Source organism: Cnephaeus nilssonii, assembly GCF_951640355.1.
Source record: "Cnephaeus nilssonii genome assembly, chromosome: 7".
Classification (NCBI taxonomy): domain Eukaryota; kingdom Metazoa; phylum Chordata; class Mammalia; order Chiroptera; family Vespertilionidae; genus Cnephaeus; species Cnephaeus nilssonii.
Genome location: NC_137078.1, coordinates 76655004 through 76799182, shown reverse-complemented (window position 1 = coordinate 76799182; position 144179 = coordinate 76655004). Strand labels below are relative to the sequence as shown.

At 40.6% G+C, this 144179-nt stretch overlaps 4 protein-coding genes across 21 annotated transcripts in view; 2 read left to right on the top strand and 2 right to left on the bottom strand.

Moving 5' to 3' along the window:
* MAST2 (microtubule associated serine/threonine kinase 2) overlaps nucleotides 1-4588 on the bottom strand; it is a 163730-nt gene extending 159142 nt beyond the window's left edge. For 5 of the 7 annotated variants that reach the window (XM_079776489.1, XM_079776491.1, XM_079776492.1 and 2 more), the window contains exon 1: nucleotides 4118-4587. In XM_079776489.1, coding sequence (XP_079632615.1) covers nucleotides 4118-4297 — 180 coding nt within the window. In that variant the 5' untranslated portion in view covers nucleotides 4298-4587. Of the gene's footprint in view, nucleotides 1-4117 lie in introns of all 7 variants that reach the window. The other 2 variants (XM_079776495.1, XM_079776490.1) reach the window with 1 other exon arrangement.
* A 46317-nt stretch (nucleotides 4589-50905) lies between these two features.
* Nucleotides 50906-82703, top strand: IPP (intracisternal A particle-promoted polypeptide). 5 transcript variants are annotated; one of them, XR_013813820.1, is made up of 11 exons: nucleotides 50906-50947; nucleotides 52131-52301; nucleotides 53448-53789; nucleotides 58731-59162; nucleotides 62467-62622; nucleotides 64664-64831; nucleotides 69084-69221; nucleotides 70205-70327; nucleotides 74543-74763; nucleotides 79222-81674; nucleotides 82007-82703. XR_013813820.1 is itself a non-coding variant. In XM_079777957.1 (10 exons), the coding sequence occupies exons 3-10, from the start codon at nucleotides 53498-53500 to the stop codon at nucleotides 79444-79446; spliced, it is 1755 nt and encodes a 584-aa protein (XP_079634083.1). In that variant the 5' UTR covers nucleotides 50906-50947; nucleotides 52131-52301; nucleotides 53448-53497; the 3' UTR covers nucleotides 79447-82703. The 5 variants fall into 5 exon arrangements, 4 of the variants coding, with proteins under 4 accessions (XP_079634083.1, XP_079634085.1, XP_079634084.1 ...); XM_079777957.1 differs by having other exon boundaries at nucleotides 79222-82703; XM_079777959.1 differs by lacking the exons at nucleotides 79222-81674; nucleotides 82007-82703 and adding an exon at nucleotides 77148-77763.
* Nucleotides 82704-82836: 133 nt separating this feature from the next.
* TMEM69 (transmembrane protein 69) lies at nucleotides 82837-89732 on the bottom strand. 3 transcript variants are annotated; one of them, XM_079777961.1, is made up of 3 exons: nucleotides 89620-89732; nucleotides 87011-87149; nucleotides 82837-85435 (listed from the first exon to the last, which is right to left on the bottom strand). In XM_079777961.1, the coding sequence occupies exons 2-3, from the start codon at nucleotides 87050-87052 to the stop codon at nucleotides 84722-84724; spliced, it is 756 nt and encodes a 251-aa protein (XP_079634087.1). In that variant the 5' UTR covers nucleotides 87053-87149; nucleotides 89620-89732; the 3' UTR covers nucleotides 82837-84721. The 3 variants fall into 3 exon arrangements, with proteins under 3 accessions (XP_079634087.1, XP_079634089.1, XP_079634088.1); XM_079777963.1 differs by having other exon boundaries at nucleotides 87011-87130; nucleotides 89620-89711; XM_079777962.1 differs by lacking the exon at nucleotides 89620-89732 and adding an exon at nucleotides 88149-88566.
* An 80-nt stretch (nucleotides 89733-89812) lies between these two features.
* Nucleotides 89813-142880, top strand: GPBP1L1 (GC-rich promoter binding protein 1 like 1). Of its 6 annotated transcripts, XM_079777956.1 has the most exons (13): nucleotides 91644-91833; nucleotides 110921-111262; nucleotides 111836-111947; nucleotides 113168-113282; nucleotides 115083-115212; nucleotides 115822-116108; nucleotides 131139-131211; nucleotides 132422-132615; nucleotides 136901-137041; nucleotides 137717-137875; nucleotides 139633-139757; nucleotides 140699-140801; nucleotides 141995-142880. In XM_079777956.1, the coding sequence occupies exons 4-13, from the start codon at nucleotides 113223-113225 to the stop codon at nucleotides 142145-142147; spliced, it is 1425 nt and encodes a 474-aa protein (XP_079634082.1). In that variant the 5' UTR covers nucleotides 91644-91833; nucleotides 110921-111262; nucleotides 111836-111947; nucleotides 113168-113222; the 3' UTR covers nucleotides 142148-142880. The 6 variants fall into 6 exon arrangements, with proteins under 6 accessions (XP_079634079.1, XP_079634080.1, XP_079634081.1 ...); XM_079777953.1 differs by lacking the exon at nucleotides 91644-91833 and adding an exon at nucleotides 89813-89949 and having other exon boundaries at nucleotides 110921-111947; XM_079777954.1 differs by lacking the exon at nucleotides 91644-91833 and adding an exon at nucleotides 89814-89903 and having other exon boundaries at nucleotides 110921-111947.
* The last annotated feature ends 1299 nt before the right edge of the window (nucleotides 142881-144179 follow it).

The following is a 144179-nucleotide window of genomic DNA, read 5'->3' as shown; positions in this document are numbered from 1 at the left end:
ATAAATATTCAGACTAATAACTATGTTTCAAATACAGTACCAGGCCTTAGGTATGCAACAGTAAATGAAACAGTCTGACCTGAAAGCGAAATAGACAATTTGTATTTATGCAACAGTGGACGCAAAACTAAATCTTGGGAACCAAGAAGAAGGGGCATCTAACTCTGATTCTTCAAAAGGTGGTAAGTAGCCCTAACCGGTTTGGCTCAGTGGATAGAGCGTTGGCCTGAGGACTGAAGGGTCCCAGGTTCTGGTCAAGGGCATGTGCCTTGGTTGCAGGCACATCCCCAGTAGGGGGTGTGCAGGAGGCAGCTGATCGATGTTTCTCTCTTATCGATGTTTCTTACTCTCTATCCCTCTCCCTTTCTCTCTGTAAAAAATCAATAAAATATATTTTTTTTTAAAAAGTGGTATCAAGGAGACCTTGAATGCCAAGGTCTTCAGACTTTATTCTATGGGTATTAAGAAGCTAATGAAGGTTACTTAAGATAAAGAAATGAAATGATAAATTTAACAAATATTTATCACTGGAACTCAGGTAGGCAATGAGGTCTAATTTTTTTGTAACAGAATGAAGAATAAATTAGAGACTAAAAGCCGAGAAATGCAGTTGAAGTATTACAAAAGCCAAGACAAAAGTTTATAAATGCTGAATTAAGCTAATGACAGAGAGAATAAAGATTTGAAAGATGTCATGAAGGTTGAATCAACAGAGCCTGGATAAGGGGATTAAGGGAAAATGAAAAGTCAAAGACCACGGATGCAATTTCCAGTTTGATGACAAAAACAAAGAAAAGACACAGGTAGAAGCACACTTTAAAGGAGAAATAATAGGTTCTATTTTAATGATACAGTAAGCCACTAGAGATCCAAGTCCTGCATCCTACTCAGAATTTATTCCTAAATGCCACTATAGTATCCTATCTAATAAAGAGGGAATATGCTAATTGACCATCACGCTCTCACAAAGATGGCAGTGCCCAGTCCCCTCAGTCCCGCCAGGGTGGCAGGCGCACAGACAGCCGGGTCCACCCCCAGGCTGACCAGTGCACCTGCCTCCAGAGTCCACCAGTCCCCTCAGCCCCCCAGCAGCCCAGGGCCGGCCCGAGGTGCAGGCAAGCCTCAGATGTCGGCTGCCGAGCCACCCGGGGCCGCCTGAGGCTCAGGTAACCAGGGCTGGCCGAGGCTTGCACTGCTGGCAGTGGCAGCAGCAGAGGTGTGATGGGGGCGTCGCCTTCCCCTGATCACCAGGTCACCTCCCATCCCTGAGAGCTCCCGGACTGTGAGAGAGGGCAGGCCGGGCTGAGGGACCCCCGCTCCAGTGCATGAATTTTCATGCACCGGGCCTCTAGTAAAGTATAACAAGCATTACTCCATGTCATGAGAAATGGAGAACAAAGTCATTGAGAGGTGTATGTTTGTTAATTGGCTAGGCTCCTACTCCCTGAATGAATGGAGCCCATCTAGCCTCTAACACACACAACTGAAATTTTTACCTTTTCAAAATCAAATAATTGCAAGTTATGGACTTTCAAAGACACTATCAAATTATAAAAATCACAAATGCTGAAAATCTATGCTGGAAACATTAAGCTCAGAAAAGGAAATGTACAGCTAAGGAAAAAGGTCAGGCATAGAGTCTCAGATCACTCTACAAAGAGGTTCTGTAACACAATGCCATTAATAAAGAGGGCCATAGACCCTTGTCCCACATCCTAAACACGTGCCACAAATAGGAGAGTCTACTAAAAAACAGAGTACAATTAAGGAAAGAATTAAGAACAGAGGACATATCCTCAAGGAACATTTAGGGGACAGGAAAAGAAAACAAAAAAAAGACACACAGGAAGCAGTCAGGCAAACAGAAGTGGCATGGATATTATGACCAAAGAAAATATCAAGGAACACACAGTTAATAGTGACAAAGAGGATGAGGACTAGGGGAAGACTATAAGATTTAATTATTTAAAGGTTTCTGGGACTGCTACATATCTCTCCATGTAATTCTTTCACAATTAAAACTTTTCACAAGTAGTCATGCATTACTTTTTAATTTCAAAAGACATTTTAGTATCCATTCTGGTACATTCACACAATGGAAAGCTATACAGCAATGAAAAAGAACCAACTATTTCCACAAGCAACAACATAGATGGATTTCACACACATGATTTAAATAAAATCTAATCACAAAAGAGTACAAACTGTAAGATTCCATTTATATGAAGCTCAAGAAGAGGCAAAACTAATCCATGGAGATAGAGGTTGGGAAGGTGGTTACCTTTCAAGGATTGTAGAGTATAATAATGTTCTACATTTTTATCTAAGTAGTGGCCACATGCATATATTCATCCTCTAAAAATCCATTGGCTGAATGAACCTTTGATTTGTATTTAAGTCACACCTCAATAAAATCAAATAAAAAAACGTACAAAGTTATTGGTGACCTTGAAGACATCAGTTTTGGGAGAGTTTAAGTGCAGAAGCCAAACCATTATATGAGAAATGTATACAAAGTGAGGAAACTGATTCATTTTTCAAGAAGGTTGCTGGTGAAGCAAAGAAGAGATAACAAAGTAGCTTAGGTGGGTTACACAATTCGGGGAAACTGTATTGTTTTTATTTTATTTGAGATTTAAGACAAAGAGAAAATAACATACATAACAAGGGCAAATGAGATAGAATGAAACCAAGAGCATTAATAGAGGGATTAGCCTCAGAGAGGAGGATGAATACTTTTCTCTGAGATTGATGCAAAGGATGAGTGAACACAGAAATCCTGGCATAAATAAGAGGAGAAAATCAGGTAACCTTGAACTCTCTAGTGAAGCATGCAATAAAGCCAATTGGACCAGGTAAATTGATTAAGGAAAGGATCTGAGCTTTAAATACATTTTTAAAGTTCCAAATAGGTACTGCAGAAAATATAAAAGGCAAGGATGATGGGAGAAATTACAGCAATAGGACAATGCTCACCGGCCTGAAAGCAAGGGCAGAGATAGCCCACGGTGCAGTCTGCTCAGGACTGGGTGGAGAACAAAAGGTGAAAGAACAAAAGGGGGGGAATCCAAATGCTAGCATGTGCACCACTGAAACTATATAATAAGGAGTGGTGTCTCGGGAAAATACTTATTTAACTGATGGAAAGAGGCAGGAAACCTAATAGAAGTCTTAAAAGATTCAAAGATGAAGTCACTAGGTCTGGAGTGCAAAAGGAAAGCTGTCACTAGAGTTCATCACAGAACATTTTTCTGCAAATCCCACAAGATCAAAGACCACACAGTCTCCTTTCACTGAACTTCCTACAGCTACAAGTGGTAACTTCTCCCGGATAAAACTGACCTTTAACCTCTACCTCTAACTACACCGACACTTGGATTAATAAATCATACAAACACATCCTGTCCATTCAGAAACTACATGGATATTTTTTCACTGCTTTCTGTGTTTTCCCATCAAGATGTTTTCGGTGGAAAACTCTTAGAAGGCAGAGCCTATAATCTATGAATTCCCTGTTCACAGCATCGGGCTTGGGATTGCACACATGCAGGTGTTTTAAAAAGTGCTTTCTCGTGAAATAGATCGTTACTGAGAACTTTAGAAACGATTCTGAACACACTCCTACAAGACTATAATGATGGCCAAATCAGAGAATGCTTAGGAATAACATCCGTCTTTATACCTGTCAAGAAAACCTCTAGGAAGTAAGATAACATTTACTACATAATACTGATTTTCCCTATCTTATTCTGTTTACCCCTCTAGGTAACTCCTTAAATACCCCTTTAGTAAGCTTCTTCTTTGCAGTGCATTTACTCCCAGCCCACATTCCAGCGTCCCTCCTTCCCATCCAGAACCCCTGACTACAAACGCCCATAGGACCATTTTATCACCCCCTAGTCCCCCATTTCCCATTCAACCCAGGCCACCACTTCATTTCTCCACTCCCCATTTTTCTGCCTCTCCAGATCTCCCATTCCTCCTGCGGAACTACTCAGTCCCCACCCCTCAAAAGCCCCAGCCCGTCTTCCCGCCGGAGATCCCCTCCCCCACCTCTTCCATTCAGGCTCCCCCTCCATCCTTCCCCACCCTACCCCGGACCCCCGGCCCTCCCTACCTGCTCCTTGACCTCAGGCCCCGCGGGCCCGGTCCGCTCCTCCAGTCGCTGCCTCCCGGGCGGCGCTCGCCGGCGCGGGGGCAGGAGCTGGGGCAGCTCGGCCGCCCGCTGAGCCCCATCCTCCCCGCGGGCAGCCGGCAGGGGCGGCTGAGGTCGGTCGCGGCAGCGGCTCCGCTTCATATCTGCGGCTGGGCCCCGCGGGCGTCAGCGCCGCGACAGTCCCGGCCCCGCACGTCTCCGGGCCGCAGCGCTGCCGCGCCAACCACCGCCCGCAGCCACCATGGCCCGGCGGGCGCCCGAGGCCACCGACCCCAGCTCGCAGCTCCTCTGCGCTTTCTGGGGCCTTTCCGGCGCTCCTCACGGAGAAGGCAGCATCGTCGCCGCCTCGTTTTCTCCCACCCGGCACGCGTTTAGCCGGCCATCCGCAGGCGACGCCGCCGGCTCTACAGCCAGCTGCCCGCCCGCCTCCAGCCGGGCCCCGCCCCTCCCCTCCCCTGGCGCGCGCGCACGGGGAGCCCGCCCGCCACCTCCGGCCGCGCGCGGCCTCCCGCGCACGCGCCAGCGAACGGTCGCGAGAGACCCGCCCGTGGCCCCTCTGTGTAGTGGGGAGAGCGGAAGGAGGTGGGGCTCCCAGCGGGCAACTGCGGCTGCAGACACTCATTGATTCTTTCATTCATCCATTCATAAAAATGTGTGCTCGGCCAAGGTAAGTGGTGAGGATCCAAAAACGAGTTAGAACTGCACAGTGCCTTCAAGGAACTATGGGGAGAGGGACCAAGAGCAAGAAGGAGTCAAAACATACGACTAATTAATAAAATACTAATGCAATGCCTTTTTATTGAGAGCTTGCCACTGTCACCTAATCTTCACACGTTGGAGGCAGGTCTGCTCATTCTCATGTTACAGATAAGAAGACCGAAGTGAAGTGACATGTGCTCTGCAAATCAGTGAACAAATTAGACCGGACCCAAATTCTGGCTTTTATGACCCTTTCCACTATTTCCTGCTGCTTCCAGAAAGTAAGATAGGGTGTGTAAAGTCCTATAAAAGAGGAAGAAGTAAGGGATTCCTCTGGGGGAAGGGTGGACAAAAAGGCTTCCAGAATGATTCCCATGATTCCCCAGTGACAATGAAGTCATGTTATAACCCGTCCAGCCTGGCCACAGCCAGTCCATCTGTGGCCTGAGCAGCCTGGCCTGTCACTTCAGTGACTCATCTGCTCAGCAACGTGGCTATAGATCAGCATTGTCTGGCGTCCTGCTCTGGCTTCAGCTAGTCTGCCACAATGTTGTATTTTCCTTTCTTTTGACTTGACCATAGTTCTTTCCCTGAAGGCTGCACTCATTTTTCCTGGACCTCCTCCCTGAACCCTTTCTGAAAAATAATAGCTACCATTATAGAGTGCCTACTGGACCTACAGACACTGGGCATCAATTCACACATATGCAAACAAGAATTAAGTTGTACCTTGATACCCCAAGACTGCAGGTTTAAGCCCAGGTCAGAAGCAGCCAATGAATGCATAAATAAGTAGAACAATAAATCCATATTCTCTGTGTGTGTGTGTCTCCCTCTCTCTCTTCTTCTTCTCTCTTAAAAATAATTTATCAATTTTTTTAAAAGAGGTAAGTTGTGTTATTTCTAAATTACAGCTGAGGAAACTGAGACACAAATTACATAATATGCTAAATATGATACAGCTAGTAAGTTCAAGGCCAGGACTCAAAACAAGGTCTAACAGATACTGGAGCCTACACACACAATAGAATATATAGCAAAGGTGATGTGATATCACTCCATGATTAAATTACATGAGATTCTGTCTTGTCAGCAGACTCACTCTCACTCTACTAATGGCTTTGAAGAAGCAAGATACCATGTTCTGAACTGCCCAGGGAGAGGGCCATGTGGCAGGAAATACCAGAGAATCTCTAGGAGCTAGGGGCAGCCTCTGGTCCAAGAGCCAGCAGCAAAGAAGAAAAACCCAAAAGTGCTAAATCCTACAACCATAAAATCCACAACCTGAGTGAACTTGGAAACAGATCCTTTTCCAGGTAAGAACATAGCTCAGCCATACCTGAATTCCTGATCCACAGAAACTGGGAGATAAGTGTGTGTTATTTTAAGCTGATAAGTTTGTGCTAACGTATTACACAGAAATAGAAAACGAATATAACCGCCAGAAACTCACCTTCTCAGCCTTTCATCAGCCAGAGAGAGCCATGTGACACAATCTGGCCTGAATCCACGCTTATCCCTCCTTCCTCAGTTTAATAAATGACAAGCATTTTTTTTTTCAGTTGCTCAGGCCAAAACCTCAGAATGATCCTGAGTCTTCTCTTTCTCACATCATATCCATTCCACTCGTAAATCCTATGCAAATTAAGAAGATAGACAACCCTGGCTAATGTGGCTCAATTGGATGGAGCTTCGTTCCAGTGCACAGGAAGGGGCTTGGGTTCGATTCCCAGTCAGGGCACGTACCCAGGTTGTGGGTTCCATCCTTAATTAGGATGGATGTTTCTCTCTCATACTGATGTTTTTCTTTCTTCCTTCTTCTCTCTCTCTCTCAAAAAATAAAAAAATATATATTAATTATCTGGGAGAGAGGTGATGAAAGCAAGTACTACCAAAGTGATAGTAGTGATGGAAGAGAGTAAATGGATTTTAGAGAGACTCAGAAAGTAAAAACAGGACCTTCTATCTGCATCTGGGTACAGAGAAAAAGAAAAGACTTGAGAATGATTTACAAGTTTCTGACTTGGGTAACTGAGATAGGGAACAATGAAGAAGTCTGAAGGAGATGATGATTAGATAATTATTTTAGATGTGTTTACTTTTAAGTGCCAAGTCTTCAATGAGCTATTGATTAAAGTGATGTAGAGCTCAGAACTGAGAGCTACCAATATTTAGATGTGTAACTAATATACATATAACCTTAATCTTAGAGTATAAATATGATCACATCACTTTTCTTTTTTCTAGTCAGTCACTTGGGGCCCTCATGTCATATTATCAGAAAGTCTAGTATCTCCTTTATTATCTTAAAACTCCAAGGTTCTTATATATTCTAAAAGGTAAGCGTGGCAGTTATCTAGTGTTATATAACAAAACAACCCAAAATTTATTACTTAAAACAACAATCATTTATTTGGCTTACAATTCTGTAGGCCAACTAGGCAATGATTGCTTGCTAATCCTCCTAGTGGAGAATACTCTCGGTGTTTCTAGGGGGTCGGGGAATGTACACACCCTCTTGGAGAAGGCTGCTTTCAGTGATACTAGCATGCTCTTCTATGAAAGACTCCCGATGTTATTCAAAGGAGCCCACTCCTCTAAGAGTCAGCTTTAAGGATTCCTTATTATAATTATAGCAAAAACAGATACTTGTCTCCCAATATCCATTCTCCCTTTTATCATTGGACACATGGCCACCTAGAATAAAAACAATTTCCCAGCCTTTTTTATGGCTAAGTAGAGCCATGTGACTAAGCTCTTACCAATGAGATGTGAGCATAAGTGATGAGTGCAGCTCTTAATAAGTTATGTTCTTAAAGAGAAAAGGCATGTCTTCCCTTTCTCCTTTTCTCCCTTTATCCAGCCTGTTGCTTGGAAAGTGTTCATAATAGAAATTTATCTTGGACCACAGGGATGAGGAAACATCTTAGGGATGGCAATGCAACAATGTAGAAAGTTCCAAGATGAACTCATAGAGCAGAGCTGCCATCCTTGCTCTCTGTACTATTATGTGAGAGTGAACTATACTTCTATCTTGTTTAAGTCACTGTATTTTGGGTATCTGTTACATGTAACTAAACCTCCATTGTTATCCCTTAAAATGGTGTTACTAGTACCTGTTATATTAGAGAAGCTGATGGATCACAAATGTAATCTTCGGCAGGGCATGGGCTCCAGATGGAAACTGAATCCATATTAAATACATTAGGATACATTTGGCATCTCAGGGAAACTCAAGAATAAAAGTAAAGCTGGCCTCAGGAATTTGGACTGGAAGCATCTCTAGGATCCTCAGCAGTAAAAGTTTAGGACAATTTATTCCATGCTGTTATTACCAGGACTAAGTTTCTCTCTTGGTCTCTGCTTTAATTCATGTGTCTTTTTGCTTTTCTTCCCAGAATTAACCAGCTTATTTACCCTCTGTTCTGTCTTATTGCTCTATACCATAACTTCGGCCAAACAATATTTTCTACTTAGCCAAAACTTTGTCTTGATCAAAGCCTCTTCTCTACTAATTATCTCTCTATACCAGTGGTCGGCAAACTCATTAGTCAACAGAGCCAAATATCAACAGTACAATGATTGAAATTTCTTTTGAGAGCCAAATTTTTAAACTTAAACTTCTTCTAATGCCACTTCTTCAAAATAGACTCGCCCAGGCCGTGGTATTTTGTGAAAGAGCCACATTGAAGGGGCCAAAGAGCCGCATGTGGCTCGCGAGCCGCAGTTTGCTGACCACGGCTCTATATAAATTAAATTTTTCATTTCTTTTTTTTTAAATATATATTTTATTAATTTTTTTTACAGAGAGGAAGGGAGAGGGATAGAGAGTTAAAAACATCGATGAGAGAGAAACATCGATCAGCTGCCTCCTGCACACCTCCTACTGCAGATGTGCCCACAACCAAGGTACATGCCCTTGACCGGAATCGAACCTGGGACCTTTCAGTTCTCAGGCCAACGCTCTATCCATGGAGCCAAACCGGTTAGGGCTAAAGTTTTCATTTCTTGCCTCCAATATCTGATTCATTCTCTACTTCCTAATTCACTTAACCTAAGGACGAGAAGCTAATTGCCCATATTTTACCTTTCAAGTTACTTTAATAGCTGCTAGATAACCTACACATTAGTCAAGAGTACCTTCCAGGTCCAATCAGCATATGTCTAGAAATTTGAAAGATAGTATCAAGTGGTACAAAAGGTGACTGCCTAGGACTGTAAGGGAGGGATAATCTATCTATATATATAAAACCCTAATATGCAAATAGACTGAACAGCGGAACAACTGAACAAGCGGTCGCTATAACGTGTGCTGACCACCAGGGGGTGTGCACAGACCATGGCAGGGCACCAGTCACTGTCATCAGGGCGAGCCTCTGGCGGTTACTGAAAATTCTTTGCTCCCGCGCACCGTGGTCCCGCCTGGCACTCGCACCCACTGCTGGTGCCGACCCTGCTCACACCCACTGCTGGTGCCCAGCGCCAGTCCCGATTGACCCTGAGGGCTTCTCCACCTCAGGGCAGCACTGCCACTCATACCCGCTGATGGCACCGACCCCAATCACTCCACACCATCAGCGGGTGCAAGCGGGGCTGGCACCGTCAACTGGTAGGAGCAGCTGCAGCAGCAGGAGCAGGGCTGCCGACAAACAGGGGACCCAGGCTGCGGCAGGAGGGGCGTGGAGGATGGGCCAAAACTCGCCCCTGTGCCCACAGCAGCCTCGTGGCCCACAGTTCCTTTCAAGGTGCACGAATTCTTGCACTGGGCCCCTAGTATTCCATAAAGGGGGATGGTAGACTTCTCTGGAACTATGAGTAACATGTCTTGGATAGATACATTGGAGGGGGATAAAAGTGGAAACCAGAAGCCACTTAGGGATGTATTACAAAAGAATAAGTAAACGTGGTCAGGTACTTATCAGAGTTTTACAGTAATAGGGCTAGACAGGAAGGTATAGATTAAGGAAATATTAAAGATGTGGAATATACAGGACTTGATGATTAGCCAGATAGGAGAAATGAGCAAATGGGATGAGTCCAATAATCTTCAGGAGTCTGGTTTACCTAACCAGGAGGATGCTGTTGTCTTTCACTGTTCTAGAGAACACTGAAGGAATAGCAAGTTTCATAATTTCATTCACTCATTTATCCACACAGTCAAGAAATATGAAAAAAAATGTGTTTAACCTTACATGGAAGAGAAATACTGACAAATGCATTAACTGGACATTACGAAAGAGTCCAATATTGGGACATGTAGATTTTGTGGTGTCTATGAGACATATCAAATGAAAGTAGGGGTCTAAAATCCAGGGAATGCTCTCAGCCTGATATACTAGTATATGTGACAGAGTGAAAATGCTTACAACCTTCTCTCCCATCCTGGAGACTTCTCCTGGGCCAAGAGAATTCTATGGATGCCAGACTGCTTCTTTGGACTTTGAGAATGCAGGATAAGGAGAATGAGAAATAGGAAGAAGACAGGCATACCTCAGAGGTTTTGTAGGTTCAGTTCCAGACCACTGCAAGAGAACAAATATCTCAGTTGTTACATAAAATTTCTCAGGAGCCAAGAAACCAAGAAAGGGACTGATAACTCCAGCATTACATTGTGAATTTATTAAGGAAACTTACATATGGGGTGTGCCTCCAGTGGCAGTGAGAAGACATGGATATCCTCTGCCACATGGCAAATGCTAAGGGGTTCTATGGGACAGGGCAGGTTGGATAGGGGTACTGGGGCGTGACCCTCCCCAGGTAAGAAGGAAAGACCTTATTTGCTTGCCCAGAGGTGGGCCTATTCCAGGAACCAGCACACTGTGGGGCATAGGGGAAGTTCGATCAGTCTCTGAGGGGATTTTTGGGAAGCAATCTTTGTTCTGGGCAGGATCTAGCGGGCAGTTCAACAGTGGCCACATCATGAAAATATCTCTCCTCCACAGCAATAAAGCAAGCCACACTAATTTTTTTGGTTTCCCAGTGCATATAAAAGTTGTGTTTACACTATACTTCAGTCTATTAAGTATGCCATAGCATTGTGTCTTTAAAAATGTACATACCTTGGCCTGGCTGGGTGGCTCAGTTGGTTGGAGTGTTGTCCCATACACCAAAAGGTTACAGGTTCAATCCCCGGTCAGGGCACCTATGGGAGGCAACCCATCCATGTTTCTCTCTCACATCGATGTTTCTCTCTTTCTCTATATCTCCCTTCCTCTTTCTCTAAAATCAATAAAAACATATCCTTGGGTGACGATTTTAAAAATGTATATACCTTAATTTTAAAATACTTTATTGCTAAAATATGCTAACCATCATTTGAGCCTTTTGCCAGTCATAATCTTTTTGCTGGTGAAGGGTCTTGCTGCTATGTTGATGGTTGCTGACTTTTCAGGGTAGTGGTGGCTGTGGCAATTTTTAAAAACAAGACAGCAAGAAGTTTGCTGCATTGACCTTTTTTTTCACTTATTTCTCTGTAACATACATTGCTGTTTGATAGCATTTTACTCACAGTAGAACTTTCAAAATGCTGTGGCTGTTTTGATCTTCCATCTAGACCACTAAAACTTTCTCCACATCAGCAATAAGGCTGTTTTGCTTTCTTATCATTTGTGTGTTCACTGGAGTAGCACTTTTCATTTCCTTCAAGAACTTTTCCTTTGCATTCACAACTTAGCTTACTGTTTGGTGCAAGAGGCCTACCTTTTGGCCTAGCTCAGCTTTCAACATGCCTTCCTCACTAAACATAATCATTTCCAGCTTTTGATTTAAAGTGAGAGACATGCAACTCTTCCTTTCACTTAAACACTTAGAAGTAATTATGGGACTATTAATTGGCCTAATTTCAATACTGTTGTGTCTCAGGGAATGGGGAGGCCCAAGAAGGGAAAGAGACAGAGAAAAGCTAATCGGTAGAGCAGTCAGAATATATAGAAAATTAATCATGTTCACCATCTTATACGAGCATGGTCCATGGCACATCAAAACAATTATAATAGTATCATCAAAGATCACTGATCACAGATCACCATAACAAATAAATATTAAAAAGTTTGAAATATTGCAATAATTACTGAAATGTGGCACACAGACATGAAGTGAGCAAATGCTGTTGGAAAAACAACACCAATAGACTTGCTCAACACAAGTTTGCCACAAGCCTTCAATTTGTAAAAAAACATCGTCAAAAATTAATCAAGTGAAGTGCAATAAAATGAAGATAGAAGTAGAACTTAGATCAAGAAGCTAAGTTGAGCCTTGGCCAGGTGGTTCAGTTGATTGAAGTGTCATCCCATACACCAAAAGGTTAGGGTTTCAATTCCCAGTCAGAGCATGTACAGGAGGCAACCTATCCATGTTTCCCTCTCTTCTCTCTCTCTCTCTCTCTCTCTCTCTCTCTCTCTCTCTCTCTCTCCCTCTCTCTCTCTCCATCCCCCTTTTTTTCTCTAAGCATGTCATCCAGTGAGGATTTTTTTTTTAATGTCTCTCTCTCCCTTTCTCTCTCTAAAACCAATAAAAACATATCCTCAGGTGAGGATCAAAAAGTAAAAATAAATAATAGCAATCAATGGCAAGTAAAATAAAATCCATTTCACCCTGACACATATTTTTGTTGTTAAAGATTTATAATTTAGATTTTTAAAAATTATAATAGACTGGGGGATATCTCTGTAAACTTCAGTCATTATTAATTGAGCTAGTCTCAGATCCATGTCTTGTCCCTCCTCTACTTTGCCCTAACTTGCAGGATATTAACTCATGCAAGTTATATTTCTAAAGTGTCCTAATGTGGCCCAGCCCACGTGGCTCAGTGGTTGAGCGTCGACCTATGAACCAGGAGGTCACAGTTCAATTCCCAGTCAGGGCTTATGCCCGGGTTGCAGGCTCGATCCCCAGTATGGGGTGTGTAGGAGGCAGCCCATCAATGATTCTCTTTCATTATTGATGTTTCTATCTCTCTCTCTTTCTCTCTCCCTTCCTCTCTAAAAATGTTCTTTAATAAAATTTTTCAAAAATAAAGTGTCCTAATCTGGTTACTTTTGGTTACTGGGTGGGATATTGGGGAATCTCTGCTTCAGGTAGCATCTCCAACATTGGCTGTGTCTTTTCTATGGTTCCAGGTCTCACCAGTCCCTTCCTCCTATCTCAGCTTCCACAGAACAGTGCTTCCTTCTGTGGTTTCAGTTCCCACTGAGTGGTCCCAGCTCTTGGTCTCTGTTAACCACCTCCTCCTCTGATTCTCCAGCCTAGGGATGGTAGAAGTTTCCTGCTGTTGCTAATTTCTGAGTTGCTTCCCCATCCCCTGTTTCACTTCCAACCTATTTGTAACTAGTTCCTTGTATTAAATTCCTTCTACTTAATTACTGGCACAGGCTCTGTTTCTCTGACTAGACCCTAACAGATTGACCTAAATAGTGTGTATAAACCAAGAGCATTAATTCCATGCAATCATCCATCAAAGGACAAGAAAGGAGAACATGGAGACTAAAGAATTCCTGGAGCAATGAGTTTGATGGGAGTTTTTCTACACAGTTCTTATATGGAATCTAAGAGGGTGGGCTATCTCCCCTAATATGAATCACTCTTAGTAGTCAATCTTAAATTCTATAATCATCTGTTGAATGTCCATTCATGCTATATCCTGAGGGAGATACAAAAATGAACTAGACATGATACTTGCCTAGGATCAAGGATCTCAGAGTCTAGTATAAGAAATAAAAAATGTACAAGTGATCAGAAATAGGCAACACTGTGTATAAGGATTCAAAGGAAGAAAGGATCAATTCTAGATGTAGGTCCAGAAAGGAGATGCCATTTGTACAGAACCTTGAACTATTTTGATATTGAGAGATCATAGATGGAACAGCATGAACAGAGGGGACTTGGGAAATGCAGGTGGTTTATAGTGAATGATAAGTATTTTAAGTTCACTAGTGCAGTATGTGAATAGAAGTAGTGAAAAATATAGACGGAAAAGGCAGTAAGTCAATCTTAGAAACCCTTCAAAATATAGACTTCAGACATTGGGCCATGAGTTGGCAAACTACAGACCACAGGCCAAATCTGGCTTGCTGTTTATTTTTATTTTTTTCTATTTTTGTTAGGCCCGTGTCACACATCAACATTTGCAATAAAATATCTACTACTTGATCCTTTAAAGTACAATTTGTGATGATAGAAAACACTAATTTTTTTAAACCCAAATTAAGTAAAATGTTATCTCCCATCCAAAAAGAATTCTATTCTTTCCATGAGTTTTTATTTTTTATACAGAGTTTAATGAGCATCATTATGACTATTACTCTTTTTCTAATAGACAGCTTACCTTTGTTTCACTTAGTTCTTTTTCTGGGGTTTTGTCTTGTGTTTTTGTTTGGAACGTATTCTTTTATCTACTCCTTGTGCCTGTTTGTTTCTCTGTATGAGGTAGGTCAGCCATGTCTCCTGGTCTTCAAAAAATGGCCTATTTAGAAGGTGTCCTGTGGGGCTCAGTGGTGGAATCCCCTCTTCTCAGAAGAGCCACGTGCTCCACAGGTGTTCTTGGGATGGACTAGTGTGGCCTCCTGTTGTGGTTGGGCCAGGACTGCTATGGACACACTGGCAGGAGAGGCTAGTCCTTGGCTGTGCTGGCTGTGAGGCCTGGCTGCAACTGTTGCAGACACTGCTGCATGCTGGTGCTGACTAAGGCTGCCCACTGGGTGTGACAGGGCAGGAGCCACTTTGGAGGGGTGCCAGCTGGGTGGGTCCTCAGGGAAATGCTAGGGCGGGGTGAACAGTGTTAGCAAGGTTAATGGAGAGTGTCAGAAATGGCCCTTGCCAGCATCAGACCAGCAAAGAGGAAGGAGAGGGAAGAAAAGTGAGAGAGGGAATGACACCCACCAACACTTCTGACTCAGAAGAAAGTTCTAACAGAACCCTGTCCCTCCAGCACACACCCTAAAATTAGTCAATGTATCACCTTGATGTATGACCCAGGTGCTTTTCAAACTGCAGCCTCTGTGCTCGGACTCACAAAGAGCTCAGACTTGGTTTTCTATAGCCCTTTGGCTCTCCCAGATGTAAACCCTGCTGATTTTTAAGCAAGATGTTATGGGGCTCCTTTTCTGGTACAGGTCCCCCAGTCTGAGGTTCAGAATCCCTCACTTTTGGGAGTGGGGGACCCCGGTTTATATCATTCCCACCTGTGGGTCACCACAGAAGTGGCGGGTATGGTGGGTCCTGGCTAGACTTATCTTTGCCCCTCCTACCTGTCTCAATATGGCTTTTTCTTTTCTTTTTTTTTATAAATCTTTATTGTTGAAAGTATTACATATACTTTTTTCCCCAATGACCCCTTCAGCCTCCCCCTTCTCCCCACCCCAGGTCTTCACCACCCTATTGTCTGTGTCCATGGGTTATGCACATATGCACACCAGGTCTTTGGTTGATTACCTCCCACCACCCACCCTCCCCTACCTTCCCTCCGGGATTCCACACTCTTCCATTTCTCTGGATCCACTCCATTCATCAGTTTGTTACTTAAATTCCACATATGAGTGAGATCATCTGATACTTGTCTTTTTCTAACTGTCTTATTTCACTTAGCATGATACTCTCCAGATCCCTCCATATTGTCTTAAAGGTAAGAGATTCTTTTTTTTTACTACTACATAGTATGCCACGGTATAAATGTACCACAGTTTTTTTACCCACTCATCTCCTGATGGGCACTTGGGCTGTTTCCAGATCTTAGCTATTATAAATTGTGCTGCTATGAACATAGGCATGCATATATTTTTTTTGATTGGTGTTTTGGGTTTCCTAGGATATATTCCTAGGATTGGGATCAGTGGATCAAATGGCAGTTCCATATTTAATTTTTTGAGGAAACTCCATAATGTGGCTTTTTTCTTTATATCTGTACTTGTAAAAAATTTGTTCTGCTAGTCTTCAGGTCATTCTCAGAGACGGTTGCTCTATATGTAATTGTAGTTTTGGTGTCAATGAGAGCAAGTGAGCTCAGGACCTTCCTATTCTGCCACCTTGAACATGAAGCCAGAAGCCTTGCTCTTGAATGCCAATTTAGCTTTTCTATGGAAAATCATTCCTTGCTTGTGGTTGATGCACTGCCCCGGCAACAAACGTGTCTCCGGATCATTGAATCATTGTCCCCCTCATGAGTTTGTTGTTTTTTTAAGTACTCAGTTATTATTATTATATTTTGAATTTTGTCAGTAATAAGTCTGTAGAAATTTGTTTTCTCTGTTCTTATAAAAACACCTACATAATATCCTTAGTTTTCCGTCTTGGCCCACAAAGCCTAAAATATCTACTACCTGATCCAAGAAAAAATTCGCTGACCTCTGATCTGCATTAGGCAGTAAAGTAGCCAGGCTCAGGGATGTGCTTGGGACATCTGGTTGCATTTGGATAATCATTCCAAGCAAAATGGACCCCAATACAGTAATCCAGAAGAGAGACAATGAGGACTGTATTAGTCAAAACTTATCTGGATGCAAGTGATCCAAATCTAATGTAACCACATAAGCAAAAGTGAACATGGAACACACTGTTAGTTGCCTATCCAATATCCATTTCTCTATCTTCTATACTAACAGAATTCCAATTTGCTATGGAGCACTAATGTATGTAGTAGCTAAAAATTCTTACCTTTCTAGAGTACAAATGGGGGTAATCTGTACTTAGGGGTGGTCACATGGCTCAGTTCTGGCAAATGAGAAAATTAAAGGAAGTTTCAGAGTTAGGCTTCCACAGGTATGTGGTTGGTGTGCTTACTCCTTCAGTTCTTTGTCCTTTCCTTCTTTGTCCTTTGTCCTTTCCTTCTCTTCCTGATAAGAAAGCAGACTTTGCTAGGGAGGTACAGCCATTATCCTGCCTCATATTAAGGATGGTGGAACAGGAAGACAGAGGAGCCTGGTCTTTTATGACATTCTGTAACCTGAAACAGTTTCTCTTACCCTGGAATGCCTATCTCCAAGTATCTTTTTATGGTAGGAAAATAAATTCCTATATGGTTAAGCCATGTTAATTGGTTGCAACTGAGCACATCCCTAGCTGATAAAGAGAATGTATTAGAAGGATCCTAAGAACTCACAGATCATACAAACTGAACTGGAGTTCAACAAACTGTTCTTGAAAGATGCTGAGTACTGTAGATCTTACCTCTTTATTTCATTGCTTAATAAATAGTAAGGACTGATTTACTATATCATGATATCCTCTTACAATGCAATATTATATAACCACTATAATGATAGCAATTAAAAAGTATATACTAGCCGAAACCGGTGTGGCTCAGTGGATAGAGCGTCAGCCTGCAGACTGAAGGGTCCCAGGTTCGATTCCGGTCAAGGGCACGTACCTTGGTTGCAAGCACATTCCCAATGAGGGGTGTGCAGGAGGCAACTGAACGATGTTTCTAACTCTCTATTCCTCTCCCTTCCTCTCTGTAAAAAATCAATAAAATATATATTTTTTAAAAAGTATATACTAGCCGGTTTGGCTCAGTGGATAGAGCATTGGCCTGTGGACTAAAGGGTCCCAGGTTTGATTCTGGTCAGGGGCACATGCCTGGGTTGTGGACTCGATCCCCAGTAGGGGGCGTGCAGAAGGCAGCCGATCAATGATTCTCTCTCATCATTGATGTTTCTATCTCTCTCTCCCTCTCCCTTCCTCTCTAAAGTCAATATATATATATATATATATATAAAAGTATATAGCAGCATGAAAAATGTTTCTAACATAATCTTAGTTATATTAGCAATGCTACATGCATAAACTCAAATCAACAAAAGTATATGAAGTAGAAAATTAAAGTTTACCCCAGGGTAACTATAAAAAGTTTTGTATGTTTACAAACGTTTTTCTATGCACAAAAAATTATATATCCTAATTTTACTTATCAGTGTATGTTGAGCATTTTACATATCATTAAATAATCCTCTAAGACATATTTAATGGCAGTTTGATAATCGACTGTTCAAATAATATACAATTATTTACTCAACCATCTCATCTCTAAAACTATAGTAAGCTTTTGGATGCAAGTAATTGAAACGCACTCAATAAGCTAAAGGGGAAAAGATGAGCTGTTATAAGGATACTGGACTGTTCCACAAAATGAAGATAAAGGAATGCCAAAAGTGACTAGAATGTACAATGGAATGCTCCTGCTAATACTTTTCTCTCTTTTTGTCTCTGCTTCTCCCCACATCTCTACCTCATTATCCTCTCTCTGCCAACTGGAATTCTTGGCCCTTCAGGCCACCTGGAGGATAACAGTCTGACACAGTTCCTGAATTTTTTACTCCTTCCATTCAAGATAGCTTGAACTAAACCGGAATTCCTAAGTAAGAAAGACAATATAATTGACCTAGTTAGGACAGGTTAGGTCTACCCTGGTCCAATCAACAGTGGCCAATGGATGAAGGTCCCACTTGAGGCTAGAGTAAGGAAGGTGATGATATGAATAGGTCCTTTTGTTCTCAGAGAAGGGTGAATCACTATAAGCTAAGAAGGTACCTCCAAAGATGTCTACTAATGCCTTCATGTATCAATTTAACTTCTTAGAATGGACAGATAAGTGAAATCATCAATTCAAATGATATGGGCATTGTAAGGCCAATCTGCTTTCCAAAGAAAGCATCAGCCTACACTTCCACCTGCAGTGACTGGGCGTTCCTGTTTGCCTACACCAGTGATGGGCAACCTTTTGAGCTTGGTGTGGCAAACTTCGCCAAAAAACTGAGCATAACTCGGGTAGTGTGTCACTTTGAGGAAAAAACATTATTTCGCAAATGTTTCATCCTCGGCATGAGGCCGCCTCAGCGGCCGCCTGTCATCAGAAATGGCTACGTGTGTCAGTGCTGACACGCGTGTCATGGGTTCGCCATCACTGGCCTACACCCTGCTAACTCTAAAAAAATGGAGGCTCTGACATTTATCTTATTTTGAAAGGGAAAAAGTGGTATCTCAATGTTGTTTTAATTATTTTTTTAATCACTAGTGGGCTGAGCATTTTCTTAGGTATTGATGGACACAGCAGAACTGCTTTGTGAGCCTCTCCTTGGTAAGATAGTGAAGATTCTCCTCTACAGGGCTGAGGAGCGAGGCTTTCTGATGGGACAGATGAATGGATAGGACCTCTGAAGCTGTTAAACAAATGTCTGCATTTCTTCCAGGCTGCCCATGCCTGCTGGCCAGCCACTACCATCCCCTGCCTGGATCCCCTCCCTCCCGCCAGCAGAAACTCTGGCTGTCCAGGTTGCCCAGCTCTGTTGGAAAGTAAGTATTTGTAGAGCAAGCTCAGAAGCCCCTATTGGCAGAGTCAACACTGGAGCAATCTGTACTACAGCACAGAAGCTGGGTATGTGTGGTACCAGATCCAGCTATCTGAAGAATTTAGCTGTATTATCTTGTGGAGCATGCAACTATGAAGACTGAAGTTTTATTCCCCTGCCCTTCATCTCTCTGTGATGTTTCACCCATCCCACCCACAGCCTCCAGTGCACATTTCTGTCACTGCATTTGGCATACTGTGTTATCAATATCTGTGCTAGTGTCTTTTTCCTCCATAAAGTATCAACTCCTTGAGGACACGAGTTGAGGTCTGTCTTGTTCATCTCTGTGTCCTCAGTTCTATGAAATTCCTCTACTAGACTTGCTCTGCCAATATTTCATCAGAGCTGCCTGGTTGGGAAAGATAAAAACTAGAGACTGTAAGTACAGTAGAGGCCCAAGAAGGACCATTTGTTATCCGAAAAGCTAAAGAACAAAAATATTTTTTACTGAGGACTGAATTTACAAGACTTATGGTAAAGGGAAACTAGCATTTTCTAAGTACCTACTAAGTGCCATGCATTTGTACTATTCAGTCCTCTCATTCACTTGGTTTCTTGCTTATAGTTGTCAGGCTCCTGGTACTGTAAGAAAGATGGTAGTCAGCATCTCCAGGCTTACATTATCTTAGATAAGAATCTGCAGTCAAAAAGGAGAGGGATTCTCTCCCACAGTCTATAGATTAAGCCAAAAAAATTATTCTGATTAGGTCTACTTTGGTCATATATCCCCTGTGGGTCAATCACTGAGCCAGGGAGATGGACTACTATGACAGAACTTGGATAAGTTATGTGTCACATGACAAGAGGAACAAGTTTTATTAACCCAAACAACGGAAATGGAAAAGCTTGCTGGACAGCCAAGAGCCTTAGTTACCAGGGCTAAAAAGTATTGGAGCAATTGTCTGCCTTGGGATCCTTTCCTCTAACACTGTAAGGACTGTCTTCTTGTGCCTTGAGGGAACATGCCTTTTTAGCCAAGCGTTGAATACTGGGCCTGGTCTGAAATAATACAGAGAACTGAATAGTCAGCACATCTGGGTGAAACTTCTCCCACTACTAGGTCTTCAGATAAGAAATTTCAGGTCCAGGCAGAATCCATTATCAGTCCCCAAGCAACTGGAGTTGTTTTGAGACCAAACACAGTCATGCCCCATTTTTTTAATGCTACTTAATTTCCAGTCCTCCTTCACTAAATGATGACTGACTCTCAAACTCACTCTTCCTCTAGCCATTTTCTTCACTCACTTTTTAAGAGACTTGCTATGGAAATTTATTCATCCATCCCTTCAAAAATAATTAAACATCTGCTATGTACCAGGACTATGTTGGGCACCTTAAAAATAGCCCTAGCCGGTTTTGCTCAGTGGATAGAGCATCAGTCTGTAGACTGAAGGGTCCCAAGTTCAATTCCGGTCAAGGGCACGTACCTTGGTTGCAGGCTCCTCCCTGGCCCGAGCTCTGGTGGGGAGCGTGCAAGAGGCAACCAATTGATGTTTCTCTCTATCTTTCCCTCTCTCAAAAAATCAATGGAAAAATATCCTCAGATGAGGATTAAAACAACAACAACAACTTAGAAATAGAAGAACGGCCTGGCCGGCATGGCTCAGTGGTTCAGCGCTGACCTATGAACCAGGAGGTCATGGTTCAATTCCCGGTCAGGGCACAAGCCCGAGTTGCAGGCTCAATTCCCAGTGTGGGGCATGCAGGAGGCAGTCAATCCATGATTCTCTCTTGTCATTGATGTTTCTGTCTCTCTCTCCCTCTCACTTCCTCTCTGAAATCAATGAAAATATATATTCAAAAAAAAAATAGAAGACCTACAGGGGGTTAAATTAACAGATGTCAGCCTGACCAGATGAAGCTTTCTATTGAGTCCTTTCAGACTCTTCCTGAATCCCAGGTCTGCAGAGCACTAAACAAAACACGTGTGTGGACGAAAGGGGCCACATGCTAACCTGACAAGCTCAGGGAAGGCCTGCATGGCAGTCTTGCAAACTCAGAGACCTAAAATAACCACAAAGGATGGTCTAAAATTAAACTTTAACTAAAAGCAATTATGGTGGGTAGTTACATCCTAGGCCGGTATCTTCACTGACAAGGTCAACCTTTACCTTAATTGAGCCTATCTGTCTTTTTGCATCTATAATAACATACCCTTGAAATGTCTGGGTAACTTGTAACTTCCCTTTTTCTGGACCCCTTATGGCACAACCTAATGTGCCAGGCACCAGGACAGATACCACAATTCCTTCATTATTATCATGATTATTGTTCCTGCACCCACCTAACTATGTGTCTATCATTTTACTTTATATACAATCCCGGGGGTTCCCCCCACCTTTGCTTTCTCCCGCATCTCTAGTCTATCACCAATGGATTTCATGTAACCCACCTAGTCCCTTCCTTTGATTGCAATGTATAAATATAGATGTAACCTGCCACTCCCCGGAGCATTATCTCAGTTCGTTGAGGTTCTGCTTCATGGCATATGTCGACAGTTTGGCTCAAATAAACTCACAAAAATTCTTTACAGGTTTGAATGTTTTTATGTGAACAGGTGTGACTACCAGATGTGGTTTCCAAGTGTCCCCTTTATGATTCAGTTACCAAAAAATACAGGACACTTTTTTCAATCAAATAAATAAATAGATCTATCTAAACAATTGGGGACTTGAAAAAGATAAGGCTATGTTTTTTTCTGGAAGTGGAGTATAACTGACTTTACACATATGTGCTCAATTTGTACCTTGGCCCAAAGCTGATGGTCTCACCTCACCAGCTATCCACGCAGTTGGTGATTTTCTTTAAAATTTAGCAACAGCATCAATAGCTGGGTAGTTCTAATAGCAAGGTCAACTGAAGGGTATTTCTGGGAACTATGGTTTCTTAGTAAAACCAAAAAAATAGCCCCCCTGGTCTTCCTCATCTCTACTTTGTTCTGTTGTTAGGGAAAGTAATAAACTCAATTTCCCCAGGCTAGAGTAAACCACATTTCAGCCACCATATATTCTGAGTAATAATAGCTGATACGAATTAAGAGATCTCAGGTACTTTTAAATGGGGCATATAGTACTCTCTAGTATCTTTCCAGAACTCAGAGTGAACTCTTAAGCCTGCCCTTGCTATGTGTGTGACAGGAGTACAAATAGCACTAGTTGACCAGCCATGTCTTCTAGGGTGAAACCTTCAAACTGTCAAAACCTTATTTTGTCATGTGCTACGAGACAGAAATCTTCCCAAAAGCCTTGGGATGAAAGAGAGGCAAAAATAGGCAGAAATGCTATTTGCTTAGAAAATCCAGGCATTTGATCAATGATGGTGAGAGGAAACTGATATAAACCTGCAGGCAAGGCAAAGGAAATAGCCAGAGTAGTCTCTTGCATACTCAGTGTCCATTGTATGCAGAGCTGGCAAAGAGGCTAGACCAGTGATGGGCAACCTTTTGAGCTTGGTGTGTCAAACTTCGCCAAAAAACTGAGCATAACTCGGGTAGTGTGTCACTTTGAGGAAAAAACATTATTTCGCAAATGTTTCATCCTCAGGAGCAGCAAATGTTTCATCCTCGGCATGCGGCCGCCTCAGTGGCTGCGTGTCATCAGAAATGGCTACGCGTGTCAGTGCTGACACGCGTGTCATAGGTTCACCATCACTGGGCTAGACCAAGAAAGAAAAAGCAGACATCTCTCCCCTGTTGGGTCAGTTGGTTGAGTATTGACCTATGACCTAGGACAGTGGTTTGCCGCTCTGTTGACTAATGAGTTTGCTGACCACTGACCTAGGAGGCCACAGTACAAGTCCCGGTCAGGGCACATGCCTGGGTTGTGGGCTCGATCCCCAGTGTGGGGCATGCAAGAGGCAGCTCTCTCATCATTGATGTTTCTATCTCTCTCTCCCTTTCCCTTCCTCTCAGAAATAAATAAAAATATATTTAAAGAAAAAACACAGACACCTGATTGAGATCTCATCTTGTGTTAGTTTCTATTGTTTATAGATAAACTGGAATGATATGCTGTATTAATTAAATAGATATTTTGATAGAGGCAGCAAGTTTGAAAAGTCATAATCAATCTCTCCAATATCCAGAAGATGCAAACTCTGCAGACCAGCCAGACTCGGGAAGGCCAGGAGGAGACAGATTACACCAGAGGGACTGGTGTATCCTTGGAGAGTAGGTGCCTTAATTTGAATTCCCCTGGAAACAGACGCTGAAACAAGGATTCAAGAGCAAATAGTTGAGGAGAAACCAAGATGGCGGCAAAGGTAAACAACTAAACTGCCGCCTCGCACAACAGTTTCAAAACTACAACTAAAAGACAAAACGTCTAGCACCCAGAACCACGGGAAAGCTGGCTGAGTGGAAGTTTTACAACTAGAAGGAAAGAGAAAGGAGCACAAACGCTGAAAAGCTGAGGTATGGAGGCACAGGAATTGGGCTGGTGGCGGGTGACTGGGTGCACAGCTTTTTCTCAACCCAAAGGGAGACAAGCTCCCGATCACTCTGAAATCCAGTTTGTGGAGACACGCAGGGTACCCAGACGCCTACGGGGAGAAGCTGGACTGTCGGCCATCGGGTTGGAAAGTGAGGGTGACTTTTTTGCAGAGGTGCGCCCAGCAATCAGTGTTTACTGTGCTGGAGCGTGGGACACGGGGACTTGGAAACGTGGAAAGGCAGAGAAGGCTGGCTGACAGCCATTGCTGTTTGCCACGCCCTAGCCTAGTGACGCCCTGAGACCCCGCCCCATACAATCTACAAACCCGCCCAGGCTCCACACAGCGGCTTTTGCATATAAATGGCCTGTCCTGTGGCAGCTTAACCAAATAAACTGCAGCTCCAGTCAGACTGCTCCAAAACCGCCAAATCCCAAGCAAAGAGGAGAAAACTGTAGTTCTTGCTGTAGCTCCTGCTGGGTGGCCTCAGACAGTAGCTGACCTGCACCCCATTGGAGATCCAGACACTAGTGTATCTAGTGGTCTGTGTGAGACGACACCAGATTTCAACTACTCTCATAAGGGACACATTCAAGAGGCAGACTCAGTGAGCACCAAAGCCCTACTGGAACAAGTCCTGCTCCATAAACGTGTCTCCAGCACAGCAATTCTTCCGTTATAGACACAGCGGGTCCTCACAGCCAATTGGCCTGGAGGTCAAATCCTCCCAGTGACACCAACAACAATCAAGACCTAACTACAACAAGGCTGTACACACAGTCCACAAAGGGGTACACCAAGAATGTTCACCTCAGGTAACTGGGAGGCTGACCCATTGAACCATATAGGACACCTAGCACACAAAGCTACCCTACCAACTCAGGGAAGCAGCGAAAATGAGGAGACAAGGAAACAGATCACAAATGAAAGAAATGGAGGAGAACAAACAACTGGACATAGAGTTCAAAACCACGGTTATAAGGTTTTTCAGGAATCTCCTAGAAAAGGCCGATAAATTTAATGAGACCCTCGAGGATATGAGCGAGACCCTCGAGGATATGAAAAAGGACCAACTAGAAATTAAACATACACTGACTGAAATAAAAAAATATTATACAGAGACCCAACAGCAGACTAGAGGAACGCAAGAATCAAGTCAAAGATTTGGAATACAAAGAGGCAAAGGACACTCCTCTGGAGAAGCAAGAAGAGAAGAGAATCCAGAAAGTTGAAGATAGTGTAAAAAGCCTCTGGGACAACTTCAAGCGTACCAACATCAGAATTATGGGGGTGCCAGAAGAAGAGAGAGAGCAAGACACTGAAAACCTATTTGAAGAAATAATGACTGAAAACTTCCCCCACCTGGTGAAAGAAATAGACTTACAAGTCCAGGAAGCACACAGAACCCCAAACAAAAGGAATCCAAAGAGGACCACACCAAGACACATCATAATTAAAATGCCAAGAGCAAAAGACAAAGAGAGAATCTTACAAGCAGCAAGAGAAAAACAGTTAGTTACCTACAAGGGAGCACCCATACGATTATCAGCTGATTTCTCAACAGAAACTATGCAGGCCAGACGGGAGTGGAAGAAATATTCAAAGTGATGAGTAGCAAGAACGTACAACCAAGATTACTCTACCCAGCAAAGTTATCATTCAGAATTGAAGGGCAGATAAAGAGCTTCAAAGATAAGAAAAAGCTAAAGGAGTTCATCACCACCAAACCAGTATTATATGAAATGCTGAAAGGTATTCTCTAAAAAGAGAAAAAAGAAGAAAAAAAAGTAAAGATAAAAATTATGAACAACAAATACATATCTATCAACAAGTGAATCTAAAACTCTGAGTGAATTAAAAATCTGAGGAACAGAATAAACTGGTAAATATAATAGAAACAGGGGCATAGAATGGGAGTGGATTGATAATTCTCAGGGGGGAAGGGGTGTCTGTGTGGGGGGTACTGGAAGAGACTGGACAAAAATCATACACCTATGGATGAGGACAGCGGTGGGGAGGTAAGGGCAGAGGGAGGGGTGGGAACCAGGTGGAGGGGAGCTATGGGGGGAAAAAAGGAGAAACAACTGTAATAATCTGAACAATAAAGATTTATTTTTTTAAAAAAAAGAGCAAATAGTTTATTAAGCAGTATAGGAAACACCAGCAGGGAAGTGAGAAAGGAAGGGAAAGAAGTCAATAAAGAACAAGTTATCAAACTAGCTGTCACTATAGGTCAGTGGTCGGCAAATTCATTAGTCAACAGAGCCAAATATCAACAGTACAACAATTAAAATTTCTTTTGAGAGCCGAAAACCGACTTCTGCGCATGGGCCACGAAGTTTCAATCGCACTGTATGTGCATGCCCGCACGTGGTATTTTGTGGAAGAGTCACACTCAAGGGGCCAAAGAGCCAAGTGTGGCTCGCGAGCCACAGTTTGCCGACCACTGCTATAGGTGATTGGAACTTTTTTTTTTTTTTCAACTGCATATACCTGTTATTCTTGTAATTAGCTGGTTAATATTAATAAAGAAAGAACCCTCACCAGTGTGGCTCAGTTGGTTGGTGCATCGTCCAGTATACCAAAAGGTGGCCGGTTTGATTTCTTTTTTTTTTCTTCTTTTTTTTTTTAATTGAGGTATTATATGTGTACATATCTTACCATTACCCCCCCACCCCCCACCCATACATGCCCTCACCCCCCAGAGTTTTGCGTCCATTGTTTATGCTTATATGCATGCATACAAGTCCTTCGTTTGATTTAGGTGATTGGAACTTAATCCAATAGAGAAACTGTGGGAAATTATATAGAATACAGGTCTCAGAGTTATTCCGTGTCAAGGGTGAGGAATAGATCCCATCAGTCATTGGCTGAGTACTGCTCCAAGGGATATTAATTCCCTCCATCACCATCTCTGCCACTGCACATCCAGCCTGCCACATACCTGGACTGAGTGGCCTTCAGGCAAAGAAATGCAGATGCAAGCAGATGGAAGTTTGTTTCTCAGTACTTAAGTGATAAGGCCCAAAGGGTAAAGGCAGGGTACCAGCAGCATCTGCTACAAAAGGGCTGGAACATGGTGTGCATCAAATTTTTGTGAGACTTTGGGCAAACTTGGAGAAGCTTTCTGACCCTAAGTGACAAAGTTAGGGAGCTGAAATTCCCTTCTTTCCCTTTCTCTACTATACAGTAAATTGCAGTGCCAAGGCCTGCTGGAGAATTCTGGTGGAGGGTGCCAAGCAATTGGAAGGTTCCTTGAAGAGATGGCTGGAGTGTAAGAATATAAGCAATTTTCTCTCAATTCCTGTGAGATGTCTCTGAATATTCTTTGGAATGTCTGGGGAGATTTTTGAGGGGCACTGAGGTCCTGCATGGCAAATGGAGGCTAAGCACCACTGTGATTGGACATTAACAATAAGATAGCTTCTTTTGAACCCATATTTGGTGAGGCCTAGAATATTCTGATTGCACAGAGCTGTGGTACGACTCCATGAGATGGCATATACAAAGGGACTAAGGCAATACCGAATACAGAGGCAAATTCAATACAAGGCAACTTTTATTACTTTTGTGATCTCAGTCATTGAAAAGAGTCATCAGCCGAAACCGGTTTGGCTCAGTGGATAGAGCGTCGGTCTGCGGACTGAAAGGTCCCAGGTTTGATTCCGGTCAAGGGCATGTACCTTGGTTGCGGGCACATCCCCGGTGGGGGGTGTGCAGGAGGCAGCTGGTCGATGTTTCTCTCTCATCGATGTTTCTAGCTCTCTGTCCCTCTCCCTTCCTCTCTGTAAAAAATCAATAAAATATATTATAAAAAAAAAAAAAAAGAAAAGAGTCATCAAAGACAGAAAGGGCACATCTCTAAGAATTGCAAGTCCTTTTTAACATAAAATTTTTATATGTCTGTCTGGACTTTTAGAAGTAAAAGAGAATCAGAGGCAATCACTTTCCCTATCCCATCTAGCCCTTCTGACCTAAGGTATTTGTGTCAGTGTGTATTTGTGCATGTGTGTGTGTAATCACATTAGTATGCATATCTCTGTGTATGTCCATAATGTGTATGTAGAATTTGCATGTTAGTGTGTGTGCATGTTTGTGGGCATGTGTGTCAGTCTGTGGGGGTTGCAGGGAGGTAACAATATTGCCTTCTTTTCCTCTACAACTTGGCATCAAGCTCAGTGGTCTCTCCTCCAAAGCTGCCTTGTGATCCTGAATCTGGGGGAAAATAAAGAGGCAAATTATTCAGGCAGCGCTTACTCTTGGGGCCAGCTGCAAAGAGACTGGGTGGTGGGCTAAATAGATGATTGATAGTCCAACCAGGCACAACCTGGACCAGAACCTAAAGAGCACATCTATGAGCATGAGCGGGGGGGGGGGGGGGGGGGGGGCAGGGGGGGGGGGAGGGTTAGGGGGTTGGGGGTGTAGCAGGGACAGGAAACAGAAAGCAGAGCAAGGTAGGGACAGGAGTGAGATAGGGCAGCTCAAAAAATGGAGTCAAGAGACAAGAACTGAGAAGCCCTTTTCTATGATAAACTGGATCCAGATAATGATTTTCCAACCCCTTATCTCAGGAGGCCCAGATTGGCCAGGCAGAACTTCCTGAACAGCCCCTGTTCAATGCCAGCCCAAGCTGAAGCAGGGCCAAGTTACAAAATAAACTGGATGAAGGCGGAAATTCAGCTTGGCTTCCCTGGGACCTAACACAGCAGCCAGCTTCAGAGCAGATGCACGCTCCATGTGCAGGAAATCCACTAGCCACTTTGGCCATACAGGAAGCAATCATCCTCACAATAACAATGGCATGTGTTTGCACAGAGACAGATAGTTTATGAGGCCCTTTAACTGTATTATCTCATTTTTGCCTCATATGGCCCTTTGGGGACATTGTCATATGCATTTTATAGATGAAGTGATATAAGTTTAGAGGTTAAGTAATTTTCCTGTGATCATATAACTGGTTAGTGAACACATCTAGCAATTCAGGTTTGTCTGACTCCAAAGCCCGAACATTATCTCTCTTCTTTTTCCTTTCCCAAATTTGTCTCCTCAGTGCTCTATTCCTGGAGACATATACTGTAGAGGCCCCTGGAAATAAAGAGTCCACTTCATTAGGCCCTATAAAACCCAAGAACTTGTTTGTCTTCAAGCAGATAATGTCCTCTGCTCAGCCACCTGATGCTTTTCCTGCCAATTCACTCAAGGAACCCTGTATGAACTGGGATAAAGCAAACTTGGGAGCAGAATGTCTCATAGTCTATCTTGGTAAATGTTCTATGTGCATTTGAAAACAATATCTATTCTGAGTATAGAGTTCTATAAATGTCTATTAGGTCAAGTTTGTTGATAGTATTGTTCAAAGCTTCTGCAGGATACACATGCCATCAAGGTCAGAGACAATGAGAACTGACACGGGTTTCAGTCCATCCTTGTGAGCTACAACTTGTGCTCCGGCCATTATTTTTCCAGTCTTTTTTCTCTATTTCATTTTGGCTATGTCTTTTATTGCTATGTCTTCAGGTTAACTGATCTGCAGTATCTAATCTGCTGCTATTCCCATCCAATGTGTTTTTCATTTCATTCTTTTGTTTTTCCTCTAGAAGCTTTATTTGGGACTTTTTCTTATATCTTCCATGTTTCTGTTTAACATGCTCATACATGCTTCCTTTTACCTTTTTGAACATATGAAATGTAGTTAAAATAATTTTAATGTCTTTGTCTATTAATTATATCATCTGTGTCACTTCTGGATCTGTTGTCTACTGATTGATTTTTCTCCTCATCATAGTTTATATTCTTTGCTTCTTTGCATGACTGATAATTTTTTATTGGATGCCTTACTTTGTCAGTTGCTGGATGCTGGATATTTTTTAATTTCTATAAATATTCTTGAGCTTTGTTCCCAAAAAACCCAGTTTGATTATTTCAAGGCTTATTTTAAAAATATTTTAATATGTTTTTATTGATTTCAGAGAAAGGAAGAGAGAAAGAGAGATAGAAACATCAATGATGAGACAGAATCATTGATAGGCTGCCTCCTACACGCTCCCTACTGGGAATTGAGCCTGCAACCCGGTCATGTGCCCTGACCAGGAATTGAACCGTGACCTCCTGGTTCATAGGTCAATGCTCAACCACTGAACCACACTGGCAGGCTCAAGGCTTATTTTTAATCTTTGTTAGGTGGGACAAGAACAGCTTTTAATCTAGCGATAATTTTGCTATACAACTGAAGTGTTACTCTACCTGATGACCTACTCTGGCTCTTGGGAACATGAAATGTTTCCAGCCTATGTGAGACCAGGATTTTCCCACCTACCTTCCCAAGACTTGGATAGTTCTCTTACACACATGTTCTGATCAGTACCCAGATGAAGATGTGAGGGGAATTTTCTAAAAATCTCCAACGTGTTCTCTTTTCTCTATGCTACTCTCTCCTCTCTGATAATTTATCTTGCAAATTCTATCCACCTTGGCCTCCTCAAGCTCTCAACTCTGTCTCAACTCAGAGAATGCTGAACTCTGAGTTCTCCCTCCCTGAACTGTGGCAGGAAATTCTCTTCATGAAGCTGAGGCAATTACAGGGCTCACCTCATTTGTTTCCCTTCTCCCAAGGACCACTCTCTTGTTCTGCCTGTCTTCCAACATCTGAAAAGTATTGTTTCAAATATTTTGTCCAAACTTTTAGATATTTTATGCTGAAGGAAAGTGAAAGTCTATGAGGAGATACTTTGAGATTATGTAAACATTCTGTTCTCCAACATATTTTTATTCAATGGTTTTAGCATCCATTGACTATTCTTATTTATATCATCTATTGCCATGATGGTTGAAAATAGTGATTTCCTGACTATCATTTCTTCTACATTTTTTTAGTTGGCCTATTACCATGAAAAATAGCTTATATGTATTTAGGTATTTAATTAGTGTGATGAAAAGACTCTAGGATGGTCTCCATGATCCCTGCCTCCTGGTGTTCACTACCTTATGTGGCCCCTTCCCTTTAAATGTGTGAGACTTGTGACTTGATTCTAAACAACAGCATACAGCAAAGGTGACTATATGTATGTGGTTATCTGTATGTGCTCATACTACATAAGATTTATCTATCTTGCTAGAACCTGTCTCTCCTTTTCTAGCCATGTTGTGAGCTACCATATGAAGAACACTTTGCAGAGCTAAGGCTGGCCTCCTGTTGACAGCCAGGAAGAAAGACAGCCCTCAATCTAGTAGCTGACCCGTAAGGAACTAAGTACTGCCAACAACCAGGTCAGCTTGGGAGCAAATTCTTACCCAGTCCAGCCTCAAGTGAGATGGCAGCTTTGGTAAACTAGCTGATTAAAACTTTGGAGAACCCTGAAGAGAGGATCTAACTAAGCCATGGCCAGATTTCTGATTCTCTGAGGCTGTGAGATAATAAACTAAGCCATGGCCAGATTAAAAATTTTCTGAGGCTCCAAGATAATAAATGTGTGTTATTTTAAGGCAATGAATTCATGATATTATTGCTATATAATAATAGATTGCTAATACAGTTAGAAATTCATATCTTTTTTTTTTATTGGTTTTTTACAGAGAGGAAGAGAGAGGGATAGAGAGCCAGAAACATCGATGAGAGAGAAACATCGATCAGCCGCCCCCTGCACACCCCCTACTGGGGATGTGCCGCAACCAAGGTACATGCCCTTAACCGGAATCGAACCTGGGACCCTTGAGTCCGCAGGCCGACGCTCTATCCACTGAGCCAAACCGGTTTCAGCATAAAAATTCATATCTTTTAATATCAGGACTAAAAGGACTTGTGGAACTTTTTCTGAATTATATTTTTAAACTATAATATACATTAAATCAAGCATGAAAATGAATTAAACCTACAAATAGATTTTCAAATTACTGTTTTACAATATATTTAAGAAGAATAAAGCCTATTCTGTCTCATTGCTCTCAATAGAAAGAAAAGGGTTCTTTATAGCATTAAAAGTAAAATAAAAGCTATTTTTAAAATTTTAAATATGTTTTATATTGATTTCAGAGAGAGAAAGGGAGAGGGAGAGAGATAGAAATGTCAATGAGAGAGGAATATCAATCGGCTGCCTCCAGCACGCCCCTCACTCGGGATCAAGCCCACAAACCAGGCCTGTGCCCTGACCAGGAATGGAACTGGCAACCTCCTGGTGCATGCGATGTCACTCAACCAACTGAGCCACATCAGCCGAGCAAAATAATAACTAATTTAGAAGTATTGAGTATGTCATATTTATATAATCTTTTTTTTTAAATCCTCATTCAAGGATATTTTTCCATTGATTTTATTTTTTAGAGAGTGGAAGATAGAGGGAAAGACAGAGAGAAATCTCGAAGTGAGAGAAATACATTGATTGGTTGCCTCCTGCACACGCCCCAACCAGGGTCCAGGCCGGGGAGGAGCCGGCAACCGAGGTACATGCCCTTGACCAGAATCAAACCTGGGACCCTTTGGTCCGTAGGTCGACACTCTATCCACTGAGCCACACCTGCTAGGGCTATATCATCTTTTGATTTTATAGTCTGTGTTACATATAATTTACACAAAAATAAATATACATCTATATGTAAGGCATTTAAAATATTTTACTGGTGGGGTATATAATGAAACAGTTTGGAATTTACTGTCCTCTATGTATACCTTTTTTTGTCCTATTATCAAAAGCCACCTTTGTTTTTAGAAAACTCAAAATCCTTCAGGTTTTTCACTCTATTTAGAACAGTGGTTCTCATCCTTAGTTGCATATTAGATTCACCTAGGGCAGTGGTCAGCAAACTCATTAGTCAACAGAGCCAAATATCAACAGTACAACGATTGAAATTTCTTTTGAGAGCCAAATTTTTAAACTTAAACTTCTTCTAACACTACTTCTTCAAAATAGACTCGCCCAGGCCGTGGTATTTTGTGGAAGAGCCACACTCAAGGGGCCAAAGAGCCGCAGTTTGCCAACCACGGACCTAGGGAATGGTCAGAACATTAGAAGATTGTGCCCCACCGCAAGCCAATTTAACCAGCATCTCTGGGGGTTATGCATAGTATTGTTTTAAAAACTCTTCAGGTGGTTCTAATGAGCAGCCAGCGTTGAGAACTACTGCCTTTGAAATAAGCAATTGTCTTTGAAAAGTACTTTGAGGAAAAAAAGACTCAGTTGGAAAAACATCCTGTTTGAGGTGTGATTCTCTGGCTAAACCCAACTCCTGGAAGCCCGGAAACTGACCCCTAGAGGAAATTTAATCCAGATCACAAGATGTCCAGCCAGCATTCACCTCACTTCTCTTAACCAAAATAAAGTCATGAGTATTAGATAAAGGTCAAAACCAACACATGTTTTAGATGCAAAGCGGTCCTCAACCAAGATTCAAGAAGTTTCAAGTTTTGAGGGAAGTAAGGACAATGGTGAACGGCGAACTTTGAGGTCAGTTCTCTTCTTCTGTGTAAATAAGCTACTTTACTTATCCTTTGATTCTCTGTTGACTTGCTTGCCAAATTAGTAAATACAGTGACTGCAGAACAATCGAGCACTTCTGGGCTGGGCACCAAAAAAGAAGCAGTAGGTACTTCACATAATTTGCAAACACTCCTTTTCTTCCATAACCACTGCATTGTTTTCTATCTCCTCTGCATTTCAAGGTTACATATTTCCTTGGCTAATATGAGAAATCTGTTTTGTCTCTGCCTCTGATAATTCTACAGCAAGTTTTCTGTTCAAATCTAAAAGTTGGCTCTTTTATCAAAATATCTTTCCTACTCATTATTTCCAACTCAAACTATTATTTCTCAGGGAAATGAACAGAAAGAAAGAAAAACACAAATAGTGATCTTCTGATGAATAAATTTAGTCTATTTTATTGTAAAACAGATTGCTTAATTAGCAAGTCTCCATTCTCTAATCTTTAACATAATTTTCCAAGGAAAACAGTAATTATTATCCAAACTGTATACTAACAACTCAGAATCTTTTTAAAATGAAGTATGGTCTCAGTCACAATGAGCGCCCTCTGGTGTCCAGATTGTGATCTCTAAATACCATTTCCCATTAGAGAGCACCTTTCTATTTACTAGATGGGATGCTGCCTGATTCATGAATTATTGAATAAAGCCAATTAGATCTTTTTTTAAAAAAGTACCTATGTTATAGTTGTAATTAGCTACTTTATTAATATTCATAAAGGAAGAGAGCAAAAGGAGAGCCAGATATTATAAGCATTGTTATCTGGGCAGCTTCACCAGGAAGCTACAGTTTTATACTCCCCTGGAAACAACCAGTCCATTCCCTGCGGATCACTGGGGGGAGATATCAAACAAAGGATAAGATGGGTGCATGCATAGTGAAGTCAGGGTGACATAGAGAAGGTGCTTGCCTGTCAGTGTAGCCTGGGAAAAGGATCATTGGCTAGGAAGGTGGAGCCACTGCAAGCCTAGGAAACCTTGGAAGGGTAAAAATCCCCAAAGAGTTCCCTCTCTCATATGCTCTTTTTTGCTCTTGCTCTTGTGCCCATGCACTCACCCTGTTCTCTCTTAAGCCACTGCATGGCCCACACACAATGGACTGTAACTGGGAACACAAGCCAAGCTAGCCAGATACTGGACTGGACTGGTCTTTGACATAGTGCAAAAATTCTGGGCAGTGGCCTTAATTCCTACCCTGCTGAAGACAAGATTGGACTTCTTCCATGGCAAAATGGACAGAGATGTGAACTCCCTTAATTTTGCATCATCAATAAAGCTTCCCACAAAACCCCATCCTCCCATAGGGGCCTCAGGAAATTCTTTTCCCAGGGGCACCCCAAGAACTCATTTCCACCTATAACATCTAGAGCTCTGTGGAGAAATAGCTGATTCCAACACTTGCTATTGTCTTTATTTTTATTTTGATCAGCTTAGTGGGTATGAAATAGTATCTTCTTGTATTGTTTTTTTTTAATATATTTTATTGATTTTTTACAGAGAGGAAGTGAGAGGGATAGAGAGTCAGAAACATTGATGAGAGAGAAACACCACTCAGCTGCCTCCTGCACACCTCCTACTGGAGATGTGCCTGCAACCAAGGAACATGCCCTTGACTGGAATCGAACCTGGGACCTTTCAGTCCATAGGCCGATGCTCTATCCACTGAGCCAAATTGGTTAGGGCTGTTTTTTTGTTTTTGTTTTTAGTATTTTTATTGATTTCAAAGAGGAAGGGAGAGGAAGAGTCCCGCAGTCTTTTGCAGCAAGGGTTCAGGAACCTGGAGAAGGGGCCGTGCATAAATGGATACACTAGACAAGAAATATAAATTTGGAAGGCATGGGGAACCAAGCAGATCACTTCCCTCCAGTGGAGAAGCTCTCTGACTTTTCCATCCCCTTTGCTTTTATTTACTAGAACATACATTTGCCCTTAAGCAAAGCAAACACACAAGGTTTGGTAAACAATAAAAGGATTATCAGGTAAGGGAAATTGCCTTCAGCTGTTCAGTCAGAAGCAGGTAATAATATGCAGATTTTCAGCCGTGCTGAATATCAAAATCCATCAGCCTTCTGATGGACTTCTGGCATTTATTATGCTAACTACTGTTGGTCTTTACCGCCAGCATATCCCCCTTTTGTGTTTTAATAATAAATTTAGAAGGGTGTATGCCATTCACAGAGCTCGGGTCCTTTTAAGATTTTTAAATTCAATGAAAAGGATTGAGTTCTTTCATGTTCTTTTAAATTGCCAGGCATCTAAGGAACTAGTTTGCAGTAAGCTCCTTTCTGGGCCATCCGTTCTTTGAGTCCCCTTTCCAATCACTGTCCAACAGTGTTTTATGGGTTCCTTCTCAATCACTGGCCCCTGTGACATGACAGCAATGATACTCCAGTTCTGGATGGTAGACTAATGGTGGGCAATGGCAATGCAGGTCCGAGCTTCTTTGGCTTGGTCCAGGGCAACCTGCATTGACGCACAGATGATGACTGCTAGCATGGCAAGGTGTCTTTACCATCTCCCATCTCTGGATTGTTTCTCCTCTGTCTCGTCAGCGTGTTGCTTGGGGTTACTGCTATCTGTGGTTAGAATAGTCTGGTCAGTTCCTCTCTCGGATCCATTGTTGCCAGAATTCACATGGGCTTGGAGTTTTCTGGAAATATACAAGCATATCCTCGACCTCAGATTAATAAAGGGACCGTTCCTTCCATAAACTAGACTTGGGATCTTTTCATTTTGCCAAACCATTTTCCTTTGGCTTATTCTGACACCAGTGTAATTTCATGGGTGTCTTGCCATCAGCATTACAACTGGAAAAAAAATTTTAAGTAAAAAAATTTAAGTAATTAAGGTTTGATGTAGTTTACTTACAGGAGATTACTATCTCCCCTTTTTTGTTTTAACTAATATTAAGAGGCTTTTGGAAATCCTATAATGCCGTCTTGATAGCTTTTAATTCAATTCTTTGCACAGAAGTATGACTGGTCTGAATTCATTTCATGATAAGACGCTTCTACTATGAGATGAACTATCAGTAAAAAATAGTTAATGCTCTAGGAATAGGTTCCTGCCTAGTACAACTAAGTGCCCCTGAATATTCACTTATTTCAATTTGCCAGTTTAAATCAGACTGAAATAAGGCTTATTTTCTAACTTCATTTGTCTTTGGGTGTGGACAGTAAATGACACTAATTGAATTTCTGCTATTAGTCTTATAAGCTTTGTTAGGAAGGCAAAATGCAAATTATTTACTTTTATTTTTGAAGCCTAATACATTGACTTTTAATTACAGTTTTCTAGACATTTGAAGGGCATTTCCCTTTATTACCTCCCAGAGGGAGTTTCCTTTTTAAAATTTTTTTCTTTCTTTTAAACAGAGCAATAAACTTGGTTGTTTTCCAGATGCTGGCCACTACTGCCATGCCTATATTTTAAGTGACTCTCTTTTTACTTATGGTGGCTTATTAATGATGAAATTTAATGCTTGAATAATAACTTTTCGTTTACCTAGTAAATAGTAGTGAAAGAGATTTTAAATTTTCTTTTTATTAAGTTTAAAATTTACTTTTAAACAGCATTCTTTTTGGCTAGTTCTCATTTGCATATGTATGCAAATTTTATTTTGGCCTTCATTAAAGCCAATTGCTTATAAAAATATTGGCTTCTCATATAACTGAATTTATATGAGACCTTGATTATATTACAAAAGGCTAATTTATTAAGTAATTAAAGTAGGCATCTTTATTGAAAAAGCAAAGCAAGCAAACTTAGACACTTGACCTATTAAGTACAGATGCCGCCCTATCCCCCAGCCCAGTGGTCAGCAAACCGCGGTTCGAGAGCCACATGCGGCTCGCAAGGCACAGTTTGCCACTCTGTTGACTAATGAGTTTGTCGACCACTGCCCCAGCCTATTTAAAGAGTAGGCTGCCAGAGCTTTTTGTCTTAAAATTCCGTTGCTAAATAATCCAGTTCTGCTTAAGAGGTATTCAGCAATATTGTCTTGCCCTCCCTTAGAGGTTGAAACCTTTATAACATTTAAAATATATGTATATAAATAAAATATATTTAATAATTTTTTTCACTTTTAAAAAAATATATTTTATTGATTTTTTACAGAGAGGAAGGGAGAGGGACAGAGAGTTGGAAACATCTATGAGAGAGAAACATCGATCAGCTGCCTCCTGCACACCCCCCACTGGGGATATGCCTGCAATGAAGGTACATGCCCTTGACTGGAATCAAACCTGGGACCCCCCCAGTCTGCAGGCCGACACTCTATCCACTGAGACAAACTGGTTAGGGCTATTTATTAATTTTTGTTTGATAAAGCTTTCCATGTGATTTCATGTATATTCAATCAGCCTAATTAAAAAATATTTCTTTTAAGAAGAGAGAATAAATCCTTGAATCATTTCAAGGCCCTTGTAATGTCCCAAAGTCATCTCTCAATTAAAGTCTTGAAATTTAACTTGGAAAGACCATCAAATATATATATATATATATGCATATATATATATATATATATATGTGTGTATATATATATATATATATATATATATATATATATAGACACACACACATACATACATATACATATACATATATATATATATATATATATATATATCCCAAAGATTATATAATATATATTTTTGTAATTATTCTAAAAGATATCAATTAAATTTAAACTGGTTTTTATATTAAAAATTTGGTTGAGGCCATAGAATTAATCCTCTTTTTTAATCAGATCTAGGTTGAAATTTTACAACATGTAGTACACATAAAGACTACAATATATTGGATGTGAGGGCGATCTGGCTGCGACATCTGTCACCCCATTGATCGCCAGGGTTGATTCGGCTGATCTGGCTGGCTAGGCGGGTGTCCCCCTCCTCCCTCACCGATCCATGTGCGTTCCTCCCGAAGCTGCGCGCTCGGTCGAAGAGGACGACCTTCCCCCCAGAGGAGAGGACCGGTCTTCGGTCAAGGGTATACGAGTAGCTGCGCTCCCCTGCTAGAACCTCCAAACAAGCTCTCAAGACTACAATATATTTTGAACTACTAATATCTCCAGAGAAAATACAATAATTATTTTCTCAAAAATAAATTTGCATACTTTATGCATTTTGTTATCACAACCATATGATTTCCCCCAACTTAATTTGAACTTTAAACTCTTAGAAGCCTTAAATTTTAGGTGGCAAGTTAAATACTTAGCATTTCTCAGATTAGTAATAACTTCACATTTTTAAGGATATATTTCAAAAGTACAATACATTAATAGATTCAATTATGTCCTCTAGATTTTTCACATGAGGCAAACTCAGATTAATATTTCAGGATTTTGTCATTTTAAAATACCTAGATATTTAATAAATTTTTATTATTTAATTCAGCAAACTCCAAAGTTTTAAGTTGCCAAAGACTTTGGAAAACTGTTTCTGGCTGGTGAAAGGAGGGGAAAATGGAAGCAAGACTGTAGCTATTTGAATATAAAACTGCCACATTCTTTCCTTAGAGAAACATCTAAGGCAGTGGTCGGCAAACCGCGGCTCGTGAGCCGCTTTGCCACTCTGTTGACTAATGAGTTTGCCGACCACTGGACTATACTACCCTTTACCTCTTTGCACACAATATGCCACAATTGCCTAATCCTCACAGCTTCCAACTACACGGTAACATTTAGTCTAGTCCAGTGGTCGGCAAACTCATTAGTCAACAGAGCGGCAAACCGTAGCTCGCGAGCCGTGGTTTGCCGACCACTGATCTAAGGTTTCTGCTTCGGAAAATGTGACCAGCCCCCTCCTCCATCAATATATCTATACTTATCACTGAAAAGCTCTACCACAAATCCTTCATTTTAGTTACATCTATTTATCCATGTTTCAACAATTTTGAGATTTTAAAGCCAATTATTATTATCCAAGGCATTTACTTTGGCAAATTCTGTAAATTACTGACTTTTAGTGGCCTTAATGTTAACTTTGGAATGCGGTCCATTATTACTTAAAAACTACCCTTTATTATGGAAACATTAATCTTGTTGCCTAAACTGAGCCTGTATATTTTTCTTGGGTCATTTTTGCCATCTTTTTTTGAGAAAAACAGTCTTGGGTTTTTCTATAGTATCTGTAAAGAGATGGAGCTCAGCCCAAGATTCATCCAAGATCAGACAGGGTGTGCCTTTGTCTTAAGCCAGACTTTTTCTCTTCGCGAGTACAGAAATCCCAGACGCATCCCCAAATTCTGCTAAATTTTAAATGATTGACCAGGAAATAAAAAACATGGCGAAAATGAGACTTTAATAGCACTCTCGAGAGTGGGCATCCATTTTACAGGATCACCAAAAGACTTAGTAATAAATGGGCCACGTGTCTCCCCACCCCCACATCCTGTTTGCTCTGGGGAAATTCAGTCAATGGCTTGGCCACCTAGGTTTCTTTTCTAATTAAATTAAATTAAATTAAAGGCATGCTTAATAAACTAATAATAAACACATTAAACCAAACAAAAAGGACAGATCAACAAACATATAGACAAGACTTAATAAATCAAAGTTATTTTCCTGGATCTTTTCTCTCCATAGCATTGACTACCCTTTAAAGTTATTTTAGCTAAACTCTGCCTGTCCCAAGGCGTCATACAGTAATTTTCAGACAACACATCAGAGAGTCCACCTGTGAGAGAGCTGACAGCTCCACCCTTTCTAGCTGCCAACCCTCACCACACCATAGGTGGAGGATCCAGAGGGGCCTTTTTAGTTATTACAGATTTTGATCCCCAATACGAATCAGGCACAATACAATTTGAACAAGACCCCACATAATATAATATGACAAGGGCACTCTTTTTCCTTGAGCCTGATTTAAGAGAGTACCTTTTGACATTTGAATTTCTTTATCCTTGAGCATGGAAGCTAAAAATTTACAATGGTATTTTTGCCTTTTGGTCGAATCCTTCCCCATTATGGCCTGGCTTGAAACAAAATACATCCTCGCCCACTTTGGATCGCAAATTCCAAAGCTTGGCGCGAGCTTTATGCGCAGTGAATCTCCCCAGCTTTTTTCCAGTGAATCCCCACCTTTACCAGTGAACAACTTCTTTCGCTCAGGCGAATAATCTTCTCCAGTCCCTGTCTCGGGCACCATAAATGCCACAGTCTTTTGCAGCAAGGGTTCAGGAACCTGGAGAAGGGGCCATGCATAAATGGATACACTAGACAAGAAATATAAATTTGGAAGGCATGGGGAACTAGGCAGATCACTTCTCTCTAGTGGAGAAGCTCTCTGACTTTTCCATCCCCTTTGCTTTTATTTACTGGAACAGTGATCGGCAAACTGCGGCTCGTGAGCCACGGTTTGCCACTCTGTTGACTAATGAGTTTGCCGACCACTGGGATAGGGCTTAATCACAAGGAACAACAGCAGCCTGAAATTATTGGAATCGAGAGTCTAGGTCAGTGGTCGGCAAACTCATTAGTCAACAGAGCGGCAAACTGCGGCTCGTGAGCCGCATGTGGCTCGCGCAAGCCACAGTTTGCCAACCACTGTACTAGAACATACGTTTGCCCTTAAGCAAAGCAAACACACATATCAAAGGTAAGGTCTGGTAAACAATAAAGGATTATCAGGTAAGGGGAATTGCCTTCAGCTGTTCAGCCAGGAGCAGGTAATAATATGCAGATTTTCAGCCGTGCTGAATATCAAAATCCATCAGCCTTCTGATGGACTACTCGCATTTTTTATGCTAACTACTGTTGGTCTTTGCCTCCAGCAGGAGAGATAGAAAAATCAATGATGAGAGAGAATTGATTGGCTACCTCCTGCACACCCCCCAATAGGAATGGAGCCTGCAACCTCGGCATGCACCCTGAGGGAATCAGACTGTGACCTCCTGGTTCATAGATCGATACTCAACCACTGAGCCCCACCAGTTGGGCTCTTCCTGTAGTTTTGATTTCTATTTCCCCAATGACTAATGATGTTGAGCATATTTTTATGTCCTTATTTGTCATTTGTAGATCTTCCTTGGGGAATGTAAAATCAAATCCTTTGCTCATTAAAAAAAAAAAAAAGACTATATTTAGAACAGATTTAGAATTACACAAAAGAAATGAGAAGACGGAACAGAGAGTTCCTTATACCCGGTACTCAATTTCTGCTATTATTAACATTTTGCATTAGTATGGAACTTTTTTTTCCCAATATCTTTTTATTGACTTTAGAGAGAGAGGAAGGGAGGTAGATAGAGAAACACTGATAAAAAAGTATAGTACATTTTTTATAATTAATGAATTAATACTGACATATAGTTAACTAAATTCCATAGTTTTTCAGTTTCTTAATTTTTACCTCATGTTTTTTCTGTTCCAGGATAGCATCCAGAATTCAATATTACATTTAATGGTCATGTTTTCTTAGGCTGTGACAGTTGCTTAGACTTTTCTTGTTTTTGATGATCATAAGACTTTTGAGGAATGCTGGTTAGGTATTTTGTAGGATGCCCCTTTGGAATTTGTCTGATGTGTTTTACATAATTAGACTGGGGTTGTGGGAAGATTACAGAGCCATTTTCGTCATCTTATATCAAGAGTACATATTATCAACATGACTTGTGATTGTTGCCCTTTGCCCATTTTTAAATTGGGGTATTGTTTTTTGTTTTTCAGTTGTAAGCATTCTTTACATATCCTATATAATAAAATCTTAATATGCAAATCGACTGAACAGCGGAACCACCAGCAAACGACCAGTCACTATGACACGCACTGACCACCAGGGGGCAGACGCTCAACGCAGGAGCTACCCACTCGTGGTCAGTGCGCTCCCACAGGGGGAGCACCGCTCAGCCAGAAGACAGGCTCATGGGAGCACACTTAGGGTGGCGGGAGCCTCTCCCGCCTCCGTGGCAGATGGGTGGTAAGGAGCGAGGGGTTCCAGACTGTGAGAGGGTGCGGGCTGGGCTGCAGGACCCTTCCCCTAACCCCTGTGCACGAATTTAATGCACTGGGCCTCTAGTTTTAGATATAAGTCCCTTACCAGATGTATGATTTGCACAAATTTTATCTCATTCTTTGGTTGTCTTTTTTTGTGTGTATGTGTGTACTATTTTTCATTGATTTCAGAGAGGAAGAGAGAGGGAGAGATAGAAACATCGATGAGAGAGAATCATTGATCAGCTGCCTCCTGCACACCCCCTACTGGGGATCCAGCCCTCAACCCAAGCATGTGCCCTGGATCAGAATTGTACCTGAAACCCTTCAGTCTGTAGACTGACACTCTATCCACTAAGCCAAACCAGCTAGGGCATTTGGTTGTCTTTTAACTTTCTTAATGGTGTCCTTTGAAGCACAAAAGTTTTTAATTTTGTTGAAGTTCAATTTATTTATTTATTTTGTCACTTGCACTTTTGATGTTGAAGAAGCCATTACTTAACCCAAAGTCATGAAAATTTATGCCTATGTTTTCTTTTAACAAGTTATAGTTTGGGGCATTTATATTTAGTCTTTTGATCTGCCTATATAAGAAATATCCAAACTTGTAGAGAATTTTTATGAGTTCATTTGAGCCAAACTGACAACAATGCCAGGAAGCAAGATCTTAAATACTCCCTTGAGGGTGGTTATGCCTCTGAGGGGCCTAAAAAAGAGAATTACTCTGGCATTTCAAAGTAATGTGTTACCCTAGATGCACAAGAACAATGGATAGGGCTTGCTTAAGCCAAAAATAACCTTTAGTAGGGAAGTTGTAGGCTGAGACATGACTATCCACAATTACCTCCCCAGTTAGAAATTATGATCAGATCACCCTGTGAGGTTACTTTCAGTTAGATTTATTACAGCAACCTTTTTTCATCTACAAAATCATGGTTGAAAGAAACTGAAGGAGAGCTAAATAAATGGAAAGACATCCTGTATTCATGGATCGTAAAACTTAAAATATTGTTCAGATGACAATATTCCTTATGTAAAAAATGCAGTCTTCCTTACATTCCCTCCTAATTACAAATGTATAAAAGAAATGGCAAAAAAAAATGGCAAAACTATCATCTGGAACATTTAAGATCTTGCTTCCTGACATTGCTATCAGTTTGGCTCAAATAAATTTTTTTTTTACAGTTATCAAAGTGTTTTTTTTTGTGTGTTTTTTTAAATATATTTTATTGATTTTTTACAGAGAGGAAGAGAGAGGGATAGAGAGTTAGAAACATCGATGAGAGAGAAACATCGATCAGCTGCCTCTTGCACACCCCCCACTGGGGATGTGCCTGCAACCAAGGTACATGCCCTTGACCAGAATCGAACCTGGGACCCTTGAGTCCAAAGGCCGACGCTCTATCCACTGAGCCAAACCGGTTTCGGCTCAAAGTGTTTTTATTTGGGATTTTTTAAATAATAAATCTTTATTGTTCAGATTATTACAGGTGTTCCTCTTTTTTTTTCTCCCATAGCTCCCCTCCACCTGATTCCCCACCCCACCCCATAACCTTACCCCCCACCACTGTCTTGATCCATAGGTGTAAGATTTTTGTCCAATCTCTTCCTGCACCCCTCAAACCCCTTCCCCCTGAGAATTGTCCGTCCCCTCCCTTTCTATGTCCCTGATTCTATTATATTCACCAGTCCATTCTGTTCTTCAAATTTTTTATTCACTTGATTTTTAGATTCACTTGTTGGTAGGTATGTATTTGATGTCTTTTTGTTGTTCATAATTTTTACCTTTATCTTTTTTTTCTTCTTCCTCTTCTTAAAGAATACCCTTCAGCATTTCATGTAATCCTGGTTTGGTGGTGATGAACTCCTTTAGCTTTTTCTTGTCTGTGAAGCTCTTCGTCTGACCTTCAATTCTGAATGATAGCTTTGCTGGGTAGAGTAATCTTGGTTGTAGGTTCTTGCTATTCATCACTTTGAATATTTCTTGCCACTCCCTTCTGGCCTGCATAGTTTCTGTTGAGAAATCAGCTGACAGTCATATGGGTACTCCCTTGTAGGTAACTAACTGTTTTTCTCTTGCTGCTTGTAAGATTCTCTCTTTGTCTTTTGCCCTTAGCATTTTAATTATGATGTGTCTTGGTGTGGTCCTCTTGGATTCCTCTTCTTTGGGGTTCTGTGCGCTTCCTGAACTCGTAAGTCTATTTCTTTCACCAGGTGGGGGAAGTTTTCAGTCATTATTTCTTCAAATAGGTTTTCAATATCTTGCTCTCTCTCTTCTTCTGGCACCCCAAAAATTCGGATGTTGGTATGCTTAAAGCTGTCCCAGAGGCTCCTTACGCTATCCTCACACTTTTGGATTCTTCTTTCTTTCTGCCTCTCTGGTTGGGTGTTTTTTGCTTCCTCATATTCCAGATCTTTGGTTTGACTCTTGGGGTATGGTGATCTACAGTTGAGTTTCTGTATATTCTTTATTTCAGACAGTGTATGCTTAATTTCTGACTGGTCCTTTTCCATTTTTTTGGTATTCTCATTAAGGTCCTTGAAGGTCTCTTCAAGTTTCTCAGCAGTTTTTAGAAGATTCTTGAGTAACCTTATAAATGTGGTTCTGAACACTGTGTCGTCCAGTAGTTTACTTTCCTCCATCTCTCCTATTCGTGACATGCTTCGGTGTCTCCGCATTTTGGCTGCCTCCCTGTGTTGATGGAGTGGCTTTGTGTGGTCAGTGACCTATAGGGGCTGGTAGCTCAGCTTCCCCAATCACCCTAGGTGGTCGCTCTTGGTACACCCCTTTGTGGGCTCAGTGCAAAGTCTTGGTGTAGTTAAGCCTTGATTGCTGTTGGTACACTGGGAGGAATTGACCTCCAGGCCAATTGGCTGTGAGGACCTGCTGTGTCTATAATGGAAGCACTGCTGCGCTGGAGACACGCTTATGGTACAGGGCTTATTTCAATGGGGCTTTGGTGCTCACTGAGTCCGCCTCCCGAATGTGTCACTTATGGAGTTGAAATCTGGTGTCTCACACTGACCACTAGGTACACTGGCCTCTGGATCTCCAATGGGGTGCAGTTCAGCTGCTGTCTGAGGCCACCCTGCAGGAGCTACAGCGAGAACTGCCGTCCTCTCCTCCCTGCTTACAGCTTGGAGTCTTTGGAGCTGTCTGTACCGGGTTGCAAGTTTACTAGTTTAAACTGCACTAGAGAAGGCCATTCATATGCAAAAGCCGCTGCTAGGAGCTTGGGTGTGTTTGTAGATTGTGCAGGGCGGAGTCTCAGGGCGTCACTAGGCTAGGGCGTGGCAAACAGCGATGGCTGGCAGTGAGCCGCCTCCAACCACGTCCTCATGTCTCGCGCCCGGCGCCACCAACAATTCTACGTCCACACAGCTCTGCTAGCAAGCCACCCTCACTCTCCTACCCGATGGCAGACAGCCCAGTCTCTCCCCAGAAACTGGATTTCAGAGAGATTGGGGGCTTGTCTCTCTTGGGATTGAAGAAAGCAACGTTCGCCTCCAGCTGGGCTCCGCCGCCAGCCCGTTTCACGCGCGCACGCTCCAATGAACCTCAGTTTTTCAGCGTTTGTGCCCTGATTGCTCCCGTCTCTTTTGGTCTAGTTGTAGAGGTTCCGCTCAGCCACCTTTCCCATGGTTCTGGGTGATAGACGTTCTGTCTTTTAGTTGTAGTTTTGGAAATTGTTGTGGACGGCAGCAGCCCAGGTATTTATCTATGCCGCCATCTTGGATCTCTCTCAAATAAATTCTTATAAAAATTATCTACAGCCCTGACTGGTTTGGCTCAGTGGATAGAGCCTCGGCCTGTGAACTGAAGGGTCCCGGGTTCGATTCCGGTCAGGGGCATGTGCCTTGGTTGCGGGCACATCCCCAGTGGGGGGTGTGCGGGAGGCAGCTGATCGGTGTTTCTCTCTCATCGATGCTTCTGTCTCTCTCTCCCTCTCCCTTCCTTTCTGTAAAAAATCAATAAAATATATATTTTTAAAAATTATCTATAGATTTGGACATTCTTACTTTGACATTTTGTAGTCTTCAGTTACAACTTTTATACTTCTTTTATTAAATTTATTCCTAAGTATTTTATTATTTTCATGCTATCATAAATGGAATTGTGTTCTTTCTTTTTTTTGTTAATCCTCACCAGAGGATATTTTTTCCATTAATTTCTAGAAAGAGTAGAAGGGAGGGAAGGGGAGAGATAGGAGAGAGAGAAACATTGATGTTAGAGAGACACATAAATTGGTTGCCTACTGCATGCACCCTAACAGGGGCAGGGGGGATTAAACATGCAACCCAAGTATGTATCCTTGACTAGGAATCGAACCCTCCAGTGCATAGGCCAATGCTCTAACCCACTGAGCAACACCAGCCAGGGCTGAAATTTTTTCTTAATTTTCTTTTCAGATTGTTTATTTCTAGACTATAGAAATACAATTGATTTTTGTATACTATTTTGTATTTGCAACCTTGCTGAATTCAATTATTAGTTCTAATAGTTTTTTGTGTGTTACATGGATTCTGTAGAATTTTTTATACAAGATCATGTCATCTGCAAATAGAAATTTTTATTTGCTTATTTTCAATCTGGATGCCTTTTATTTCTTTTTCTTTCTTAATTTCTCTGGCTAAACCTCCAGTGCAATGTTGAATAGAAGTAGTGAGAGCAGACATCTTCATCTTGTTCCTTACCTTAGGGGGGAAAGTATTCAGCCTTTCACAATCAAGTACGATGTTAGCTGAGAGTTTTTTGTGTTTTTTTTTGTAGATTCCCTTTATCAGAATGAAAACTATAGGTGGGGATACCTTCTATTCCTAGTTTGTTGTGTGTTTTTATCATCAAAGGGCACCTTATGTTTTAAATGGATCATTTTATTTGCTCTCTAGAGAATGGATTGGAGTGGACAAAGTCTAAAACAAGGAGACTGGTTAGATGCTATTGTGTTAATCTAGGTGAGAGATGATAATGACTTGCAGTTTTCTAGGCAAGAAATGATGAAAGAAAGTGGGAACTAACTCAGAGATCATCAGAATAATCAGAGCTATGAAGAGAATAGAACTGATAGAGCTTTGAGACAATTGGGCACAGCAGATAATGTTGCTGTCCTGCCCAGCTCTACTTCACTAGGCTGGTACAAACTTGCCCCCAGCTACTGTGGGTGTTGGCTGATAATGGCTCACACCTACACTTCTCTTAACAATTGGCATTAACTACCTCATCCAGAGAAATCTGGAAGGTCTCCATCCCTTTAGAAGATAGTAACTAAAAGGCTATTCACCATATCTAATAGGACTATATATTACAAAGATTATGATCCTTGAACTGCCCACTGGGAATGAAAGCCATCTCTTTGGCATGATGAATTCAGCTATTAATGAAAGCCATATATTAAGCTGTTGAGATTATCTATGATAATTGGTCCCAGAAGCTTACTAAGCAATTTGCAGAACTCTGGAGATAATTAAAATACCTGTGGTTAGAAAATAAAGGAAAACAAGTTCTCAAAAGTTATGTTAGTTCAGCCCAGCTGGCGTGGCTCAGTGATTGAGCATCGACCTATGAACCAGGAGATTACGGTTCAATTCCAGGTGAGGGCACATGCCTGGTTTGTGGGCTCGATCCCCAGTGTGGGTCTTGCAGGGGACAGCCGATTGATGATTCTCTCTCCTGGTTGATGTTTCGATCTCTCTCTCCCTCTCCCATCCTCTCTGAAATCAATAAATATATTTACATATATTTTTTAAAGTTCTGTTAGTTTATGGAGTGATGGAAATAATTTGTTTCTTGACTGTAGTAGGCTATATGACTTTATACTTGTGATGGCCACATGAATGTGCCTCAAGACTTTTAACTACAGGGAGCATAATAACCAAAGGCCCTAGCTGCTGGGCCTAGAAATCTATCACCACATTTGAACCAATGATATGTTTCAATGGACTATTCCCAGACAATGAATGGGCACAACAAGGATACTAAGGCAGGTGCATTGTGAAAGTTCCTAAGAAGATCAATGTTAGCTCAGACTCCCAAAGACCTTGCCTGCTGTTCTTTCCTTAGACATCCTAACATTCAAGGACACTCTCAACTTTTTTTCATTCTCTTTTTCATTTGGATCAGGCTTGCACTGTGATCACAGCCTTTCTTGGTTACCTCCTCATTTCTATTACAAGTGTTGCCCTAAAAAATATTTTTAAATTCCTTCTATGTTTGATTTTATATTGGCATCTGCTTTAAGGATAACCTGGACTAACATAATACATATGACAAAACTCAGAACTGTACATTCAAAAAGGGTGAATTTTACTGCATGTAAATTAATAAACTTGGCTTACGAAAAGACCGTCCAACCTCAGAGGGAAGGCTGGAAGGGGAGGGCGGGAAGAGATCAACCAAAGAATTTGTATGCATGCATATGAGCATAACCCATGGACACAGACAATAGGAAGGTGAGGGCATGTGCTGGGAAGTGTGAATGGCTGGGGAGAGGTCAATGGGGGAAAAAGGAGACATGTAATACTTTGAACAATAAAGAATTTAATTTTTTTTAAAAATCAACCGTGGAATTTTAATCTTAATTTTCCCTCTTATATAAATAAAAAATGGCTTAGCCTATGTTTAAAAAAATGAAATACCATTTTACACTTACCAGGTTATGTAAAATTGAAATGTTGGCAAAGATGTATAATAAGGTAATTCTCATTCACTGCCAGAATGTAAATGGAAACAAAGAGTTTGGAAAAGGTATTTTTTAGTGAAATTGAAGATGCACATATAGTATGTTTCAGCAATTCTGCTGCTAGGTACATACTGTGAAGCAGAGGTTTTCAAAATGCTGGATGCAATCCAATAGTAGATTGTGAATTTAATTTTAATGGTGCAAGTATAATTTTCTGAAAGGTAAAATCATGACTCTCAAAGAAATATAAAATAAACACATGTCAAAACATTATTTATATTAATTAATGAGGGAGCCAGAAAATGTTATAGGTATGTTGTATAAATTTGCTAAGAATCAGGCATGTTGAAATGAATATGCTGAGAGACAAATGTGGTTTAATATCCCACATAGGTCAATATAATTGTAGTGTTTGGGGATATCTCTTTGACAGAGTAGACAAGAATTACTTTAAATATCAATTTGCTTATAAAATAGTTTAATCAATAGAAAGTCAGAAGTCCTAAGCAGTGGTCGGCAAACTGCGGCTCACAAGCCACATGCGGCTCTTTGGCCCCTTGAGTGTGGCTCTTCCACAAAATACCACGGCCTGGGCGAGTCTATTTTGAAGAAGTGGCGTTAGAAGAAGTTTAAGTTTAAAAAATTTGGCTCTCAAAAGAAATTTCAATCGTTGTACTGTTGATATTTGGCTCTGTTGACTAATGAGTTTGCCGACCACTGTCCTAATGGATTCAAATCCTTCCAGCTTCTGCTGGACAATGCGTGGCCTTACAGTGAAAGGGCTAACCCTAACACCAACCCTAACCCTTACCCAACAATCTCTTTCATTCATTTCCAAGTCTTTAACAATTTTTCCTGACACTGGGTCCCCTTTTAGCATTTTTCATAATGCAACCAAAAAGAAGAAATAAAAATTTAGTGTATTGCTGGTAGTAAGTATAAAGTCTTATGAATACAGTCAACAATACAGTTAATTACTATGTATGATGCCAGGTGGGTACTTGAAATACCACCCAGGGACCACTGTGTTTAAAGTACATGATCGTCTAACTACTATGCTGTACACCTGAAACTATATATATAATCTCTACATATATAATCTCTCTCTCTCTCTCTCTCTCTCTCTCTCTCTCTCTCTCTCTCTCTATATATATATATATATATATATATAAAATAGAGAAATATGCTAATTAACCAGGACTCTGTAAGGGGTAGACCAGACAGGAGGAGGTCGCGCCTGCGCAGCATTGCAGGCGGGGCAGCAGGGGCCTCAGAGCGCCTGCGCTGGGGAAGGGCCTGATCAGCAGCGCCCAGGCGGCTTCAAGGGCCGGAGAGGGAGGCAGGGCCTGACTGTCAGCGGCTGTGGCTGCGGCGCCTTGGGTTTTTGAATCACGCGCTGGGCTCCTAGTACAAAATAATACTGAATGTAAAATGTAATTGAAAAATAAAGTAAAATAAAAAACGTTTTGTGAAGGTTTTGTTTCAGGTATATTCACTTATATACACACATATCTTATATACACACATATGAGGTATTATTTGGTTTGATGTACCGTGTTTTTGTTCACTGTGGGCCAGGGTCAAAAAGTTTGAAAGCCACTAAAGTGACATATGAGGTTCAACAGGGAAAATAACTGGACGTTTTGAGTTCTACCCGTCCCTCACAGTTGACATCCATTCACATTGCCGGGATCAGTCCGGCCAACTCAGAAAATGATGTGAGTGAATGGTAAATAATAGAGAAGCTACAAATATCACATCATTTGTTGTGCACCTGAAAAGAGTGTGTTATATGTCCATTATATTTCAATAAAAAATAAAGTTAAAAAATATTAGAAGCGACTTGCCGTCTGTTCCTCTCTGTCTGTTTTTCCTTGGCACTGAGGTTCGCTGGCTGCCTCGGATGCCACAAGAATGGAGAGAGCGTCCGTGGAGTGCAAAAAGGACGAGCCGACCAGCCCCACAGGCAGGAATTCCCGCTCACAGCTGGAAGGTTCGCTGACGCGAGCAATCAGGCACCAGCTCTGAGCCGCGGCAGCGCGACGCCGGGAGGCAACGCTGCCCGCGAGCGCAAGAGCACTGCGCAGGCGCAGACCCGGTCGAGCCGCGCCTCCAGCCACCGCCGACCGCAGTGCCGAGTCACCAGCCCCCGCCCGCCTCGTCACCCGCGCCCGTTTCCCCGCCCCCTGCCCCGGCTGCGCGCGCAGCGCTGGAGCCGGCTCCGGCGGGAAGGGGAAGCGGCGGGTAAGAAAGGCTTAGCGTCCCGGTTGCTTCTATGACGGGGTTGGGACTTTCCTCTGGGGCTCTCTCCGGCTCTCGGGACCCCTGAGGAGGAGGAGGAGAGAGAGGAGCCCCTGAAATCGGCTTCCTCCTGCCGCTTAGGCGCGCCTCTGCTAGGCCAAGTGTTTTCGCCCTCACCGGAGCTTCTCCGGTCCGGTCCGCTCCCCGCCTCCACTGGGGAACCCGAAGGCCCAGCCCCCGGCCAGGCTGCCCCCCCCCCCCCCCCCCCGACGGGTCTAGGATGCCTTCCCCGCCATTTAGGTAGCGCCGGAATGTTGATCCGCCTGCAGTGGCGCAGCAGCTCAAGGGTAACTCTCCAGGCAGCCCCCACATCGAGCCCTGAGAGCCTCGTGGTTTTGTTTGTTTTGACTCTCGCTTGTCCTGGGTTTCTTTCTGACACCTTTTACTGAAGCAGCTTTCGTGCTTGACTTCCTCTGGGCTGCTCTGGATGCTCGTCTCTTACATCCCTGTGCAATGTCCCGGCATTAGGATCTTTCCCTGCGGAAACACAGTCACACCCTGAGTTCCTTTTGGAATGAAATACACTCGTGGTAGTGGAATAGTATCAGCAGTTTCTAAAAGCGTGGTTAATAGATTAGGATATCTTCTGTCAGCTACCAGAGTGGATGGATAATCCTGTGACCTCTTAGTAGCAGGAGGCAGCATTTTAGCCCAGTGGTTGTGCTTGATGCCTTGAAAGGTACCTTGTATTTAAACCACCAGGGAAAATCTGCTGACAGGAAGAAATCTAAAACAGAATAAAGCTTGATAGCCAGGTCATGTTTAATAATATCTGCAGGTCAAATTTCTATGTAGAGACAAATACACTGTTTACTTTTATATGCCAGTTAAATATTGGCGTTCTGTAGATACTGTTGTGAATAGCAGCCATCTAGCAACTTCTCAAATTTGTCAGGTTAATTTCTAGATAATTATGATAATCAGCTTAGTTATTTTTACTTTGATGAGTTTTAATGCTATAAACTTAACCACTTTTTTCTAACATCAGCCCACACCATTCCTGTCAGCCTAAATTACAAAACCCTAGCCATGTTAGATTTCCCCTGTGCTTCACCTCCTTATATTACATGGTTTCTTGATTAAAAAATAACTTGGATTTATATATCTTTGATTCTCATTGTTGAAGATGAACCGGCTGTGTTTTAGGACTTTGCTACCTCTTAGCTTATCCCCCTGAAGGCTCAAATAACAGTTCTGAAACATGTTTACTCTCGATGAACCTACAAAAAGCTCAGATCCAAATTTCTGTGCTTGGATTTCTCTATAACCTGGCATGCGGGAAGAGCCCAGGATTTAGGTAAGAAGACCTATATTCAAATACTGAAACAGTCATTACATTAACAGTGTTCTTAGGAAACTTTAAGCTTGTTTCCTTTAATGTCATTTTGAATAACAGTATCTTTTCCTTCCAGCCTCTTAATTATTGTGAGAATTATAGTTGACATAATGTGTTGAAAAGCTATCAGAGTTGTACAAAAACAACCTAAGCTATTGCTATTTCTCATTGTACTGACTCATTTTACCAACATTTGAAAACCTAATATATGTTAGATTCTTGTGCTATAGCTATGAAAGATAGTCCCTGCTTTTGAGTAGCTTCCTTTCAAGGAACTCTCAGAGAGAGAGAGAGAGAGAGAGAGAGAGAGAGAGAGAGAGAGAGAGAGAGAGAGAGAGAGAGAAAGAGAGAGAGAGAGAGAGAGAGAGAGAAGGGAGTAGGGTGATAGAATGTCTGACAAGGTAAGAGTGTGATATAGATTGTAAAATAGGTAAGCTTAGGGCGAGCACCAAACCCAGAGGAGAGAGGAACAGGGAAGAGTTCCTAAAGGACATTATATTTGAACAGTCTTGAATTATAACAAAGATCCAGAAGGAAGAGGTGTGGAAGGGTACCATGAGAGTCACTTTTAAAGAACTGCAAATTGTTAGGTTTTGTTGGAGTATTAAGTTGAAAGAGGAGTACAGGAGACAGAGGTGAGATTTGAAGGACTTTTGTGTGATATGGGAAGTGTACAAAATGAAGGATTCTAAGCAAACAGTTACCCTGGCAGCCAGAACCAGCTGCCAGATTTTTGATAGTTCATTCTGGCTACAATGTGTGCTTCCTTACTGCAGTGTACAAAAGCTTCTTTCTGCCTTTGTGCCTTTCCTTATTTTCTTTACTCCACCCAGAAAGGCTAATGCCCTCTCCTCCTACTTACTATCTTTCAATATCCAGTTCAGGTGCCATTTTTCCGTGTCCTCCAATTATTTTAGATCCTATTATTCCTTTCTCTGAAACCCTAGGAATGGTACCACACAGTTTAGTCCTGATTTGTTTCATGTGTGTTTTATTATCTAAGTAGATTGTAAGTTCCTTGATGGGGAATGTTCCATATGTATATGAATAAAAGACATGTTAAACACAAAAATACGATGTTTGGTCTCTTTCTATTTTGTTTTTCAGGGTAGGACCAGATTATGGGCAGAAGTCCTTTAAATTAATTTATCATCATCATGGCTAATGAGGGCTGTCCCAAGGCTGGTGATAGTCTTTTTTCATCAGATAAACATGCCCAACTCATCTTGGCCCAGATCAATAAAATGAGGAACGGACAGCATTTCTGTGATGTGCAGCTACAAGTTGGGAAGGAAACTTTTAAAGTTCATCGGCTGGTTCTGGCTGCCAGTAGTCCTTACTTTGCAGCTTTGTTCACTGGAGGAATGAAAGAGTCCTCAAAAGATGTTGTACAGATTCTAGGAATTGAAGCTGCAATATTTCGAATACTTCTAGATTTCATTTATACAGGTATGTTAAGTGAGCCTATAGTTTTAAGTGAAGAATGATGCAGTCACTCATGTACTGCTATGGAAATATAAGTTGATATTACTTATATGGAAAGTAATTTCGCAATTTATTATTATGAGTCTTTGAAAGATTCCTATCTTTCAAAACCTTGTATTCTCTTTCTAGGAATACTAAGGAACTAATTAGGGATTCAGGCTAACATTTATGTACCAGGATATTTATAACATCCTATATAATAAAGAGGTAATATGCAAATGGTCGTTACGCATCAAGACCAGCAGAGAGCTACAGGAGGGCGGGGCAGCGAGCTATGAGCAGCTGAGAGCAGCTGAGAGCTACGAGCAGCAGTGGGCAGGGGGGCTAGCTGAAGCACGTGGCAACTCGCACACGTTTTCGTGCGCAGGGCTACTATTTATAATAGTTTAATTGCAATCTAATTCTCCCTCAGTAGGTTAAATAAATTATGGTACATATAGATAATAGAGTATTTTTTAGATCTTGCAAATGATTTAAATATATATTATCATGAAGGGATGTTTGCAGTATATTAAATGAAGATGATCTGTATGTAAATACCACTTCAATTTTGTTTTAAAAAATCACTTGTATTTGTGCACAGGAAAAAGACCACAATGTTGGTGTTTACCTCTAGATGATGGAATATGGAAGATTCTTATTTTTCCATTTTTTTTCTGTTTTTCCTTCAAAATCTCATAATCAATTATTTTAATCAAAACTTTTACTTCTAAAATTTTTTTAAGAGTTTTAATGATATTAGAAAATCCACATAAAAACTATATATAAAGTTTTAATCTTATGTAACCAATATACATGGGAAAATTTTGAAAGAAATATAATAAAATGTTAATAGTGTATGTATATGGAAAATGTGTGATTTTCATATTCATTTTTATACTTTTCTACCTAACGTTTTTTCTGTAGTGAATACATATTACTCTTATAATCAGGAGAAAAAGTTTAAAACAATGACTGTTGTTTGGTCTGGTTTTGAGAGTACGCCATGCTCTCCGTAAAGGAGATCATTATGTGGCCTGATGAAGTGTTGCTTATTTAATGCATAATATTTACAACTGGAAAATAACAAAAGGTACTTTTTCTTTGTGTAGTTTCATATTTTTTTTTGGAAAATTTCAGAAAATAACTTAATTGAAGAATTGTAAAAATGACTTTTTTATCTACTGAAAATAATGCAGCTCTGCCTATTGGCTAATGTACAAATTAACATTGAGAGGTTCTTGATTTCTCTTTTGTAAATGACTTGTGTGAGTTGAAAACTGGTTCATAAATACCCCTGCTTCTCATACTTGCAAAATAGAAATGAACAGATTAATCCAATGGAATTAATTGAACTACATAAAAACAGAAGAAATGCCACAAACTGTCTACTCCGCCTCTGTTGTCTGATAGTAGTAAGAAGAGATATTTAGTGAAAGAGAATGTTCATGGCATCATTACCATATTGCTGGTGATTAGCACTTCCATCAAAGAAATAAGAAGTGGTAAAACCCAGAGAAATAAAAGCTACTGAGCATATCTAGGGCAGTGGTCAGCAAACTAATTAGTCAACAGAGCCAAATATCAACAGTTCAACGATTGAAATTTCTTTTGAGAGCCAAATTTTTTAAACTTAAACTTCTTCTAACGCCACTTCTTCAAAATAGACTTGCCCAGGCCGTGGTATTTTGTGGAAGAGCCACACTCAAGGGGCCAGAGAGCCGCATGTGGCTCGCGAGCCACAGTTTGCCGACCACGGATCTAGGGGAAAATAACATTGTACAATGTTAACATTTTTTAAAAATATATTTTATTGATTTTTTTTTTTTACAGAGAGGAAGGGAGAGGGATAGAGAGTTAGAAACATCGATGAGAGAGAAACATCGACCAGCTGCCTCCTGCACACCCCCCAATGGGGATGTGCCTGCAACCAAGGTACATGCCCTTGACCGGAATCGAACCTGGGACCCTTCAGTCCGCAGACTGACGCTCTATCCACTGAGCCAAACCGGTTAGGGCCAATGTTAACATTTAAGGCTAAAACTGGTGTAACAGTTAAGAATAATGTTTGTCTGCTAGTAAAAGATACAAAGTGGCTTAACCAGATAGGAGTTCATTTATTTTTCCACAAAAATGAATCCATAGTAATTCAAAGACTGGTATAGTGGCTTCATGATGTCATTATTGTCCCATTATTCATCCATCATTTTGCTCCACCATCTGTAGTTTGTAGCCTCTAATGTTGTCACTGAACTCCAGCCAGTGGAAGGAGGAAGAGGGAAAGGCAAAAGAGCCTGCCTCCTGAGTCTATCCTCTTTTTAAGCTTTTCTAGTAACCCTAACTAATAACTGCTACTTATATCCTTTTGGCTAACCTCAGTCAAAAATTCATTTCTATCTGCCAAAGGAAGCTAAAAAATATAATTTTCAGCTGGGCACAATTGCTACCCATAGCAAAATCAAGGTTCTATTAGTAAAGATGAAAATAAATTTTGGGTATATATATTAGTCAGGGAACTTTGTAATCTGATACAATTAGTTTTAAAAAAATGTTCTTTGATTTTCATTGTAATGGCATTTCCTTTTTGGGGAATGTGGGGGCAGCAAAGCCTGTTATCCTGTTCATCTCTTCTTTGGGCTTATCTATACACTAGAGGCCCAGTGCACGGAATTCATGCACTCGGGTGGGGGGGGTCCCTCAGCCTGGCCTGTGCCCTCTTGCAGTCCTGGAGCCCTTGGGGGATATCTGACTGATGGCTTAGGCCCGCTCACCCCGGGGAGCGGGCCTAAGCCAGCAGTCGGCCATCCTTAGCACTGTCGCGGAGGCAGGAGAGTCTCCCGGCACCGCCACTGCACTCACCAACCGTGAGCCCGGCTTCTGGCTGAGCAGCGCTCTCTCTGTGGGAGCGCACTGACCACCAGGAGGCAGCTCCTGCATTGAGTTTCTGCCCCCTGGTGGTCAGTGTGTGTCATAGCAACCAATCATTCCGCAGTTCGGTCAATTTGCATATTAGCCTTTTATTATATAGGATTCTTTATTAACTATTGACAATTCTGCTAAGTCTTAACAGATTTCTCACCTTAGATTTTTTTATGCACTTCACTTAGGATCAAATGATCTGGGTTTGTTATCTAGCTCTGCCACCAATAAGCTATGTGATATAAGGCATTTTCTTTAACTTTATAGTCAAACTAGAGGCCTGGTGCATGAAATTCATGCACTCAGGGGGTCCTTCAGCCCAGCCTGTGCCCTCTCATAATCTGGAAGCCCTTGGGAGATGTCCAACTGATGGCTTAGGCCCACTCATGGGGAGTGGGCCTAAGCCGTCAGTTGGACATTGTTAGCACTGCCGCAGAGGTGGGGGAGGCTTCTGCCACTGCTGCTGCGCTCACCAGCCGTAAGCCTGGCTTCTGGCGCACTGACCATCAGGGGGAAGCTCCTGCATTGAATGTCTGCCCCCTAGTGGTTAGTGTGTGTCATAGAGACTGATCATTCTGCCATTTGGTTGATTTGCATATTAGCCTTTTATTATATAGGATATTCATTCTTTTTTATATTTATGAATACTTTTTGAGCTAGGCACTATGTATATGAAGTAAAGAAGACAGGAATGGATGGCCTCTACCTTCACAAAGTTTTCTATGTAATGCAGATTAGGTATTTACAAAATAGAAAGGAGCTTGTGGGAGCCTCATTTTTCTTATGGTAAAATGGGGATAGTAGCACTTTATAATTCTTGTGAAGGTTAAATAAGATAAAATTTAATAAATAAAAAAGTACTTTTTGTAATCTATAAAACCTTATTAACTTGGTGGGCATTCTTTTTATTACTCTTAAGTAACTCTTGGCATAATCCAGTAGCAGTCATTCAGCCCCCTTATATCACAACCCATGATCTTAACTTCTCCAACTAAGTTTGTGGTGAGTTCTCATTTTATTCAAGTAAGTTTTATATCAGTTTTTCTCTGAAGCCACTACCATTTACTCCCATGGTGGATTCCATTTCTTATACTTTTGGAAAAAACCCTGTTTGCATTCAACAAGCCATCTTCTGCCTCTCACCATAATATCTTTGGTCATTCATTCATTCATTCATTCAAAACAAAATTTTTGAGCACTTAGAGTGGACTAGGCATTGGAAATACAGAAGGGGCAAGTCTTGACCCAACAAACTATAAATCTAATTGGGAAAACAAACTTTAAACAAATAGTTTAGAGGAGCGAATGGGGAGAAAAGGAGTAAAGGGAAAGTATAAAATTGAATGGAGAGTTTATCCTTATTAGGAAGGAGAATTACAGTGGTTTATTTTCCTTCTAAATATGATTGACTATTTGATGTCCTCTCAAAGACACTATGTAAATATATGAAAGTGAAGCCCTCTGAAAAAAAGAGTGGTACATGTATATATGTATTTACTTAAATGTTAACTATTAGTAACTTATATGTTATAGACTCTTGGTTATACCTAATATCAAATTAACATTTGTACATCATCATTTTATCATAATTGAAGATAGAGACCCTGTCTTGCCTTCCCCAGTGCCTAACTCCATGTTTATTAGATGCATATAGCTTTACGTTAAGAGCATGGGGTTTGGTGTCAATCCCTACCCTTAACTCACTTAACCATGTGATTTGAGGAGAAGTTACTTAAACTTTCACAAAAACAAAACAAAAACCCTACTGTATGGGGTTGCAGTCAGGGTTAAATGAATGTATAAAGCAATTAATGCTATGTCTAGTTCATTGTAAGTGTTCCATAAATGTTATGTATCTTTATCATTTAAGTTTTGTGCTCTTTCTATAAATCCTTTGTTGCCTTTTTACTTAGCTATTGGTGGAATCTAATATAATGCCTGTTTAATATAAGTCAAATGTTTGTTTTTATTTTCCTCTACTGGTTATTTGTCTCCCTGTTTCCCTAGGCATAGTGGACATAGGTGTGAATAATGTCCAGGAGTTGCTTGTTGCAGCAGACATGCTACAATTGACTGAAGTTGTTCATCTTTGCTGTGCATTTCTGAAAGGACAAATTGATCCACTGAACTGCATTGGGATCTTTCAGTTCTCTGAGCAAATTGCCTGCCATGATCTTTTGGAATTCACAGAAAACTATATTCATGTCCATTTCTTGGAGGTTCAGAGTGGGGAAGAGTTCCTGGCACTTACAAAAGATCAGTTGATCAAAATTTTGCGAAGTGAAGAGCTTAGCATTGAGGATGAATACCAGGTCTTCTTAGCTGCAATGCAGTGGATTCTCAAAGATCTGGGAAAAAGAAAAAAATACGTGGTGGAAGTGCTAGACCCAATTCGATTTCCTCTATTACCTCCTCAGAGGCTTTTAAAGTATATAGAAGGTAATTTTTTGTTGTATATCAGTCAACTACTTATCCAATGGCTATTTTGCTTTCTGAAATGTGATAGTGTTTTTATTTTTCAGTTCAATAGCAGACATTTATTGAATGATTAATAGATTTGTGTTTTTATGGGTAGACAGTTGTATTTCCATATTTCTACTTTTATTTTAATAAAATCCTATGTACCTTTCTTGAAATTAAATACTAATGGAGATTAGAGCTATAGATAAAATTACTGACTGAGCTAAAATACTGCTGTTTTTGGCAGTACTAATTATTTCAGTATAAGGTTTCCTCTTGTCACTTTTAAAAAGTCAGCTAAACCTAACATTTGAGGAAAATGCATATGCTAAAAACAAAACTAAAACAATAAATCCTGTGAGTCTTCTCATTATAAAATACATTTTATATTGATATATCATAGCTCCTAAGTGCCTTTGAATCATCTTTAGGTTCTAAACTTTGAAAATACTTTTCACCATAGTATAAAATAGTTTTTATCTTTATATTAGAACAATGATAATATTTAAATTTATTTTTTTTAACTACTTTAGACTTGATTTCAAGATTTGAAGGTTGTTTTTTTGTTTGTTTGTTTTTTGTTAATCCTCACCCGAGGATATTTTTCCATTGATTTTTAGGGAGAGTGGAGGAGGGAGGGAAAGACAGACAGAAATATCAATGCGAGAGAAACGCATCGATTGGTTGCCTCCTCCTGCACGCGCCCAGACCAGGGCCAGAGAGTAACCTGCAACCAAGCTACGTGCTCTTGACCAGAATCGAACCCAGGACCCTTTGGTCCACAGACTGACACTCTATCCACTGAGCCAAACTGGCAAGATTTGAAGTTTTTACTCTTGTCCTACACTGAATGAAACTTGAGGATGTGACTGAATTATAAATAATGTAAGAGCTAATTCTCTGGACATCTTTTCTATTTTAGTTTAACTACTTTGTTTCTCCCATCTAAAATTTGAGAGCTAGCTGTTATGTTCTCACCACTTCTTTCTAGCTTGAAACATGAAAGAAGTGGAAGAATAGAGATTTGCTAAGGCTCTGGTCCTTCCTTAGGGACCTGGTTCTGAGCTCTCTAATGAGATCCTAATATTGATCTTGTGTCAGGACCTACTTAACCCAACCAAGGATGTATCTCATATAGACTTTGGCTAGCAAGGTGCTCTCTTAGATGGCAAACCCTGGCGATCCTCTCTACCTTTACTACTGGTCCTATAAGGGATTTTTCTTTTAGTGGTTTTGTCCTTTGACTTCTCAGCTTAGCTTCTTAACTACTCAATCTACCTCTCTCCAAATTATTAGTTATTAGTAAGAATTCTCAAGATTTTTTTAATTGACCTTCTTTCCTCAATATTGCATCTGAGATGTAGGGACAAGCCTAGGAGACAGTCCCTTGCTAGCATAAATGGGCCTTGGTGCAAATTTGAAAATAGTGCCCTTTTAGGGGGTATTAGAACTTGCCAGGTGGGATACAGGTTGACTTTCATCCCCAATTCACCTCAGCTAAGTACCCTTGAGCAGGAAAAACCTACCCAATCATGCTCAAAGTCTCTAGGAAATGGATCTCATCCCAACAGTTCTTTTGTTTCTTGCTTTGACTATCATTTTATAAAGTTTATGACATAATTTTGTACCCTTTTGTTATTAGGTTGTATGTATTGAATTTTGGGCTACTTTTTTTTTCATTTTGTTAAATAATTGTGATTCAATTTCACCTTGCCATCTTTATTTAGAAATCCTCATACATGTATTTTAAAATTGTCTAGTATGAAGCATTATTAAAAATATTTTTTGCCCTGACCGGTTTGGCTCAGTGGATAGAGCGTCAACCTGCCAGCTGAAGGGTCCCAGGTTCGATTCCGGTCGAGGGCATGTACCTGGGTTGCAGGCACATCCCCAGTGTGGGGTGTGCAGGAGGCAGCTGATTGATGTTTCTCTCTCATCCATGTTTCTGGCTCTCTATCCCTCTCCTTTCCTCTCTGTAAAAAATCAATAAAATATATTTTAAAAATATTTTTTTATTGATTTCAGAGAGGAAAGGAGAGGGAGAAAAAGATAGAAACATCGATGATGAGAGAGAGTCAATGATTGGCTGCCTCCTGCACACCCCCTACTGGGGGGTGAGCCCACAACAACAACATGTGCCCTGACCAGGAATCCAACTGTGACCTCCTGGTTCATAAGTCGACACATAACCATTGAGCAACACCAGTTGGGCTGAAGCATTTTTTAAATAAATATGTATTTATTGATTTTAGAAAGAGAGAGAGAGAGAAACATCAATTTGTGCGCTGGCCATTGTGGCTCAGTTGGTTGAGCATCATCCTGTGCACTAAAAGGTTGCCAGTTCAATTTCTGTTCAGGGCACATGTCCAGGTTGCAGGTTCGATACCCTTTAAGGATGTTTTTGGAAGGCAACCAACGAATGTTTCTCTCTCACATTGATGTTTCTCTCCCTCTCCCTTCCTCTCTCTCTAAAACAATCAACAAAAAACATAATAAAAAGAAAAAGAAACATTGATTTGTTGTTCTACTTATTTTTTTAAAATATATTTTATTGATTTTTTACAGAGAGGAAGGGAGAGGGATAGAGATAGAAACATCGATGAGAAAGAAACATCGATCAGCTGCCTCTTGCACACCCCCTACTGGGGATGTGCCGGCAACCAAGGTACATGCCCTTGATCGGAATCGAACCTGGGACCCTTCAGGCCGCAGGCAGATACTCTATCTACTGAGCCAAACCAGTCAGGGCTTGTTCTACTTATTTATGCAATCATTGGTTGATTCTTATATGTGCCCTGACCTGGGATAGAACCCACAACCTTAGCATACTGGGTAATACTCTAACCAACTGAGCTACCCGGTCAGGGCCATGAAGTATTTTTTTTTTTTTTTAAATCTTTGGCCCAGCCAGCGTGACTTTGGTTGAGTGTCAACCTATGAGATCACAGTTTGATTCCCAATTATAGGCTTGATCCCCAGTGGGGGGCATGCAGGAGGCAGCTGATCAATGTTTCTCTCTCATCATTGATGTTTCTCTCTCTCCCTCAAACTTCCTCTTTAAAATCAATAAAAATATATTTAAAAAATATATTTAAGGAAAGTATATTTTTTAGTAACAATGAGAAAAATAATATTTGGTATTATAGGAAATGGTGTGGTTAAATCACACCATTGTTTGATGATGAGTTTTTATTTTTTGATTGTCAAATATTTTTATGTAAGCATATCTTTTCAATATTATTTAAAAGTTGATTAAACATTATCTTTTTAAACATTGCTTTAGGAGTATCTGATTTTAATCTTCGTGTTGCATTGCAAACACTTTTGAAAGAGTACTGTGAGGTGTGCAAATCTCCCAAAGAGAACAAGTTTTGTAGTTTTCTGCAGACATCTAAGGTTCGACCTCGGAAGAAAGCAAGAAAGTATCTGTATGCAGTAGGTGAGAACCTTTATTTATTTATTCATTTTTTTTCTTTCTCTTTTTACATTGTATTTATTGGAGTGACATTGGTTAATAAAATTATATAGGTTTTAGATGTACAATTTTATAATACACCATAGGTGATAGAGGTTCTTTATTTTCAGGATCAAAATCTTTTAATATTTTATTGTTATTATACATGTCAGAATATTCAGGTGTGTCAAATAGACATTTAATTTTACATGCAGGCTACAGATTTATAAATTGTAGTTATATAATACAGTGAACACATCTAAAAATTAAATAGCTACTCATTTGACATCATTATTCTATGATCTGAATTTTTGGTTCTTAGATTACTCAATTGTCAATAACTGACTACAGAAATATTACATTAAAAGTTGAAAATTTGCTTCAGGAGTATCTGATTTTAATCTTCGTGTTGCATTGCAGGAAGGAAAATGAACCTCAAAAATATTAACTATTCACAGTGTCATAGATGGTAATTAGGGATGATAAGAACCAGCGGTCTCCAAAGTGTGCGTGTGCAGGATAATCCATAGGCACATCAGATGAACATATTAAAACCTCTCTTTATTTTTATTTTAAAAGCATTAAACCATATCAGTATTTGATATATATATATATATATATATATATATATATATACACACACACACACACACACACACACATACTAGTATTGACAGATCACCTAGATTTATATGGATAATATAATTTATATATAAATGTTTTCTATATAATTTATATGTATGTAATTATATTATAATTTTATATATGCTATAATGTATAAATATATAATTTTTAGTTCATACTAAACTTTTTTAATAAGATGTGCAGTCAAATGTGAATTTCAACTACCTATTTTTAAAAAAATATGTTTCTATTAATTTTTTTAGATAGAGGGGAAGGGAGAGGGAGAGAAAGCAATCTGCTGCCTCCTGTACACCCCCTAATAGAGTTTGAGCCCACAAGTACAGTGTGTGCCTTGACCAGGAATCGAATCAGCAACCTCTTGCTGCACGGGATGACACTCAACTGAGCCACACTAGCAGGGTTCAGTTCACAATTTTTAATTGAAAGAGACACTAATAGAGGTCATAATGAGACTTTTTTAAAAATATGTTTTTATTGATTTCTTTTCCTTTTTTTTTTTTTCCCAAAGCGAGAGAGAGAGAGGAAGGGTGAGGGGGCAGGGAGGAGAGGCAGAGAGAGAGAGAGAGAGAGAAAGAGAGGAAGAAAGAGAGAGAGAGAGAGAGAGAGAGAGAGAGAGAGAGAAAGAGAGAGAGAGAGACTTCGATCCCCTGCCTCCTGCATGCACCCTGACCGGGGATGGAGCAAAACGTGGGCATGTGCCTTGACAGAATCAGACTATGACCTTTTGGTGCACAGAATGTAGCTCAACCAACTGAGCCCCACTGCCCAGGGCAGAAACTTTTTAACTAGACAGATAATCAGCTCCTAGATTATGTTTTTTTGCTTTTTGGGGTTTTGGTTTTTGTTGTTGTTGTTAATCTTCACCCAATGGGGATATTATTTCCCCATTGATTTTTTTTTTTAGAGACAGTGGAAGGTAGTCAGGGGGAGAGAGAGAGAGCATCAATGTGAGAGAGACACATGGATTTATTGCCTCCCACAGCCCCCCACCCCCAACCGGGGCTGGAGATCAAACCTGCAACCTGGGTGTATGCCCTTGACCAGGAATGGAACCAGAGACCCTTTGGTCTGCATACCAACAATCTAACCACTGAGCACACTGGCAAGGGCTACATTTCTGTTTTATCTAATATTCTATATAACTAAGACCACATAGTACAACATTGTGGTTAATTCACTTTATTTAAGCCATAATCTTTCAGGACTTGGCACATTTAAGAATAATATATGTATATATGGCAAGCCCTAAAGCATTTATTCCTTGCTATGAAATAGTTATACTAAATGTCTAGATGTAGAGGGCTAGATTTTTCTCCTTATTACATTTCCATATTTAGCGGTAAGGGATTTGTTGTGTTCCTCCTTTCCTTCCTTTGTTCAGGTGGATATACTCGGTTGCAGGGTGGTCGTTGGAGTGATAGCAGAGCCCTCAGCTGTGTAGAACGTTTTGACACCTTTAGCCAGTACTGGACCACTGTATCTTCACTTCATCAAGCTCGAAGTGGGCTGGGAGTAGCAGTTCTGGGAGGGATGGTCTATGCTATTGGAGGTAATGATGAGAATGTCTTATTTCCCTTATTAATCTCTAGCTATAAGTTGGCTGAATTCTTACATGCTTTACATATATTGTGAGGCTATGGGGTATACATAGTTACATTGTGCTTAATAAATATTTATTGAATAAATGAGTGAAAGAAATTAAAAGAAAACACAAGATAATTGAATATTTCAGACCGGAGGGATACTATAATTTTTCATAAGGCAGAATACTTAAGTTTGGTGTTGTTTGGGTTTTTGTTGTTGTTGTTTTAAATACATTTGTATTGATTTCAGAGAGGAAGGAAGAGGGAGAGAGAGATAGAAACATCACTGAGGAGAGAGAATCATTGATTGGCTGCCTCCTGCACAACCCACACTTGGGATCAAGCCCACAACCCGGACATGTGCCTTGACCAGGAATCGAACCGTAACTTCCTGGTTCATAGTTCAACACTCAAACACTGAGCCACACTGGCCAAGCACTGTTGTGTGTTTTTTAATTGCTTTTTAAAATACATATTTTATTGATTTCACAGAGAGAGATAAAAACATCAATGATGAGCCTTAGCCGGTTTGGCTCAGTGGATAGAGTGTTGGCCTGCAGACTAAAGGGTCCTGGGTTCAATTCTGGTCATTGGCATATGCCCAGGTTGCGGGCTCAATCCCCAGTGTGGGGCATGCAAGAGGCAGCTGATCAGTGATTTTTCTCTTATCATTGATGTTTCTATCTCTCTTTCTCCCTTCTTCTCTGAAATCAGTAAAAAAAAATTTTTTTAAAGAAAAGTTGTTCATACAATGTGGCATCAAAATTTAGGTTGATATTTATCATTAAAAGGTTTTAAATTCTGAAAGCTGCATTACAAATCAATTTTAATTAACCAAGTTATCCAGTTAGTGGGACATATAAAAACCTGTAGTCAAGAAATATATACAGCCAAAACCGGTTTGGCTCAGTGGATAGAGCGTCGGCCTGCAGACTGAAAGGTCCCAGGTTCGATTCCGGTCAAGGGCATGTACCTTGGTTGCAGGCACATCCCCAGTAGGGGATGTGCAGGAGGCAGCTGATCAATGTTTCTCTCTCATTGATGTTTCTAACTCTCTATCCCTCTCCCTTCCTCTCTGTAAAAAATCAATAAAAGATATATTAAAAAAAAAAAAAAAGAAATATATCCAAACCTGTAGTCAAGAAATATATCCAAATGTCTAGTTGACTAGACATTTGGATATATTTCTTGATTGAAATCATTGTTTTCTGAAATTATTATTGTGAAATATATGCTCCAACCAACTGAACCACACTGAACAAGGCTCTAAATACTGTTTTAAAAAATTAAGATATAATTCACATACCATCAAATTCACCATTTAAAGTATATAGTTCAGTGGTTTTTAGTATATTCACAAAGTAGTGCTACCATCACCACTCATTCCAAAACATTTTCATCACTGCAAAAAGCCTCTCTTATCATTTAGGGAAATTTATTTTTTATTTTTATTTTTTATTTATTTATTTTTTAAATATATTTTATTGATTTTCTACAGGGAGGAAGGGAGAGGGCCAGAGAGCCAGAAACATCGATGAGAGAGAAACATCCATCAGCCGCCTCCTGCACACACCCCACCGGGGACGTGCCTGCAACCAAGGCACATGCCCCCGACCGGAATCGAACCTGGGACCCCCAAGTCCGCAAGCCGACGCTCCATCCACTGAGCCAAACCGGTTCCGGCGGAAATTTATTTTTTAAATTTTATTGATTTCAGAGAGGAAGGAGAGGGAGAGAAAAATAGAAACATCAATGATGAGAGAGAATCACTGATCTGATGCCTCCTGCACGCCCCCTACTGGGGATTGAGCCTGCAACTTGGGCATGTGCCCTTAACTGGAATCGAACCTGGGACTCCTCAGTCCGCAGGCCAATGCTCTATCCACTGAGCCAAACTGGGTAGGGCATTTAGGGAAATTTTTATATCAGTGTAGGGAACTGTTTACTAGCCATATTCCCAGACTCCAACCAAGGGTCTACCTTGCAAAGCAAGGCTTTCTAAAGATAGGCAGTCTCCGGCCTGCTATGTTAACTCTTCTGCACAGTAGGAGTTTTGTATACATTCAGGATTCTAGGCCCTTATATAGTTAAATGTGCTGCAAATATCTTTCCTACTCTGCTGCTTCACCTTTCACTTTTATGGTATCTTTTTTTATTTTTTAATCTTCTCCCAAAGGTATGTTTTCACAGACTTTAGAGGGGAAGGGAGAGAGAGAGAGAGAGAAACATCTATGTATGAGAGAAACATCAATTTACTGCCTCCCTTTCTTGCCCCCACCAGCGATCAAACCCACAACCTCGGTATGTGCTCTGACCAGAAATCGAACCAGATTTTTTCAAAAATTGGGATTATATTATATCTATAAACCAGTTTGGGGATAATCATATATATATATATATATATATATATATATATATATATATATATACATACATATATATATGTGTGTGTGTGTGTGTATGTGTGTGTGTATATATATATAATATTATGTATATTATATATTATCCTATCTAATAAAAGGGTAATATGCAAATTGACCATCACTCCAACACACAAGATAGCCGCCACAAGATGGCCATCAGGGGAGGGCAGTTGGGAGGGACCAGGCCTGCAAGGGAGGGCAGTTGTGGGCGATCAGGCCAGCAGGGAAGGGCAGTTAGGGGCAAACACGCTGGCAGGGGAGCAGTTAGGCATCAATCAGGCTGGCAGGGGAGTGGTTAGGGGGTGATCAGGCTGGCAGGCAGAAGCGGTTAGGGGCAATCAGGAAGACAGGCAGGCGAGCAGTTGGGAGCCAGCAGTCTTGGATTGTGAGAGGGATGTCTGACTGCCCGTTTAGGCCCGGGTCTACTGAGATCAGGCCTAAACGGGCAGTCGGACATCCCTCTAGGGGTCCCAGATTGGAGAGGTGCAGGCTGGGCTGAGGGACACACACCCCTGCGCATGAATTTTGTGCACTGGGCCTCTAGTATATTATATATATATTATATATATCATATTATATATATATTATATATATATATATATATTATTTTTTGTTGTTAATCCTCACCTGAGGATATTTTTCCATTGGAAAAGAGAGGGAGAGACAGAGAGAAACATCGATGTGAGAGAGACACATCAATGGTTGCCTCCTACATAAGCCCTGTCTAGGGCCGGGGATCAAGCCTGCAACCTAGGTAGATGCCCTTGACCAGAATCAAACCCAGGACCCTCAGTCCATGGGCCGACACTCTATCCACTAAGCCAAACTGGTTACGGTAATAATCATCTTTACATTGACTCTTCTAATTCATGAAGATGATACATCTCTTCATTTATTTAGATATCCCTTAATTAAAAATTTTATTTAAATAAAATTTGAGGTCTTATACAAACTTTGATTAGATTTACTCCTAGGTATAGTATATTTTTAAATTCTATTTTAAGTAATATATTTTTTTATGCTCATAGATGATTATATATATAGATAGATAGATAGGTAGATAGATACAGATACAAAGATAAAGATATGGACCTATAGATACATTATATGCTTACATTACATATGTATTACACTTATGTGTTTGTGTGTATATATATATATATGTGATTGGTATCTTCTTTTATATTTTATTTAATTGTATGTGTGATGTGGGACTTCTCGCCACAGCTTAAATCATAGTTAAACTGTAGTTTTGCCCATTTTCCAATAAATTCCATTAATTTCCACTTAATTTTTTTCATATTTTTAGACAAAGTGACTACAGGTATCAAATCCATATATACAACTCAGTGTTTTGAGGGTTTTTTTAAAGTTTATCTTTATTGTTGAAAATATTATAGATATCCCTCTTTTATCCCCATTGACCCCCACACCTGTCCCCACCTCCCCCCAGGCCTTCACCACACTATTTTCTGTTTGTTGCTAGATAAGAATTACATTACTAGTAAAACTAAAATTTTACGATTGTCAAAATGCAAATTGTGTGGATTGTTTGGGTGCTAGAATTAGAAATAGATAATAGGAAAATTGTGCCATTACTACATTAAATGGACTTTACTAAATGATAGTGCTATGATTTCAAACTAACACTTGCTGGGCAAGTGAATTTTAATAACTAGTATAAAATCAAACATAATAGTTGAATTTCTGACAACATGAAATGCTACTGAATATTGTATTCTAGACTATTAGCATTACTAAATCTCCTCATATGTGTCTCTTTTATTTAACTTAGGTGAAAAAGATTCAATGATTTTTGATTGTACTGAATGCTATGATCCAGTTACTAAACAGTGGACAACTGTAGCTTCAATGAATCACCCCCGCTGTGGCTTGGGAGTGTGTGTGTGTTATGGGGCTATCTATGCTTTGGGTAATTATGCTGTTCAATTTAAGGATCTCTAATGTTATTTAAATTCTTAGATTCTGATTACTTAGAAATTTTCCTTCCCTCCAATAAGAAACATTTTCCTTTCAGCTTTATAAATTATTCTTCTCAAAATACTATTAGTTGGGGGATATTGTCAAATGTGGAATTCTTAGAAAGAGATGGAGATAAAATATAGATGAGATATCCAATGAAGTTCTTTAGCTGATAGTTAAACTGCATGATTAGTATAAGCTGTCTAAATATCAAGAAGTTGTTTCAAAAGATAGTTTTGCAAAATACCAAATTTCCTATGCAATATGTTAAAGTTTGGGGTGTGTTTTTTTTTAAGTACATTTTTATTTATTTATTTTTTAAATATTTTTATTGATTTCTGAGAGGAAGGAAGAGGGAGATAGAAATAGCAATGATGAGAATCATTGATTGGCTGCTTCCTGCACGCCCCACACGGGATCAAGCTCGCAATCCAGGCATATACCCTGGCTAGAATTGAACCATGACCTAGTTCATAGGTTGGCGCTCAACCACTGAGCCATGCCAGCTAAGTTATATTTGTTGATTTTAGAGAGAGGAAGAGAGCTGGATAGAGAGATAGAAATGAGAGAGAAGCATCATCGATCTGCTGCCTCCTGCACACCCCTACTGGGAATTGAGACCACAATCTGCGCATGTGTCCTGACCTGAAATTGAACCGTGAGCCAGGAGGCCTATGCTCAACCACTGAACCACACTGGGCAGACTGTTTTGTTTTATTTTAAATTCCTAGTTGAAAATAGGCAGAGAGTTAAAAGATCTGAGTTCTACTCACAGTCAAATTCTAACTTCTCTTGTGATCTTGGACAAATAACCCCTCTATTCCATGTGATAATCATCCATAATATAAAGTTGTCAGGTTAGATGTTTTCTAAGGTGTTTTGATAAATAAGATTCCTTTATCCCAGACATAACATTTTTCTGTTTGGTTGTAGGTGGATGGGTTGGAGCTGAGATAGGGAACACCATTGAACGATTTGATCCTGATGAAAATAAATGGGAAGTAGTTGGCAACATGGCTATGTCACGCTACTACTTTGGCTGTTGTGAAATGCAAGGTGATTAATTGCTTTATAAAATGTTTTTCCTGAAAATATCTATAATAATAATCTATAATAATAAAAGTATAATATGCAAATTGGCCCAACGACCGAACAGCAGGACAACCATCTGGACGACCACGCTATGACACCCATTGGCACCAGGCCAGCTAAGGTGGGTGCGATGTGATTGGTCGGGGGCCCGGCCATGGCCCCATGATCGCCCTGCAGAGGGAGACCCAGGCCACCAGCCGGCAGAGCGATCAATCATTTGGGGGGCTCCACGATCGCCCCAAAGAGGGAGGCCCAGGTCAACAACCGGCAGGCTGCGGCGGGTGGGTGGGGCCTACTTCTTTGGGGTGATGATGGATCGTGGGGCTCCCAGATTGTGAGAGGGCACAGGCTGGGCTTAGGGGACCCCCCCCCCAAGTGCACAAATTTCGTGCACTGAGCCTCTAGTCCTACCTAATAAAAGAATAATATGCAAATTGACCCTAACTCTTCTACACCCACAAGTCACGCCCACCAGCCAATCAGGAGCAAATATGCAAATAAACCCAACCAAGATGGCTACAGCCACAGAGAGCAGGAGGGAGGCTTGGGTTTTCCCGGTAACAAAGGAAGCCAAGCTTTCCGCCTGCCATTGCAGGCCTAAGCCTCCACTCAAGGCTACAAAGTTTCAATTATAGAAGGTAAACAAATCCAAACAGAAATGGCAGCAGCCACTGAGCTGGAAAGAGCAGGAGGCAAGGGTTGCCCCTGACAATGGAGGAAGCAAAGCTTCTGCAGCCCTAGCTGGCCTAGGCCTCCACTCTAGGCTACAAACTTTCAATTATAGAAGATACACAAACCCCAAAAGAAATGGCTGCCGGCCATGGAGCGAGCAGGAGGCTTGGCTCCGCTCTAGGCTACAAAGTTTCAATTATAGAAGATACATAAATCCCAGAAACCAGGGCCTCTGCTTGGGTCGCCAGGGGGCGTAGCCAGCCTGCAAACCACCACAGGCCCTTCACCCAGGCTGCCCCACACCCCAAGGGAACCCCCACCCTGATCCGGGATACCCTTCAGGGCAAACCAGCTGGCCCCCACCCATGCACCAGGCCTCTATCCTATCTAATAAAAGAGTAATATGCAGATTGACCATCACTCCAACACACAAGATGGCTGCCCCCATGTGGACACAAGATAGCCGGCACAAGATGGCCAGCAGGGGAGGGCAGTTGGGAGGGACCAGGCCAGCAGAGGAGGGAAGTTGTGGGTGACCGGGCCTGCAGGGAAGGGCAGTTGGGTGGGACCCAGGCCTGCAGGGGAGAGCAGTTGGGGGGGGACCAGGCCTAAAGGGGAGGGCAGGTAGGGGTGACCAGGCCTAAAGAGGAGGGCAGTTAGGGGCAAACACGCTGGCAGGGGAGCAGTTAGGCATCAATCAGGCTGGCAGGGGAGTGGTTAGGGGGTGATCAGGCTGGCAGGCAGAAGCGGTTAGGGGCAATCAGGAAGGCAGGCAGGCGAGCAGTCGGAAGTTAGCAGTCCTGGATTGTGAGAGGGATGTCTGACTGCCCGTTTAGGCCCGGTCCTACTGAGATCAGGCCTAAACGGGCAGTCGGACATCCCTCGAGGGGTCCCAGATTGGAGAGGGTACAGGCTGGCCCGAGGGACAACTCCCACCCCACCCCCCACCCCGTGCACAAATTTTGTGCACTGGGCCTCTAGTATATTTATAAAAACTGAGCCTGAGGCATTTATTTACACAAAAATATATTTATGTCTATTAGTATTAAATGTTTAACGCCAACAATATGGAAGTTCTGCTTTTAACCTCATATCTTTTTAACTTCTTATTTCTTTTTTTTTTTAATGTATTTTATTGATCTTTTACATAGAGAGCTAGAAACATCGATGAGAGAGAAACATCCATCAGCCGCCTCCTGCACACCCCCTACTGGGGATGTGCCTGCAACCAAGGTACGTGCCCTTGACCGGAATCGAACCTGGGACCTTTCAGTCCGCAGGCCGACGCTCTATCCACTGAGCCAAACTGGTTTCGGCTAACTTCTTATTTCTTTATTTCTGTATTATCAAATAATATATTTTTGTCCAAAATAAACAGTTAGAATTTAAAATTACAGATAGGCAAAAACACCTGACTAGCAAAATAAGCATTTAAAATATCATTCTTGCCCTAGCCAGTTTTGCTCAGTGGATAGAGCATCAGCCTGTGGACTGAAGGGTCCCGGGTTCAATTCCAGTCAAGGGCACATGCCTAGGTTGCAGGCTCAGTCCCCGGGTAGAGGGCATGCAGGAGGCAGCTGATAAATGATTCTTTCTCATCATTGATGTTTCTCTCTCTCTCCCTCTCCATTCCTCTCAAATCAATAAAAATATATTTTTTAAATAAATAAATAAAAATAAAATGTCATTCTTGTCCTGGCTGGTTTGGCTCAATGATTAGAGTGTTGGCCTATGGACTGAAGGATCTCAGGTTCAATTCCTGTTTGTGTTATGGTTCTAGACCATTAGCATTACTAAATCTCAAGGGCACGTACTTTGGTTGCAGATTTCCCAGCCCCGATAGGGGTGCATACGGGAGGTATCCAATAATGTGTCTCTCTCACATCAGTTTCTCTCTCTCTCCCCTTCCACTCTCTAGAAATCAATGGAAAAAATATCCTCGGGTGAGGATTAAAAAATAAATAAACTAAATTAAATGTCATGTTTTATTGTTATTTTGTCTCCCATTCAGGCCTTAGCAAGTATTTCTAAGTAAGGAGAGAATATAAAAAAACAATTTTCACATTCTCTTATTATCGGCTTTTTCAGTGTGTTTTTTTTAGGGTACATTGTGATTCAGTCCACGTAGAATATAATGCTACAATAGATTTGAAAATGTTGCACTGAATATTATAATGGTGTACAGACATTATTTTAATTGTCTATTATACCCTGAGAGATAGTTAGTTCTGTCAAATAAAACCTGATTCTCCGTCCAGAGTTAGAGAGCAAATTTATATGTACCTGCAGAGTAGGAAGTAGTCTGCCCATTGTTATATGACAACTCAGCCTACTTTGTTCCCAGCTCAAGTTCTTCCTGCTTTGTGAACACTTTCTCAGATATCCACCAGCATTTAAATGTACAAATGACATGGTGCAAACTATATTGTTTAATATTACAATGTTCTCTAGTTGTTTTATATTTATTATTTTTATCTTCCCATCTAGAACTCATAGAGTCAGAGAGGCATCTTGGAGATTATCTATTTCAACCCCTTCATTTATAAATGAGGAAGCTGAAGATTAGGAAGGTTGTGAGTTATCTTTTTTCATAGCTGGTTACTAGATAGCTGGAGCTAGAACCCAAGTTTATTAACATTTAGCTCACATTTCTTAAAATGCCATTAAAGTGAGGAGTTATAACCTATAGCTCCTCACTTTAGAATGTGGGAAACACACTGGATACTCAGAAATAATTGTAAATTGACAGAACCATTAGTTTCAATCAAATTTAAATTTAAAAAGGAACTCTCTATGAATTATATTCTATTATACTCTCGTGATTGATCTGATATTTTAATCTAGCCATATAAATATTATAATTTAAATTCAATTATCTATTTTACGTCCATCTGAACAACAGGTAGGCTTTCACAGTTTAAGTGCATAATATATTTTTTAATATATTTTTATTGATTTCAGAGATGAAGAGAGAGAGAGAGAGCGAGAGAAACATCAATGATGAGAGAGAATCATTGATCAGCCTCCTGCACACCCCCTACTGGGGGATCCAGCTAGCAACCCAGGCATGTGCCCTAACTGGGAATCAAATCATGACCTCCTGGTTCATAAAGTCAATGTTCAACCACTGAGCCACGCCTGCCAGGTTTAAAGGCATAATATTTTTTAGGGGTAAAAAAAGTCCCTTTCCCTTTCCTTTGTTACCTATACATGGTAGCATATGGAACTTGAGATCATCAATCAGACAATAAGATGGGAAATTCTTGTCTGACATTTATTTTCTTACAGCATCATTAGGTTCATTGAAAATTTAATTACACTGTAAATTCATACCCCTAACTCTGTAACATGCTTAAATGTGAGCTGTAATAAACTAGACAGAGGTCAATTTTCTGTTAAAAAAATTGTTATAGTCCTATATTAAATATAACAAACTGAGATCACAACGTTTGCTAATTATTGTGTCCTATTTTCTATAGCATCTGAGCAAAAATATTCCATTTCCAGGTTTAATTTATGTAATTGGGGGCATCAGCACTGAAGGAATAGAACTTCGTTCTTTTGAAGTTTATGATCCACTTTCCAAGCGTTGGTCTCCACTTCCTCCAATGGCAACCAGGAGAGCATATCTTGGGGTGGCTGCACTCAATGACTGCATATATTCTATTGGAGGGTGGAATGAGACTCAAGATGCTCTTCATACTGTAGAAAAATATTCCTTTGAAGAGGTAGGTTGGATGATTTCAAATATTTAGTATCCTGTTGTTCTTTTAATGTCTTTAAGATCTGTAATACTCTAGCAGTTTGGCTCAGTGGATAGAGCGTCAGCCTGCAGACTGCAGGGCCCCAGGTTCAATTATGGTCAAGGGCACGTACCTCAGTTGCAGGCTCAATCCCTGACCCTGGTTGGGGCTAGTGTGGGAGGCAACCAATCGATGTGTCTCTCTCACATCAATGTTTCTCTCTCTCTCTGTCTTCTCTTCCCTCCCCCCTCCCCTTCACCCTCTCTCTCAGAATCAGTGGAAAAATTTCCTCGGGTGTGGATTAACAACCAAAAAGATCTGTAGTGATGTACATTTTTGATGATGATGATGATGATCATTGAGGTTTTCTTCTCTTTTCAAAAGAAGTAACTTGGTGATTTTTTTTCTACTTATTGTCCACTTTCTATTTCATTTATTTCTGTTCCTATTTTTTCCTTCTATTTGTTTTGGGTTTAATTTGCTCTTCTTTTTCTAGAATCTTAAAGTGGAGGCTTATCTGATTGACTTTCAGACCTTTCTTTTCCTATAATGTAATAAACCTATAAAGCTATAAATTGTCTTCAAGTACTTCTTTAACTACACCCCACACATTTTGATATGTTTTGTTTTAATTAGCATTTATCTCAAAATATCTTCTAATTTTCCTGGTAATTTCTTCTTTGACCAATGAGTTGTTAGAAATATGATATTTAATTTCCTAATACTTGGGGATTTTCCAGATATCTTTGTGTAAGTGATTTCTAATTTAATTTCATTGTGATCAAAGCGCATACTTTGTGGTGGTAAATATTTCATGTGCACCTGAAAAGAAATTGTTTTCTGCTGTTGTTGAGTGTAGTGTTCTATAAATGTCAGTTAAGTCAACTTGATTAGTGTTGTTCAAGTATGTCCAACTTGTCTCATTGTTTTGTAAATTACTAAGAGAGAAATCTCCACCTATCATGGATTTGTCTATTTTTCCTTTACATTTCTAAATCTCTGTTATTAAGTCTACACACATTGAGATTATTATGTCTGCTTGATTAATTCATCCTTTCATAGTATGAAAGGTTTTTCTTTACCTCTGTAATAACCTTTGTTCTGAAGTCTACTCTGTCTGATATTAATGCAACCATTAATGAACCAAGTTGTGTTTTGATTAGTATTTGCATGGTATATCTTTTTTTCCCTTCTACTTTAAATCTATGTCTTCACAAATTGCATCTCTTGTAGGATAACATATAGTTGTGGTCTATGTTTTTTTTTATAGATAAAGATTTGAGAGTCATCTTTATTTATTTTTTTATAATAAATCTTTATTGTTCAGATTATTACAGGTATTCCTCCCCCCCCCCCATAGTTCCCCTCCACCTGATTCCCCACCCCACCCCATGCCCTTACCCCCCACCACTGTCTTCATCCATAGGTATAAGATTTTTGTCCAATCTCTTCCTGCACCCCTCAGACTCCCTTCCCCCTGAGAATTGTCAGTCCCCTCCCTTTCTATGTCCCTGATTCTATTATATTCACCAGTCCATTCTGTTCTTCAAATTTTTTATTCACTTGATTTTTAGATTCACTTGTTGGTAGGTATGTATTTGATGTCTTTTTGTTGTTCATAATTTTTACCTTTACCTTTTTCTTCTTCTTCCTCTTCTTAAAGAATACCCTTCAGCATTTCATGTAATCCTGGTTTGGTGGTGATGAACTCCTTTAGCTTTTTCTTGTCTGTGAAGCTCTTTATCTGACCTTCAATTCTGAATGATAGCTTTGCTGGGTAGAGTAATCTTGGTTGTAGGTTCTTGCTGTTCATCACTTTGAATATTTCTTGCCACTCCCTTCTGGCCTGCATAGTTTCTGTTGAGAAATCAGCTGACAGTCGTATGGGTACTCTCATGTAGGTAACTAACTGTTTTTCTCTTGCTGCTTGTAAGATTCTCTCTTTGTCTTTTGCCCTTGGCATTTTAATTATGATGTGTCTTGGTGTGGTCCTCTTTGGATTCCTCTTCTTTGGGGTTCTGTGCGCTTCCTGAACTTGTAAGTCTATTTCTTTCACCAGGTAGGGAAACTTTTCTGTCATTATTTCTTCCAATAGGCCTTCAATATCCTGCTCTCTCTCTTCTTCTGGCACCCCAAAAATCCTGATGTTGGTATGCTTAAAGCCGTCCCAGAGGCTCCTTACACTATCCTCACACTTTTGGATTCTTCTTTCTTTCCGCCTCTCTGGTTAGGTGTTTTTTGCTTCCTCATATTCCAGATCTTTGGTTTGACTCTTGGGGTATGGTGATCTACAGTTGAGTTTCTGTATATTCTTTATTTCAGACAGTGTATGCTTAATTTCTGACTGGTCCTTTTCCATTTTTTTTTAGCATTCTCATTAAGGTCCTTGAAGATCTCTTCAAGTTTCTCAGCGGTTTTTAGAAGATTCTTGAGTAACCTTATAAATGTGGTTCTGAACTCTGTGTCGTCCAGTAGTTTACTTTCCTCCATCTCTCCCATTCGTGACATGCTTCGGTGTCTCCGCATTTTGGCTGCCTCCCTGTGTTGATGGAGTGGCTTTGTGTGGTAGGTGACCTATAGGGGCTGGTAGCTCAGCTTCCCCAATCACCTGAGGTGGTTGCTCTTGGTACACCCCTTTGTGGGCTGAGTGCAAAGTCTTGGTGTAGTTAAGCCTTGATTGCTGTTGATACACTGGGAGGAATTGACCTCCAGGCCAATTGGCTGTGCGGACCCGCTGTGTCTATAATGGAAGAACTGCTGCGCTGGAGACATACTTATGGTGCAGGCCTTGTTTCAGTGGGGCTTTGGTGCTCACTGAGTCCGCCTCCCGAATGTGTCACTTATGGATGTGAGGAGTTGAAATCTGGTGTCTCACACTGACCACTAGGTACACTGGCTTTTGGATCTCCAATGGGGTGCAGTTCAGCTACTGGTAGTTCAGTTGGTTAGAATGTAGTCCTGATACACCAAGGTTGAGGGGTCAATCCCCTGTCAGGGCACATACAAGAATCAACCAATGAGTGCATAAATAAGTGGGACAACAAATTGATATTTCCCCCTCTCCCTCTCTGCCTCCCTTCCTCTCTCTCTTTCAAATCAATCAATACTTTTTTTTAAAATTTCACTTACTAGCATTGAGGAATAATCATTGTTCACTTTTCATGATTTTATAAACTTTGTTCATCATTTACTTTATATCCTTGATCCTTTTTACCTGGCTACTTGCTCATTTTTCTCTTGATTATTTCCCAGGACCTTTATTAACTTTTCTATTTTCTGGGTATAGAATTTTCTCTGAAGTAGGGATTTATAACTCATTTTGGCTATAGCAGCTTATTGAAATTTCTTCAGGGAATAACGTATATCAGGAGTTAGCAAACTTTTTGTTCAAGGGCCACAATCTCTTCTTTTGGCATTTTTATATTTATTTACTTGTTTTATTTATTTATTTTTAAATCCTCACCTGAGGATATTTTTCCATTGATTTTTAGAGAGAGTGGAAGAGAGGGAAAGACAGAGAGAAATAACGATGTCAGAAAAACACATCGATTGGTTGCGTCCTGCACAAGCCCTGACCAGGCCAGAGAGGAACCTATAACTGAGGTACATGCCCTTGACCAGAATCGAACCTGGGACCCTTTGGTCCGCAGGCCGACACTGTATCCAATGAGCCAAACTGGGTAGGGGTATTTTTGTTTGTTTTTCATATGTTTGTATTGATTTTTAGATAGAGAGGAAGAAGGAGAAAGAGATAGAAACATCGATGAGAGAGACACATCGATTAGCTATCTCCTGCATGCCCCCTGTTGGAGATTGAGCCCACAACCTGGGCATGAGCCCTGACCTGGAATTGAACCTGGGACCTCTTGGTCCATGTGATGACGCTCAATCCACTGAGCCATACCAGCCTGGCTTATTTTTGTTTGTTTTTTTAATAACTTTTTAATGTAGAAAAAATTCTTATAGTTTGTAGTCTTACACAAATAGGTTTCCAACCCCAATCTATACTACTTTTCTGAAGTATGTTTTGCAGTCACTAACTCCACTAGATGGTCCTTGCAAAAAGGATTTACATGGTCAAATAAATTTGGCAAGTGTTTTTTGCTATGTAACTTTCATGAAGAGTTATCGCGTGCGTGCGCACATTACCTACTTGTATTCCATAGAACTAGTTTTTCAGAATGCCTGCCTATATAGAATCTCTAGATTTACTTTGTGATAATAATTTATAATTAATCACAGACTTTTCAGTTATTTTCCTCTAAATTTACTACTTTGTCTACATCTACTTGAAAGTTTATTTTAAAATGTTCTATATACTGATGTGACTGGATTGTAAGTTTGAAATTTAAACATAAAAAGAACCATAGTATCTGATTTCTTTGCAGTTTTTTTCTATTATTATTTTATGACACTGCTAACTTATTTTTTTCTCTTAACTAGGAAAAGTGGGTTGAAGTTGCCTCAATGAAAGTGCCTAGAGCGGGCATGTGTGTTGTGGCAGTCAATGGGCTTCTGTATGTTTCTGGAGGTCGAACTTCCAGCCATGATTTCTTGGCACCAGGTACCTTGGATTCAGTTGAAGTTTATAACCCTCATTCAGATACATGGACTGAAATAGGTAATATGATCACCAGTCGTTGTGAAGGAGGTGTTGCTGTACTATGAACTATAAACTGTCAGAGAGCACAAGAAACATTTTGAAAATATAGGTTCTGACTTTTTGCAAATCACACATGTATTTTGGTCATAGGACCCTTTAATTCTGTTAAATTTTCCATGTATTTGATAGATAAATAACTAAAGATTATTTTTCTAAGAATTTGAGTGAAAAGGATATGGAATATGTCCTAAATTAATAAAGAGCTCACAAAAATTTGCCACGCTTACTAATAGAAATGCTATTTATGCTCAAGAATTATTCAGTTAGGAGTAGAGTCCTATTTGTAAAAATAATTTACTAGAAACTTCTTGGCAAATAGCCCCTTTAGCAGCTTCTCCAGTGTAATTCAAGCTGTAATATGACCCTGTGTGATATAAGAGTATCAGTGGAGCTCTCGCTGGTTTGGCTCAGTGGATAGAGCCTGCGAACTGAAGGGTCCGGGTTCGGTTCTGGTCGGGGCACATGCCCGGGTTGCGGGCTTGATCCCCAGTGGGGGGCATTTAGGAGGCAGCCAATCGGTGATTCTCTCTCATCATTGATGTTTCTTTTTTTTTTTTTTTTAATATATTTTATTGCTTTTTTACAGAGAGGAAGGGAGAGTTAGAAACATCAATAAGAGAGAAACACTGATCAGCTGCCTCCTGCACACACCCCACTGGGGATGTGCCTGCAACCAAGGTACATGCCCTTGACCGGAATCGAACCTGAGACCTTTCAGTCTGCAGGCCGACGCTCTATCCACTGAGCCAAACCAGTCAGGGCATCATTGATGTTTCTATTTCTCTCTTCCTCTCCCTTCCTCTCTGAAACCAATAAAGATATATTATATATATAAAAAAAGAGTATCAGTGGAACAGTTTCAAGGTGTCAAAAATTCATAATGCAATCCAGAGCACAATTTTTCTTTTTTTCTTTTATTTTTTAATCCTCGCCCGAGGATATTTTTCCATTGATTTTTAGGGACAGAGAGAGGGAAAGATGGAGAGAAATATCAATGTGAGAGATATCGATTAGTTGTCTTCTGCATGAGCCTTGACTGGGGCCCAGGCCAGGGAGGAGCTTGCAACCAAGGTAGATGCCCTTGACCAGAATCAAACCGCGGGACCCTTTGGTCCACAGGCCGATGCTCTATCCACTGAGCCAAACTGGCTAGTGCCAGAGCACAATTTTTCTTGGCCATATTTTAATTTACAGTGAATAGCCAATGAAACAACATCCTACTTTTACTTCATGCTAGGAGTTTCACTAGCCCCAAACTTTTAAAAAAAATATATTTGCATTGATTTCAGAGAGGGCAGGAGAGGGAGAAAGAGTTAGAAATATGAATGAGAGAGAATCACTGATTGCTTGCCTCCTGCATGCCCCACACTGGGGATCGAGCCCAGCAACTCAAGCATATGCCCTGAGCGGGAATCAAACCCTGACTTCCTGGTTCTTAGGTCGACACTCAACCAGTGAGCCACACCTACTAGGGTTAGCCTCGTACTTTTTCTTGGCAGAGATACATGGGAGGGACATATATAGCTACTGTTAGAAATATCTAGCTACTTATACAGAGAGATAAAAGCATAAAAAAAAAAAAAGCTTTTGCTCACGTTTTTTGTCTTGATCCTGAGAATGCAAATAATTAAGAGGAGGTTCTTAGTGATAGTCCTTTATTGCAATAGGATGATGGAATGGGTGATAGACCCCAGTAGGTGGTATGCACCTACTAAATTTCTCCCCTATTTTCTAAATAGGCACCAAAAATATCTGTTTGGCTTTGGGAAGATGGAATTTTATTAGATCATCTAGCTTTGTAAAGCTTACTTGTACTTGGGCAAGCCTAATTATGAGTTTACTACAAAGCTACTGCCTCACTTGGAGAAGGTAGAATTTTAGATACCTGTGAAAATTCTTATAGACACTGACTCATAAGTATAAGATGAAAGGCTTCTGATCCGAAACTACTTCTCAAAACTTATTTTTCCCCTGAGAAGCATTTTAAAGAATTGTTCTCTGTCCAGTTCTGAGAGAGATATTTGTGTACATGATCATCACTTTTACGTTATTTCTACTAGTCAGTTGGAGCCATTTATATGAAAGATCTTGCATACAATTAGGTTTTTACCTAGCTGATTCCAGGATTGATTAGTATATTCCCCCTTTTCGTTACTAGAGTCCTTCAGTATATTGTTATAAGTATCAACAGCTTATTTAGAATGAAAACTTTATGTAAGCATTAAAGACTCAGGTAGCATTAATATCCAGAATACACTGAGTGGCCAGATTATTATGATCTCTGAACGCATAATAATCTGGCCACTCAGTGTGTGTGTGTGTGTGTGTGTGTGTGTGTGTGCGCGCGCGTGCGCGCGCATAAGAGGCCAGGTGCATGAATTCGTGCATGGGTGGGGTCCAGCCAGCCTGGCCAGGAGGAGGGGACATGGGCAGTTGGCCGGCCTGCCTGCTGGTCGAACTCCTGGTCGAGGGGACAATTTGCATATTAGCCTTTTATTATATAGGTTATACACTGAGTGGCCAGATTATTATGCATTCAGAGATCATAATAATCTGGCCACTCAGTGTATTTGGATTGGCCCACAAGAATACTTTTCTTCATAACATAACCATATGCTTGTACTAAGGAAAGCTTATGGCCCTGGTTGGTATGACTCGGTTGGGCATCATCCCATGCACTAAAAGGTTGCCAGTTTGATTCCCAGTCAGGGCACATGCCCAGGATTTGGCTCAATCCCCAGTGGGGGTTGTGTAAGAGGCAGTTAATCAATGTTTCACTCTCACATTGATGTTTCTTTCTCTCTCCTTTTCTCTCTCTTTAAAAGTCAATTTAAAAATCTTCCAAAAAAAGAAAGGAAAGCTCATATAGTGCAGACAGAAAGCTCTGAAAGTCTGAAAGGTCACAAATACCTAATTGGGATCTGTAAAATGTAGAGGAATGAAATGTCAAGTTAATTTGTAGGTTAAGCTCATGTGCCTTTATTATTTCTAGTTACAGAGAATCTGTTTTCAAAAGAGATTTATAAAATGCTCCTAATTTAATTTTCATTATTGCCTAGCAACCTAAAATGGCACTGTGAAAGGGGGGCATTCTGTACTACTGTGGCAGAAATGTAATGTCAAGACAATGTTTGGCCTTAATAGGTCCAGATCATCCCTGAAAAATAGGTAATTGTAAATATGCTTATTGTTTCCTAGGTAATGACAGATTGTTTTAAAATATATATATACTAATAAAGTATTTTGATTTTTGCTCTTCCAAGGTTTTGCTTTTCCTTCTGAGATTGATCTTCTGAAGAGTATGAGTTTTCTTTTTTTAAATATATTTTTTATTGACTTCAGAGAGGAAGGAAAAGGGAGATAGAAACATCAGAGAATCATTCATTGATTGGCTGCCTCCTACACACCCCCTACTGAGAATGGAGCCTGCAACCTGGGCATGTGCCCTTAGCCAGAATCGAACCCAGACCATTCAGTCCGCAGGCCAATGTTCTATCCACTGAGCCAAACCGGATAGGGCAAGAGTATGAGTTTTCTTTCCTTTATTATCAGGCTATAGTAAACTGTTCTCTACCTTAATAAAGGATCATGTGGTGGTTTCAGCCACGGGCTTTAATTGGTATACTTCACAATGATCCAAACAAGTTCTAGCTCTGTGGTGTTCTATTTGTGTGCTTAGGGCTGCTGTAACAAAGTACCAAAGAAATTTTTAAAAATATGTTTTTATTGATTTTAGAGAGAGTAGGAAGTGAGAGATAGAAACATGAATGAGAAACATTGATAAGCTGCCTCCCACATGTCCCCTACTGGGGATCAAACCCACATCCTGGTCATGTGCCCTGATCAGAAATTGACCTGGTGACCTCTTGGTGCATGGGTTGATGCTCAACCATTGAGCCACACTAGCAGGGCACAGAAATTTAAACATAATTTATTGTCTCATAGTTTCAGAGACCGGAAGTCTGGACTCAAGGTGTTGGTAGAATTGGTTCCTTCTGAAGGCTTAGAGGGAAGGATCTATTCCAGGCTTCACTCCTAGACATACAAATAGCCATCTTCACATTCACATGGCATTCTCCCTGTATACATGTTGTCTCTAAATTTTCCCGTCATAAGAATTCCAGTAATATTACATTATAGCCTACTCTTATGACCTCATTTTAATCGTTACTACCTCTGTAAAGACCCTACCTCCAAATATGGTCACATTCTTAAATACTGGGGATTAAGACATCAACACACAATTCAATACATAACAGGTGTGTAAGAAAGTAAACAGGCTACCAATCTAGACTCTTTTCTCTTCACTAAAAGAATCACTAGCACAGAAATCATATGTATATAATTTACTTATGAAATTTGATATTTGAATACTTATACAAAGATAACATACCAGGTGAAATAATTTCCTTATTTATATTCTTACATAAATTCCTTTTTTATGAGACTTAAGAATCTCAAAAGACAAGGTTTCAAATTAGAATCCTAAGGTGATATTTTTGCTGTTTTGAAAAAGCTTTCTGGGAGTTAACATGTAACACTAGATAGCCCTATTCATTAGAATATCAAGATGTCTCCAGCTTGATTTTTCCTAATTTTATGTACTAACGGCTTTAACTTTTAAATAATTTTGACCTGCTGGTGTTCTATTTGATGGTAAGTTGCATCTGTACTCTGCCAAATATCCTGATAAAAACTAGGAAAAAGTGTCCAGATTCTCTTTAAACATGACTTCCCCTTGTGACACTACTCCCAAATGACTTTAGAGCCACAGATCGTCTCAGCTCATATAACTAGGTTATACCAGGTAAAATGAGCTTGGGAATGCAATCCCCGGGGCAGCTGCAATGAAAACTCTACCCTGGAACGCTTATTATTTTCAAACATTCATGGACTGAAGTTTTCCTCTTGAAATGGGAGAGTATATGTGTTTTTCAATGATCATAGGCTCTAGCAAAAGGGATTTTTTCATCTTTTGCTTTTAATTTTACTTTTTTTTTATTTTCAAAATAAAACTTTGAAATGAGTGGACCACTATATAATTCCTAAGACTGAATGAGAACTCTAACCTAATATAACATAAAAAGGACTTGTTAGGGATTTTCAAGCTGTTGATCATATCATTCCTATGAAATAGATTTTTTAGAAGTGAAAAAATATGACTAAATTACCATTAGTGGGAAACAAAGAGCTAAACAGTAGTAGAAAAAAAGGATATGTAAAACAACCTTACAAGGCTGTAGCCAACGTGCTAACATCATCTACCGAGTAGTTTCATATTTATTCTACTTGACCAGGTCTCTGTGGTCCTTTCTCTGGATAAATATGTTGAAGTAATAAAGTGATTACAAACGATAAAAAGGCCACGAAAGTGACTACTATCCTCAAGGCTTTGAACCATTTGGGATAATCTGGCAAAAGAAAAAATTCATTATGTAATGCTATCCCCAAACCTATTATTACTGTGACTATAGCTTCACTGAGCCTTTCAGAAATAAGGAAGGCAAACCATGAAAACAGGACAGGAGCTGTACTACTAGCTAAATTGAGGTAGTCTGGTTTGGCTGGACTACCTTCTGGCAGAACAAAACCCCATCTGATCCCTCCCAAGAAAGATAGGAAACTGGCTCCATAAGCCATCTGAGTAAAAGCTAATACGGGGATGTAAGTCTTCATCATCACCATGATCAGAGGTGGAGCAAGGAAGGGGATTAGTCCTGCCAGAGAGATGTATAATGCTGGCTTTGGGCTGTCAAACAGGTACGTGATAGTTTTTGGTGGCCTGGCTGGAAGCACTTCTTCCTTCTGCTTCTTCTTAAAGCTGCATGGGGAAGTATGATAGTATTGTGTTTTGCTCATACACACTGGAAATGATGAGAAAGGCCTAGGCCATAGAAACAAAGGTGAAAAGTTCTGTTGGAGACATGCCTTGTGAGAAAGTGTTTCTATTCTCCTGCTGGCTCCTAGTCCAACTGTGAAAGAGTACTTCAGCATCTACATAGAGAAAATAAACCAGAAGACAAAAGCAGATTTTTAAAAATGTGTATCACCAAATGTCTTAGTTAATTCCAAACTAGAACAATATAAAAACAAACTGCTTTCTGTTAGCACATCGAACTTTACAGAAAGGTTGGACTATAGAGTGATGTTATTGCTGGCTAAGACTATTAACAGCTATACCAATACAAAAGAAACTACTGCATAGAAGCCAGTTATGTTTTGACTTAATACTAATCTTATCCCATGAGAAAATATCTCAAAGAAGAACAGGTAAAGACTGGATATTTAGTATTTGGCATTCTAAACTGCCTCTTGTACTTACAAATTGCAAAAGCAGTTGCACTAATCACTGAGGCAATACTATTTTATGTAGAGAAAAGCAGTGTACCTTCCAATATAGCTTTATGGACACTGCATACTTTTCATAGGTCCATGCCTTTCTACATGTCTCTGCCTAGCATTCTGGCTTACTAATTTTCTATTTGGGAACTGTTTTTACAAATTCAGCTTAAAACTTTCTCCAATCTGCCCTGGCTGGTTTGGCTTAGTGGACAGAGCCAAACTGACTGAAGGGTCCCAGGTTTGATTCCGGCCAAGGGCACATGCCTGGGTTGTGGGCTCAGTCCCCAGTGTAGGGCGTGCAGGAGGCAGCCAATCAATGATTCCCTCTCATCATTGATGTTTCTCTCTCTTCCACTCCCTTCCTCTCTGAAATCAATAAAAATATATAATTTAAAAAAAAACAAAACTTCCTCCAATCCTTTAAGTAAGTACCCTATGTGTACTTCCATTTATAATTCTCACAGTGAATTAAAATTGAGAGTAGACTTGAGAACCAGGACCATATTTTTTTTCTTTGCCTTAAAAAAAAATCCTTGTGCCTTTTGTGTTATGTGACCAAATAAACTTCTCTGCTGATTCTATACTTTAGTAAGCAGATTCCAGACTTCAACTAGTAAATAGATTACAAGTAATTCGAGAAGTGTTAGATGAAAGCAAAAATGAAAGTTATTTAAGAATCTTGGTGATTCCTCAAAATGCTAGGAATGATTACATCTTGGGACCTCTTTTTTCCTTTAGTCTGGAATGTTCTTCTCTGAGCTACCAGCATGGCCCATTCCCTAATTTCTGACCACCCCATTTATATAAAGTGCAATCGTGTCTATTTTTTATTTATTTTTTAGTCTTTATTAAGGTATTACATATGTGTCTTTATCCCCCCATTGTTCCCCTACGCCCCAGTTCATACCCTCACCCCCCTAGTGTCTGTGTCCATTGGATATGCTTATATGCATGCATACAAGTCCTTTGGTTGATCTCCCCCCTTTCCCACACCCTCCCCTGCATTAAGTCTATTTTTGATAATCCGTATTCCCTTCTGCTTTATAGTACTCCATAGCACTTACCACTTGATATATTAAATATTTTACTTATTTGTACTTTACAAACACACACACACACACACACACAAATATCAGGAAAGGATTTTTTTGTCTTCCTTTTCACTGCTATTGCCCAGCCAAACCATGCTTGGCAAGTAGTGCTCAAATATTTGCTAAATAAACCAACCTTTGAAGATGCTTGAGAAAACTTCTGGATGAAGTGAAGCATACTGGGACCTAATGAAGTCTTGCTCAGGAAGATGCCAGGCAGTTCTGATTAATGTATTTTTATAGCTAAGTGGACACGCTGAATCAGAAGCATGTTGCTGTGTACAAAATAAGATGTCAAAAAAAAAAACACACAAATAGATGTCACTTAATTTTATTCATTTTATACATAATTTTCTTAAACTAACTTGAGAATTGCCTGGCTGGCATGGCTCAGTGATTGAATATTGACCTATGAACCAGGAGGTCACAGTTCCATTCCTGATCAGGGTACATGACCTGGTTGCAGGCTCAATTCCCAGTGGGGGGCATGCAGGAGGCAGCCAATTGATGAGTCTCATCATTGATGTTTCTCTCTCTCTTCATCTCTGAATTCAATAAAAATATATTTTAAAAAATAATAAAGTAACTTGAGAATTTCTTCTATATAAGTTTCCTTTGAAAACTTTAACATTTTCAAAAAATCAGTAACATGTTAATAGATCCTATCCTTCTCTGAAAATATTAATGCACAGAGATCTGGATTTTACAGATAACCATCATTTCACAGCTGTGTGTCCTTAGATAAATTGCTTCCTTGAAGTGCCAATTTCTTACCTTTAAAACTGAAGGTCATAGCATCCTTATTCTTTCCTCCCCCCCTTATTTATTTTGGGACTTAGGAGTTTATAGCTCAAAATAATGATAATAATACAATTCAGCTGTGAACCAGACACTGTGTTTGATATACAAAAACTAATTAATTACAAAAACCTCATCAACTTGGTGCTGAGAGACTGTTTGTAAGCTAGAGCACAAACTTCAGAGTTAAACAATCTAGATTGGAATCCTTGCCCCACCACTTACTAGCTGAGACTTCAGACAAGCATTTAATCTTGCTAAGATGCAATTCATTCACCTTTGAAGATAAGGATTATAATAACTACACAGGATCGATGTAAACATTAAATCATTTAATACATATAAAGAGCTGAGAACTGTCCCCAACACAAAGCACTCAAAAAATATTTGCTGCCCTAGCCGGTTTGGCTCAGTGGCTAGAGCATCGGCCTGCAGACTGAAGGGTCCCGGGTTCCATTCTGGTCAAGGGCACATACCTAGGTTGCAGGCTCAGTCTGGTCCGGGTGCATGCTGGAGGCAACCAGCTGATGTGTCTCTTTCACATCGATGTTTCCCTCTGTCTCTCCCCTTCCCTTCTACTCTCTCTAAAAATCAATGGGAAAATATCCATTGTGAGGAATAACAAAAAAATTTTTTTTTGCCCTAGCTGGTTTGGCTCAGTGGCTAGAGCATCAGCCTGCGGACTGAATGAATGGTCCCAGGTTCCATTCTGATCAAGGGCACATGGTTGGGTTTCGGGCTCAATTCCCAGTAGGGGGCGTGCAGGAGGCAGCCCATCAATGATTCTCATCATTGATGTTTCTATCTCTCCCTCTCCCTTCCTCTCTAAAATCAATAAAAATACATTTAAAAAATAAAAATATATATTTAAAAATTTTTATTTCCTCCTCATTCTTTTTTAATGCTTTTTTTATTACTGATTTATTATTATTTACATAAGTAGCCAGCAAAGTGACTGAGAATATGAATCCATATGTCTTATGCGAGTCCCATTCTTCGTTCTTTCCCCCCCCCCCGTTTTTTTGTTTATTTTCTTGTGTGTGAGTGTGTGTCCCACTCTTAACCAGGAGAATGAGGAGTCTAAAAAATCCCCCCCCCCAAAAAAAAAATTCCCAAACCCACAGTTGCCTCTCCATTAACAATTTTAATGAACTAACTTATTTTATTTGTGTGGGGTTTTTTAGTTACTGATTTTTAGAGAGAGAGGAAGGGAGAGAGACATTGATTTGTTGTTCCACTTAATTCATTCTTGGTTGATTCTTGTATGTGCCCTGACTTGGGATGGAACCCGCAACCTTGGCTATGGGAAAGACGCTCTAACCAAGGCAATGAACTAATTTCTTGATCACAAATCTGAGAATTCCTGTATACTGGTCAATGTCGTCATTCTATACATAGGAAGCAAGTAGTGAGTTAAGTTATCCTGGGCCTCTGAGTACATCTTAAAATGACACCCACCACATACACCTCGTAACTCCCAGACACACATTTATCTGCAGGGCCCACACAATCACTTTTATGCAAAATCACCTGCTTAAGGGACTTCTGGACCACCCCACTTAAAATCTCAGCGCTCTCTCCACCTTTGGAACTCTCTATGCACTGTGATATGTGTGCTTTCCAACTCGTGAGTTAAAGCGAATAAATGATAGCCTAAAACCCGGGGACGGCCAATTAGTTAGGGAATTAAGAACAGACCCAAGGGTTAATCCGCTTCAATTCAGGCGAAATTCTCAGTATCTCCACTGCCCCAAAAGAAAAAGTTGCAAATTGCAAGCCTCAGAGCCTACGTCTGAGAAAAGGGGATGGAGTCTGAACTCTCGGATCCTCGGTAAACTTGCCCCGACAATGCCCGTGGCTCTGGTTTACTGCCAACCCCTATTGCCCGCTCCCCTCCCCCCCCCCCCCTTTCCAACCTGCATTTCTGGCAGCAGCCCTACTACTCACTAGACAGTGTAGCGCGGAGAGATGGAAAGCTGAGCTGCAAGAACGGCCAAGTACTCCTGAAAAGGCACTTCCGGCAAGTGGGGTTAGATAGTCCTCCACTTCCTGTCAACTGAAAAAAAATGAATCCGGGTGGGATCGTGAGCAGCGCTAAATGGTTCCTACGTTCGGTTTTCCTTTCCGTCTTGGGTCATTCTCTTAATTTAGTGAAATCCGGCTTTTGAAGTCTGTAGGGTACCTGAAGGATACTTGCCTCTCTATTCCAGGTTTCCTAGGCAGTTCGGAAGGTAAAGTGCAACAACTGAAACAATCTCAGAGTGATGGTGGAAGAAGGTAGGAAAGATTTGGAGTCTAGACTAAGTGTGAGTTGGCCAAATTGCTTGTTATCTCTGGAACTCTTTTAGTGTGCATAACAACAGGGTTTCTCAGATCTACGGGGCATATCTCACTACGATTTAGGGTCCTAATAAGCAAAAGTAAACTTGGAACAGTGTTAGTTGCCTATCCAATATCCATTTCTCTGTCTTCCATATTAACAGAATTCCAGTTTTGTATAAGGCACCAAGGTATGAAGAAGAAAAAACTTTTTACTTCAATTCTCTTTGCTAGGGCCTGGAAACTTCACTAAGAAATAAGGGGAGCCCGACTGGTGTGGCTCAAAGGTAGAACGTGGGACCATGAATCAGGTCACTGCTGTGGGCTCAGTCCCCTGTGGGGGGCGTGCAAGAGGCAGCTGATACATTTTTCTCTCTCATGGATATTTCTCTCTCTCTATCCCTCTCCTTCTCTCTAAAGTCAATAAAAATATTTTTTTAAAGAAAGGAAAGAAGGGGAGGACGGGGGAGGGGAGAGGAGGGGAGGGGAAAAGATTAACCAAAGAACATATATGCATATATGCATAACCCATGAACATACAGTGTGAGGAAGGCCTAGGTGGGGCTGGGACTAGGTGTAGGGGACAGAAAGGGGAAATGGACATCTGTAATACTGTCAATAAATAATTTTTTTAAGAGCACAAGGGGAAGGATTTTCATGCTCATGAAAGGTGTGGTAAGAGCTTTGGGGGTGCTTCAAAAAGATCATTCATCCTGTCACCCTTGGCTTTAATTTTTGTCGGTTATGTGACATTGGACGAGTCCGTTCCCTTCTCTGGGCCTCCATTTTAGGATCTATCAAAGAGGAACAGCACCAAGCAATTTGAGTGGTCTTCTTAAGACAAGTAAAAGGACAGCTCAAGAGGCCCACGCTAGCCAGTTTCTCCATCCCTCCGGATTCTGGGTAGCCCAGCTTCTTGGCTGCCGGTCGTCAGGTGGTTTAGCTTCCAGTGCTGGATGGGCTCACAGCAAACTCTTCGAAATTGTAACCGCTTCTAGTCGCGATAGGCTTTCGCTTTTATTTCCTCCTTTGTGTGTCTTGGCAGCGCCGCCCCTTCCCGTCGTGCAATACCCAGGAGACTTTAGAGAACAGCTTCTCTGCTGGGCAGAGGCCAGACTCGGCACGGTGCTCGTCAAGGGCGTGACGCCAGCCGTCAGGCGGAACTACCACTCCCGGCGGGTAGCGCGTCGCGCGCCGGAGCGCCGGCCTCCAGAGCCCGGTCGTGTGGCCCGCTGGGGGCTGGAGTCAACGACACGCGCTCGTGAAGGAGCGGAAGGTGGGAAAGGGTCGGCAAACGCATGCTCCTACGAAACCGGTTTGCTAGTACTTGTAGAGGTAATTTTGGGATGGGGTGCGGGAGGGTCAGGAACGAGGGAGCAGGGAAAAGCGGGTACACATATACACCCCCCACTCATTGACACGCGTCCAGGCCCTAGGGTTGGGCCGAGGGGGTGAAGGGAGCACAGAAGTCTGCTGGCCCCGCCTCTAATCGAGGCGGAGGGCGCTGGGGGTGGGGCCGGGAATAACCGCCGCTCACGTGCCCCGAACGTTGCCGGCGTGGGGCGCCGGCGGGGTCACCCGAACAGGGCGCGTGCGCGTGCGTCCCAGTGGGCGTTGGGAGTGGGTGGGTGTGTGAGGCGGTGTTGAATGGGGGCGGGCTGGGCTGCTCCTCGCTCCTCCCCCTCCACCCGCCGTGCCCCTCCTGGGCAGTGTGGGCCGGGCAGCCATTTTGGGAAGAGCTTTGTTATGGTTGTGGGCTCTCCAGCTCTGCGGGATCAGGAAGCCGAGGACGCGTCCTCAGACACCGCGTCTGGTGCCTAGCTGCAGCCCGGCCGCTGCCCAGTGAGTAGGAGTTCCCGACAGCGGGGCCATGAGAGATGTAGGTTTTCCCGGCGCGGGACTCCACCCGGCGCCTGACCGGCCGTCTGTGGAAACAAGTTGGAGGAGGCTCTCACACAGGTGGTTGGGTGTAGGTGGGCCCCGGGGAAGGGGAGCGGAGCCCGCGGGTCGTGTGCTTGGCACCGGACACCCCCCCTCCCCCCCGCGCGTGGGCTTTGGGCGCGAGCGGCGCCGCGGCGCTGCCGGAGGGCTCCCACTTCAACTTCGGTCTGCGGGTCGGAACGCTCACCTGCGGCTCTCTGGCTCCTCTCCAGGCGTTTTAGCCTGGCGGTGGAGGGACTCGGTTTACGGGTTTCTTTTTCTTCTTAGATTAGCGCCAAAGGGCTTTTTTCCAGTGAAGGAGAATAATGAGGAAATAACCGTGTTAGTCAAATGTGGTGTGTATGAGGGGGACAAACCTTTAACCCCCAACGTTCCGGTTCTCCTTGGCAGCGAGGTGTTTTCGTGGATTTAGCACCTACCATCTCGACCCTCGGAAAAAAGCTGGTAGATCTTGAAGTACGATGAGGGTGTTTTGTTTGTTTTGTTTCTGTTTTAAATCTACCCCTAACACACACACACACCCCACACCCCACACCCCCGGTGAAATTCTAAAGAAACGCTGAATCTAAAATGGCTGTAGCTTGGGGAAGTGCCTTGAGCTTCGGTAACTTAAAATACGTTAAGTCGTTTTAAATTTTTAATTGTTTCTCCTACGGGGACAACTTAATCTTTTGATCTTTTGGTTTTCTTGTAATTGGTGTCTTATCTTGAAAAGGCCTTGGTAGGTGAAAACAAAGGTGAGGCCAAAGAAGTTTGCTTACTCCGAAAGTTTACGTAAGAGTGGGTGCGGGGTTGGTTTGTTGTAATTGCTTATAGTTTTGAAATTGTTCTGTGGTGTTAATTTTATCATCCAACTTTGTGCGCTGAGGTTGGTTTGTCATATTTCTGGAAATAACTTGCTCTTTGATATTTATTGCTTAGGAAAAAACGGAGTTCATGGGTGGTTCGTGTTTTAGTTCAGTAACAAGTCACTTTCCTGTGTAAATAAATCCCTTCCAGAAGTAAAGTGACGGGTATTCTTCAACACACTTAGGTTTGTCATTTGGTGGACTGCTGGCTTCTTCTAAGGTCTTTTATGTGTGATACTGGAAAGGGAATCTGAGTGCTGTTGAGTTTGGGTCGTTTATTAGAGCGTAAGACAAGTGAAAACAAACTTGAGCTGTGGAGCGTCTGATTGTTGTGCCCTTTTAAACAAAAGCCTGTCTTTTTGTTTGCTTTTTTTTCTTTACTATAAGTTCCAGAAGTATAACTGAAAACAAAAAGGCAGAAAATGTAAACCAGAAACAGTTAACTTAAGTGTTTGGGAAGGTGCTTGAGTTTCAAATTGTAATCTGTAAACTGTAATAAAATGCTAATGTGAATGAGAACTTTGGAATTAATAGTTAAATAAACTGTCATTTTCCCCAAGAGAGTCAGTGTCAATTTACCTTCCTACATTCTTTCACTACAAACATTTATTTTTGTCAGTTTATTTTTTAGGATATTTTGTTGTTCTTATTTTGGTGGTTTTACAAAAAAAGGGAAAACATTTAAAGTGCTTTGTAGAAATTACAAGTCAGTTTGGATTTTTTTTTGTCATCGTTGCCTACTGGACCCATAAACTTAGATGCGACCTTATTGTAATTTTTTCAGGGTACTCAAATGGTTTGTATATATTGATATAAACATTCTTTCGATTGATTCTGGATAGTATGCTATCAGAGCTCTTGAAATTTAAGCGGGGGGAAATGTTATGAAACCTTTTTTATTTTGAGTGATTTCAACTAGTTTTCTCTATCAGTGGCTGTTTAAAAGCTTGGCTAAGGAGGGGGCACATGCAACGATTTTAATAAATTTGGAATAGTAAGAGATCTGGGGCACATTTCTACTTACAAATTCATTTTCAAATGCTCAAAGATAAAATACAATTCTGAATCAGACTTCAGCAGACTGCATATGTTTTATTATTAAAGTGTATACACTTAATAACAGTGATAACTCTAATGTGCCAGGGACTGACTATTCCTTGAAGTGCTTTACATTTATTAATTTATTATTCCTATGAGGTAAATATTGTTTTACCCCTCATTTTTTAGTTGAGGGAAAAAAAGCCCAGACTCATCCAGCTAGTATTTAAACCTAAGCTATTGGAAAGATGAGAACACACAAAATTTTAAAGGATCAGCTGGAAAAGTAGTCCATAGAAAAGATAAATTTTGGTGTGTGTGTATATATGGTTTTTCAAATGGATGGTAAAAAATTCTACGTGGTGCATAGATAATACTGCCTCATAAATGACTGTTAATCAAATTCTGAATTTTATTTCCCACTGGAGTCTGCTCAAAACAAAACTGAATATAGTCAAACTTGAATAATAGTTCAATAAGCAGAGCTAAACTTTTTTTGTCCAAAAGTATATCTTAACTAAAGAGGTAAAATATTGCTATTGTTATGTAAATTGGATTTCTATAGGTGATTTCAAATAAACTAGGCCAGTGGTCGGTTTGCAGCTCTGTTGACTAATGAGTTTGCCCACCATTGAATTAGGCAGATGTATTTAAAGGATTCTAATAGTTATTTTCCTTTACTAAAGCGAATAATCAGCCTTTAATTGATCTTTTGGGTAAATTATTTTTTATTTTATTTACTTTTTAATTTTTTGTTGCTTTTTTTTCACCAGAGAGGAAGTGGAGGGGGAGGGAGAGAGAGAAAGAAACATCAATGGTGAGAGAGAATCATTGACTGACTACCTCCTGCATGCCCTTCTCCCCCACTGGGATGGAGCCCACAACCCTGGCATGTGCCCTTGACCGGAATTGAACCCGGGACCCTTCAGTCCGAAGACTGATGCTCTATGCACTGAGCCAAAATATCTAGGGCTTTTTTCTTTTCTCTCTCTCTCTCTCACTGAGCCAAAATATCTAGGGCTTTTTTCTTTTCTTTTCTCTCTCTCTTTATTTTTTTGAAGAATAATTTGTTGTTTCACTTACTAGTAATTGTGCATTCATTGTTTGATGCTTGTATGTGCCCTGACTTGGGATCGAACCCACAACCTTGGTGTATCGGAATGATGCGCTAACCAGACAGGGCTATTTTTCATTTTTTAGACAGAACATGTCAATTATTCTCCTTTTTAAGAAATACAGAGGCACATGACTTTGAGGTGGTGAACACAGTGCAATATGCAGAGGATATATTATAGAATTGTACACCTTAAACCTATGTATTTAACAAATGTAATCCCAATAAATTAAAAAAAAAGAACAACAACTGCAAGAGACTGAACTATGTATGGTGCCAGTATCAGCATGCTGGGTGCTAGGAATACCTAGATGACCTTAAAACATTTCCTGCCATCAAAGAACTTGGTGGTGTAACAAGTAAACACAAAAATATTCAAGGTTAACAACATAGCTGTCTTTCAAGTTGATTTTTTAACATACTAATTAAATTTACCTTTTCTTTTTTTAAATACATATTTTTTAATTTATTTCAGAGAGGAAGGGACAGGGAGAGAGATATAGAAACATCAATGATGAGAGAGAATCATTGATCGGCTGCCTCCTGCATGCACCCTGCTGGGATCGAGCCCTGGGTATGTGCCCTTAACTGGAATGGAATCCAAGGACCCTTCAGTTCGCAGGCCATTGCTCTATCCGCTGAGCCAAACCAGCTAGGGCTACCTTCCGTTTCTATGATAAAACTATTTTGCCTTATATTAACCAAACATCAGGCTAAGGAATCACCAGCATAAACAAAATTTTAGTATACTTTTCTGAGCAGTAGGTCTATTTATGTGGAATAAGTTTTCTTTGTTTTTTTTTTAAAAAATCTAAGTTTGGCTCTACTTTAAATTTAGATTGCAAACTCTTGTTTCTGCTGATTATAAGTTTAAATTTTATTATGTAAAATATTTCTTTTTGAGTTATTGCTATTCTTAAAGTTTATATTTATAGGTATCTTGTCAAGTTGGTTTGGGTGCTCTTTAGCTAGTTAATTAAAAGGTAGAGCTATTCCAGTGTTTCTGCTATGTGTTTATGAATTATTAGCTCGACTTTTTAATTAGTCTTTGCAGGTATGATGGGAAGGGTAGTGAGAACCATTATTGTGGGTTTCATAAGCTAAAGCCTATAATATAGTCCAATATATAATCTCACTATTCCTTAACTATGTATGGTTAGTTAACCTTCTCTTCTACAAGTGAGTGTACAGAGGTTCTGAGAAGTTAAGTAAGTAGTTGATATAACATAAGGAGAGAGGGGGATTCAGGCAGTTTTATCTGATTCCGAAGAGCTGTTTCCACTACATCATGTAGAGAGATAGTATGATACAGTAATTAAGGGTACCAACTTTATAGCCTGAGTTTGAATCTCAGCATTGTCACTTGATAGCTTTATGACTTTGGGAGAGTTTAAGTAAGGTTTCTGTGCCTGTTTCTTCCTCTGTTAAATGGGGAAAGTGGTACCTTCTCATAGGATTATTGGGGTTAACAAATAAAATATTGGTAGAGTTCTTAAAACAATGCCTGACAATAGCAAGCACTTCATAATTATTAAATCTAAATTGTCTGAAATTATCTTTAATGTACATACATTTACCAGTCGAGTGAAATCTGAACAGATCATTGCACAGGAGTTTTTTGCTTTGTTTTTCTTTCTTAGATTCAGTGTTTCTGTTGACTTTCCTAGTTTTGTTTGTTTGTTTGTTTTTTGTTTTTAAGCAGAACCCAGACCCCACATGCTGTAATTGACTGATTTTCTTTCAAGCCTCTTAATTTGTTTCTTCTCTCTCTTTTTCTTTGCACTTTGTTGAAGAAACCAGGTCATTTGTCCTGCAGAGTTTCCTATATTCTAGATTTTTCTGATTTCCTGTACGTTAGTAGTTAGATGTAGAAGCTTAGATTGAGTTTGAATTTTGGGGAAGGGGAGTCAGGAGGCTAACTTCATAAGTGATTCTGTGCTTTTTGGGGATTCCCTTCTGACCCCATTGAGTATTAACTTTTCAGGTAGTTTGTTTCCTGTCCTTTTTTTCTTTCTAGTATATATTTATTGTATTATAAAAATTGAGCTAAGTATGCTGGGTTTGCAGTGGTTTTGTATTCTGGTTTTGGGTACTAGTGAATAGTTTTCTCAGCCTATTTGGTCTGAAATTTTCTCTTCCCCCTATTTTATTCTCACCATCTATTAAACATTTTATTCCTAACACTTATTGAATACACACTTTTGGCAGGTACTTCTCTTTTCTTTCCCCTAGGGGAAAACATCCTAGCAACTATTTTTAACACTACATATATTCACTCATTTAATCATCAACTTTCCAACAACCTCGACATTATAAATAGGATTTGAAGCAAAAAGAAGTGAAGTAACTTGTTAGCCCAAAGTTGTACAGCTAGTAAATGACAGAGTCAGCTAGATCCAGAGTCTGCTCTTCTAACTTAAAAGTAATGTTTGGGTGGGAAGCAAAGTTTATTATTGAGAAGAGAATTTTAGAAATGCTTGAAGTAAAAATATATGTCTTCTGATATAGTAGTCACTACTATTAAATCTCAGTTATAAAAACTATAGTTTTTTTTAATGTGACAAATAGACTATTTACTAACATACATAGGGAATTTGGAGCCTTTCGGGGCCAATGTAGGTACAAATATTTGAGAAAAGTTACTACTATTAAATAGTCTGTTTGTAGTGTAGTTGATAACTTTTGGGACAAATGCTATTAAAACATTTTTGCTGGTTCTAAACCCTTAGTTTTGGATACTTGCATAAATCTAATCTCTAATCTACTTAGTTATCTAAATCTTCTAGCCAGAATTTAATGTTTCAGATTACATTAGATAGTAAATGTACATATATATCATATTAGTAGTATTCTTATTTGGAACTGTTGTGATTTCAGTGAATTCCATTTCTATTTGTGGGATAATAAGTGTTTAAGTATGGTTGCAGCAAGTATTTATGACTTTGAAAGGCAAAATATTGGAAAGGAGATTAAACACCTGAGAAAGTTTATAAATTTTAGGTTTTAAAATTTTTCTTTGTAAAATTACTTTCAGGAAATGTTTTTTGGAATATGAAGCAGAAGAAAATACATATTAAAGTTTATTACTAATGGGAAGACTGGAAGAATTCTTGTGCTGCACATTGTACTCATTGGGCTTTAAAGCGATCCTTTGTTGTTCCAATTATCTGTTTATCATTTTAACCCCTTTCCAGTGTTGCCTTTTTGTGACTCTTAGAGAGGAAACTGGAAAGGCTGTGTGCCTATAACTTGTATGTATACACACATACACATATCTTATACATACACTTTCTGTCCTGGACCCCTGGCAGCTGTGCCACTCAAATACCCTTCTCTGAGGACTTGCACCTGGATAGGTGCAAAGAAGCAAGGACAGTTTAGAATCCATTCCATTGGCTGATGGCAGTGGCAGTGCTAGTGGAGCAGTTTCCTGAGGCTCTTCCTGTGGTGTGACCTTAGTTGGTGGTCTTGACTAAGCTTTACTTGGTTTTTGCATGTTTGCCGAGTTAAGGAGGCTCTCATTCATTCTCTGAACTCCCTATATCTGATAAATTCCTTTTCTGGCTTAATCTACCTAAACACGGTTGGTTTCTTTCAACCAAAGACTCTAATTTTTTAATTGTCAATTTGCTCCTTCCAGAAGATTTGGTTTGTTATTGCCTCTACATAGGGTCATTTCCTAACAAAGTGAAAAACTTCCAATTCTTCTTTATTTTATTTTATTTTTATTTCAGAGGAAGGGGGAGAGAGAGAAAATGAAACATCAGTGATGAAAGAACCACCCATTGGCTGCCTCTTGCATGCACCCTACTGGGATTCAAGCCCGCAACCTGGGCATGTGCCCTTGACCGGAATTGAACCTGGGACCCTTCAGTCCACAGGCTGACGGCTCTATCCACTGAGCCAAACTGGCTATGGCATAAACTTTTTGAAAATATATTTTTTATTCATTTCAGAGAGGGAAGGAGAGAGAGACAGAGACAGAGAGAGACTCAAGGATGAGAGAGAATCATTGATTGGCTACCTCCTGCACACCATCTACTGGGGATTGAGCCCACAGCCCAGACATGTCTCTTGACCAGAATCAAACCTGGGACCCTTCAGTCCCCAGGCCGACTGTTCTATATCTACTCCTAATTCTTAAAAGCATTAGTTCTCAACCTTTAAAAATTTGTCTGGAGAAAGGCCTGGATATTTTGTCTTGTGTTGTGTTCATGTATGATTAAGATTGGTGGGTCATAGAGGTTTCACAGCTTCAACTTTATATTTGCCAAACTGTTTTCTAAAGTGGTTTACACTTCTGCCCACAATATATGAGAATTCCTTGTTGCTTTACATCTTTATCAATACTTGATATTTTATTTTATTATTATTTCTGAGGAAGGGAGAGAGAGATAGAATGAAACATCAGTGATGAAAGAACCACCGATTGGCTGCCTCCTGCATGCACCCTACTGGGAATCGAGCCAGGTTAATAGGTTTGAAATAGTCTCTCATGATTTGACTGAGGTTTTAAAAGTAGAAATTTGTGAGTGATTCAAGATGATGTTTTCTGTAGTGCTTTATATTATTTCAGAGCACTTGTATATCACATGCATCTCTTGCAGACAGGGTAATATATAAAATTTCCAGTTATATTTTTTGACAAATAGGTTTGTCGTCATCAAGTTTGTACTAGAAACAGATTTTGTTTGTTTATTGGACCCCAAATATATGACAGCAGGTTTTACTTCTCAATAATAACTATGATATTAAGTATTTTCTTAATGGGAAAATGCTACAGTGAAAAAAATCTTCAAGGTGTCTTAGGTGTCCTTTGGGTTCATTCCTGCTCACATTTCATGTCCTTTATGAATTCTTAAATAAGGATTTTTCTCCTCTGAAGTTAAAATAAATACTAAAGTAGAAAACGACTTTCTGCTTTTTTGTGAAGTATCAAATATGAGGATTAAAAAAATTAAGTAACGTGCCCTGGCCAGCATTGCTCAGTGGTTAGAGTGTCAGCCTGCCCACTAGAGGGTTGCAGGTTCCATTTCCGCTCAAGAGCATGTACTTGGGTTGCAGGTCTGATCCACGCCCTCAGTCTGGGCGTGTGCAGGAGGCAACCAATCAATGTGTCTCTCTCATATCACACTCTCTCCCCCATCACTTTTCCCCTCCTTGCTTGTCCGATGGGGATTTAAACAATTTTTTTAATAAAAATTAAGCAACAGGCTTACCAATAACCCTGGTGTTTTCCTTATTGAGGACTTAGGAGAAGGGAAACTGATATGCAGACAGTTAGGAAATGAGTATAAAGTTGTAGGGTTACTCAGTCTTTTAGAGGAAGTGAAAGTGTTAGACATTTAAACATAAGTAGTATTCTCAGTTCATGAGATTTGGAAAGGAAATATTAGGACCAGTGAATATCTGAAAATAGGCAGGAGTTACTGTTTTGGGCTCTGCAGTTGAAGGAATAGGAATGTTCAAAGAGTTCTTAACAGTAAGATAAAGGAGCTAATTGATGTAATTGTCATCAATTATTACTTAACAGTCGTCCTGTGTATACTAAGATTGTCTCATTTGCTATTAACCCCTGCCAAGTGATTCCCATTTGTAGGGGAGATATAATATGTAAACAAATAAAAGTAATGCATGATGGATGCTTGAGTATAGATATGTGCATGATATAATGCTTCATGAAGCAGGAATTTAAGTCACCCACTTAGAGGTGAGAACTGATGGCTTGAAAGTGAATGAGAGAGTGAAGAGATTCCAGAGAAACAAAAAATGCTGCATCAGAGCTTTTGAGTAGCTGTTAAATTTACAGAGCAAAAGAAGTAATCAGAGGGTAGGGAGAGGATCAGGATATCATAATGCAGTCCACTCACACTGCTCTCTGACAAAGACTTCCCCAGCCCTTCATGAATATTACCAACGTAAGGGTGACAGTTTTTCTTTTTCTAAAATATGAGTTGTTTTTTTCTAACGTTCTACTTATCCAAATAAAATCGGCAACCTGTATCATTGAAACATTTTGAAATTTTATAGCTTAATGCAATTGAAAACTGTAGACTTAATGATACAATGTCATAGAAACCAAGAGAAGGGATTTTAAGATGGGATTGGCCCAGATACATGTAAACAGTATAAGCCCTTGACGGTGGTGAGTCACAAGTTTCTGACCTTTGAGAGTGTATTGGTCAGCGTGTTTTGTTGTAGATAACAAATGTTTAAAAGCATGGTTTTGTGTTTTTCTTCAACCACTGTCAACTTTCATAGGTGATAGAACAGAGTAACCAAGATTTTGATTTTACTGGGATTGGAGTTTGGGAGTTGGATATAGGTTTCGAGAGAAGAGCCAGTACATTCAGGGAGTACATAATGATGGACTAGGTAATTTAAACTACAGAACTATGTTAACTGGTCTTACTTTAAATTCATGATAAATTAATTAATTAACTAACTAATTAATTAATTCATGATAACTTACAAATGTGGGCCCTTACTGTGCTGGGAAACTAGTGTATTTAGTTCATTCACTCTCCAGTTCTCATTTCAGACCCTAATTCTTCTCAAACCTGCTCCCTCCCATTCTGAGGACTTTGTTTCTACTTCATTGAGAAGATAGTTGCAATCAGAATAGACAGTCTAAGACTCTAAGCTCTCCTTGTAGTCGTACTCAGGTATTCAGCCTTCCCTCTACTATTACTGTAAATAACAAAGCCATTGAAGGCCAATCTATGCTGGCATATCAGATCTCAGTATTCACCTACTCAAGAGCATTGTTTTCAAATACATCAGGTTTTTCTTCTTTACTAGGTCATTCCCATCAGTGTACAAAAAAACACACACTTCTTTGATCTCCTCCTAGCTGCTACCCATTTCTTTGTTCTACAACACTCAAAGGAGTGTTGCAGTCTACAGTCCCTTAGAACCCACTCAAAACAGGCTTTCACCGTGGCCATATGCAACATAGTCACTGGTAACTTACATGCTGCTAATCCAGTGGTCAGTTCTCAGTCTTCCATCATTTATTAGCATTTCATATAGTTGATCATTCCTACTTTATTGAAATACATTTCTGCTGAACTTCTTTCTGGGTCCCCATACTCTTTTGGTTTTCTCGTCAATGGTCCCAAATTTTAAAGTTTTACTTTGTGGCTATTGTGACTAAAGCTGCTATGAACATTCACTTTCAAGATTGATTAAAAATTAGACACTGCATATTTTTTTTTATTTTCCCATAGGTTTTTTTGTACTCTATATTACAGCCAAAGCTCCAGTGGTGTTGTAGAGGTAACTTGAATTATTGTGTATATATGGGAGGGAAGTAATTTGGTATGGATTGGGGAATAAATAGGGGAGTGAGAAAATGAAAACACTAAGCATCCTCTGTTCTCTATAGAAATTTTGTTAAGAAAGATTAAAGGGAAATGAGCATAAATACCTAAATGGAACACAGACTGGAGGAGAGATGGGTGTGGTTTTTGTTAGTTGAATAAAACCAGAGTAGATAGAGGTTGTAGGTACCAGTAGTCTAGGTGGTGACTCTACTGGACTGTGGAGAAAATGAGAGCGAGTGAGATAAAAATACACACAAGGTAGAGTGGTAAAGGGAACCTAAGGTAGAGGAGATTGAGATAAGGCCCTTGGCAGGGATATCCTGTACTAGCAGTATAAGTTTAATTATAAGGTGTAAAATTAGGACATGTAGTAAAGTACCTCATAGATTGCCGGGGTGTATATGAAATGCCCGGTAAGTCATAGATTTTGAAAAGGTTGATCATCAACCTGCCGGTGTGGCTCAGTGGTTGAGCGTTGACCTATGAACCAGGAAGTCATGGTTCAATTCCGTCAGGGCACATGCCCAGGTTTCGGGCTCAATCCCCAGTAGGGGGTGTGCAACAAGTGGCAGATCGATGATTCTCATTGATGTTTCTATCTCTCCCTCTCCCTCTCTCTAAAATAAAAAGAAAATAAAAGGTTGATTATTAGTCAGATAGTTATGAATGGTTGGATCAAGTATTTAGATACAGGTCATTCTGATATATTGCAGGGAGAAAGCAAAAGCACTTGGATAAAACCTGAAAAAGAATGAAGTAGATACAGCATTGCTTATATTTAATACTGACTTTTTATTGACATCCACGAGGTTTATTATAATTATTTAATTGTGGAAGAATACACATAATATAAGATTTACCATCATAACCATTTTAAACTGTACCATTTGGTCACATTAAGTACATTGACAATGTTTTGCAATCACCGCCACTATCTAGTTCCAGAATTTTTCATTATCCCAGACATAAACCTCATATGCATTATGCATTCAGACTTCCTTTCCCCTAGTCCCTGGTAACTGCTAATCTGTGTTCTGTTGCTGTGGATTGGATATTTCATATAAATGGAGTCATATAGTAATATTTGTCATTTTTTTGTATCTGGCTTCTTTCACTAGCATAATGTTTTCAAGGTTTATCCATGTGGTAGTGTTGCAGAAGACCGGAAAAACACCAAGCAATGCTTAGAGAGATTGGAGTTCCACTTTATTATACACCGGTGGGCTCGGAGAAAAATGAATTTCAAATTCTGAGCAGCGCAACACGCAGAAGTTTTCTTTTTATTAAAGAGCCAGCCCTATGTGTGCTTAGTGGTTATCTCGCTGGAAGCTTGTGGCCTTGAAAACAACACTGTTCTATTCAATTAAAAAATACGTCTGGCATGGCATGAGAGCATGGGAGTATCTAGTCTCTGGCCTACAAGGTCAGACAGCTAAGTTTATCTTCCTCATTATTTTTTTTTTTTAATATATTTTATTGATTTTTTACAGAGAGGAAGGGAGAGGGATAGAGAGTTAGAAACATCGATGAGAGAGAAACATCGATCAGCTGCCTCCTGCACACTCCCCACTGGGGATGTGCCCGCAACCAAGGTACATGCCCTTGACCGGAATCGAACCTGGGACCCTTCAGTCCGAAGGCCGACGCTCTATCCACTGAGCCAAACCGGTTTCGGCTCTTCCTCATTATTCAAGCAGGCTAGAAAGCAAAGTTATTTTTTCAGAGTAAGGGGCTGTCTAAAAATTGCAGAGTTGACTTTACAGAATAAGGGACTATCTAAATAGAGAATTTCAAACAGTAGTTTTACAAAATAGGGGTTAGCCTTCTCAGTAGCATGTATCAGAACTTCATTCCTTTTTATAGCTGAATAATACTCTATTGTATGGATTTATGACATTTCGTTTATTCATCTGTTGATGGATATATGAATGGGTTGTTTTACTTTGTGGCTATTGTAACTAAAACTGCTATGAACATTCACTTAAAAGTTTTTGTGTGGACAGATGTTTTCATTTCTCTAGGATATATACTTAGGAGTGGAAATGTTAGGTCATATGGTAGCTCTGTAACTCTTTGAGGAACCACAAAATGTTTTCCACAGCAGCTGCACCATTTTATATTTCTACCAATGATGTAGAGGGTTCCAATTTTTCTCCATCCTTGCTTTATTATAATTTATTAAACTTTTGAATCTTTTCTTCTTGGAAGGCATCGTGCTAGATGTTGTGTGAGTTTCAAAGATGGACATTCTAGAAGCAACAATTTTTTGGCCTGCTGCTGGGAGTTAAGATCAGCATTTGTAATTCTTTCAGAAGGAGCAAGTGTTAAGTGCATTAGAAGGCACAATTAAAGTACTTTGAGGATTTCAGAAGGGGAGATTACTTGTGAGGAAAGACTTCTTAATTATCAGACCAAGGAATTTAAATCCTATTCTGTGGTTGGTAGAAAGCCAGAACATTTCTGAGCCAGGACAGTGATATAATTTGAGCCTGGATTTAGGAAGAGTGATCTGGCAGCCAAGAGTAGAGGCTGAGCCCTAGCCCGTTTGGCTCAGTGGATAGAGCATCAGCCCACATACTGAAGGGTCCTGGGTTTGATTCCAGTCAAGGGCATGTACCTCAGTTGCAGGCTTGATCTCTGGCCCTGGTCAGGATGCGTACGGGAAGCAACCAATCCATGTGTCTCTCTCACATCAATATTTCTCTCTGTCTTTCCCTCTCTATTCCACACTCTCTAAAAATAAATGAAAAAATATCCTTGGGTGAGGATTAAAAGAGTAGAGGGCGAAAGAGACTAGCAGTGATGGGCAACCTTTTGAGCTTGGTGTGTCAAAATTCGCCAAAAAACTGAGCATAACTCGGGTAGTGTGTCACTTTGAGGAAAAAACTAACTCCAAGACTCTAGTCGCAAATGTTTCATCCTCAGGAGCAGCAAATGTTTCATCCTTGGCATGTGGCCGCGTGTCATCAGAAATGGCTACGCGTGTCAGTGCTGACACGCGTGTCATAGGTTCGCCATCACTGGAGTATAGTGTCCTATGAAACCAGATTTTTTATTGGAGAGTAATTGGAACTTGGAGTGACAAATAGAAATGGAAACTAAGGAAAAAAATATACAGGACTTGGAAAGTCTTATATCTTTGTTTAAAAGTTCTAAGAGAATTTTTAAGTGATGTGTTTTTCCTTCTCAAAATTTCTCAATGATTAAGCAAAAGCCACTTTATTTAGTCTGCCTTTAAAAATGGTTACAGCCCCAAAAGACATCACCAAAGGACTTAATAAAATTTTATAGAAAGTGCCCTGACCAGTGTGGCTCAGTTGGTTGGAGCATCATCCTGTGCACCAGAAGGTCATGAATTCAATTCTTTCCATCATTTAGATTATTAGGTCAGTTTGTTTTTTAGTCTTTTTTTTTTTTTAACATCTATTTTTATTGATTTTAGAGAAGAAGGGAGAGGGAGAGAGGGATAGAAACATCAATGATGTGAGCGAATCATTGATTGGTTGCCTCCTGCATGCATCCCACTGGAGACCGAGCCTGGAACCGTGACCTTCTGGTTCATAAGTAAATGCTCAACCACTGAGCCACGCCAGCCAAGGCTGTTTTTAGTCTTTTTAAAAAGTGTTTTTAAAACTTACTTTCCATTAAGTGCCACTCTAGCTGTAATATTGCAAATTTATTGTTTTTTTTGTCGCTCTGTTTATTTTGAAATTTCCTTTACCTCCTTTCTCACGCAGTAAGCACTCTGACACCCATGCTTCCTAATATTTTACTTTTTTTAAATAAATCTTTATTGTTCTGATTATTACAGTTCCTCTTTTTCCCCCCATAGCTCCCCTCCACCCTGTTCCCACCCTACCCTTACCCCCCAACTGAACTCGTCCATAGTGTACGATTTTTGTCCAGTTCCTTCCCACACCCCCGACACCCCCTTCCCCCCCAAGAATTGTCAGTCCACTCCCTTTCTATGCCCCTGATTCTATTATATTCACAAGTTTATTCTGTTCATCAGATTTTTTATTCACTTGATTTTTAGATTCACTTGTTGATAGATAGTATTTGTTGTTCATAATTTTTATCTTTACCTTTTTCTTCTTCTTCCTCTTCTTAAAGAATACCTTTCAGCATTTCATATAATACTGGTTTGGCGGTGATGAACTCCTTTAGCTTTTTCTTATCTGTGAAGCTCTTTATCTGACCTTCAATTCTGAATGATAGCTTTGCTGGGTAGAGTAATCTTGTTAGGTTCTTGCTATTCAATAGTAATAGTAGGTTCTTGCTATTCATCACTCTGAATATTTCTTGCCACTCCTGTCTGGCCTGCATAGTTTCTGTTGAGAAATCAGCTGACAGTCGTATGGGTACTCCCTTGTAGGTAACTAACTATTTTTCTCTTGCTGCTTGTAAGATTCTCGCTTTTGGCATTTTAATTATGATGTGTCTTGGTGTGGTCCTCTTTGGATCCCTTTTGTTTGGGGTTCTGTGCGCTTCCTGGACTTGTAAGTCTATTTCTTTCACCAGGTGGGGGAACTCTTCTGTCATTATTTCTTCAAATAGGTTTTCAATATCTTGCTCGCTCTCTTCTTCTGGCACCCCCATAATTCTGATGTTGGTACACTTGAAGTTGTCCTAGAGGCTCCTTGTACTATCTTCATATTTTTGGATTCTTTTTTCTTTCTACTTTTCCGGTTGGGTGTTTTTTGCTTCTTCATATTTCAAATCTTTTACTGGATTCTTGGGATCCTCTAGTCTGTTGTTGGCTCTCTGTATATTATTCTTTATTTCAGTCAGTGTATACTTAATTTCTAATTGTCCCTTTTTCATATCCATGAGGGTCTCACTAAATTTCTCAGGTTTCTAGAAGATTCTTGAATAACCTTATAACTGTGGTTTTGAACTCTATATCCAGTAGTTTGCTTTCCTCCGTTTCTTTCATTTTGTGACATGTTTCTTTGTTTCCACATTTTGGCTGCTTCCCTGAGTTGATAGAGTGGCTTTGTGTGCTAGGTGTTCTATAGGGCCCAGTGGCTCAGCCTCCCCAGTTACCTGAGATGGACTCTATTGGTGCACCCCTTTGTGGGCTATGTACACAGCCTTGTAGTTAAGCCTTGATTGCTGTTGGTATCACTGGGAGGAATTGACCTCCAGGCCAATTGGCTGTGAGGACCAGTTGTGTCTACAATGGGAGAACTTCTGTGCTGGAGACACCCTTATGGGGCAGGACTTGCTTCAGTGGGACTTTGGCGCTCACTGAGTCTGCCCCCTGAGTGTGTCTCTTATGGATGTGAAGAGTTGTAATCTGGATGGTCTCACTGACCACTGGGTACACTGGCTCTTGGAACTCCAAGGAGGTGCAAAGTCAGCCACTGCCTGAGGCCACCCAGTAGGAGCTACAGAGAGATCTGTAGATTCCTCCTCTTTGTTTGGGATTTGGAGGTGTCCAGATGAGGCCCAGCTGTGAAGCAATGCAAGCTGCTGTCAAGCCTTGGGCCTTCTTTTGGAAGCTCTGGGGCTCTCTGACCCAGCTGCAGTTTGTTAGGTTTTAGATTGGAAAAGGCCAAGCAATTCATATGCAAACGCCTCTGTACACAGCTTGGGTGGGGTTGTAAATTGAGTGGGGTGGGGTCTCAGGGAATCACCAGGGCGGAGCAAACAGCAATGGCTGCCCATCAGCCCTGCCCCGAAGAGGTCCCCGGGTCTCAGTGTCCCACGGCACCGTGCAGGAACAATGATGGCTAAAAGCACCTCTGAGAGAAAGCCTCCTTCGTGTTCTGGCTCGATCCCAGACAGTCCAGTTTCTCCCCGTATGAGTCTGGGTCCCCAGAGTTTCGCCTGGAACTGGAGTTCAGAACAGTGGGGAGCTTGTATCTCCCTCCCGATTGAAAAAAACAGCAGCATACCCAGTTGCCAGCCCGTTTCCACACGTGCCTCCGTACCTCCGCACTTCCGCACCTCCTCCCAGTCTCAGTGCGCTTTCTCTTTCCTTCTAGTTGTATAACTTCCACTCAGCCAGCCTTCCCCTGGTTCTGAATGATATCCATTTTGTCTTTTAGTTGTAGTTTTGATGTGGTTGTGCGAGGCAGCAAATTCAGGTGTTTACCTATGCTGCCATCTTAGTTCCTCCCCTGTCTAATATTTTTACTTTTTGATTAATTCCCAAAATATGACCAACCTCTTGTTATCACATTCTCCCTTGAAAGTATTCCTTTCTCACCACACCCAGGTTGGAACACCTGTGAAGGCACCTTGCTGCGTGGAAGCCCTCAGCTAGCTTGTCCTTATCCCTGTGCCAGGATGCCCTTCTCATTCCACTCAGGCTCCCACTATGCATTGGGTTGCCCTCCTACTGGGACACTTGCTTGCGTTGCCTAATGGGTGCTGATATCCTGCACTGTGCCGCTGCTTTACACACACACATTTCTCTATTCTCCACCTCACATGGACACCCTTCACATCTGATTAGGCCCCAACACCCTGCTCTGGGTCTCTGTAGCACCTCCTCTGCCACCAACAGATCCTTAACTTGCCTGACCCCACCTAACGACTTTGGACAGGATTTCATCGGGAAGGAGAGGAGAGGGAACTGCAAGAGAAAGTCATTTTCTAATTTTTCAATGTGATTAGAGAACGTGAGTGTTTTATTCTTTGGAACTAATTGAAACATCTTATAACTAGTGTAAGGTCAGTTTTTATGACTATTCCATTTTTGCTGAAAGACTAGATATACTCTGGGTGATTGATATATGTGTATGTTTACATGTATATATGTTTCAACTTATAAATTACATTATATAAATCATTTACCCAACTTCATATATGCTTATTCTGTTACTACTATTTAAGTATTACAAGTGTATAAAAAAGTGTAGAGAACAAGTGAATAGTCATATACACATCACTCAACTTAAGAAATAATGTATTATAGAAGCCCCCCATGATCTTTTTTATTTCTTTCCCTTTATTTCCCCACGGAGGTATTTACTATCCTGAATAATTAGATACATGATGACTGTGGTAATAAATGAGCAAGTTCTATGGCTCTTTGACCACTTATAGCAAGCTGGTCTGTGTGATCAATCTAACAGACTCTTTAATTTGCATTTCTCTCTTTTTCTTTTTTTAATTGACCTAAAGAGAGGAGTAGGGGGAGGTAGAGACAGACATGCAGGCGTCAGTGAGAAAGAGAAACAAACATTGATTGGTTGCCTCCCACATGCACCTCGACTAGGAATTGAACCTGCAGCCTGGGTATGTGCCCTGACTGGGAATTGAACTTGTCACCTGTTGGTGGCCAGGGCATAATTTGCATTTCTGAATTTCTTTGATAGCTAATTGGATTGGTGGTTATATAAAAAAGCAGGCTCTTGCCCTAGCTGGTTTGGCTCAGTGGATAAAAAACTCCGCTCTTGCTTTCGACGGATGATTCGTTTGATTGGGGCAAGGTTGTGAATTTGATTCCTGGTCAGGGCACATACAGGAGACAACTGATCGATGTTTCTCTCTCACATCCATGTTTGTTTCTCTCCTTCCTCTCTCTCTAAAATCATTGAAAACATAACCTCAGGTGAAGATTTAAAAAAAAAAAAAAAGCAGACTCTCTTCAGGTGGCTTTTCTAAAGTTCTTAGAATTATAACCAGCTTATTATGTTGTATCTGTAAGTGGTGACACATTAATGTCTAAATTGGACTTAAGAGTTTTGACTCCTAAGGACCTTTATTTGATTGATCATTTGTCTCATTTTAGCAATTAGCCATATATATAAAAAGTCAGGGGCCGTCACAACCGAACAGGCTGCCTGGGGCGACCAGGCCGGCGGGGTGGGCAGTGAGGGGCAATCAGACAACTGAACAGCAGGCTGCATGGGGCGACCAGGCTGGCAGTGGGGGCAGTGAGGGACGACCAAACGACGGAACAGCAGGCTGCGTGGGGCAACCAGGTCAGCAGAGGGGTTAGTGAGGGGCAACCAAACGACTGAACAGCAGGTTGCGTGGGGCGACCAGTCCAGCAGGACGGGCATTGAGGGACGACCAAACGACTGAACAGTAGGCTGCGTGGGGTGGCCAGGCCGTGGGGGGGGGGGGGGGGGGCAGTGAGGGGTGACCTGGCCGGTGGCAGGGGACAGTTAGGGGCAACCAGGCCGGCGGGGAGGTAGGCAGTTGGGGGCAACCAGGCCGGAAGGGGGCAACAGTATGGGGAAACCAGGCCAGAAGGGGGGGGGGGGTCAGTTAGGGGCAATCAGGCTGTGGGGGGCAGCAGTAAGGGGCAACCAGGCCAGTAGGGGGGGGTCAGTTGGGGGCTATCAGACCGGCAGGGGCAACAGTGAGGGGCGATCAGGCCGGCAGGAGGGGGGCAGTTAGGGGCGACCAGGGCAGGGGGGGGCAGTTAGGGGCGATCAGGCAGGCAGGCAGGTTAGCAGTTGGGAGCCAGCAGTCCAGGATTGTGAGAGGGATGTCTGACTGCCGGTTTAGGTCCCAGGATCGGGCTTAAACCTGCAGTTGGACATCCCCCGAGGGTTCCAGATTGGAGAGGGTGCAGGCTGGGCTGAGGGGCCCTCCCCCTTCCCTCACCCCCCCCTGCACGAATTTCATGCACCAGGCCTCTAGTATGTAATAATGATTTCACCTTGTGATAATGTTATTTTGTTTTTGTTTGTTTTTTATAGTGTTAGATTCCTGTGGCCTTTTAAATGATTGATTAATGATGGATATGGATCCAAAATAATAAATGACTTCTCTACTGAAGCAATAGAAGATTCTTCACGTCACCTTCTAGAAGCTCAATTTCAGTCTTCAGGAAAGGGCAAAACAAGTGAAATACAGAAAACTGAAGAGAAGAAAACCTCACTTTGGAACTCTTTCTCCTTGACTACTCCTTAAACCCCATCTTTCTACTTGTTTTAATTTTGCTGTGAATTTATAAATAGTGAAGACCAAAGAAATAGAAGATACATTTGGGAGCTTTATACCAAGAAATTTGCCTTGAAAGCTGCTATTTGGAGGGAAAAGTATATCAAGTTCCTGTCTGATTTTTTTTAACAAGATTTCCTATATCCTTAGATTTTGAAGAATAAAACAAATATAAATACATATCTGCACACTATTTTTAGCAGCTGTGTAAGAATAATGAGATATGTAAATTAAGGGCTTTGTCATGTGGATGTTTTGCCACTGGAGTTGAATGCTCAGAAGATCTCTTGTAGCTCTTTAGTATTATATTTTTGATCTGTCACTTAGATGACATTATTTGCCCTTGCAAGTCCACCTCTCTTTCTAGTTATGACTTTGTTATGAACAGTGTTTGTACTCACTGTGCAAATATCCATGTATTATCTATTTAAACAACATCATAGAGCCATCACTCAAGGAAGTTGAATGAGGTGAACATAGACATAGGTCTTTCCCCTTCCCCCCATTTTTAAATGTAACAAATACTTTTTTTATCTTCCCCTTCCCCTTCCCCCTCCCCCCTTTTCCCTTTTGGAAACTGTGTCAGGAACTAGGTAGTTTTAAGATGAGCAATTGAGGGGACTGAGAGAGTGATCCACACAGAGCCTGGCTTCTTTGTGCTTCATCATAAGGTGTGCTGCTGGTCAGCCTTATTAAGCACCCTTCTAACGAGAACGTCGTGGGAAATCCAGCTGGCAGACTCAAGGAGTTCCAGAAACAGGACCACAGAGGTTACACTCTGGGGTAAATATTCTCCTATGTCTAACTTTGGAAGAAGACTGTGTATGTATATGTATCATGGAAGATATACTGCTTTCTGGTGTATTTGATTTTGGAAAATATCAGTGGGGTGATTTGGAGACAATAATGGATCTTTCAGGAAAAACTGATGATAGTTTGTGTTTGAGGAAATTAAAATGTGAACTAAATAAAACTTTTTAAAAATACATATTGATTTTTTTCGCCGAAACCGGTTTGGCTCAGTGGATAGAGCGTCGGCCTGTGGACTGGAAGGTCCCAGGTTCGATTCCAGTCAAGGGCATGTACCTTGGTTGCGGGCACATCCCTGGTAGGGGGTGTGCAGGAGGCGGCTGGTCGATGTTTCTCTCTCATCGACGTTTCTAGCTCTCTATCCCTCTCCCTTCCTCTCTGTAAAAAATCAATAAAAAATATTAAAAATATATATATATATATATATATATATTTTTTTTTTTTTTACAGAGAGGAAGGGAGAGGGATAGAGAGTTAGAAACATGGATGGGAGAGAAACATCGATCAGCCGCCTCCTGCACACCCCCTACCGGGGATGTGCCCGCAACCAAGGTACATGCCCTTGACTGGAATTGAACCCGGGACCCTTCAGTCTGCAGGCCAACACTCTATCCACTGAGCCAAACCAGTTAGGGCTAAATAAAACTCTTGAAAGGTTGTATCTTCCTTCTCCAGGAAGATTTTTTTGTTTATTCTTTTTTTTTTTTAAATATATTTTTATTGATTTCAGAGAAGAAGGGAAAGGGAGAGATAGAAACATCAATGATGAGAGAGAATCACTGATTCTTTTCCTCCTGCACACCCTCAATCCGGGCATGTGCCCCTGACCAGAATCGAACCCGGGACCCTTCAGTCCACAGGCCGGTGCTCTATCCTCTGAGCCAAACCAGCCAGGGCTAAATGTTTATTCTTAAGGTTCTTCTGCTATAACTCAAGAATTCATTAGCTTCTTCATATAACCTTCCAGGTCTAGGTCACTTTTTGTATGTGTGTGTTTTTTTATGGATATATATATTCAGAGACCATTTCTTTGTTTAAAACTTCTCTGAAGTATGGATCCGGATCAGTAATATAGACAGACCCAGAAGGCAGGTCTTCCTGTAAAGAGCAGGATCTTAAGTAGTCACAAACTCCTTTACACATTAGTATCAAGATCTTGCAAGCATAAATGATTAGAGTTCTCTCATTTTCAGATCCTGGCCATGAGGTTGGATGCCTCACCTTGCTGAAAAGAGACACTGGACCTAAATGGCGCAGCATGACTTTGTTCCTGCTTGGCTAAATTTTTCAACACCACAGGCAGTTAAGGTACTGGTCCATTCCTATAGTAACTATCCAAATACCAGTTTTTTTTTCATGCCCAACTCATCTATGAAGTTTTGGGACTTATTCTTTCTGGCAAGATTGTTTTGTGTTTTGTTTTGTTTTTAAATAGATCTTTATTAATTTCAGAGAGGAAGGGGAGAAAGAGAGAGAGAAAAACATCTGTGATGAGAGAGAATCATTGATCGGCTGCCTCCTGCATGCCCCACACTGGGAATCAAGCCCGAAACCTGGCCATGTGCCTTGACTGGAAATCAAACTGGGACCTTCTGGTTCATAGGTTGATAATCAACCATTAAGCTACACTGGCTGTGCCTGGCAGTGTTTTTTTGTGATTAATTGAAGTAGCTGCCTTTTCTTTCCTTCTGGGATAATGTAAATAAGTTAATGATTGAATATGTAACCTAGGCCTTCTCTTGACTCAGAGGCCTTGTGGTACCCTTATTATAGCATTTTTGTATATAAAAAGCTAATATGCTAAGTGTCAGACCGTGCGATGGGTCGCTATGATGTGCGTTGTCCACCAGGGGGCAGATGCTCAACGCAGGAGCTGCTGTGACACGCACAGAGAAACGGCACTGCGGATCTAGCGATCACAAAGCAACATTCAGCTTTCCCCAAGTGGGACACAGGCCCCACCACCACCCTTGAGCAACAGCCCACCAAATTGCAGCCAACGTTGCCAAGACCACATGGCACAAAATGGGGCCCACAGCTCAGCCCAGAAATGGTGGCTATGGGTGCCGGGTAATGACGTCACATAGCAATGCCTGGCTTCCTCTCCCTAGCGATGGCTAGCCTCCTTGCAGTTTCTTCAGACCAGGAGCACAACTTGCTTTATAGCCAGCTGCAAACATTTTACACTTTAAACAAATGTCTGTGAAGCGTTTTCCCATGCCTCACCTCATTTGATCCTCACAGAAGTCCTGGAGTAGATAGATAGGAGACACTGTGGAATCCTTTTTTCTTTTCATTAGCTAGAAAACGGAGAATTAGAAAGTTTAGAAACTTGGCCCCACTAAAAAGAAGTAAGAAATGGTGGACCTTGAAAATGACTTCAGGTTTTCTCACTGTGCAAAATATAGTCAAACACTGTTGCAGTAAAATATTTTACCCTTTGTTCTCCCTGCGTGATCTACAATAATAATCTGCTTTGTGTTGATATTTACTGGTGTGTTGCTGACAGTTACCTGAAAGAGAAGTTGGGGGGTGCTTCACTGGGCTGTATAAAGTTTAACTACATCAGAAAGCAGGTCTAATTAAGCAAGTTTATTCTATATCTATAAAAGGCTAAGTTGACTCACGTATGTGTGATACATATAAAGCTCTCGCTGGCGCCAATCGCACACAAGTGTTTTGATCTGTCATTGTTGATCGTGAATTTGGTTGACACTTCTATTATAGAGAAAGGCAAATAGCGATATTAAAATATTTCTTATTAGAGAGCACCAAAGGACTTGTATGCATGCATATTAGCCTAACCAATGGACACAGACACTAGGGCAGTGGGGGCTTGCCCGGGGTGGGAATGGCTGGGGCAGAGGAGGGGGGTCAATTGGGGAAAAAGGAGACATATGTAAAACTTTAGACAAAAATAAAAAATATATATTATATTTCTTATAATTAATTTCCTTTCAGTGTGCACGAATCCGTGCACTGGTTCACTAGTATTCTCATAATGGCGGTTTCTGCCACAGTTACTTCTCATTTTCTAAAAGCCTGCTGCAAAACCTAAGAAAGACACATCTACTTACCTGTTTGTTTCCCTATTCTTTATCATCTTAGTCACCTACAACCACCTTTGAAAAACACGGAGAGCACCTACCCCGAGGAGATGGTAGATTTGGAGTAAGCCGTCGTCGACATAATTCCTCTGATGGCTTTTTTAACAATGGACCTCTACGAACTACAGGAGGTGAGCCATGCCCAGCTTCCATGTTTATATTTAAGCTACTCATTTAGGGCAAGCCCAGCATGAGGGTGCATGTCCATAATCTTGAAATTATGATCTTTTGTAAGCATAGTTCTCAGATCCTCCAACTATGTTGGCTTTCTAACATTGTTATGTTCTCATGAGTCATTTATTCAGTGGAAGAACTCATTTAGAAATTACATTAAAAGAAAAAGATGTATTTTGTGATTTCTTTTCTGTAAACAATCTTTTATTTTATTTTTTTAAATATATATTTTATTGATTCTTTACAGAGAGGAAGGGAGAGGGATAGAAAGTTAGAAATATCGATGAGAGAGAAACATCGATCAGCTGCCTCCTGCACACCTCCCACTGTGAATGTGCCTGCCACCAAGGCACATGCTCCTGACTGGAATGGAATCTGGGACCCCTCAGTCTGCAGGCTGACACTCTATCCACTGAGCCAAACCGGTCAGGGCTTAAACTTTTATTTAAAAGGTCCCCCGAAGGGCTTTTGGTGATACCGTAAACCAGATCAGGAAGCATCTGGCCAAATTTCTGAATTTCCAGGAAGCAAATAATCTAATGTGTTACTTTTCCTTACTGTTCTAGATTCCTGGCACCAGCCCTCCCTGTTTCGCCATGATTCTGTGGACTCGGGTGTCTCTAAGGGAGCATATGCTGGAATCACAGGAAACCTATCTGGTTGGCATGGCTCTTCCCGTGGTCATGATGGCATGAGCCAGCGTAGTGGGGGTGGCGCAGTAAACCATCGCCACTGGAATGGCAGCTTTCACTCCAGGAAAGGCTGTGCCTTTCAGGAAAAGCCACCTACAGAGATTAGGGAAGAAAAGAAAGAAGACAAGGTGGAAAAGTTGCAGTTTGAAGAGGAAGACTTCGTAAGTATTATGATGGTTTAGTTGTGCAGTTAAAACCTAACAAATAATGTCTTAATTACAAGACCCTATTAGTAATGAGAACGTTTCAGAAATTACTAAAAATGGACTCCCTAAGTTTAGATTTTTATTGTTTTCTTTTTTTGTTGTTTGTTTGTTTGTTTTTTATTATTAAGGTACTAGCGTTCCCTTTGCAGGAAAAATCCTGCAATAGGGTTTCCTGCTGCACTCTACCCCACCCTGCCTGCTCTCCTCCCTTGTCCCCCGCCCTGCGATCTCCGCCAGCCCCCCGGCTTTTCTAACTTCTCCGCCAGCCTGCCCGCTCTCCTTCCTTCTTCCCTGGCCCCGCCTCCGCTCCTCCCTTCTCCCCTGGCCCTGCCTCCGCTCCTCCCTTCTCCCCTGGCCCCGCCTCCGCTCCTCCCTCCTCCCCCTGCCCCGCCTGCTCAACTTCCTTCTCCCCCGGCCCCGCCTCCGCTCCTCCCTTCTCCTCCCCCCGGCTTGCTTGCTTCTCTGCAGCTTTGCTCCCTTCTGCAGCTCTTGGCTTCTTTCTACGCTGTCGCGATATGCAAATCAGCCGCCATCTTTGTTGGGATAATTTGCATATTTGTCCTGATTGGTTGGTGGGCGTGGTTTGGCTGGTGGGCGTGGTTTGGGCGTAGCAGATGTGCGGTCAATTTGCATATTTGTCTATTATTAGATTAGATTAGATGTGTACATATCTTACCATTGTCCCCCCTACCCCCATACATGCCCTCACCCCCCAGAGTTTTGCATCCATTGGTTATGCTTATATGAATGCATACAAGTCCTTCGGTTGATCTCTTATCTCCCCTAGATTTTTATTGTTTTCTGAGAAGAGTTGATTAGCATGAAGATAGTGTCAAAAATCTTGTGTAACTTTGAGCACATCTTTTGTTTTCATCTTTATGCCTTTGGAACTTTAAAAAAAAAATCCTTAATTTCCTTTAAGTTTTGTAAGGTTTAGTATTCAAATATATAATAATGTAAAAATGTAGTCCTACATGTTAAATTATCTTCAATTATAATAAGAGGTTTTTTTTCTCCTAAATTTGCCCTTTTATATAAAACTAGAGGCCCAGTGCATGATTGAATCATGCACGTGTAGGGTCCCCCTACATGCTTTCGGTCATGGGGGAGCTGGGTGCCTGTCCGCTGGTGCACCAGGCGCCGGAGGCTTCTGAAAGGCCTGGTGCCTGAGTGGACAGGCACCCAGCTCCCACGCTTTGGCTTTCGATCGCTGGTGCACCAGGCCTGAGCGGACAGGCACCCAGCTCCCCCGCTTTTGATGGTCTGCGAGGCGGCGGGACGTGAGCTCGCTGCCCCAGAGGCCCCTTCTGTGCCGCAGCACAGCCATGGTGCAGACGCTGAGCTCGCACCGCCGCTGGCAACGCAGCTCAGCGTCCCGCCGGCCCAATCAGCTACCCGGCCACCCTGAGTCCCCCCCCCCCCCCCCCCGCGCCTCCTGGCCAATCGTGGGCATAGCAAAGGTATGGTCAATTTGCATGTTTGTCTATTATTAGGTAGGATAGTTATAAGTTATAAACATGCAATTAGTAGTACTCTAGCTATTGTCTATTTAGTGAAACTTGATGCTATTGTGTGTTGAATTACATGCCTTTGGGGCCCTAAATCAGAAGTACTCTTATAAGCAAATGCATGAAAGACTAGTAGGAGTGATGAAGAAACAAAATCTCTGTTGTTCATCACATTTTGAAAACTTGGTGAAATCATCAAATCATCAATCCAGAAAAGTTTAATTGTATTCTTATTATAAATGAGTTTCTTTTTGTACTTTTATTCCTATAATTAAATGAACCCACTGTAATTATAATTCATATCTGACAGGGATATTTATCTAATATTTACCTATGACCACAACCAGCTGAGCATATAGAAAACAAGTGTATTTAGGTCTCTTCAATAGTTGGGTTTCTTACATGCTTTGATAAAAAAAGGGATTGTAAAAAAACTGAAGTAGTATGGGGTAGAGTGGAAGTTTAAACAACTGATTGGCATAGTTTAATAAGAAAGTCCTTTATCAGTTCTGTGGCATTCCAACTGGGAAATTAATTGATGACAGAAAGAAAAGGGTTAAGGTAGCATTATCTTCACCTGCTAAGTGATTTAAATGGAAGTTTGTTGTCAAACCTGAACAAGGTCAATAAGGGCAAATTTATTTTGCATTTATGTTTTTTATGCAATATTCTAAGTGTACATAAAGTATGAAGAAAATGGTCAAGTTAGCACATCACCTAACTTTGTGAAATATTAACATTTGCCAAATATGCTCTAGACTCTTATTTTACAAAAGAATTAATATATTACAACTTTTCCATCTGGCCGCAGTCTTCAGGAATCTTAAAAGGCTCAGTTAAATGATTCCCAGAAAACATAGAGCCGACTCATAAAACCTTTTAAGACCTAAATTCTTTTCCACTAAAAAAATCTTAAACCATCTATTTTTTGTGTAGAGGTTGTTCAACTAAAGGAGTAAATGTCTGTTAAAATTTATTTTAAAATGGTAAAATATGACAGATATAGTTAAAGCTTCCTTAATCTGTTCTCCTCACTTTTCCCCTAGAGTTAATCACCATCTTTATTTTCAGTGTTTCATCATCCTCATACATGTTTTTTATAGACTTTTACTATATGTATATATCCATAAATATTCTATAATATCATTTTTGCCTGATTTTGATCTTTATATGAACAGTATTGTACTAGAGGACCAGTGCACGAATTCGTGCACCAGTGGGGTCCCTCGGCCTGGCCTACGGGATCGGGCCGAAACTGGCTCTCTGACATCCCCCAAGGGGTCCCAGATTGTGAGAGGGTGCAGGTCAAGTTGAGGGACCCCACCGGTGCATGATTGGGGCCGGGGAGGAACTACGAGAGGGATCCAGGGTGTGTCTAGTCCTAATCTCTCTAGGACTAATTTCACTTAGTCCTGATCAACCAGACCCCAGCAGCAAGCTAACCTACTGGTCAGAGCATCTTCCCCCTGATGGTCAGAGCACGTCATAGCAAGCGGTTGAGTGGCCTTAGCATATCATTAGCATATTATGCGTTGATTGGTTGAATAGACACCTGGACACTTAGCATATTAGGCTTTTATTATATAGGATTCTCTCTTATTTGCTTAAAATGGTTTTGAGATTTATCTGTATTAAAACATATATCTCTGGTTCAGTAGTTTTCAATCAAATACAAGTCTCCCCTCACCCCTTTCTCCCCCTGGGACACATTTGTCAGTATCTAGAGAAATTTTGCATGTCACAACTGAGAGTAGTATATAGAGATCAGAGATGTTTCCTAATATCCCACAATGCATAGGACAGCCCCATCAAAAGAATTAGCCATCCCAAAATGTTGGTAGTACCATGTTTGAGAAATCCTGCTCTATGTCTTTTTTATTGCTATATAATAAATATTCTGTGAATATAATAGATTTATTTATCCATTTCTTGTTGACAGACTTGTAGGTTGTAAAAGATCTTATTTTATAGGATAAATCTAAAGAATTGGAACCTGAGGTATTGTAACTGGGGAAGGAAGAATAAAAAATAAGATTTCTTTCCAAAGTAAATTGAAGCATAATTAGTAATTAATTTGAATAGGAAAATGGGCACAGAATTGGAAGGAAAGGATAACAGATCCTTGGTACCAAAGTAGAGGTCTAAAGACATGCACCTGGAATTAGAGACTAATAGTTGAAGTTTATAAATGGGTAGAATCACCCAAGGAGAATCTATATATACAAAAAGCCTATGGTCATGGCGCCCTCATGCTGTAACGACGGATCACCAGGAGGCTACATGCGTGGCAGGCATGCACGGGTGGGCAGAGACTTGATGCTGCATCCCCACGGGCGCCGGCGGGGGCTTGACTCTGCAGGCACCGCAGGTCTGGGTCTCGCGCGATTTCGAGGTGCGCGCTCAGGTGGATGGGGCTGCGTGCGCGGCGAGGCACATGCGGATGGTCAGGAACTTGACTCTGGGTCTTGCGACACCGGTGGGACTTGATGCTGCGTCCCCGAGGGCACTGGCCCAGACTCTGACAGGAGGGAAGTGGGAGTGGATACCCACACCCAGGACTTGACTCTGGGTCTTGCGGTGCCGGCTGGACTTGACACTGGGTCCCGCATGTGCCAGCAGGGACTTGATACTGCGTCCCTGTGGGCGCCGGCCCAGACTCTTGACAGGAGGAAAGAGGGAGCCGGATACCCACAATATTAAAATATTTCCTCTAATTAATTCCCTTTTAATGTGCACGAATTTTGTGCACTGGGCCACTAGTAATATATAAAGAGAGAAAGCCTAGAGTAGAACCTGTGGAATGTACAGGATTACTGAGAAATAAATGGTTGAAGAAGAGTTATATTAAGAAAAAGTAGTTGGGCCGAAACCGGTTTGGCTCAGTGGATAGAGCGTCGGCCTTCGGACTGGGGGGTCCCAGGTTCGATTCCCATCAAGGGCATGTATATTGGTTGCGGGCACATCCCCGGTAGGGGGTGTGCAGGAGGCGGCTGGTCGATGTTTCTCTCTCATCGATGTTTCTAGCTCTCTATCCCTCTCCCTTCCTCTCTGTAAAAAAATCAATAAAATATTAAAAAAAAAAAAAGTAGTTGGTCAAAAATAACAAGTTAAAGGTCTTTTGTAGAAAGTTATTTTGTTTTAAAACTATTAGTTTTTAGCCCTGGCCGGGTAGTTCAGTTGGTTAGAGTGTCATCCTGATATGCCAAAGTTAAGATGAATGCATAAATAAGTGGAACAACAAATCTATCCATCTCTCCCTCTCTGAAATTAACAATTTTCTTTTTAATGGGCAAGATTTGAATGGCTATTCCCAACGGAAATTATACAAATGACCAATAGGCACATAGATAAAAACGATCCATGTTTTTGGTCGTAATTTGGAAATTCAAGTTAGTATCACCATGACATACTGCTAAACACAACATTTGGTGACATTTTAGAGCACCTGGAACTCTCTTACATTGTTAGTGGGATTGTGAAGCAGTACAACCATTTTGGGGAAAGGCAGTTTCTTATAAAATAAACATAAATTTACCTTGTGGCCCATTACTTCCACTTCTAACTTTTTCCTAAGAGAAATGAAAGTATATGTGTATTTATTATAATTTCATTCATAATAGCCCAAAATTAGAAATGATTTAAATGTCTGTCAACATAAAAATAGAAAAGTTGTGGTGTAATCATATAATGGATTATTTATTCAGTAGTAAAAAGGAATGATTGATGTAATAACATGATGAATATCAGTGAAGCCTTACAGTGAAGAGTACCTACTGTATAATTACATTAATATGACATTCTACAGGCAAATAACCTATAGGGGGACAAAAGTAGAAATCATTGCCTATGTGGAATGGGGATTGACTTGGGAAAAGCTTGGGCGAACTTGCTGATTGTAGGAAATAGTTGTCATTATAGAGGTTGGCAAGGTGTAATCATTTTTCAAAACTCCAGGAATAGTAGTATACTTAGTATTGGTGCTTTTCATTGTATGTAAATTTTATTTTATTAAGAAGTAGATTGGCCGAAACAGGTTTGGCTCAGTGGATAGAGCGTCGGCCTGCGGACTTAAGGGTCCCAGGTTCGATTCCGGTCGAGGGCATGTGCCTTGGTTGCGGGCACATCCCCAGTAGGGGGTGTGCAGGAGGCAGCTGATCGATGTTTCTGGCTCTCTATCCCTCTCTCTTCCTCTCTGTAAAAAAATCAATAAAATATATTTTTAAAAAAAAGAAGAAGTAGATTAATGTCACCAGTCATGGGATGGGACAAGAGCAGATCATAAGCCTCCTGGTGTGATGCACTGAGGATCCAACATTACTTCTGAATTCCTTCCAAAAATGCATATCCTTGAATCTAACCATGAGGAAACATTGTACATACTCGCGATTTTGTGGCCCTCAATTAGACAGACAAAATTTTCTGTTTGTATGTCATGTGAAAATTAATACCCTGTCCATTTTAAAATGCTTTTAACCAAGTTTTGCTTATAATTAAATTAGTATGTGGTTTTATTTATTTATAAGCATATTTTTCTTGATTTCAGAGAGGGAGAGAGAGCTAGAAACATCAATGATGAGAGAGAATCATTGAATCGGCTGCCTCTTACACACCCCAGACTGGGGGTAGAGCCCACAACCCAGTCATATTCCCTGACTAGGAATTGAACCATGATCTCCTGGTTTATAGGACGATGCTCAACCACTGAGCCACACCAGTCGGGCAAGTCTACATATTTAAATCCAAGAGTCATTGCTCATAAACAATGTTCAGCAAATGATAAGCACATTATCGCATCGCATTGCACGTGGCAATTGGTTCTGTTGCGTGGGGTGACCTTCTGCTACAGTTTTAACTTGTACTGGCCAATGTTGCCACGTGGGCTAAGCCACACCCCAGTTGAGTGCATTTGTTTACTCGAGGTGACTGGTGAATACATGCATTTACTAGACCTATTTAGTATAAATTTAAATTTGCTGTAATACATATAGAAAACTTTTCTGTGAAATTAAACTTTCTACTTAATTTTACACAAATGTGTCTACATTAATAAACTCAGGTAAACTAATCTGTCAATTTTTTAGAATACACATTCAGAAAACCAACTTTCAGCTTTAACAGACACCCCCTTGCCTGAATTAGTCCGTTATATCAAGGCTTTATTGTACTCAAATTGAGGTTTCTACAAAAGAGTTAGAAAAGATTCCACAAAAAAACTAGCCTGTACTCAAAAACATGTTATGGTTATGAATAAAAAGTTCCAGATGAAAGAAAACCAAAGAGAACAACTAAAGGCAACATGTGAACCTAGATTGGATTCTGGATGATGAGAAAAATGATGTTTTTAAAACTTTGTTCTGCTGTAAAAGACATCAGTGTTATGGCTTAAGTAAGGGTTATGGATTGTAAATAGTATTTATTGTTAACTTCCTGGTTTTTACAATTATACTATTATTATGAGAGTGTTCTTTTAAGGAAATACATAATAAAGTTTTGAGGATGAGTAACATCAAGTCCATCAACCTGCAAATGCCGCAGAAAAAATATATCTACAGAGAATGAAAGGTGGAGTAAATGTGGTAAAGTGTTGACATCATGGGTGAGAGCAAAGAGGAGATTATCAACTCTGCTTTTGTGGAGCAAGTGCAGAAGCTGAGCTTCAAGATAGTATATTAGATGGAGACTAATGATGAGTACTGTGTGGCAGCTCAAGTAGTTTGATGAAAAAAACTTTGTCTCAATTACCAAGGGGGGCCTGGAGCTACCTGAGGATGAAGAGAAGAAGACAATGGAAGAGAGCAAGGCCAAGTGTGAGAATCTGCAAACTCCTGAAAGAAATCTTGTATAAGAAGGTTGAGAAGGTGACAATCTCCAGTCAGTTTATGTCTTTACCCTGCTGCATGTGACTAGTACCTACAGCTGGACAGACATCATGGAGCAGCATATCATGAAAGCCTGGATACTTTGAGGTTACTGTACAATGGGCTACATGATGGCCAAAAAGGACCTTGTACTGCTGTTTGAAACTGCGCTGGTCTCTTCTGACATCTCGTGAGGATACCCAGACCCACTCCAACTGCATTACTGCATGATCAAGTTAGGCCTAGGCCAGTGATGGCGAACCTATGACACATGTAGCCATTTCTGATGACATGCGGCCGCTGAGGCGGCCGCATGCCGAGGATGAAACATTTGCGAAATAATGTTTTTTCCTCAAAGTGACACACTACCCGAGTTATGCTCAGTTTTTTGGCAAGTTGGACACACCAAGCTCAAAAGGTTGCCCATCACTGGCCTAGGCATTGATGAAATTGATGTGACAGCAGAACAACCCAATGCTGCTGTTCCTGATGAGATTATCTTCATCATCCCATTAAAGGTGATAAAGATGCCTCTTACCTGAAAGAAGTCTATAAGAAGTTTCTACCTGCAGGCCATATGCCCTCTGTATAGTGTCTCCATGACTTGCTCTCCCAGCAGCCCTGAGTGGCCCCAGCCCACCTGGTTTCCTCTGCTGATGTCTAGTGGTTTTTTTCTCTCCTGTCTTTCTGCCTAAGGCAGAACACAAGAGTCTCAAACCTTGCCTTCCCTTCCCACATTTGACATCAGGTTTGGATGTTATTTATTTGGGGGGAGGGGAAGTTGTTTGTTTGATTTTGAAATTAAAGTATGCAAAAGAAAGAAGATGGCAGTTTTATACAAAAAATAATATGAATATTAGGATAGTGTAATGACTGATTGACTAATAAGAAGTAAGAGAATGCTAAAGAAGATTGAAATAGATAAAAGGAGCAGCCACTAACCCTAAGGCTAAGATGAGCACCTAAGGAAGAATTCCCCATTCCCCCATCACCACCCCAGGACTGAGATCCAGACCTTGTTGAAAAAGGCTTAGCTGTGGCTCACTGAATGACTGAGCAATTGCTGAGGTGTTTCTCCAGGGAACATGCTGGAAAACTGACTTCTAGAGTACTTGATAATGCTGTTCATGGAAGATGCCTCCCTGCTACAAAATCACTCAAGTCAGAGCTCACTTGTACTTCAGAACCTGGCTTAGCAGAAACTGGGTGCTACAGGAATCTGCTGAGTAAGCACACTGGAACAAGAAGCAAAAGTTTCTCCATTGTTCTCTACTGATAAAAATTAGCATGCCAGCTGACAAAGGAAAATTTTTAAAGTGCACAGAAACATTTACACAGAGCAGACAGAATGGATGACTTTGGAATTAAGAAACAATAAATGGATAACTACCACAGAGTTCTATCATTGTTCATACTAACCAGCAATATTCCCTTTCAAAGCAAAATTTTTTTGGAATAGGACAAAACTTTTGGAAATAGAATCCAGATTGGGCTGCAGAGTCCGTCCGGTGTGGCTCAGTATTTGAGCATCCACCTATGAACTAGCACAGTGGTCGGCAAACTTGTTAGTCAACAGAGCGGCAAATCACGGCTCGCGAGCTGCATGTGGCTTGCAAGCCGCAGTTTGCCGACCACTGAATTAGCAGGTCACAGTTTGATTCCTGGTAAGGATACTTGACCCTGATGCAGGTTCGATCCCCAGTAGGGGACATGCAGGAGTCGGGATCGATGATTTCTCTCTCATCATTGATGTGTCTTTCCTTCTCCTTCTCTGAAATAAATAAAAATATATCTTTTTTTAAAAAAAAAGAAGAAGAAGAAGAACAGATTGAGCTGCAGAGGCAGATAGAGAGTAAAGACAAGGTTCAGATAAAAGGGGGAAAGTGGGGCAGGGGGACAGCCAGGACATCAAACAAGTGAACCATCCTTTTTTTTTCCCCTCTATGAAAACAACAAGAGAGCTCTAAAGCATGATGTTTTTTAAAAAAGCTATCTTGCCCTAACCGGTTTGGCTCAGTGGATAGAGCATCGGCCTGTGGACTGAAAGGTCCCAGGTTCGATTCCGGTCAAGGGCATGTACCTTGGTTGCAGGTACATCCCCAGTAGGAGATGTGCAGAAGGCAGCTGATCGATGTTTCTCTCTCATCGATGTTTCTAACTATCCCTCTCCCTTCCTCTCTGTAAAAAATCAATAAAATACGTTTAAAAAAAAAATCTATCTTGATCCACATTCCCAAAAATAATCACATACAAATGAACAAATTAAGGAGAAACAAATAGATTAAAAGTTAGAATTGAGAAAAAATGATACAGAAGTTTGGGCAGGAAAAGTTTCAATCCTATATTATAAAAGGCTAATATGCAAATCGACTGAATGGCAAATCGACCGAACAGCAGAATGGCATAATATGCTATGACGTGCACTGACCACCAGGGGGCAGACACTCAGGACTGCCTCTAGTGGTCAGTGCACTCCCACAGGGAGCACTGCTCAGCCAGAAGCCCTGAGCTGGGCTCATGGCTGGCGAGCGCAATGGTGGTGGTGGTGGTGGTGGTGGTGGTGGTGGTGGTGGTGGTAGCCTCTCCTGCCTCTGCCGCAGCTCTAAAGATATCCCACTGACGGCTTAGGCCTGCTCCTGTAGGCCGTGAGTCAGACATGCCCCAAGGGCTCCCAGACTACAAGAGGGCACAGGCCAGGCTAATGGACCCCCCTGAGTGCATGAATTTCGTGCACCAGCCCTCTAGTATATGTATAATAGGATCCCTACCTGCCACTCCACAAAAAAGAACCCAAACAAAAGAATGGTCTAAATCAGGGGTCTTCAAACTTTTTAAACGGGGCCAGTTCACTGTCCCTCAGACCTTTGGAGGGCCGGACTATAGTTTAAAAAAAACTATGAACAAATTCTTATGCACACTGCACATATCTTATTTTGAAGTAAAAAAAAAAAAAAAAATGGCAAAAAACACCCGCATGTGGCCCACGGGCCGTAGTTTGAGGACGCCTGGTTTAAATGATAAAAAGTGTAATTCAGGAATAATTTATATTACAATAAGATTTGTAGCTAAAAATTGAAAGGATAGAACAGCCAACATCTTGATAGTGATAAAATACTAGACTCAAACAGTAAAAAAAAAAAATGTCCTTTGGGCATCTAGGCATGAAGACCAAGTGACTCATAAAAGAAAGAAAATCAGAGACACTTTGACAACAAACCTTTATAACAAATCAGTGTATTAACAGTTGCAGTATTCAATAAAAGAAAATGTGAGCCAAAGGTTTTAAGCTATGTCAAACTTCCCTTCCATTATAAAGGTTAAGTATCAATGTATAGAAATTCAGAATACTGATCCTAAGGCTTTTCCTGAGGAAAGTACTAGACAACAAGCTTCAGACAACCAAACTGACCAGAAAGACAGCAAGCAGCAAAAGGAATGGTGGTAAATATTAAGTATATGCTTAATTGTAGAACTAAGACTAAATGAGAGTTAAAAGAAAGTGTTAGCATGTAATAGCTATGGCTCTGTCAGTCTATGTACAGCATAACTTTTAATGGGAGAATGGGGAGAACATGTACAAAAAATTAACATTTTAATCATACTGGTTAATGAAAAAATTAACATTTTTTCATTACTGGAAAGAACATTTATTGTAAGATAAGCTTGGGTTATTTTGTCATACTAAGTAGCAAAGAAGTAAAGACTTCTAGGGTTGTATCAAAAGGATTCAGAAGCCAAATTAGAGGTTCCCACTGGCCAAACATGGGATAGTTCATGTATCAGTTAAGGTTAATAACTGCAAGGGTTTTAGTCACAACTATAATTAAATCTGTGAGTTCACAGTAATACCTCATCTTAGAAACTAGCATGCATTTTATCTTTTCCATATGAATCATACCACTGAGTCACCAAATAGAGGAAGTTCCTTTTAATGGAAGTATAATACCTAATGAAGGAGTGATAAAATTAGAAGGCCATTGTTTTTGCAGCTTGTAGTGAGTTAATAGTTTTATTTAGGCTGTAGGCATCAATGTGTGCCACCATCACACAAAAAAGCACAACCAGATGTATGTATCTCCTAAAAGAAAACAACATCAGTAAGAAGTTGCCTTGCCAGAATAAAGAGGCAGAGAGGAGATTCTGTAACCTCTAGAACCAACTACCAATTTATAGAAAATACAGAGGTATAAGATTTTTTAAAGTAATCTGTAGATTAATAAGAGTTTGATTTTTTTTTTAGACAAAACTATAGTTTTGAGGGATACACAAAAGCAAAGAGGTGATCACTATAAATCAGGAGAGAAGGATTTTCTTTTTGTTTTTGAATGAGGCTTATAAAATATTTACAAGAATTTTGCCTATTTGTTTTATGCAGTTATTTTAAATTTTTAAAAATCAGTGGAAAGAGAGCAAAGCTATCACATAAATAGGGTCAGTATTTCTGAAAACCCTAGATAGAATGTGACTAAGAATGCAGGTATCTGCCCTAGCTGGTTTGGCTTAGTGAATAGAGTGTCAGTCTGCGGACTGAAGAGTCCCAGGTTCGATTCCGGCCAAGGGCACATGCCTGGGTTGTGAGCTCGATCCCCAGTTTGGGGCATGCAGAAGGCAGCCGATCGAAGATTCTCTCTCATCATTGATGCTTCTATCTCTCTATCCTTCTCTCTGAAATCAATAAAAATATATAGCCGAAACGGGTTTGGCCCAGTGGATAGAGCGTCGGCATGCGGACTGAAGGGTCCCAGGTTCGATTCCAGTCAAGGGCATGTACCTTGGTTGCAGGCACATCCCCAGTGGCGGGTGTGCAGGAGGCAGCTGATCGATGTTTCTAACTTTCTATCCCTCTCCCTTCCTCTCTGTAAAAAAATCAATAAAAAATATTTTTTAAGAAATAAAATAAAAATATATATATTTTTTAAATGCAGGTATCTGATTGGGCAAAGGTATAATGGCCACCTTAATGAGAAATGTGTCTTAAGACTGACAGACAAATCAGGCAACTCCATAGAATTTATTACAGGGTAACTTACTTAATGGAAGATTGGGTTGAAGACTTAGGAACTCCGCAGATTATTCTCCTCTATGTTATACTTTATATATTTATTTATTTATTTATTTATTTATTTGATTTTTTACAGAGAGGAAGGGAGAGGGATAGAGAGTTAGAAACATCGATGAGAGAGAAACATTGATCAGCTGCCTCCTGCACACCCCTCTATTGGAGATGTGCCCGCAACCAAGGTACATGCTCTTGACCAGAATCGAACCTGGGATCCTTCAGTCTGCAGGCTGAAGCTCTATTCACTGAGCCAAACCGGTTAGGGCCAGTATACTTTTTTGATAATGTAACTTGGGTACTAATAATTGATAAAACAAAGGGACAAAAATGCAGTAGCTCCTGGGGCTGTACCTCCTGGTGGTCTTGAGATAGAATATTGTTTATCATTGCTACTATCAGTAGTTTGATATTTATCTCAGTTGTCATGCCATTTTGGCTATTAACTAACAAAAATATTTATGGCTTCATTTTAAGGAACACAGATAACCAGTTGGAAGGCTTTGATATGCTTGCTAAGAACAGAGGTTAAATATCACATGTTCTCACTCATTTGTGGAATATAAAGAACATCATAAACTGATGAACAAAAATAGATACAGAGACAAAGAAGCATCGAACATACTGTCAAACTTCAGCGGGAAGGCAGGGGAGGGTTGGGGGAGTAAGTGATCAATCAAAGGGCTTGTATGCATGCATATAAAGATAACCAATGGCCCTGACCGGTCTGGCTCAGTGGATAGAGCGTCAGCCTGTGGACTGAAGGGTTCCAGGTTCGATTCCGGTCAAGGGCATGTACCTTGGTTGCGGGCACATCCCCAATAGGGGGTGTGTGGGAGACAGCTGATGGATGTTTCTCTCTCATCGATGTTTCTAACTCTCTACCCCTCTCCCTTCCTCTCTGTAAAAAATCAATAAAATATATTTTTTAAAAAAAAAGATAACCAATGGACACAGACACTAGAGGGGTGAGGGCATGTGCCAGGGAGTGGGGGAAGTCAATGGGGGGAAAAGGAGACATATGTGCTACTATTTGTAATGCTTTAAACAATAAAAAAAAAAGATCAAAAAACAAACAGTGAAGTTGGTCAAAGGTCACAGCATGAAACTTAAAAAATCAAATGAAATTGAGACACAGAAATGGAGTTGGTGTTTTTCACACATCTATAAACTAGGCCTATTAAAACCTCATATTCTAAAAAAAAAACAGAACACATCATATTCTGTCACTGATTTGTCCACTTATATAGTGAATTGGTATTTGTATCTGTGCTTATTCTAAAGTAATGATTCTCACCTTGACAGGTAGAAATTACATACCTGCTAGGGCCCTACCCCTAGAGATTTTTATTCAGAAGCTCTGTAGTGGAGACTGGGCATCTTTCTCTTTGTTTAATATTCCATGGTCAATTGTGCCAAAAAGACATTTCTTAATCTATTACCAGATTTTAAAGTTTAGGCTTGGACACCAGTGCCATTCTCAAGAACTATTGCTCTTTAACACTTCTCCATCATTTTCCTCATCTTCCTTTACTCCTGTTGCCTTCATTACTCTCCTGGACTATGAAATCAGTCTCCTAATTGATGTTTAAACCCCTCAAATATATCTTTCAAGCTGCTACCAAACCATGTAAACTAATGATTGGATCATGGTTAACTCTGTTTATGAAAGATGGATCATTACCTATAGAAGTAAAAGTCAGTCTCCCAGAAATACTCCACAATCCAGCTCATGCCTACTTTGCCAAACATCTCTTTCCTCACAAAAGGATCCCCTCTTTCCCTAGTACTACTCATGTTGAACTATTTGCAGGTTGCTGAATATTTTATTCTTTTTTATGCTTTCCTGTCTTAGTGTTCACTGAGCATTCTGTTCTTTAGACTCGCCCATATTCCAGCTTTGGAAATCGTCTTTATGGACTCTTAGTCATCTCCCAATGAAAACTTTTCTAAGAGCACTTCTCTTTCACATGAAATTGACTATTCTTAGTACTCCTTCTTTAATATGGATATTTTCATAGCCCCTATAACCTTTCATTGGACTTATTTGTCTTCAAGTTTATCTTTATAGTGAAACTAACGCTTGTGGGGACAAGTACTCTTTTTAATTGGCTTAATTACCTTTGTATTACTAGTGCAGTCCTTGGCACATGATTTGCTTCTGCCCTAAAGCAATCTTAGAAATGCAATATACATTTCACTGACAGGTTGTCCTTAAATCTAAGAAAAGTGATTCACATTCTTATTCATTCAGCTTTCTGTGCCTCCTTATTTGGCATACATGTCTATAGAAAGATAAAACCTTGCACATTTAGTCTGTGTTTTATTTTGTTTTGTTTTTTTCTCCTCTTTTTAAAGGAAATGAAACCCAAAAGAGCCTAAATTAATATAAGACCTATCTATTTTGTATTTCAACATCATTTATCTGTTAGTTATTTCTGAATACAGCATTAACTAAATGCTGCTGATATTATTTGATAGGTTCCATGGTGGTACTACTTTGTAAAAGGTGCCAAAATGATTAGCTTTCTATTATCAACCATTAATATCCCTTTTTTCCTAGCCTTCTTTGAATCCAGAAGCTGGCAAACAGAATCAGCCATGCAGACCTATTGGGACCCCTTCTGGAGTGTGGGGTAGGTAGATTGTGCCATTTTAAAGGCACAACTTTAAATGTTTCATATCAGGGAGAGGAGCAAAAATTCTTTATCTCTCTTGTTTTGTTTCTTTATCTTGTTTCTCACTCATCTATTTGCACATAGTAACTAACACCTATTAACTCCTACTCTGCCCCCCCAAAATACCATTGAAATGTAATAGTAGTGGAGTTAGAATACAGATTATTGAGAGCTTATAGAGCCCTGAACTTAAAGCAGATTTTTTTTCTATTTTTGAAAACAGATTTTAAGCAAAGGGAGAATTATATATAAAGCTTATAAGAAGTAATTTTTAATTAACATTGCTAATTTATTAAAATTAAATTGAATTATAGGTGTTATCAATGTCTCCTAAATATTTGGTAGGCATATATAACAATGTATTCTAAGCATTCTTCCACATTACTAAATAGTCTTCTAAAGTGTTATTGGAAAGGCTATATAAAACCACATCCTATAGACCACTTTATTCAACCAAGTTCCAGTTGCTGAGTTTTTTGGGGGTTTTTGTTTTGGCAATTACAAAGGATGCTTATTATATAGGGAAAGGAGAAAATATATAAATACATACATATAAATGGGAATAACTAGCCTTATAAAAAATTAATAGACAAATCAGTGTATTTCAAACCAAACATGATGTGGCATTTTAGGATATTTGGCATTTACAAACTGGACTCTCCTAGTCCCTACATTAGACATATTCAGTAACCAGGCATCATATTGGGAAGGCTTTATCTAAATACTGGGTTTGGATCTTGAGTTTTGGGATTAAGGATGGTTGCTGTACCATTTCCCCTTAGTTGATGGAATATGGCAGCTTCTCCAGTTTCTTGATCTCCATTCCCGTGCTGACAGGAGCTGCCACCCTTGGATATATTCTTGTTTACTCTGTGCCTGAATGATACACCATACACCAGAAATGTTATGCCCCTGAAAGACTACTAACATCTTTGGGCTTTCTGGTTGATTTATGACTTTAGAATCAGGTGCTTAATATACTGTCTTTTTTTCTACAATTCCCAAGTAGTATCGCTTTTGAGAGTATCTGTTAAGTACATACCAGGAATGTTTGTCCTTCAGTCTCAATTGTCAATTCTTTGTTGAATGCGAGGCCTTCATATAAACTGTGCTTCCTGTTAACTAATATTTTTACATTCTTTTGTTTCTCCACTATTGTATTTCACAGAAAATCCACCTGGTGCCAAACAAACCTCCAAAATGCTAGTTATCAAAAAAGTTTCCAAAGAAGATCCTGCTGCTGCCTTCTCTGCTGCATTCACCTCACCAGGATCTCACTATGCAAATGGGAACAAATCGTCCAACATGGTTCCAAGCGTCTATAAGAACCTGGTTCCTAAGCCTGCACCACCTCCTTCCAAGGTATGATTTGGAATCCATGTAAGAACTTTACAGAGCAGAAGTTTGGGGATAAATCAGGGGGAGGGTATAGTAAATTTATATTTTTCTGTTGAATCATTCACCAAATATTCAGAACTTGTTATATATGTATTTTTTTGTATTCTGTCTCGAAACTCTACTGCTGCTGACTGGATTTTTAGTAGGCCTCTCATTCATTAGCTTCATCTCATAAACCTGCCCTTTTTTTTTTTTTTTAAGTCAGTGATTTTTTTTTTAATAGATCTTTATTAATTTTAGAGAGGAAGGGAGAGGGAGAAAGAGATAGAAATATCAATGATGAGAGAGAATCATTGATCGGCTGCCTCCTGAATGTCCCACACTGGGGTTCAAGCCCACTACCTGGGCATGTGCCCTGACCGGGAATTGAACTGTGACCTTCTGGTTCATAGGTCAACACTCAACCACTGAGCCACACCGGCCAGGCAAACCTGCTTCTTCTGATTTGCTGTTCCCATTAATAGCACTAACATCCATCTGATCATTTAGCTGAGTATCTCAACTGCTTCTTTCCTCTTCCTCCTGATTCATTCCCCTATGCCAAAAATTATAAAGTCCCTATCAGTTACTACTTTTCTAATGTCCTATGCCCTTTTCATCTCATCTTTACTATTATATATACTTCTCTTTCCTCATTTTTCTATTCATCTTTCACACAACTGCCAGAATGATCATCCTTGAATATGTCATGTCCTTTTCCTATATCCCTTCAGTGGTCCCAAACCATCTATATAGTAAGGGCTGGTAAACATTTCTGTAAAGGATCATATAATAAATAGTTTAGGCTTTGCTGGTCACATACGATATATGGTCTTTATTTAGCCCATGGGTCGTAGCTTGCCAACCCTATCGAAGATATCTGGGTAGGTGAATTTAAGATAACAACCAGGGTTGTCAGCACTTGTCAATTGTTGATGAGACATTGAGGAAAATAACTGAAAAAATATTTTTACCCTTAGCAGTTTGGAAGTTTTTGGTAATCTTTGACTTGAGGTTTTAGGAAAGTAGTGTAGGTCTGAAAGAACAACTCAGGAGATTCCAGAATTATGTGGGTTGAAGTGGAGATAGTGGCACGTTTGAGACTTGACAATAAAAAGAAATAGAATATAGGTGTAGGTGAGATTAAGTGAAAGGATGAAGAAAATCTTTAGGAAGAAGCCTGTGAAGACACCTGGAAATGTACTTGAAAGAGGTCATAAAAGGGTTATGATCCAGCAAGAAATAACAGGAATAAAACTTACAAGTAGAATTATTTTTTAAAAGGGTTTAGGATACTTGTTCCTCTGATGTAGAATGAAAAGAATGTGAATATCTATAAAGTGGAGCTAATGATACCAGTCCTTTAAGGGTTTTTCAAGGAATAATGAGAAAATTTTGTGAAGTACTTAAAATTAGCATATAGTAAGTACTAATAAATGGTAGCTATTACTGTCAACATGGCAGCACCTATGTTCCATTCCTTAAGAGTTTATAAAGAGTTTTCATAAGTGTTACTTTATTTTAAACTAGAGGCCCAGTTCACGAATTTTGTGCACCAGTGGGGTCCCTCGGCCTGGCCTGCGGGATTGGGCTGAAACCAGCTCTCCAACATCCCCCGAGGGGTCCCAGATTGCAAGAGGGCACAGGCCAGATCGAGGGACCCCACCAGTGCACCATCAGGACCAGGGAGGGATGTGGGAGGTTGGCCAGCCTGGGAGGGACTATGGGAAGGCTCCAGGGCTTGTCTGGCCCATCTCGTCCTGGTCCGCCAGACCCCAGCAACAAGCTAACCTACTGGTTGGCGCGTCTGCCCCCTGGTGGTCAGTGCATGTCATAGTGAGCCGTCCAGCGGCCTTAGCATATCGTTAGCATATTATGCTTTGATTGGTTAAGATCTTAAAAATCTTTAGAGGTTGGTGCTTGCTTCAACAGCACATACACCAAAATTGGAATAATACAGAGAAGATTAGCATAGCCTCTGCTCAAGGATGATACACAAATTCGTGAAGCAGTCCATATTTTTGTGTTTAAAACGGTAAAAAAAAAAAAAATGGATCAAGAAGTGGCAAGGATAAAAATCATAACATGGAGCTTAGGATCAGTTTAGCCCTGTTGTGTAGGACTAAATTGAAGATAGATTGAAAATAGGAAAACTGATGTAAAGGCTGCTGCTGTTGTCCTTGCAAAAGGCAATGAAGCTTCAACAGGGATGGTAAAAGTAGGCAAAGAAAGGAGGTGGTGATGCCACATAATGGGAAGCAGATTAGACAGGAAGAAAACAGAAAACACTTAAGTATTCTTCCCTGGGAAACTGGAATAACTATGGAACCATTTCACTGGAGTTAGATAAGTGAGAAAGATCAGTTTCAGGAAAAGTTGGAAAGAGTGGTTCTTGGTACCTTGAATATAAGATGTAAGAGGAAGGAAGAGGTGAAATGACTAGTAGGCAGATGGAGATTTATCTATTCGTTTTTCTCTAGATGTTCCAACAAATGATTACAGAGAAGGAGATTGAAGATACAAGGGAGAAATAATTGAGAAATTCTCAAAGGAAAAAGAACAAACAGATACAGAATGGTAGAAAGGATGAAGCTATCAAAGGAACTTGAGGTGCAAAGGAAGTAATTAGGGAAAGTTTGGATTCAGTGATTTCTATTTTTCAGTCCAATAGAAGGCACAGAATCATTTGAGGTGGAGAATTGGGCTTGGTTTGTACTTTGGAGGAAAAGACAGCACATTTTTTAAAAAGAAAACAGTGGTCGGTATGTGGTTCACTTTAGAGTATTTCCATATATAATTCCTCTAATATAAAGGTGTGGGTCATAATTGTTTTCTCCAGTGAGCAGCACAGTGTTTGAGTAATGGAAAATGAAGATCAAGTTGGGCAGAGATGTAGGTATCCTTTTGCATATAACACTGCCTGTTAAACCTTCTGCACTACTATGACAGAAACCTTCCGGGTTTCTATGTCCTGTGTGTACTTAGCCTGACATAAGCAGCCATCTTTGCAAGAAAAAACAATCTTTTATCTGTCTCTTAACTGCTTGCATGTTCTTTTGGAGTCATTGTGAAAAAAGTTACCACATACTAGCTGAGTAACCTTGAACAAATTGTATAACTTTCTTAACCTCAGTGTCATTCTCTGTAAAAAGTGAATATCATAATTATGCCTGATTGAATTAAGAATTAAAACAGTATGATGAGCATCTGATATATGGTAGATAATCAGTTAATTCCCTTCCTAAAGCCTATAGTATCCTCTTTTTTTTTTTTAATATATATATTTTATTGATTTTTTACAGAGAGGAAGGGAGAGGGATAGAGAGTTAGAAACATCGATGAGAGAGATGCATCCATCAGCTGCCTCCTGCACACCCGCTACTGGGGATGCGCCCGCAACCAAGGAACATGCCCTTGACCGGAATCGAACCTGGGACCCTTGAGTCTGCAGGCCGGCGCTCCATCCACTGAGCCACACCGGTCAGGGCTATAGTATCCTCTTTAATACCAAGAAAGAATTCTTTTCACTCAGACCCTTTCTTTGTTGTGAATGTCTCTCGGTTTTCATTGTTTCATTCTGGAAAAAGAGGTTGTTTTCACTTGTTTCAGTCTCACTCCCATCAATATGCTTTGTCTTCCCTATTCTCTTCAGACAGTGTGATTGCCTCTGTATTCCAGCTATGCTGTCATCATAGTTGGGGCCAGGGCCAGAGTGACAGAATATGCCCAGGCCCCACTAGGCTGGGATAAAGAAGTGCCTCTGGACTAGGCAGGAATGTCTAGCCATTGAAGTTTCTGGAAAACAGCATTTTTCTGGAGTGCTTTTTTTTTTAGGGTATCAGGATTACATTGAGGTTAACAACACACCATAAAAGAAAACATTTTGGTGTCACATAATTTTGGAAAATGCTGTATATTATATCTGCTTCTCAAATGCACATGTACAGTTAGATGTTTTGAGAAATAGCACAGTAAAGAAACCTGTTGAACTTTATTCACTCCAGCATGTGCCAGGCTTGTTGAACTAGAGATTTTTTTGTTGTTGTTGGTTTTTTGAAAAATACCTATTAATATCTGTGAATTTTTTGGTTCCCATTTGCCTTTTCATTTCAAGTGCCTAAGAGGTTGCATTCCTCCAAACATGATGAAACGGGTTTTCTCTGGAAAATAATGTTCCCATGTAACATTTTACTCTTTGCCTTGTGATCTTACAGGCTGAGCTTCTTTATGTCTGCATGCTTGTTCTGATTTGTTCTTTCTTCCCATGTAGCCCAGTGCATGGAAAGCTAACAGAATGGAACACAAATCAGGATCCCTTTCCTCCAGCCGGGAGTCTGCTTTTACCAGTCCAATATCTGTTACCAAACCAGTAGTACTGGCTGGTGGTGCAGTTTTAAGCTCTCCCAAAGAGGTGAGTGAAGATAAAACAGAGGCCTTTGCTAAAGTTGCCATTTCCCATTTACTTTACTGATGTACAGCTCTAACTCAATTTCCTTTGTATCTCTGCTTAGCTCAAAGTCATTTGTTTACTGGTGATTTCCTGTTAGCATGCAAAAATGGGCAGTAGCTGAGTGGGGTAGTTGCTTTATGGTAGACCAGGGTCAGCCTGTTTTAAAACTGACATTATGCACATGGTGTCTGTAGAAAAATCAAAGAGGTGCTATGTAAGCTATATAGTCTATTTAAAATTTTTGATTTTAGAGGAAGGGAGAGAGAGAGAGAAACATCAATGATGAGAATTAGTGATGGGCTGCCTCCTGCACGCCCCCTGCTAGAGATCGAGCCAGCAACCTGGGCATGTGCCCTGACCAGGAATTGAACCATGATCTCTTGGTTCATAGGTTCACACTCAACCACTGAGCCTCACCGGCTGGGCAAGCCATGCAGTCTTAACTGTAAAAAACCAGCAAAGCTAAAGTATGTTTAAATGAAAAGGATATTTAGTTTGTTAGTTAGCTTGTCTGTTTGTTTTGGGGTGTAAAAGACAGAATGATAGGTTACCAGATTCTGGAAATCAATCCATGTGCAAGTGACCTGGAGAATCCCAGTAGTTGCTGTTTGCAATCTGTTTGTGGTATTTGTGCAGAGTCCCTCCAGCACCACTCCTCCCATTGAGATCAGCTCCTCTCGTCTGACCAAGTTGACCCGCCGAACCACCGACAGGAAAAGCGAGTTTCTGAAGACTCTGAAGGATGACCGGAATGGAGACTTCTCAGAGAACAGAGACTGTGACAAGCTGGAGGATGTAAGAGCATAAGATTTTTTCTGGGCAGCATAGGTGTTTTCTTATTTATATGTGTGCTTTTTTTCTTCTTAGGAGAAAGATGTAGCAAGTTTTTAAATGTATAGAAGTGTCTGTAGGAGTAACAGCCTATGGTAAAATGAGTTTAATTCTTTGTTCAACAGATTTCAAATTAGGGCTTTTTTTTTTTTTTAATATATTTTATTGATTTTTTACAGAGAGGAAGAGAGAGGGATAGAGAGTTAGAAACATCGATGAGAGAGAAACATCGATCAGCTGCCTCTTGCACACCCCCTACTGGGGATGTGCCCGCAACCAAGGTACATGCCCTTGACCGGAATTGAACCTGGGACCCTGGAGTCCACAGGCCGACGCTCTATCCATTGAGCCAAACTGGTTTCGGCTATTTTTATTTAAAAAAAATTTTTTTTTATTTCATATATTTATATATAGATAGATAGATAGATAGATAGATAGATAGATATAGATATAGATATATAGATATATATATATGAGGAAGGGAGAGGGAAAGAGAAACATCAATGATGAGAGAAAATCATTGATCAGCTGCCTCCTGCACGTCCCCCAATGGGCATCAAGCCCTCAACCCAGGCATGTTCCCTTGACCGGAATCAAACCTGGGACCCTACAGTCTGCAGGCCGATGCTCTATCCACTGAACCAAACCAGCTAGGGCTAATTAGGGCTTATTTTAATAATAGTTGCCTTGGGACTCAGTATTCTTCAACTGAGCAGCACTGCTTTAGTCTTGAACTGGTCAGTTCTGTAAGAAGTTGGTAAATAATAGAAGCTTTTGTCAATTAGGGCTATATTGTATTGCAAAATAAGAACAATAGTATCTAGTACCTTCTTCATAGTTGACATAACCTGTAGATGGTGGCCAGTTGGTATCCTTTGGAAATCTTAGCAAGTCCTCATTTTTTAAAAATATATTTTTTTATTGATTTCAGAGAGGAAGGGAGAGGGAGAGAGAGAGATAGAAACATCAATGATGAGAGAGAATCATTGATCAGCTGCCTCCTGTACACCCCCTGCTGGGGATCGAGCCCACAACCCAGGCATGTGCCCTTGACTGGAATCGAACCCAGGACCTTTCAGTCCGCAGGCCGACTGCTCTATCCACTGAGCCAAACCAAGTAGGGCAAGTCCTTATTTTTAAAAATATGTATTTTATTGATTTCAGAGAGGAAGGGAGAGGGAGAGATAGAAATATCTATGATGAGAGAGAATCATCGATCATCTGCCTCCTGCATGCCCCTGAGACTGCAACCCAGGCATGTGCCTGACCAGGAATCGAACAGTGACCTCCTGGTTCATAGGTCAGTGCTCAACCACTGAGCCACACTAGTCCGGTGCAAGTCCTCATTTTTATTTCTTTTTAAAGATCTTTAAGTTAATTTTAAAGAGGGAGGGAAGGAGAGAGGGGGAGAGACAGAGAAAGAGAAAGAGGTGACAGTTGACAGTGAAACATCGATCAGCTGTCTCCTGCATGTTCCCCACAACCCAGGCATGTGCCCTGACCTGGAATTGAACTGGTAACCCTTTGGTGCATGGAACAGCTCCCAACCAACTGAGCCACATTGGCCAGGGCTGTTCCTCATTTTTAAATGGGGAAAACCTATGGGTTGAAGTTGTCTTCTGTCAAGTACTTCCCTGGTTCTGACTCCTTCTTCTTGTAGATCGCTTTTCTTGCCTGAAAGGATTGTTACACGAAGTGTGTTCTTCTTTTCCTTATTGCAGTTGGAGGACAACAGCACACCTGAACCAAAGGAAAATGGCGAGGAAGGCTGTCATCAGAATGGTCTCCCTCTCCCTGTAGAGGAGGAAAGGGAGGTCCTCTCACACTCACTGGAAGCAGAGCACAGGTAAGTGAGGATCAGATCACAGAGAATGCGGTGTGTGGCCTGCAAGGAGCTGGACCATACTTAAGACTCTCAGGTTGAGTCCAGCATACAAATGGAAGTCCCATGAGCACCCTAACTTGTTCTCTGTATGCCCCAGATTGCCCTGTTTCTCAATGGGTGTTCCTTTACAGACTCAACGAGCTTTTTCAAACTCCTAAGGCTTTTGTGTAGTTTAGTTTCAGACTCAGTTTATGGCTCCAGTTGAAAAGAGGAGAGGGGAACCTGTTTCCTGGGACTGTTGTGCTCTCTCCTTGGACCCTCCTAGCCCACTGAGCAGTTACTATAAGACTCTTAAGGGGCCTTGGGAGGCATGAGGCCCCAGTGTCTGGAGCTTGTTCTTTAAACGAGAGCCTTAAACACAGAGCAGCCAACTGTCTGGGCAGCTGAATGGCACATGGGGCCTACCAAGTATTATAGTACCTTCCTGAAACCAGGCTTCTGTGCAGAGGAACTTTTGGGGTCATAATGTTAAGAAGGAGATCATTAAAGTCATGAAATTGAACAAGAACTTTATTACAAACAAAAGCACTTCATTACATGTGGAAATGTGCTAATTTGCTCACAAGACAAAAGTGAGATTTATTCCTCTGTTTTTTCTGTGGCACAGTGAGGGCCCTTGCAATTTGGCTCTTTTCATTATGCTGTCTTATTTTCTGCTTTTAATATCTCTTCTCTGTAGCTCTTATGATCTGGAAAGAGCAACTGTGGAGATCCCCCATTTAATTACAAGTACCTAACTAACAACAAAGCTTATTTCACTGGGGATAAAAGAACCTTAAGTTTCTTCTCTAACATCAAAGTGGGTACCATTGCCCCTGGGCAGGAAAGTTTTCTGTGGAAAGTTGTGGGCTTCCCACTTAGGCTTAAAGGCATGTTTTCTTTGCCTGACCTCCTTCCTCCAGGTTATTGAAAGCAATGGGATGGCAGGAGTATCCTGAAAATGATGAAAATTTCCTTCCCCTCACAGAGGATGAGCTTAAAGAGTTCCATATGAAGACAGAGCAGGTATGTCATTAACCATTCCTGGAGACCAATTAACGAGTAGGAAAATTGAGGTGTCCGGACAGTCGTTGCCCTTAAGGAGCCCAGCTTAGTGTGAGAGAAGGACCTTGAAAAAGAAAATATAAGTTGCCATTATATATATATAAAAATCTGTAAATAATGTTATCAAAATAATATACACACACACACCCCTAAGCGACCGTTTGACCATCCAACCTGTAGCTATGATGTGTAATTATGACCAGGGGCCAGACGCTCAACACAAGAGCTGCCAAGCTGCAGTGACTTGGTAGCTGCAGTTCTTAGGTGACGCACCCGGAACCAGAGAGGAGGGAGCCCAATTCCGGGGTGCATCACCCAAGAACCGCCCTCTCACAAATCCAGGACCCCTCGGGATGTCGGAGAGCTGGTTTTGGCCCAATCCCCACAGGCCAGGCCAAGGGACCCCACCAGTGCACAAATCTGTGCACCGGGCCTCTAGTCAAAATATAAAAGGACATCTAAATCTGCCTAGGCAATAGCTATCTGCAGTGTTGCATACAAAAACCAGGTTAGTGGTTAGCAGGTTCCAAGAGGTAGTATGTTCTTTCATCCTGGAAGCTTTCGCCCCTTATCAGAACCACAAGATTGTATTCCAAAGGGAAGCAGGCTCACCCTCTTTTGCTGTTAGTCCTGTGGGTTTCCTCTGGTACTCTGGCCAGAGCCAAGAAGCCAAATTTGAATTTATTCAGTAAATGCTTGAATTCTTGCTCTGAGTAAAATACTGCCAGACCTTAGAATTTACAGTGATGGACAAGATCAATGGAATCTCTACAGACCTCTTGGAGCTCCTATCCTGGTGGTATATATATAAATCATAAGTACCAATTATGTCCTATAAAGCAAAAATATAGGCTAAAAGACTTTGCTACTCAGAACTCTGTTTCCCTATCATTGTCATCACCTGGGAACTTGTAGAAATACAGAAGCTCAAACCCTGCCCCAGTCATTCTGAATATGCATTTTAAACAGATCCTTAGATTATTCATTTGTGCATTGAAGTGTGATAAGCACTCCGACAAGAAATCTTGCATCTCTTAGAAGGCCTCCCTCTAAATTCTGCCTAGAATTGAATTTCGGCCTGGCCTCTCCCAGGTCCCAAGAGCTCTGTGTCAATATTAATGTTTTGTTTTTCTTTGTTTCCCATGCTTACACAGCTGAGAAGAAATGGCTTTGGGAAGAATGGCTTCTTGCAAAGCCGCACTTCTAGCCTGTTCTCCCCTTGGAGAAGCACGTGCAAAGCAGAGTTTGAGGATTCAGACACAGAAACCAGTAGCAGTGAAACATCAGATGACGATGCCTGGAAGTAGGCACATAAATGTTCACCGTTAAATCTGACCCATAAACTCAGCTTGTGTGCTAACGGAGAATACAAAAAAATCTTTTCCTTTTCTTACGTTGTTGTTGAATATTTCATGCACAAGGGAAATAATCATATCCCAAAGAGAGAGCGATTGACTTGTTTAGCTTTTGTTGTTTTTCTTTCCTGTTATTTGCTTTGTAGAGAAAATTTGTGTGGTGAGAAATATTTTTAAAATACACACACAGTATATATGGGGCGATGCACAAGTGGGAGCTGACAGTGCAGAGAGGAGGAGACACTGGTCTGCAGCAATAGCTTCCACCAGCCCTTGGGGCACTCACCCCTGTGCTCAAGCAATCATTGTCAATGACAAAGTGACTATTGAAGTTATAATTGTATTAAATTAATGCTAATAATTTGGATATTTTATTTTATTTTTGGCTGCTCGGGTAACGTTAGCCCTTAACCAAGAATATGTGGGGGGGGTTTTTGTTTGTTTGTTTCTTTTTTTTCTTTTTTGGGTACAGCTGTAAAATATTTGGATATAGGAAATGTGTTATTCTTGCGGCCTTGATATTCAGGGTGGATTGTAAAATATAAATTTTTGTGAGATTTCAAAGATTAAGATTATTTTGATAACATTATTTACAGATTTAAAAGATGTGGTTATCACAGGTCTTGAGGGGGAAACTACTGCATAAAATAACTAACTTGGAATAAATATTTTGCATCAGTTTGGATTGTCTTGTGTAAGAAGTATATTTTCTTTAAAATTAGGTTGAGTGGTTTCGTTTTTAGGGAACTACTTCTGGCAGTCTGAGGAACATCTGAATTCACACACACCTGTTTCTCCTTTTATTATTTTTTTTTTTTTCCTGTTTCTCCTTTTAGCAGCTACTTTTTTGAAAAACCTGTGCAATAAAATTACTAGTAATAAAATCAGAAACCCAAGTTTATTTCCAGAAACTGTTATTCACTGCCCATGTACTTACCAATGTATGGATATTAAGGAAGGTCTGTGCCTCATTTTTCCTGCAAAATAAGAACATGTGGCTGGGTGACCAGTGGTGGAGACAGATTTGTTTCACTCAACAAATACTCCCCAGGTTCTTGTGTGTCCCAGGTATTGTGCAAGGCTCTGGGTGATACAAGGAGAGCCCGGACCAGTAGGGAAGAGAAGACAGTTACGTTAAAAATGAAAATTTAAAAAAAAAAAAAAATGAAAATTTAACCCTGGCCAGGTAGCTCAGTTGGTTAGAGCATCATCCCCATATGCCAAGGTTACAGATTTTATTCCCAGTCAGGACACATAAAAGAATCAACCAGTGAGCCTGATCAGTTGTGGCTCAGTTTGTTGGGCATCGTTCTGTGCACCGAAAGGTTTCTGGTTAGATTCCCAATCGGGGCACATGCCCAGTTTGCAGGCTTGATTCCCCAGTAGGGGTGTGCAGGAGGCCGTCAATTAATGTTTCGCTCTCTCTAAAAATCAATACAAGTATTTTTTTAAACAACCAATGAATGCAGAAATAAGTAGAACAACAAATCAATGTTTCTCTCTACCTCCCTTCTCTTTCTAAAATCAGTCAATAGAATATCCTTGGCTGGTGGTGTCAGTGGTTAGTGTCAGCCCACTCACTCAATCCTGGTCAAGAGCACACATCTGGGTTACAGATTCAATCCCTGCCCTGGTTGGGGCCCATGTGGGAGGCAACCAATCAATGTGTCTCTCACATTGGGGTGTGTGTGTGTGTCGCTCCAATGCCCGCCCTCCCTTCCACTCTAAAAACCAATGGAAAAAATATCCTCAGATGAGGATTAACAAAAGTAAATCTATCTTCTTTTTAATGTATATTTTTATTGCCCCAGCTGGTTTGGCTAAGTGGATAGAGCATCAGCCTGTGGACCAAAGGGTCACAGGTTCAATTCTGGTCAAGGGCACGTACCTTGGTTGCGGGCTCCTGCAGGAGACAACCAATCAATGTATTTCTCTCACATAGATGTTTCTCTGTCTTTCCCACTCTCCCTAAAAGTCAATGGAA

What these genes read in the sequence shown, in the direction of transcription:
- TMEM69 (XM_079777961.1), bottom strand. Translation starts at nt 87,052, where the DNA reads ATGCTTCACTTCATCCAGAAGTTTTCTCAAGCATCTTCAAAG. An exon ending in TTTCTCAAGCATCTTCAAAG is followed by an intron (nt 85,436 to 87,010) that starts GTTGGTTTATTT and finishes TTCTCTATGTAG; the next exon opens with ATGCTGAAGTACTCTTTCAC.
- IPP (XM_079777957.1), top strand. Translation starts at nt 53,498, where the DNA reads ATGGCTAATGAGGGCTGTCCCAAGGCTGGTGATAGTCTTTTTTCATCA. An exon ending in TGGGGCTATCTATGCTTTGG is followed by an intron (nt 69,222 to 70,204) that starts GTAATTATGCTG and finishes GTTTGGTTGTAG; the next exon opens with GTGGATGGGTTGGAGCTGAG. An exon ending in AAAAATATTCCTTTGAAGAG is followed by an intron (nt 74,764 to 79,221) that starts GTAGGTTGGATG and finishes TCTCTTAACTAG; the next exon opens with GAAAAGTGGGTTGAAGTTGC.
- GPBP1L1 (XM_079777953.1), top strand. Translation starts at nt 113,223, where the DNA reads ATGGCGCAGCATGACTTTGTTCCTGCTTGGCTAAATTTTTCAACACCA. An exon ending in ACCTCTACGAACTACAGGAG is followed by an intron (nt 115,213 to 115,821) that starts GTGAGCCATGCC and finishes TTACTGTTCTAG; the next exon opens with ATTCCTGGCACCAGCCCTCC. An exon ending in TCACTGGAAGCAGAGCACAG is followed by an intron (nt 139,758 to 140,698) that starts GTAAGTGAGGAT and finishes TCCTTCCTCCAG; the next exon opens with GTTATTGAAAGCAATGGGAT.